General features: G+C 37.9%; 2 protein-coding genes across 6 annotated transcripts in view; both read left to right on the plus strand.

The window, feature by feature from the left end:
* CNOT2 (CCR4-NOT transcription complex subunit 2) overlaps nt 1–36,128 on the plus strand; it is a 130,453-nt gene extending 94,325 nt beyond the window's left edge. For 2 of the 5 annotated variants that reach the window (XM_060656985.3, XM_060656984.3), the window contains exons 4-16: nt 1,774–1,840; nt 12,192–12,339; nt 13,073–13,255; nt 15,542–15,621; nt 18,486–18,611; nt 20,408–20,532; nt 21,490–21,610; nt 21,702–21,858; nt 24,400–24,461; nt 24,551–24,600; nt 26,507–26,607; nt 28,452–28,596; nt 34,981–36,128. In XM_060656985.3, the coding sequence (XP_060512968.1) occupies nt 1,774–1,840; nt 12,192–12,339; nt 13,073–13,255; nt 15,542–15,621; nt 18,486–18,611; nt 20,408–20,532; nt 21,490–21,610; nt 21,702–21,858; nt 24,400–24,461; nt 24,551–24,600; nt 26,507–26,607; nt 28,452–28,596; nt 34,981–35,067 (1,452 nt within the window). In that variant the 3' untranslated portion in view covers nt 35,068–36,128. Of the gene's footprint in view, nt 1–1,773; nt 1,841–5,639; nt 6,211–12,191; nt 12,340–13,072; nt 13,256–15,541; nt 15,622–18,485; nt 18,612–20,407; nt 20,533–21,489; nt 21,611–21,701; nt 21,859–24,399; nt 24,462–24,550; nt 24,601–26,506; nt 26,608–28,451; nt 28,597–34,980 lie in introns of those variants that run through there. The other 3 variants (XM_060656986.3, XM_078449675.2, XM_060656987.3) reach the window with 3 other exon arrangements.
* A 13,270-nt stretch (nt 36,129–49,398) lies between these two features.
* KCNMB4 (potassium calcium-activated channel subfamily M regulatory beta subunit 4) lies at nt 49,399–111,215 on the plus strand. Its single transcript, XM_060656988.3, has 3 exons — nt 49,399–49,734; nt 76,747–76,874; nt 110,688–111,215. The coding sequence occupies exons 1-3, from the start codon at nt 49,399–49,401 to the stop codon at nt 110,854–110,856; spliced, it is 633 nt and encodes a 210-aa protein (XP_060512971.1). The 3' UTR covers nt 110,857–111,215.
* The last annotated feature ends 10,681 nt before the right edge of the window (nt 111,216–121,896 follow it).

Raw genomic sequence — 121,896 nt, forward strand, 5'->3', positions numbered from 1 at the left:
TATGAAAGTTTTTGTGAATTTTTGAATAATTTGAACACCTCAGAATTTTGACATGAAAATAGCATGAAATGTGCATTGTAAATTCTCTATGTAAGTATTTCTACTTCTGATTCCCCTAATGTAGTCGATACCAGCACAGTTCTTCACTGGATACCAGAGTGGCCTGATAGTTCCCTGTCTGGTGACTCTTTACCCTCTTCCTTTTCTCTAAACCTCAACCATTTCAGCAGTTGCTTCTGCCCCAGAGTGCCTCTCTTTTATAGTCCCACTTCTGCTCTTCTGGCTTAGTAACTTAGGTCTCCATACATTTTTGCTGTTGGAATTATCATCCTAGGGCACAGTTTGATCAAGTCACTTCCTTGTTTAATATTATTTTTTCTCTTTGTTGTCATAGGTGGTAGTCATCTGGCCCCAGCATATTCTTTTATTTTCCATTCTTCTGTGTATGCCCAAATGCGCATAGACGTATAAGCCCTACCTCCCTTCACTAATTACATGTTATGAAATCACTGGTGTTTTTTATTTTGTTTGTATTCTAATCCTGTCACTAACTTTCATCATACTTTTACTCACTGCGTATTCTCAGCCTGGAAGATCCTTCATCTGTACCCACATCAGATGTTACTGCTCTATAAAATATTCCTGTTACCTCACCCTCATTTAGAGTTATCTTCCTCTGGTGATACTTCAGAGCATTTACTGCATTGTACCTTAGAGTATAATTAGGTGTATAATTCATTTTCTTCTACTAGAGTGTAACTCTTAAGATGATATGGCCCAAGGTTTATATAGTTAAATTATTTTGGTGGTTGCTTAATATAAGAGAATACACAAACATACACTTAAGTGTACACATTTTTATTTACTCATTTTATCTACTTTGTGTATAGCACTGCCACATGCAGTGCCCAGTCTCTGTGAGGAAATAAAAAATGAATATATATAACATGTTCCATGAATATAACATGCCTTCAAAGAATTTATATTCTACTAGGAAAAAATGACACTGATGCAATAAATCGAAAGACGTTGATAAGTGCCAAAGTCACATCACTCACTCACTGTATACATTATATACTATGTCTATATATAGTATATGTAGTATACGTATATGTATATGTAAGTATTTTGTATATGTAACTTATAAGTTAGATATACTTACAAGTCTATGTAAGTAATTTTGACTTGTCCTTTGGTATTAGGCCCTCTGCCCACTTACTATATGATTCTATGCGTGTTTGTTACATTTTTCTACCCATTTGATACACATCAACTATTTGCAAATATAAATGTTAGGAAATATTCTTACAAAATATAAAACTTTCCTACTTAGGTAATTTTACTTTCAACTTTTAATAAACTGAATTTAGAATTTAGCTTAGTATATTATCTAAGAATCAAGTAATTTCACTGACAAATGTATAGAGGCTGACTTTTTGAGATGTTGCCTTCATGGTTTTGTTAGCCTAGTTTTTTGTTTTTGTGTTTGTTTTAAGTGAAATAATGATGCTGCTGTAGTTTTATTTGGAGTAACTTGAAACAAAACTTGTAGTAATCAGAAATTGGTTTTATAGGTACATTTTGATTTCATCCAGTTGTGATATTTTCTCTAGAAACATGGAATTCATTATGTAATATTTGTTTTGTGATGTTTTGAAGAATGAGAAATGTGTTTTGACTCTCCCATTATGATATATTGTATAGATTTGTAAAGTGTAAATGCATTGCTCTGTGTACTTTCTTTACGCTCTAATATAATTAATTTGTTTCTAGATGCTGGCATCACCATCTACGTCAGGTCAGCTGTCTCAGTTTGGGGCAAGTTTATACGGGCAACAAAGTAAGAATTTTGTATTTATTCTGGGATACTTGATTTAAGACAAAAATAACTACCAAGTAAAGAACAACCAGTGCTGCCCTTGTGGGTCAGTTCTAGGATTTAAAAGAAAAGATTTTTAATTTTCAGTTTTCCTTATTTCACTCACATAGCAAAACTTATTATTTCAGACCTAATTCAAAATTTGTTGTTATCTGGATATAGGATAGATTGAAATTTATTTTTACATCTTTTGTATCTGTACATTCCTTTGTTAGTACAGTGTTTTTTGAAGAAAATTTTGCTAAGCAAATAAATGATAGACATTCTCTGGGTTTTCAGTTAGAGGAAGTTAGAACATTTTTTGTTTGGTCAGTTGAGTGGATTGTTTTGTTTGTGTTTTTTGGCTTTTTTATTAATGAAAGACCATAACAATTTGTGAAATGTTCTCTTTGTTTAGCACGTATTTCTTCTTTCACTTTAGCTCAGTCTGGATATAGAACATATGTTTTTGACTCACAGTTCAATGCTTTTTCCAAATATAAGATTGAATTTCTTTTTAAGTACGGTAATGCTTTTATAGCGCTTAGCACAGTGCCTGGCGCATAGTAAGCGCTCAATAAATGTTAGCTATGATTATCACATAAAATTTTTATAAAACTAAGTAATAAAATCTTCCAATTTTTTTCAAATTAATTGTCCACACTGTTAAATATTAATAAGATTTTATTATCTCTCATTTTCTAAGATTTTATTATCTGATTAATGTCAGAGACTGATGTCTCATCTCTCTTAATAGAAGGGGAGTGTTAAAAGGGATATAAATTCCCACCAAAGATTACAGAAATAAAGTAACTGGAGGAGACAGTATGCTCACTGAGGATCTTAAGCAGCTTCAAATAAAAATCAGTTATTTGATTTGGGACCCTTTCCCAGTATAATAAAAAGCAAAATTTTGATAGGTATCAGAATAGTTCATCAGACCACTTTATTGTTCAAATTTATTTTGAAGGTTAGCAGAGGGAGGAACTTATTTTGTTAGACAAATATAGTTTCCATCTACTTTATTCTTCCTTCCTCTTTTGCTGTGGGGTGCCACTTTGTTAATACAGAATTAGTAAATAAAATTATTAATTGCATATAGATATTAGCACTTTTCCTGTAGTCATGTAGAAAATATTTTTTAAAAAGCTTTACATTGCATAAAAGAGGTGTTGCTTATTTATCCACACATGTTCATTCTAATTGTTGAGGGGATGTTATTAGCTAGTAATTTGTTTCATTTAGCCTGTGTTTTAGTATGAAACCTACTTTCACTGTTCTGGCAGTCTTTACCATGAAAATGTCTAGTTATTTTAAAGCTACCCTTATCTCTATAGAGTAACTGCAAAGAACTTGCTTTGTTTTCTTTTTAAAGCCCACAATTTATCACAGCAGAAAGTAGATATGGAATGGAGAAAAATGATACTTGAGAAGCTAAGGTTATTTATGAAGGAGAATGGCAATTATTTTACAGTATAATCAGCTATATGGACTTCTAAAATCTGCTGTAATTTTTTACCCTGCAAATGTGAAATTGTAATTGGGTTAAGATATGGAATGGGTTAATGTTTGAAATATAGTTTTTTATTGGTATCAGATACTTAATTAACGTCTTTATGTGTGTAAAATGGTTGTGTTAATTATTAAGAGTATACAAAGATTAATGAATGAACAAAGTTGTTTTCATTAGATAAAGTATTTTGTACTTGGTCATTTAAAAAGAAATCACATATGACAGGTATTTCCTGTTGGAATTAAGTATAGTATATGGCTGTATTCCTCCTGTAGCATTGGCAAACCAGCATTTTCAATGCATGGCTCAGTCTTTTAACTAAGACATTGTAGGTATTAGTCTACAGAAAAATCGACCCTTAGGTCAACTGGAACTGAACTGTCTCAAGTCAGGGTACAGTTATTCCTTTCCAGGGTACAGATCTAGAAGGTACAACTAGTGAAAAAAAGACAGGGGCTGGATTCCCAGTCTCTGTGCATTAGGATAGACCCGAAAGGGCCAAATATGTCATTTAGCTGCTAAGTAGTCTGAACACACACCTTGTCAGAGAGAACACCAGCTACCCTGTGGGACTTGAGGCTCTGGGTTTCAGTAGTATAAATTAGTCAGAATGTTAATACTTGAGAAGCTAACCTCAATAAAGGATAGTGAGATAGAAGGAATAGTAGGTGGGATAGATTAGTGACATTCTTCTTATGGTAACTAATTCTAATTGTGCATTAGGCTTGATATAACTTGCCTCCAAAGTGTATTAAATACTACCATTCACTCTGTATTCAGATTGGCAAAGTTCAGCAGGAATTTGTACCATTAAAATGGAGGTCTACCATCTGTTTTGTGTTCTTTTTTTAATTTTTATTTCTTTAACATTTATTCATTTCTGACAGAGACAGGGCGTGAGTAGGGGAAGAGCAGAGAGAGAGGGAGATGCAGAATCGGAAGCAGGCTCCAGACTCTGGGCTGTCAGCAGAAAGCCCAATGTGGGGCTTGAACTCATGAGCCATGAGATCATGACCTGAGCTGAAGTCGGACATTTAACTGACTGAGCTACCCAGGCACCCCGTGTTTCGTGTTCTTGATGATTACAGAGGTTAGAGGTGGAGAAGGAAGAGTAGCCTCCAAAACTGACACTCACAGAGATTAAACAAGGGAGGACGTTCCTCTTGGAATGGATACAGGCCTGGTGAAGCCTACATTTTGCCTGATTTGTGTGGAAGTAATTGTGTAGTACATAAGGGTACCTAGAAGATGTTGGACTAGGGGCTTGTATGGTCACAGGTTCCAGTATAGTCTGACTGTATCCAAGTAGGTAACTTACTTTTCATCTACGAGTTCATGTGAATACTGTGCATTAAATGATAGCTATAGAAGCTATTGAATGGAATCTTGTGTTCAAGTTGCATAATGTTCTCTACTTGTCATCTTTGCATGTGTAAGATTTTGGGTATGCCTTATAGGTTTAAAGACCCCCTTGGGCTTCCCAAAGCTACCAACTAGTTTGGAATTAACAAGGAACCAGGAATTAATCTCTCCGCAATATTCAGTGCATTGAAATTAAATTGTAGTAAAGTTGGAGTGACTTCTTCTTTCTTACCAAAAAGATTTAGAGCTTTGGAGAATTGGACAGAAGGGAAACTACTATTTACTGAGTGCTTCCTATATGCCTATTATCTTATAGGCACATAGGTTAACTAGCTCTCAGGATGAATCCATGATAAATATTTGTATCTGAATTCTCTGAGGACCTGGGTCATTTGCTGGGGAAAGAAAGAAATTTGTCTTTCTGGGATCTGGACTCCTGACTTGAGAGCAGTTGGCACATTCTCATGCTTTGAACAATATCCTCCTGTTTTAAGAACACCTAGATGAAGGCTGTTTTGTTTTGTGGAGAACCAGAGCACAGGTGGGTGATTGAGAAGTGGTGCTGTTGACAGTGTATTTAGGCAGATGACACATTTCAGAAAATTATAGGACCATTTAACAGACACTTGAATTAATACTGAATGCTCTGGGAGTTCTTGTTCTCAAGCACATGTTATAGTTGGGGCGGTCAAGACATTTATATGTAAAATGTTACATAACAGCCTACAATGCTAATACATAGGTTAAAAAGTATTGTGTTGAATGGTATGGACAGATTTAGGGTTTAGAGAGAAAAAAGCACAGTAAGCTTCAAAAAGAAGATAGGAATTGAGTTTAATTGGAACTTACTGAGTGCCTACCATAAAATGAATGGCATAATGTTGCCTAGTGCAGATGTGTGGTAGAAGAGGTCATTCTGCTGTATATACACTGTATGTACAGTGTACCTACTGCTGTGATGTTACTGCCTTTATTTATTACATGTCTTTACTGCCTTTGTATCCTCTGTATTCTGTACATCTCAGGCACTCAGTAAATGTTTATGGAATGCATGTTGAGCAAGCTATAGTTAATCTGGTAGATAAGTACACAAGGTATTTTATTACAAAGCAGAGGAGGAAGGACCGAGTTTTCTAGCTATTTCAGAGGTGGGAGTAATCACGTATCTTGGAGAATGATCAGGAAAGCATTTACAAATGAAGTCATGTTTAACATTGGCCTTAAACAGACTGTGGGGTAAGGTTGTTCTAGTGGTGGGAGCAACACCTACAGCATGGGGTAATTTGGGGGCAGTCTAGTTTATCAAGGCAAGGGAAACCTCTTAGGCTATTACGTTGGTTTCATTCAAGAAGTATGATCTTTATAGTTCTGTGGGATATATCTCAAGATCTTTACCATTTTTCAAGGTCAAGAACACAAGCATACAGTTTTCCTGCAGAAAACAACGATTTTGTGAAAACCATTACTTCATTAGACTGTAAGTTTATTTTCACCTTTAGGACCACCTGTTGACTTTTTTTTTTTTTTTTTTTTTTGCATAGGTGTGTTTCACATCCCACCTCACCCACCCCCAGAAAGTTAATACTTACTGCATATTTACTATGTGTATGGTGCTATTTTAAGTACTTTATAGGAATTAACTCATTTCATCTTCACAACTATCCCAAGAGAGGTTAAGGGATTTGCCCAAGGTTTTACAGGCAGTAAGTACTAGAGCCAGGATTCTATTACTTAGTAAGTGTAACTGTGTGAACATCAGTTGAGAACAGAAGTTTCTTTGAATCCTGGATGTTACATATTACTTACTGAATGTCATGACCCTAGATAGTGGGCTATTAGCACATAATAGAAACAACAAATGTTAAATCCACAGATTTAAAGAGTTTTCTGACCAGGGCATGGTGGTAGTATTTAGTTGGCTACTTCTACCATGGGTGAAATATTATTCCAGGATGTAAGAGTATGGCAAATAACAAAGATCTTGTTTTCATGGAGCTTATATTTTAATGGGGAAAAAATAATTGTGCAGACAACTAGGAAATAACATGATTCTGGTAGTAAGCACTATAATAATTAAGTGAGGTTAAGGGATGAGTGGATGGAATTAGTATTTCACGTGGAGCAAAGAAGTTATCTCTAAGGAGGTGATATTTGAATGGAAACTTGAATGTTGAAAAAGGGACATCTTTGGAAAGATCTGGGGGATCTTTGGAAAGATCAGGTACAGACGATAGCAAATGGATCCTCATCAGAATGTAAGAATGAACTTAATGAGTTAAAGGAAGAGTGAGAGGGCCAGTGTAATGAACAAAGAAAGTAGAAGATTAATGGGGTAGCAGGTGTCAGATCATGGAGTCTTGTAGAGATTTTATAAAGACTTTGGATTTATTCTAAGTTTAATGGAAGGATTTTAAGATACAGTTTCATTTTTAAAAGATCACTTTGCTCTGTAGCAAAGGGACTGAGTGGTGAGGGCCAAATGATAAGAAGAGAAAGACAGTGCTACTGCTGCAGCATTCCAGGCAGGAAAATAGGCTTGGGCCGGGGATGGAGGTGTTAGGAAGCGGTCAGATTTGGGATATTTTGGAGATAGAGCTAATATGATTTGGTGATGTAGGATGTGAAAGAGACAGATCAAAGATTTCTAAAGTTTGAAACCCGCATTACTTTGTGAATGGGTGTCATGAATCTAGAGTGGGAACTTAGGTTGAGGAGGAGTAAGCCAAATGTTGTCAGGTACTCTCAGCTGGTTCCAGTATAGCAGCAGCTTTTCATAGTTGAGAATGTCGAAGCCAGTTAACTCCATCCATGTTTCTTTCTTGTTCCATACATCCTTAGTACCCAGAAGCAAGCCCATTCCTCCTCCACGCTATATATTACTTGTCTTCATTTTCATACATCTTATTGTTTTCTCATACTGAATTGTTACAATGTTTTTACCCACCTGACTCATCATCACCACCATCAAATACCTGACTAGATCTCTTTCACTATTTTAATTCATGTTCTATCTCCTCCAGAAAATATTTTCTGATTCCAAATCCATTTAACTTTCATATCTGAGTTAGTGGTCCCTCCCATATACATCAGGGCACACTGTGTATAGTGTAAACACCTGTTTTGTGGCATTTAAAAAAAATCTATACTTCAGCAGAATAAGAGAAGGGAAAGTATTCTAGGTTGGGAGATGGATATGAATAAAAGTTCAGGGACAGATTTGGAGAGAGGACCAGGGAAAAAAGGAAGATTGTTCAATGAAGCTGTGGGGGGAAGCAAAGATTAGAAGAATCTTTTGGGTCATGACAGAGAATTTTAAAAGACTAAACTGTGATTGGATTTAATACAATAGGACAGTGATTCTCAACTCTGGCTCTACCCCTAAAAACACCTCAAGAATTTTTAAAATCCCACTGGCCATGAATTGCCTGGATTCATACTAAGTGACAATTTCTGGGTAGGGGACCCAGATTTTAAAGTTCCCCAGGTGATGTAAGCGTTAGCAACTACTATGAGAAGTGGAAAATAATTGGTTGAAAGTAAGAGTCAAGAAATTGAATCATTATATTCTTCATTATTTGTGATCTTGGGTAGGTAACTTAATTCCTAATGTTCTTTATCTGTAACTTTGTTGGATGATCTCTGTGGAGACTTTCCTATTTCTAAAATCCTTTGATTGTAATGAAGGAAAATGTATAACAAAATTATGTTGCAGGGAAGATTAATCAGCTAAGTGCAGGGCAGACTGGAGGTAAGAAGATATGAGGACAAATTGGAGGTTAGAAGGTGGTTATTCATTGTTAGTGTGGGCAGGACAGTGAGTTCCTAGGAGAAGCTAGTTGCTTTGTAAATGGAAAAGGGGGCACATTAAGCCCTCTTGCACCAATTAATAGATTTTCTACCCTTTCCTTAATAAAGATTTCAGGAGACTTCATTTAAGTGTGAGTGTTCAAGGGTTTGGTTGCTATGACTAGTTTTTTTTCTTGTAACTTGTATTATTAATATTTGTTTTTAGCAAAATATTGAATAAAGGATGGCATATTTTGCCATAAAGTACTTAACAGATGTGCTGTTAACCAGTTTGTGCAGTGGAAATAATTCATAGAAACATTTCTTAGATCATATTCTCTTGGATTTCTGAAAAATGATCAATAAAAAATTGAATTCATTCTCTGTTTAGCACCCTGCCAAATTAGAGGTAGGAATCTACTTGGAGTATGTTCATATATTTCTCCTAATACTGTATTATTCTTTATTAGCAATTTGTCAAATTGAAAGAAAAATTTGATTCAGAACTATAAAGTTTTTAACTACTTTTTAACTTTTTGTTCATTCTTTTATACCTCATAATATTTTTTACCTGTTGTAGTTATTTTATGCCAAATTTTTTATGAGATCTTTTTTCCCCCACTTTTTCTTTTAGATTACACATCTTCTTCTTGGTATAGCATTTTGGAGAAGTTTTTTTTTTTGTGATTGTTTCTAATTATATCATTAAAAGAGTAGTTTTCCCTCTTTGACCTTACCCAGTTGTAATTGACTCACGTTACTCAAATTTAATGATTTAGTATATTTTGTTTCCTAAAAATAAGTCTTTGTATGTTCTTATTCAGTGATACTCTTTCTGTTTTAAAAGAATTCAGTTTTTAATTGAATTTGAAATAGCTTGATTAGTAAGTTATTCAAAGCTTGATGATCCAGTTTGAAAATGATGCACTCCTCTTATTTCTCATAACTACCTCGTTCAAAAAAATGCAACTCAGACTGATTGAACTTACCTGTTTTATGAAATTCAAGAGTGTTAAAGGAAAAATAAAAGTAAACACTGATCTTTGAGTTTATGTCATACTGTCTTCCTCCATTCTCAGCACTATAAATTAACTCGTGTGCCAGTAGCCAGTCGACTAAATAAATAACCATAGCCATTCTTGTTTCTGTCTCCAAAAGTTTTTTGGTAATGTTCAGATAATCTGTAGTCTCTAAGATATTTCTGAAGTTCTAAATTTTCATAATACAGCGTAGAATATGTATATGAAGGATTGAAGTAAACAAATCTTAATGAGTCTTTAGTAAGGTATACTGATTATTAGAAAAGAGCCAAAGGATACTTGATTTTTTTAGAAAGTGTATGTTTATTTATAGTGCTGAAAGTATAAGAGTGAAAAAGAAAGGGAAAGTAAAATTAGAACTAAAACTTGACAGGTATAAAGACAGGAAGAAAGAAGATGGAGGGAAAAGACGAAGGGATGGGGGTTTAGAAAAATTTTGAAGAGAGGTAAATATTTTGGGGGGGGGGGTAAAGCAAAAGAAAACAAAGTAGAGGTGTCTCAAATTGGTAGACACTCACAAAGAGTGTTCACTTAGTGTTATACTGGGCTCGCATAGGGTTTCCATGAAGAACGCTAGGAGTTAAGAGATCTAAATTCTAGTCTTGGTTCTTTGTGTCACCTTGGAAAAGTCAGTTAACTCATCTGAGCTCAGATTCCTCATCTGTAAAATGCGAACATTGGACTAAGTGATCTTTAAGGTCCCTTCTGGCTCTAAAATTGTGTAATATTTCTTGGTGGTCAGTAATTGTGTGAAACACATTCCTGTTGTTAATTCACAGCTATTGCTGATTTTAGGACAGCATATTTGGGGAGAAGGATGTAAACTCCCTAAGGGTAGGAGCCTTTTCTGTCTTGTTCACTGCTGTATCCCCAGCAGCTAGCACAGTAGTTGGCACATAGGAGGCACTCAATAAATGTTTGCTGAATGAGTGATATGAAAAGTATCACTTTGGTGGTTCCTTATGGGAGCATCTAGAGGGCCTAGAGGGAAACTAGAGTGGATGAAGAGAAGGAAAAGACTGATTTCTTCTGAAGAAATCTTATATGGCTGATTTTTAATCTCTTGTTTTTCCTTATTTTATCCTGATTCAGAGAAAGTGTCTGCAGCTAGCGGTATATTAATGGTCACAAAACTTTTAGTGACCAGACATACATATGGTGAACTACACCAACATATAATCTAAGCCAGTTAGTTCCCTTCATGTCACCTAAAGAAAAACAGAACCAGCCTCTGTTCCTCATGGAACCTGTCTGAAAAGAGTACACATAGAATATATTGAGTTGGATTTATTGGCTTCATTCACTTGGGAAGCCAAGTTAGGCTATAAGCCAAGTACTGAGGCCCCCAGATTCCAGTGAAATCTTTGTGATCCACTGGTATCCTTGGGATAGAAGATAGTACATTGTTATGCCAAAGATAAGTTTTGCAAAAGTTCTTGAAGTAAAACATTCAGAAAATATATTTACTCTAATTTTTTGGAGGTTATAGTTTCAAAATATTCAGGTCCTTGAAATTCTGGCTCCTGAAGTTAGACCAAAAAGGGAAGAAAAGAGTCACTTTAAATCCCTAGCACTAAAGCAATCTGTGTATTCATTAGCTCTCTCCATCTTATCACTTTTATTTAACTTCCAGTTCAGAGTAAGTTTAGTTGACTGACAGGCAATTTCACAGCTGACTAGAAATAGAAAGCACCAAAAAGTGTGGGTCAGGAAGATGGAAGCATTCATAGGCAGATGTGATAACTGGTGACAGCAGGACATCCTTAATCTGAATGGGGAAAGGGCAGAGAATCTAAACACCTAGAATATCAGATATCCCTGATAACTTCTGAATCATTAAGAAATTAATAATTTATATTTCACATTAGCAGAAGTTAGGAAATCTGTCAGACGTTTCTGAAATAAGTTTATCCCAGTTAATTTTTTCTGTTTTGTAGCTAAATGCTAAAACTTCAGTAGTCTGTAAAATGTACCTGTTGGAATACATGCATCCTTGCATCTGGCCCCAGAAGTACGAGATAATTATATACAGGGTCATTGTACTTTGGAAACTTTTAAATGTTTTAAATTCTTGTCTCTTATATCAGCTTGAGTTTTTTTTTTTTTTTAACAGTTGCTGACATTTTATGTTAGATTTGTAAAAATTGTAATGTTGAGAAGTATGTATGTATAAATAGTAGAGATTTCTTAAACGCGTTTTAAAAGGATCATATAAAAATTAAAGCTACATCAGCAAGGTGGGGTTAAATGTCTGTGTTCCTCAGTTTTGATTTAAAACATAAAAACATAAAACTGCAAATTTCTTAAAGCCATATTTGTACAAAATGTTTTTATTGAGACATAAGTCATCTAATTTGTTAAAACCTTTGGCAGACGTAGTCTGTTGTAAAATAGAAATATGAAAGATACAAATATGAAGGCGATATCCATTCATAATATTAAATTTCAGACTAGAACCTTTTTGTTAAAATCAGATTCCATTTGGAGTGAATTGAATATATCCATTTAAAACTTGCATATTATATTACATGTTAGGTCATTTAAAAATGTTTTAAATTGCCAACTCCAGAAGATGGATAACAATTTCATTCCTGATGGCAATGAATTTCCTTCTTCTGAATTTTTTTAATAGGTGCACTAGGCCTTCCAATGAGGGGGATGAGCAACAATACCCCTCAGTTAAATCGCAGCTTATCACAAGGCACTCAGTTACCGAGCCACGTCACGCCAACAACAGGGGTACCAACAATGTCACTTCACACGCCTCCATCTCCAAGCAGGTATTTATTGATGGACCAGAATATTTCTCAAAATGTATCTTTGTAGAGTAAGCAACTTTCTAGTTTTTAATAAGATAACTAATTATTTGATTTTTCTGGTTCAGTGCCTTTCACTGAGGAAAAGAAAGTTAATACCCTATGCTCCTTTTATTTCATTGCAAATTGATAAGTATAGTGTAAGATGTTCTTATCCTGCATCTAGCATACTGGTTGTCAGCTGGGTGGGTATCAAGGGTTAATCACCACCTGGGGAGCTTTATCAGAAGCCAGCTCTCTTCCTCAAAAGACGATGTGTAATTTAAAATCATTCCTCAGATAATTCTGATTATTGCTCCCCCAACACACATTCATTGTTCTAGTGAGTAAAACAAAACAAGATTACATAGATGATGCATATTAGCACGAAGAGGATAGAATGGCATACACTTCGAATGAACTTATTTTAAATGTATGTGTGAAATACATTTGTATTATTCTATATCATAGTCACAGCAATAATTTTCTCCTCTTAAATATCACCTTATGTTAGTTCTGCCGTAATTTACCCAATTTCTTGTTGGTTTTACTTTTCTTTTCAAAGAGCTAGAATGACCAGACAAAATAAGTAATGAAAATTAGCAGTGTAATTTGAAAGTGTATTTGAGGTTCTGGGGTCAGGCTGATTGATTATTTACAGAGAATTTTAATGAGTGATTGTAGAGAGCTTATTTAGTATAATGGACTTCTTTTTCAGGGGTATTTTGCCTATGAATCCTAGGAATATGATGAACCACTCCCAGGTTGGTCAGGGCATTGGAATTCCTAGCAGGACAAATAGCATGAGCAGTTCAGGGTTAGGTAGCCCCAACAGAAGCTCGCCAAGCATAATATGTATGCCAAAGCAGCAGCCTTCTCGACAGCCTTTTACTGTGAACAGGTAAGATGTTTATTGATAATGTGTATAATTGTCTTTCTGGGTGTTTTCAGATTTGCCTTTTCGTATTCAACATTCTGTTTCTTGAGTCTTGGCTTCTGTCTCATAAGTATGTTTCATCGTATTTTTATGACCAAAGATTCTCTTTCTGTTACACATTACAACTTTAACCTCCCCAAACTAAAGGCATGTTCTTTTGAAAATCAGTTTGATTGTAGAAAGCACATTAAAGCTTTTTGATGCTGTTAGAAAAGAATTGTTCTTAAGTTGCCACCAGGCAAATTTTTATTGATAGGTCCTTCCTCTGTTAAATGAGGCTGGCCACTTAATGTGGTAAGAGTTCCAGACTTACGAATAGTACCAGGGATGTGTTTGACTATTACTGTCTTGCTTCACTTATGCTTTGGTTCAGTACCTTTTCAACTAAAACTCAGTTTGGTGGTTTGGAGACTTAGTAACCAGAGACTTTTTAAGACTACATCTACAATATTTGAAAATAGTGTCATGTCCTGGGGTTTAAAACAAGATGAGCTGTGTACTTTACACACCTTTTTGTACTGTCCATTTGCATGTTTACTATGCAGATAATAATGACATTATGAGGACCAGTTGTCCATCTTGTTAAGATTTTTAAGCTGTTCAGATAATTTATATGAGAGTGATGACTACAGTATAAGGCTTTGTATCTTGCAAAAATAGCATTTAAGTCTGCCATTTTTTTTAAAAAATGGGGAACTGTGGGAGGAAAAAGGATCTTGACCTATTTGCTATCATCTTACCCATTTAATTCACTTTATCTGTTACTTGTAAAATCTGGATTCAAATAGGTTATTAGCACATTTCCTGTTTGATCTTCATCCCATAAACTCCAGTTCTTTTATTTAGATTTATGAGTATTTCTCTTAATAATTTTACTGCTTTTACTTTTTTAAAAAAATTATTATCGTAAAGGGTTATCAAAATTCTTATCTCCTTGATAGCTTCCTAATCATACACTTCTTGGGCTTTATCACATCTTTTCTTACAGTATTGTTCATTGAATGTATGTTTATATTTTTGCCTTTCCATATTTTTTCACATTTTAATTGGTTTTTAAAAATACATTGCTTATAAATTGTCAATGAAACATGGGTTTCTAAAACCCTGCTTACTAGTTTTGGTAAATTGTATTTGTTACAGAATGTTTTCATCCCTTAGTACTTATTCAATGTGTGAAGGTACCTAGGTCACCAACATTGCTCACTTGCTATGAAACAAGTATTTTTAACAGCTCCAGATTTTGTGAAAATACTGTTTGGCCATAGTTACTTTTATAGATTTAGGTGAAAAAACAAAAACAAAAAACCCTGTCATCTTCAAACACTTTAACCCTACTCATAACACTGATACACTCTTTTATCAGATTATTTGATGGTAAAGATGCCTACTGTCATTGTAGAATTTGCATTAACAGCTCTTTTTGACATTCTTAATTACTTCTGGCCTTGCCTTAAGTTCAGACTTGTTTTTGTTTTCTCATGTTTAGTAAGGCTTGTGCAAAAAAGGGAGGCGTTTGTAACTATTTACCATGTACCAATTGTGCACTGCTTTAGAATGGAGGGCACTATGGAGAGATATGGTTTTTCTTTTAAGTAGCTGAAAGATAAACTATATTTAGATAAGAATGATGTATTTTAGAGCACTAAATTCAGTTAAAGAAAAACATCGCTTAATTCAGGTAAACTAAACCTTTATTGAGTGCCTGTTGTGTATCCTCCTGAAGACTAAAGGCAGAGGATGCCAAGATGACTGTGACACAGACCCTGTCTATGAGGAGTTTATATTCTAGTTGGGAAAGACTGTGTTGTATGAAAGAAGATCTTTTATGGAAAGCAATAATGGCACACTTTACCAGTAGTGGAAGGAGAACAAGTATTCAGGAACAATAGTTTTACACTAAACTACATGTTTTTGAGATCAGTTACTTCTACCAGTGTATCCAGTAAGTTGGTTCTCCAAGCACATCAAATAGTGCCCTTAATCTCTGTTTTCCTCCAGACTTATGTGTACATTCTTTGCTTTTTGTTTTTTAATTCATCTGTTTAAGACATTATGGTTCTCAGTTATTCATGGAGGGACTTCAGGAACATTTTCAAATAAAGGTTAAACTCAGAAAAATGAAAGTAGTGTTTGTTTTTAAACATATTGTTGTTTTATATGAGGAGGTCAAAAGTATACACTTCTGTTTTTCTTCATCTGGAAGTTAGTGTTCTCTTACTGTATATCTAAAATTATTTTCTATGTACCCAGTATGTCTGGATTTGGAATGAACAGGAATCAGGCATTTGGAATGAATAACTCCTTATCAAGTAACATTTTTAATGGAACAGGTAAGCTTATTCTGGAGGTAGTACCCTATAAAAAATATGGTAGATCTTTGAAATATGAAGCAATTCAACATACTGGTCTTAAAATATTAATAGATTTTTGTGTTAAACTGGTAGAATTTAATTTAGTGAGAATTTGACAGGAATAGGGTTTAATTCAAGTGAATAGTTGAGAGATATTTAAATATATTTTTTCACTTGATGTGGTAATAGCATAGTGTTATAACTTCAGAATTATTTCCTTAATACCTAGAGAAAGCCCCTGAACATTACCCTAGTCTGTAGTTATGCTTCAGAATTTTTTTTGCTTCAAGAGCATTTCCTATCCTCAGTCCTGTCACTACAGTCTAATTTAGGTTGAGTGTTACAGCATTCTGGTTATAGGGACCCAGATTGAAGAAACCTTTAAAATTTTATTGGAGCACTTAACAACTTTTTCTTAATAATTTTAATAATACTAATTTTGGCATTTAACCCTTGGATTTTTTATCCAGTTTTATATGTAAAGTTCAGAATTTAATTACAGAGAAATCTGATTTTGAATTTCTGCAGTCCATTGGTTTCTTTCTTTTATCAACTGCTTCAGAGAGAAAAGAACAGGAGGCTTAATTGCTATTCTGCTTCAAATTTTACCCTCTTCCATCCTTGCCTCCAGACCCTTTCCAGAGAAAAGAAATAAAGGACGTTGTTACGGTCATAGGAGCAAAAATGAATTGATCATTCAGAGAGAAATATATGTGAAGGAAGTGGAAGGGAAAGAATGATCAGTGAAATGAAGCATATGTGGAAGCATCAGACAAGATTTAGTAATGAAATGTCATTTGGGACTATGAGCTTTTAATTTTATGTGGTATTATATGTGTAGCAGCATAGATTGATCAAATTAGACTTTAAAATTCCAAAATGTAGCATTTAAAACTTACAGTTTTATGTTCAAGGTGTTAAAAATGATATGAAGTACCATATTCCCACTGTTTCTGAAATGTTCCAATTTTTTCATATTTTATTATCTCTGAAATCAGACTATGTATCATAGTTTAATTGGCAAGTTATTTTTTTTTTCCTAAATGGACCATAAAGTAACAGTGTGTCTGACAATGCCATCTTATATTCTGAATTACGCTTTTCCACACTTCCATAAATTTTAAAATTATTTTTAAAATTCAGTTTTAACTAAACTTTAACTATTTTTAGGAAAATTGTCTCCAAGTCTTTACCTAAAAATTCAAATTTGGGGGTTTATTAAGTATTTTTTAGGTTAAAATTCTCAGATAGCATGGCAATTTTAAATTCCATCTTAGAGGACCTGAAGATGTGTATTGAAAGTTAATACATATTCAAAGTTTTTGGTTAATTTGTAACTATATAACTAACTATAATAGAATAATTCAAGAAAGATAACTTTTGTAGATTGAAACACTATAAATTTGTCCTGTTGGTCTTTTTATGTAGTAGTACCTTTTTTAAATTAAAAATTAATAAATTGCTGTTTGTTTAGAAACAATGGATATGATTTTATCATTTACTCTTCATAATTTTAAATTATAACCTGAGTTGGATTGTTATGAGAGTGTGTTGTTTTTCTGTCAACAAAGTAATCTTGAGGTAATTAGTTTCTGAGATTTTTCTAATTATGAAACTTGGAGAAAAATTCAAAATTAACTGAAAGGCCACATAAATTAAAAATGCTATAAAACATGAAAACATCAGATGAAACAAAGTTTTTAAAAAAACCCTATAGTTCAGGCTAAAACTAAGGTAGAAAATTAAATTCTTCAAAAATTAAGCATATAAGATTGTAAGAATAATAGAATAATAAAAGTTGAGAAGAATAAGGGGATGATTAAAATTGGCAACATAGAGGGGCCCCTACCTGGCTCAGTTAGTAGAGCATGCAAGTCTTGATCTTGGGGTTATGAGTTTGAGCCCCATGTTGGGTGTAGAGATTACTTAAAAATAAAATCTTTAAAAAATAGGCAAAGTAGAAATATTAGGTTAAATTTCAGGCTGATCTTTTTCATTTAAAATGAACAAAAATTAATTTTATTCATTTAATATATTTATTGAGCGCCTACTGTGCAATAGGTAATATAATCTTCTGGGCTTTGCATCATATTCCCATGCTTCCCAAACTCTTGCCAGACATGGGAACCCTATTTATATTGTGTCTACCCCACCTGGCTATACTCCCCAACTGCAGAAACAGACACACAGACGCTTGCACACACATACGTGTGTATGGGACAAGTAGATCACAGGACAGAAGTCCTTAGAGTTTCTGCTCCCACTGCCTGTGTTTCAGATATGATTCTGGTCATTTGCAAGAGGCACTGTCATTATCACACCTGTGTGTAACTAAAGCTCCAAGCATCCAGATACTACCTCTGCTTTTGGATATAATGAAAAGAACAGTTACATCACGATAGTCTCTTGTTAGCTAACAAGAGAGCTATAACTTTAGAGTACCCTCCTTCACAGGGGAAATAATGTACCACGTTAACTCCTTATTGTCTATCTTAAGTCTCTAGGATTTGGGGTTTTTATTATGCTAGCTACATATTGTTTGCTGAATTATTCATGAAATTCTTTTGCATGAAATAAGTCCACAAGTGTTTAATGTACACTTATACATACTTAGTACAGTGCTGTGTCTTTAGGAAGAACGTACTGTCATTTCAAATTATACGATGGTTGATGTTTAATAATCCCTTTAAAATGTTTGTACAGAGTGCCTGGCTGGCTCAGTCAGTAGAGTATGTGGCTCTTGATCTCTGGGTTGTGAGTGCAAGCCCCATGTTGGGCCGAGAGCTTATTTAAAATAAAATAAAATGTTTGTAGAACCAATAATGTTCTTTCTCATTATTTAGATGGAAGCGAAAATGTGACAGGATTGGACCTTTCAGATTTTCCAGCGTTAGCAGACCGAAACAGAAGAGAAGGAAGTGGTAACCCAACTCCATTAATAAACCCCTTGGCTGGAAGAGCTCCTTATGGTAATTAAGCTTTCTAATAATGGCTAATGGAAACTTTTCCAATTGTGCACACACACACAGACATACACATTTGTGTACATATGCATGTTCATGTCTGTACATACACACACACACACACACACAATATGTTTTCTAATCAGAGTAGCATAATTTCGTCAAAGCTGATATATGCAAAGTGCATTTTCCTTCCAGAATACCATGATAACAAAGTTAGATGGGAAACAGTTTGTACAGAAACCCAAAAGGAAATGTTCATTGGTATTCAGAGGTTTTCTTCTGGCATTTCTGCCTTAAGTGTACCATAATGATTAAGGTGCCTTTTCTTAATTCATCACACATTTTTGAAGAATACATTCCTACATTCCTGGTGATTAGTAATGACTGACCTTACATTGAATATTTTTCCTAAGCCAGTTTCTCAACCTCCACACTACTGACATTTGGGTCAGATAATTCTTTGTAAATGGGGGGGGGGGGGGGCTGTTCTGTGCATTAGAGAATGTTATAGCAACATCCCTGGCCTCTGCCAACTTGATGCCAATAGTACCTCTCCCCACCATCGTTTTGACAACCATAGGTGTCTCTAGAAATTGACGCATGTCCCATGGGAGAAAAAATTGCCTTCTGTTGAAAACTGCTCATAGGGTCATGGATAGTTCATGTAGACTCTTGGTCACAATTAAAGCCATTTCTCACTATCTCTAATAATTAAGAGATTTGGCTAAATGAAAAGGAAGGGCGTGAAATGTGTGCAATAACAATTTAGACGTGAAAATTATGTAACAACAATGTAGCCATATTCTCTTTACCCATTGCACATAGTTGTTTCCTTTTGGGAGAATCTGATAGAGATCAGTAGCAGAAACAATGAACTTAGAAGCATCAGTTCATAACTTTTTTAAGATAACGGTTTCTCCCATTTTCATCCAAGAAGGATTTCTGTGCCTTTCAGAATATGAATATAAATAACAGTGTGTGGAGAAGGGAGAGTATATATTGTTAGTATTCTAAAGTTTCCAAATTAGTCTTCCAAAAATAACAAAAAAAATGATCTGCCCTGGAAGTTGAGTACCTAGCTACTTGATTCTCAGTTCAGACTCTAATGTTTTTAACCTTTCCTCATAGGTCCATTTTTTCATCCCTTTAATCATTCCCGTTGCTCTCCTTGGACCAACTCTAGTTTCTCCATATCGTTCTTGAATTGTGGAGCCCCAAACTGGATATTGTTCTCCAATAAGGGCCTGACTAATGCCAAGTATAGTGGGAGGATTACTTCCCAGTTCTTGCATGTTTTACATCTATTACATGGAGTCCAAGAAAATCTGAAATAATATGGAGTTGTTTTATAATTGATTGCAATTTGCTCACTCTGTAAGTCACTTTCAAGTAGAATACTGACATGTTCTTTTAAAATTTATTTTGTTCATTTGTATTTGACAATTAACTGGTGTTTATAATAGCTAGCCAAATATTTAAGTCAAGCTTTAAACCAAAAATTTTAATAACTATTACCAATATCAAATTGTTTTTAAGCATCTATATATGACATTAGATTTAGAATTATAGGATTACCACTTACTTCCCTTGTATTATTTTGTATATTGAGTTATTAATCAGTATATAAAAATATAGTTCTTCATTATTATCCTGAATACTAATTTTTTGAAGTGTGCTTTCATAGTGTAATAAAAAATCCTTTTGGTATGTTAGTATGAGGAAACTTTAGTTTTTTTATAATTTGTAGTAAAATAGCATAAATATGAATTAGAATTTTCTGGATTATTTTCATTACATAGTGGGAATGGTAACAAAACCAGCAAATGAGCAATCCCAGGACTTCTCAATACACAATGAAGATTTTCCAGCATTACCTGGTTCCAGCTATAAAGATCCAACGTCAAGTAATGATGACAGTAAATCTGTAAGTAACTGAGAATTATGTGTGTGAGTAATGTAGTTTTTTCCCTTCAGACTTCTCTTGTATTAACAGTTTTATAGACTATATTAAGGACTTACTAAGTACTGTTACAAAATTGTTTATCTTGAATATCTGTAATAATCTAACTTCTGAAGAATGTGGAAAACCTTTATAACTTAGAAGATAGCCTATTTTTTTCCTATTTCGTATAGGTTTGCAAATTTCTGTTGAACTTCTCAGAGTTAATTTAGACTTTTATTGTAGTCCCTGTCAGCTGGATCCCATGAAGTTTGATATTATAGCCTTCTAAGGAGCTGTGTTTTTCTTGAGTAAGTTTTCTCCTTGAAGAATCTTTATACACATTTTTATTCCTGTGTTGATTCAGCCAACTCAGCTTCCTCTTTCTGACTTAACGAATGTGTTTTATTTCTTCCACATTTCACTGAAAATAGCTTTTAATTTTTTTTTTTTTTGTGATGGGAGTTTGTATGTATTATTAAAATAGTTGATAAAGAAGATTACTGGGTAAGAATTAAATATGAATTTTAAAAGTTTATATATTCTAACTTATCCTGGAGGTTTTTATGGTGATATCATAGGCAATGTACTGTAATATTTCTCTTCTAAATTAAAGTGTTGAAGAGTGAAACTTGAAGTATATCCCAAAGCATATAGTTCTGAGATAAAGATTATTTTTCTGTGACTGAAGATCTGAGATATATAAGAATATCTTTCATATATTTTTGTCCTTTAAATACACAAATGTGTAAAATACAGGATTTATTTGTAAACCGTGGGACAGTTGTGGAAACAAAAAGTTTCATGTAGAACTTGAAAAACAGGTAATAATATACTACCAATTTAAATATAATAAAGAATGAATAGAAAGGTAACTAATACGTGTACTCAATTTTTGCACTTAACAAATTTTAATGTCACATTTAATTTTTTCCATGTTAGAATTTGAATACATCTGGCAAGACAACTTCAAGTACAGATGGACCCAAATTCCCTGGAGATAAAAGTTCAACAACGCAAAATAATAACCAGCAGAAAAAAGGGATCCAGGTGTTACCTGATGGTGGGACTCTATAAAATATGTCAAAGATATTATAGAATTCGTTTCTTTACTTTTTCCTTAAAGATAAAATTACTATGTTCTTCTTATCCAGGTCGGGTTACTAACATTCCTCAAGGGATGGTGACGGACCAATTTGGAATGATTGGCCTGTTAACATTTATCAGGGCAGCAGAGACAGACCCAGGAATGGTACATCTTGCATTAGGAAGTGACTTAACAACATTAGGCCTCAATCTGAACTCTCCTGAGTAAGTTTTTTTCTTTTCTTCCACATTTGTGTATAATACTTCTTTGTGGATTTCCAGTTTTTAATTTCATGTGATCACAGTGTATTACCTGCAGCCACTCGTTGCTGTCCTCTCTTGACTCTTTGGATCATTCCCTCTCATGTTAGCTCCTGGATCACTGTCATTTGACAGTATCATTCCCTTATAATTTGGCAGTTTCAAAATACACATATTTGATCTTCCAAAATCCTGAGATCTTGGCTCCTTGAGTTTCTCACCTCCAAAAGTCTTAACCCTCCACCATATCTCAGCTACTTACAAAGTTATCCCTTTGACCTTGGCATTATCAGTAACTTCAGTTTCCCTGTAATTTTAAGTCTCTGCTCCCATGCCACTTCCCATTTTCCGTCTTTCTCCCTCTAGTACTGACTCCAATAATCATTTGACTCCTTGGGATCTTCAGTCTATTGATTCTTCCACCTTTTACTGTTCTTCAACATCCTTCTCTTTGCCTGAGAAGATTTCACTTTCTTCTTACCCAGTTAAATTCTTTAGTCTTTCGTAATGGCTTTTTACATACACGCTTGACTGCTTTGCCCCTCTCTTACTTTGTCATGATTTCATGGCAAAAACTACAACCCTGGTTATACTTCAGTCATTCCATTCTTGATCTGTGCTATTGAACTGGTTAAAGAAAAGCACACAACTTCACTGCCTAGTCCTCACTTCTAGGAACCTCAAAAGCGGGCTCATAATTCTGCCACCCATAATTGTAAGTGGCGTGCTTGGTCCCTTCATTCTTTTGCTCTCCTATGCAACTATTCTACACTCGTTTCTCCTAACATCTGATTACCTTTTTCCCAGTCCTTACTCTCAGATGGAGACCTTGCTTTTTTTTTCTTTCCTGAGTTTTTATTTAAATTCCAGTTAGTTAACTTACAGTGTAATACTAATTTCAGGTGTAGTAGTAAGACCTTGCTTTTTTAATTTCTACTTTCCTAAGAAAGCTGGAAGTAATCAGAAGAGAATGTCAGCATAGTCCTACCACCAGATCTAACTATCTGCTACCATCTGCACCCACCTTATTCTTGTCTTTCACCCTGTTGATCCATGCTTTCTACTTAAAGTCTCTCTTGAAAACTCAAGGACATAGCTCTAACAATTTTTGCACATTGTTGGATCATTTCCGTCAGCGTACAAGTAATGCTATTACTTCCTCTATGTTAATAAAGTACATTCTTTTTGTCTCATCTCTTCCATGAATTACTGCCTTTATTTCTTTATTCTTACTTTTTGAAGAGCAAAACTCTTTTAAAAAGCCATTTTTTATCTTCCATTTGTCTTCTCCCATTCTCTGTTAAACCCATTTCAGTTAGGATTTTGCTCCCTCACCCCTTCACTAAACCTGCTCTCATTGAGGTCATGAAATTCAGTGGTCTCTTGTAGAAACTTGACCTGACCTGTGAGCAACGTTTGACATAGTGGATTCATTGCTTCATGCTTCTCATTGCTTTTAACTGCCAGCACCCTGGTTTGAATCACCATCCTTTCTTTCCTAGATTATACCATCAGGCAGTCCCCAGGTGTCCCTGATGCTCTGTGTGCCCCTCACAATCTCTTTATGTAGCAGCCAGGACAATCCTTTCTGAATAAGTTAATCCTTTGCTCAGTGCCCGATAAAGGTCTGTGGTTTCCTTATGATTAAAAACCTAAAATCTTTACAGGCCTACTCATCTCCATAGGCATGGTCTGTCTCTCTCCTGCCGCCACCTCAACAGCTTCTCCCTTTGTTCACTCTGTTCCAGTTTCACTGACCTTCACTGGCTTGGCTGTACCTCAGACATGTCAGTCACATGCCCACCTTAGTTTTGCTAAGTTGCTTAATTTGCTCTAGCAGTTCCCTCAGACTAGAATAGTCTTCTGCCAGGTCATGAATATGGCTGACCCCCCTCACATCTTTCGAATTTTTGTTCAAATCCTATCCTATCTTCTAAATGGAACCTAAGCTGGCTACCTAATTTAATGCAACTGATATCCCCTCCTTACCCCTCCACCAACACAGAATATTATTTATTATGCACCTCCTCCTAATCCACCATCCTAACCAGAAAGTAAATTTCATGTTGTCAGTTATCTTTGTTTTGTTCGCTGATGTATCTCAAGCACCTGCAACAGTGTCAGGCATGTAATAGGCACTTAGTAAATATTTGGTGAATTTGAACTTTTGTTTTTAATACTTACTGATTTTTTCTGGCCATGTAAATGGGAAAGTAATTTTACTGGGGGTATGGTATTAATGAATTTAAAGCATTCTGAGTTGAAGTTACATATATATGTGAATATATAACTCGTAACTTAATGTAGACACTGAGTATATATACAGCTATTTAACCGTGTTTCATTTTTCTGCTGTGTAAGTTGTAGTAAACACATGAAAAGAAATTAGAAGTAAAGATACTCATTTTACTTTTGAAGTCATTTTTCTTGATTTCCTGAATAAAATTAGAAATCTTTGATTCTACTTTGGACTTCAGAGTGGTTTTTTTTTTCCCTCTTATTCAGAAATCTTTACCCCAAATTTGCATCACCCTGGGCATCTTCACCTTGTCGACCTCAAGACATAGGTAGGAGAATCTATTTGTGTTCAGACCTTTTAAAAATATTTTTTAAACTGAGAATCAGTTAATAAGGCTTTTTTCATTTTATTATCCAGACTTCCATGTTCCATCTGAGTACTTAACGAACATTCACATTAGGGATAAGGTGAGTGTAGTTTATTATTCTCCTCAGTCAGCATGAATGTATCTATTTTCCAGGCACTGTTTTTCAGTTTAGACAGCATAAAGTCTTTTGAAATAATTAGCAGTGATCTCAGGGGTATGCTTTCATGTTGCCAATTCAATTATAACAGTTTTATTTCTATTTTAATGTTTTGATGAGAATCCTGGGTTATATTTAAAGAATATGTTTTAAAAACAAAATAGTGCAGTGGTAGGTCTGGTCAAATATTTCTCAGAGTTCTTAATAACAGGTTATAACCATGGTTGATGAGAATCAACTATTTTGGAAAATTTGATGAATTTCTTTTTGATATTCTCATTTTATGCCCTTGTATCAATAAGAAATATATTTTTACAAATATTACAGTGTTTTCAGTGGAAGAGTGTGTACATTTAAAAGCTATGACATTGGCTTTAAAATTTTTTTTAATTACCTAAAATTCTAGCTATAAAATAACTATTAACAGATTGAAGTTTTAACTTTTTTTTTTAATCAAAAAAAGAAAATGGTAGATACTCTTGTTGAGGGGAAAGAACTAAAATGTTCATTTCTGTTAGAAATTGTATCCCTAGATTTTGGCGTTGAGGAAAGATACGATTTATTAAAACTTACGTGTTACACATATGTATATAAATATGTATTGCATTATATATTTATACATAAATATAAAATATTATATATATGTGTGTACACACACACACACACACACACACACACACACACACACAGGTGTTCTGTGTCTGTACCATGCAATTGCATGGTCAAATGAATGTTGATTTTGTGGACAGGCAAGTAAAGAGATATTTCTCAATATGTCTCAATACTTGAATAGATGGAAGACAAGAAGTATGGGATAGAGCTTATTTTTTCTGTTTGTGGATCATGTGATTTTTCTGCTACTTCTATCATAGGGCTTTTTTGCTCCAATTACCTAAGGGCTCCAAAGCCTTTTCTTACGGCAATTTAAGAAATACTGATTTGAGAGAATTTGTCACATTAAAAACTGCTGCTTGAATGGGGATAATATGGAGAGGAAAATTATATTCTAAGAATGTGTAACAGTTAAATAAACATTTAGATGCAGGATTAGGTGAAGAGAGAAAAGTTTTTTCATTTTGGTGAGAATAAAGGCTTTTCCTAACACAAGAGTTGGAGTCTATTAAACTCAGTGTTTTAGAGTTTGGTTGGTGGTTAATGTTTCTGCTTTATGGAGGCACATGTGAAGCAATCATCTTTTAGTTATCCATTTAAACAAAATAAAGAGCTATCACTTTATGATTTTTGTATTTACCATATGTGATTTGGTAAAAATACATAACCAGTTTGTGAATCACTGTCAGATACAGACTGAGCTAACATTTCTTACAGGTTTCCTATGTATCAGGTCCTCTTTAAGGTGCATTCGTATACAGGCACTTTATCAATTTTACTTACATTCTTAGTAACCTTGTAGGTCTCATTTCTCCATTTTATGTGGAAGTTCAGAGACCTTAAATAACTTGGACATGGTTCATATTAGTAAATAGTGGAATCAGGACTTGAATATAACTCCTGCATCTCTGAGCATCGTGTTCCACTATTGTTACTGTGTTGGGTATTAATAAACCCTCGTGTAAAACAGCATTTGGTCTTGCTGAGAAGTTTTTATATAGCTTTTTATTTTATTATTATATAAACAGATGTACCAGAAATAGTTGTTAAATGACTCTAGTTATTTAAATGATAAAACTCCCCCTTAGGATTATAACTACCTATGAAATCATGTAATAACAGTTATCTACTACAGAGAAGAGGGTTTGTTTATCTTGTTATTTTTACTATCGTGATAGCAATGTTAGGGTTTTCAAACTTATTTTACACTTCAGAATAATTGATTTCTCTTTTCCAGCTGGCTGCAATAAAACTTGGCCGATACGGAGAAGACCTTCTCTTCTATCTCTATTACATGAATGGAGGAGACGTATTACAACTTTTAGCTGCAGTAGAGCTGTATGTTCAAAGTATTTTCAAACACTTTTGTATTATAGTGGATCTTGTTTATTCTGAAAACTTTTTTTTTTTAATGATGGCTATAGTCTGTCTTTTGTTTTTAAAGCAGAAATATTTCCATCAAGAAATAATTTGTTTTTACATTTAGTAAAATAAAGTTAATTTAGATTGAAAGTTTATATTGCTATGGTTTCATAGTCATTGTATACATAAAAGGAATTATTTCAGATTTAAATAATCCTAAATTTGTAAGAAGACAGGATTGACTTCATGAATTTGGTGAATCTGATTTTTATAAATATGTGAAGTATAAGATCTGGTCACTTCCTAACTGTGGCTCATCTTCTTATGGAACCACATAAGACAATGAATTGAATGACAATTGAATTTCATTTGACAATGAATTTCATCATTTATCTGTTGAGTATTATATGGGCAAGGCACTGTGCATATTTCTTGTGTGTTCTGAAGTATTGATAAAGTCCACATTCATTATCAGAAGCTTGTTGGCCAACTTAAATAAATTAATGTTAAGTAGTTGGCCCATTGGATACATCTTTTTCCTGAGCATTTCTGTTTTTGCCCGATGCTCTAAGAATAAAAATTTTGTGTCATTTCTCATATGCCCAATTGGTAACATTTTGTTACCAATGGACTGTTATTATAATCATGTTTACTTGAGTGAATTGTTAGTTAAAATTCATGATGTTATGGGGCACCTGGCTGGCTCAGTCGATGGAGCAAGTGACTCTTGATCTCAGGGTCCTGAGTTCAAGCCCCATGTTGGGGATAGAGATTATAAAAAGAAAATCAGGATGTTGTGATTGAGAGACCTAATTTTTTACAGATTTAAATATTTTATAATATTCCTAATAACATTTCTATAAATGACCTTGGATCAGATACTTAAAATGTGAAATTCACTGTGTTGATAATAAATTGTTTTTTTATTTTTCTATTGAGAATTTGTTTTCTCCCATGTTTTCCCCTCATTTTTTGTAACGTAGAAATTGTTACCTGTTACCCTTTAATTTATTCATAAGTAAATAAATTCATTTAGTCATTCATATATCCATTACTGGCAGTTCTGTCTCATATCTCTTTTATGTTGAAAAATTACCTCACTGTATTAGTAGGAAGGTATTTGTTTATATGGAGGTTTGTTCTACCAGAGATGTTTTTTGTGGCTCATTTACCTCCTTTGGATGTTACTTCCCCAGTTTACAAGTGATATAAATCCTCATTGATTCTTGCATGAATTCTAGTGGATATAGTTTTGGCTTTTGAGAATTTAGGATCAATGAAATTTAAATAAAAAATAAAAGTAATACATTCATGAAGAGTTTTTTGAATGGATATTGTTTCCAACATAGTTACAAAATTATGTGAATTTGGATAGTTTAATAGACTGTATTTAGTTCCTTACAAAATAATACAGTAGTTGGGATTTTTGTTTGTTTTAATGGATGTCTCAAGTTCTGTTGAATGTTAAGAAGAACAAGAAAGGAGTGAAGTTTCTGGAACACAATGTATCTTTATTTGGTCTAAGTTTTTATCACATTGCTCATAGAGCTTTTAAGATCTCATTTTGTTAGCATGAAAAAATTTCTTTAGTTAAATAAAGATGTGTATGTTAATTAAAGAGTGTGTTTTCTGGACAAATTAAAATTATTTTCCTATATTTCACTAGGGTTGTATTTAATAACAAAGTCAGGATAAAGAAGCATCTATATTTATGTATTTTAGGTGAAACTATTTTCTGAATAAAATTTTACAAAATGTAGAAAATGTTTGATGTGAGCCACAGGAAAGAATTAATTGTCTTTTTCTCTTAAAAATTGAAGTTTTAACCGTGATTGGAGATACCACAAAGAAGAACGAGTATGGATTACCAGGGCACCAGGCATGGAGCCAACAATGAAAACCAATACATATGAGAGGGGAACATATTACTTCTTTGACTGTCTTAACTGGAGGAAAGTAGCTAAGGTATATTTTTTTCCATGTGTAAATGTATAAATCTAGATTTTAAAAAGAAGTATCCTCTTTTATCTGTTTATATGTACCAAGACATCCATTCCAATAATGTGCCACATGCTTGCTAAATAAGTCTTTGTCATCTTCACCTTCTTGGCTTGATTTAAACTAGGCAAGTGTCTGGAAACAACTCCTTTCACCCATAGTTAGGAAAAGGATTGCTTTACAATTTTGTAATTTTTCACAAGCCATGATAACATTTGAGATATTTTTGTGTCTACTCAGTTGTAAAATAAAGATAACCCTCTTGCAGTCCCAGTCATGTATTCTTATATTATTATTACTTTGAGCAGGTAGGAGATTTTCCTAAAACTGGTATATAAACAGATAATAGGCTTTTTAAAACACTTACACTCATTGCAGGAAAGATGCTTGAGTTTTTATTTACAAATGATATAAAGAAAGAAAATTGTAAGCATTAACCATGATTGTTCCTATGACTAGTGTGCTGAGTGTTGGAGGGAAAAGGGCTGTGGAAAAAGTTGGTTCTTTTGGTTTGCAACTTTTCCTCACAAAAACACCTTTCTGACTGTTCCATGTGCAAAATTTTCATCAGTGTCATAGCATATTTCACTTGTATGGAGTGTCTCATGTATGTACTTAGTCTACCTAGTAGAGAATATAACTGACATTATCTGATTTCATAACTCCAGGATTTCTTGAATGCCTTTTCCACTGATGATTCATAGGATTAAAAACTAACTCTTTAGTTTTGTTTTTTCTCAATAAATTTAAACAGAAGAAAAGTATTTCTTGACAGTTCATTGGAGGATTCTTTAGTTGTTGGTTTGGGCTTTTTTTTCTTTTGAGTCGACCTCACTAAATTAATAAGGTAAGACATTTTAAGAAGACAGTGTAAAATGCTTACCAGATATTTATCACAAGAGTTTTACTTCGCAAGATTTCATACAAATCTTGACAAAAGAAACAAGATGAGCCCAACTTAAGACACCAAACAAGACACACATATGAGAGGTTAAATCTTTTTTTATTATTATTATTAATTTGGGGTGTTTGTCAGTGATGAGTGTTAGTACTTCTCAGACCAAGTCCATATATCACCATACACTGTATTCAAGTTATTTTAACAGTTCTAATTGATATGCATATCTTGATTCAAAAGGAAGATCCGTGACCTAACCTTTTAAGTAGCAATAATTACCTTCATTACAAAATACAAGTGACATTGTATATGTTACTTGTTAAGAAGTACAGTATAGTAGAAAGCTAGATCCTTTGTATCATAGATTTGAATTTGACTCCTATTTCTGCTAGTTATGCTTTGACCATATACAAGTTTCTTTTCCATGCCTGATTCCTTATCTTTTAAATTGAAATCATATTTGCTTCTAGAGTGTCATGAAGATTAAATGAGATTACGCGCACACGCACACACATGCGCGCACACACACACACACACTAAGGACAATGCTTGGCATATATTGGGCATGAGATATGTGGGACTACCTGTGGTAGTTTGTTACAGTTTTTATCATCATTGTTCTTACAGCTTATTACTATTCTTCCAAAGATGGAAAAATAGTAACTGTTGTTAGGTCAGGTAAGTGATTCTCAAACTTTAGCTTGCATCACAATTACTTGGCAGCCTTATTAACAAGTTGCTGAGCCAATAACCTCCATTGTTTCTGATTTAATAAGTCTGTAGATGGGACCTGAGGATTTGCATTTCTAACGAGTTCCCAGGTGATGCCCATGATTTTGCTGGTCTTTGAAGCCGTACTTTGAGAACTTCTCTGTCAGTTGATTCTATAGGAGAGAGAAATGTATCTTTAGAGGGGGGAAAGATTCCATTAGTAAATACCTGAAGTTTTCTCTGTTCCATTTGAAGTTTTTTGTTCAGTACCATTGTAAGTTATTCCAGACAAATATACAAAAAGGAATGGATGTTTGCAGTAGATGGATATGTCATTTTACCTAAATTTTATTAGTTCAGTATATATGACAGATCAACTTATGTGTAAAAGTTTAGCTTCCAGAACTAAGCACTTTCCACAAAATTAGTCAGAAGCAACTTAAACATTAACAGGCCCCTTTTATTTTCCCATAAAACAATTAATTCCCCAGTCAGGTAAATGCCATTTTTAAAGAAAGTGTGTGTGTGTGTGTGTGTGTGTGTGTGTGTGTGTGTGTGTGAGAGAGAGAGAGAGAGAGAGAGAGAGAGAGAGAGAGAGAGAGAGACGTGTGTAGTGTGCCTATATAAAATAACAATTTTACCCAGCTTTATCTGACTTCTACAGTTGAGCTTTAGTCTTAACCTTTACCTTTAAAAATTTTAGCTCTGAAGTTGGAAAATAAAATTTGAGAAGTATCATTAAACTGTTCCTTTAAAAAATCTCTCTTGAGGTGATTGCTGGCCACTGGCATGGACACTTTTCAACAAAACTATTTCCATAGTGATGAAAGCAAGCAGAAATACTGGTTTCTACTAAGTATTAATACACAGCTCACTTCTGTCATATTAAAATACAGAATCATGAACTTAAAACAGTTTTAAGTTGTATTCACAGAATAAACTTTTCACAGTGGCTTTTGGTTTTTTGTTTTAAAGAAGTTTTCAATGTTTTCTCAGAAAATGTTGAGGAATTAAGACATTTAGTTCCATTTATGAGAGTTTATCAACCACAGAAAATCTCTTAAAATGCCATGTCCCAAGTTAACCTCAAAGTCCCCACCTATAAACGTGGGTATGGTTTACTACTCACAGGTAAAGAACATGCATTATTAAACAACTTCAACTCATTGTTAAGAAACCTGCAGTATGAATTAGTATTATAAGTGATAGCTTGATGTTACCATATTTTGAAAAGTATTGATAGGTCTTGTATGCAGTTCTTTCTCTTTTTGCAAATCATATTTCCAGGGAATTGAAGAATTGTAAGAATTGAAAGAATTGATGATTTAAATCAGTAGTATTTCTTACCCCTAAAAATTCTGTGACTCTGAGTTCTAGGATCCAGCCCATTATTTATTTAAAGTATTTGTTGTATGTCAGTAATGTTACATACAAATTTTTGATACTGTGTATATTCTCCCCTTTTAAGTAATCTTGACAGCAGGCTATATGGTCTGTCCTATGTAATTTAACTAGAATTATTTAGTATCTCACTAATTTAAAAATAGTGGTCATTCAGATAGTATATATAATCTTAATGAGTAGAATTTTTTAAATAATTTCATCCACTGAATCTTTAGGTGATAGAGGCTGCTCCATTATTAATACCTTTCTCAAACTAAAGATTTAAAAATTGAAGGGGTGCCTCAATGGCTCAGTCGGTTGGGCATCCAACTTTGGCTCAGGTCATGATCTCTTGTTTCGTGAGTTCGAGCCCCACATTGGGCTCTGTGCTGACAGCTCAGAGCCTGGAGCCTGCCTCAGATTCTGTGTCTCCCTCTCTCTGCCCCTCACCCACTTGTGCTCTGTCTCTCTCAAAAATGAATAAACATTAAAAAAAATTTTTTTTAACTGAAGGATTCTTTCAGCCTGACTTCACCTTGTGGGTCCAACGCTGAATAGGATTCTAATGCTTAGAATTTATCATACCATAGCCTGATATAACATGTGGTTTTTTTTTTTTTTTTTTTTTCATTAACTTCACTGGTACACATTAGTATTAGTATATCATCTTTATATTTTAATCGGAAATACATACTTTCCTTCAAAGTAGTAAAGATTATTTCTAATAAGTGTATTTAAGATAGTTGGCAACTTCCTAAATTTAAGTAGAGGATTTATCTTAGTTAAGACAAGCTGACATTTTTGAGAATTTGAGAAAACATTCCTGCAGTGTATGTTTCTCTATGTAATTCGATCAGTGATGACATTAATGTGTTTGTAATAATTTCATTTGATGGTCTGAATCCAGTGCATATATTTCCATTCTACTTTACAATAACCTTTTGAGAATATGTAGCCTGATTTTATTAATAGAAAAACTCAGATTTAACTAAGTTGTTTTAAAGTATCTAGATAAGTCTGTCTAGCTTTTTAAATCATTAAACTAATTTAAACATCTTCTTTTCGTTTAAGGCAAATACATAGTTCTAATAATACATAATCTTTGAATATGTCAAAAATTAAGTGTTTTATTCCTAAAACAAATGAAAAAAAACTTGTGTTTTCATATCAGCCATTCATTACACACCTGCCAGGGGCATTCTGGCCAGTGGGTGGTGGTGTGCACAACAGCCCTGTCCCTGCTGGTTAGACACAGACGTGGGTATGTGTTGTGTGTGTACATGGAGCAAAAGTATGAAAGAGGTGTTACCAACAATTAAAGTTGGGGAACAAAGACACCAGTATATATTGTAAGACTTCTGTATTTTTGGAAGAATAAAAATACATAGAAGACCAAAACAAAGATTAAAAAAAAAAAAAAAAAGCAAAATTTGAGCTGTTTAATTTCTGAATCTCTGCTATATGAGTTTTTAAATTCCATTAAAGTGTTTATGCTCCCTGAGTTTAAACTGACCTTTTAATACATAGGGTGGAAAATAGGTGCATTGGTGGAAGTTATAGTTTAAATTCTAATAATACTTTGTAGTTCACCAGTGTACAATGACAAGGACAGGACGACTGAACGAGGTTTAACTTCTGTAACTTTATGATTTGTTACAGTTACAAATAGACTTTTTACCCCCGCAACTACGTGTATTTTGGAACTAAATTGCCGATTTTAATTTCTAAAGAATGATACAAGAAGAAGACATTTTCTTCTTAAGCCAGGCAGTAACTGGCTTTAAGTTTTTAAAACATGGGGAGAGGGAGAGAGAGAGGGAGGGAGGGAGAGGTGCTTACACATTAGGGGGCTGTGGTGATGGCGATGGTGGCTCTGAAATTTGCTAGTTTTAATGATAAGCAGGCAGCCTGTGTGTCTTAGTTACTCTGTCAGTCCCTATTTATAGGTTTACCAGGTGAACCATTTTAAAGTCATTGCAGAGTCCCTTCTTTATAAACCTCTGTCAGTAGGCTGAATGTTTTCAACATTTCTGCACGGGGGGTGTAATGAAGTAAATCTATTTGGATCTTGGGCTAAAACTATTAAAAATAATGTGTTAACACCAGAGAGTCATGGTCTGGATTCTAATCCTAGATCTGCCACTTCCTATGTGATTTGGTCAGGTTGCTTGTGAGCCTCATTTCTTCAGGGTACAAAGTGAAAATAATGATATTTATAGAGTTATCAGAAAGATTACAGTAAACTTAGCTGTGCCTCTGGTTTGGGCACATACTAAGCTTTCAATTGTTAATGTAATATTCTTAAATTGTAAATACATGGTTTGGTATCTCAGAGTTTAATCATTATGGTCTAGGTTTTCATTTTAGTTTAATAATGGAAACATCCATTTTAGGATCCATTTGAAACAAGATAGGTATGGTAAAATATGTTAACCCATAGTGCTAACTTTACTTGCTGGCTTTCTTTAATACATAATATATATTAAGGTTCATAATTTTTAAAATGGGATTGATTTAGTTTGTACTATAATTGAACCCAAATTATAGAATTAGTAATTTTAGAACCTCTTGCTTTTTGGATTTGCAAAGGTACGTTTTGTTTTTTTTTTTAATATACACAATTATTTTCTGCATCTCTCTTAATCTTAGGAAGTGTCATGGAATTACTTCATCATTCTTAAATTTTAAAATTCATGAAGTTAATGTATTTTGAAAGTTTAATTAAAATGAGCTATATAGTTTGTCTTGAGATGTGCCTACATCAAAATCGTGGTATAGTTTTCAATGGCGTCTACATCTTATCAGTGCTTTGGGTTTGAAATGGGAAGTCTGGAGATGTGCAAGTTACAAGTTCATTGTTTTCCCCAGATTTTAATGAGGTTAGAATAACTTTATGTTTGTTTTTTTTTTTTTTTTCCTAAAGTATAATAATTACAAATTGGAAAATCATTTCTTTTCTCAAGGAAAAACAAATTTTTCAGTTTTATACTTCATTGAAGGTTGGCTTTATTTTAAATATCCAGTAATTTTCAGTGCTTTTTATTGGCCACACAGTAATTGCTGCTCAAGCTTTTATTTTTCAACAAAAAAATGCTTGGAGTTTCAGTGGTTATAGAATAGATGTTCATGAGTAGTCTTTCACACAGAAAGGCTGTATTGTTGTACTTATCAGATAGAAACTACAGCACATTACTTTTTCTTCAAGCTCTATTTTACTCAGTAGGAAAAAGGAGTTGGCACATCTGTGTCTGTGTTCATTCTCATACATGTAGGTATTTTATCTAGTAAAATATATTTTGACAAAAATCTGAGATCAGAGGGAGAGGAAATCATCTAAATTCTTGAATTTGGTTTTATAGGAGTTTCATCTGGAATACGACAAATTAGAAGAGCGGCCTCACCTGCCATCCACCTTCAACTACAACCCTGCTCAGCAAGCCTTCTAAACAAAGACTTCCCTTTTCTTGGGGTATGGCTGTCTCAGCACAATACTCGACATAACTGCAGAACTGATGTGGCTCAGGCACCCTGGTTTTAATTCCTTGAGGATCTGGCAATTGGCTTATGCAAAGGGTCACCATTTGAGGTCCTGCCTTACTAATTATGTGCTGCCCAACAACTAAATTTATACTTTGTTTTTCTCTAGTTCGAGCAGGGTCTGAATTTTTTTCATTTATTTTCTTTTTTGCCAGCAGACAGACTTGGGTCTGTAAAGACAAGCAAGTACACTGACAGAAGTTTACCATTTAGTTTCTAAAATGTAAAAAAAAAAAAAACCCACAAAAGACTCCACAAAATTAGACCACAAAATTTGCATTGTTCATTGTAGCACTATTGGTAATAAAATAACAAATGTTTGTGCATTTTTATGTGAAGATCCTTCTCGTATTTCATTTGGAAAGATGAGCAAGGTCTGCTTCCTTCATTTTACTTCCCCTTCTGTTTTTGAAAGGCAGTTTCGCCAAGCTTAACGCAAGAATATCTGACTGTTTAGAAGAAAGATATTGCCACAATCTCTGGATGGTTTCCAGGGTTGTGTTATTACTGAGCTTCATCTTTCCAGAATGAGCAAAACACTGTCCAGTCTTTGTTACGATTTTGTAATAAATGTGTACATTTTTTTTAAATTTTTGGACATCACATGAATAAAGGTATGTATGTACGAATGTGTATATATTATATATATGACATCTATTTTGGAAAATGTTTGCCCTGCTGTACCTCATTTTTAGGAGGTGTGCATGGATGCAATATATGAAAATGGGACATTCTGGAACTGCTGGTCAGGGGACTTTGTCGCCCTGTGCACTAAAGGGCCAGATTTTCAGCAGCCAAGGACATCCATACCCAAGTGAATGTGATGGGACTTAACGAAGTGAACTGAGACAATTCACTCTGGCTGTTTGAACAGCAGCGTTTCATAGGAAGAGAAAAAAAGATCAATCTTGTATTTTCTGACCACATAAAGGCTTCTTCTCTTTGTAATAAAGTAGAAAAGCTCTCCTCACTGCAGTGTTGACTTTGATTTGAAATTGTGAAATTATTTCTTCAACATGAAAAATAGACCCCCCCGCCCCCAAAACCCTCAAGTTTTACAAATATCTAACTGAATGGCGTGACTAAACAATTTAAAATGTAGTCTTTTTTTTTCAGCTTTTGACAAGTAATTTGATGGCACCATATACCATTTTACTTGTAGCTTAAAAATGCAGTTGTATTTGTAGTTATTAACCAAGTTCAAAACAGAAACTATTTTTTAAAAGAGTTAACGGCTGCATTAGAGATAAAGTTTGCTGAACACTTGTGGGACCAGGCAAAATACTTTTGGGAGAAATTTAGGAGAAATGTCTTGATAGACCTTTGAGATTTACCTTTAAGAAGTAATATGCAAATTAAGGTAAGCCAAAAGCGGGAGTGAGGTAGACTTTACCTTCAGTTTGGATATTTCACATTTACAAATTGATGGATTCTTTTCCATCTAAAGACAAATACTGTTTTTAAAAATGTCTGAAGACTGCAGCTACAGACACTAGAGATAGTAAGAAAGGCAGTGAATTTTGATTCTCTAAATTTTCATTTTTAACCTATTTTTCTATGAAGAGTGAAAGTTTATTGTCATTTACCAAATCATGTTTGAAAATGAAACATTTATGACATTGCTGTGTTTGTGTATCAGGAATATAAAATGACTTAAGATTTACCTTTTTCTATGTATTTTGAGATATGGAGAAACTGACATAAAAATACCAGGATTTTTTAATCTTTCAGATTTAAACCAAAGCATCTCCTCTGTAGGAAAGACGGCACTTACATCACTGTAGTTTTAACTGTTGTGCACAAAACCTTCTCAGATCATATTTGACATAAACCGGAGTCAAATCCTAGAAATTGATTTCTTATTTCAAAAAGGCATTACATTTTTTCATAATAATTGACTTTGTAAAATGTAACTTTTCCTACATAACCATGAGAAACAGGTTAAAAACAAAGGGTGGGGGGGAGTGGAGGGTAGGGGGTCTTTATTTCTGTGAGTATAAACATAACAGTGTAGCGTGTCCCTGTGATCATGATTGGGACTTTTGTGAATGCCTCAGAAAAGCAAGACAGCTCCTATCAAGTGGTTTGTTGTCTTGGCCGTATAGAAAGTTTTACGTGCGCACTTTGCCAGTTTTCTAAGCTCTTTTTACCCTAAATCATCAAAATAAGAAAACTCTTGCATGTAAACCAACTTTTTATAACTTGTTAATATCTGAAATTACCGTGCTCTTGACTTCAAATCCAAGTTTTAAAAATCTATTTGAAATCTTTAAAGTACTATATTAAACTCTTTAACATAACACACTGTTACATTCTTTGGTTTTATAACTTGTGGTTATACATGTACAGAAGTTGGCCTGAACTAATATTTCACATTTTCTTTCATAGGTTTAATTCTGTTAAATTTTCCCTATATAACTAGTGACATAGATGTGTACGTTGTTAAATAATTTTTGTAATTATACTATAATTGGCTCTGGGAGAAAAAAGCTATTTAGTTGCAAAAGAAAATTATTTCACCTATTTAGTTTCAAATATCTATTCTATGCTTCTTGTGGTCATACTATAATTTATATGATAAAACTCCATTTTCAGGGATTTTTTTCACTGCAGAAAGTTTTCCTTAGATATAAAAAATTTTAAGAACTGAAAGTATATTTGAATTCTTACAGTATAAGATTAAACCAACCACTTACTTGTCTTTTCCGTTTTGCCACTGAACTTGGGACACCACAGGTGCTTGATAAATACATGTTGGTTGAATGGTATAAATTGATATTTCAGTTTGAAAATAAAATGTACAAATTAAAGCATTGGGCTTTGAAATAATTTACTATCTTTTTGCTATAATTTCATTTTCAAAAGAATTCTTTTTAAAGCATTTTCAATTAACTTCCAAAACTTTCAAATTTTTCCCTCTCCACTCTTTCTAATTGACCCTTCCTCTCAATCCTTCATTCAGAAACAGATCTTGCATCCTGTTACACCTCGTGCTTGTAAAATATGTGGCATCTGAGCATGCCTGCAAAGAAGGGCACATTTATTTAACTTAGATTGGCTTACTAGCATCAATTTTGCGGAAAGTTGCTAAAGACCTAAGTGTGCACATACATACATAAAAAGTATGTTCATATTTAATGTTCTCTTAACTAAGTTTGTGTAGTTAAAAAAGAAGACCTAGAAATACTGCCTAATTGGTTCCATTAAGACAGTCTGTGGATAAAAAGCCAGACTTCTCTCAATGCCTTTTTCAAAGCTAGGTCCTAATAGCATGTGAAAAGGCTGTTTTCCTTGCCACTAGCATTGCCAGTGAATTGGATCACATTATGAATACATGACAGATCTAGGAGATGAAGCAAATAAACACAATGCAAGTCAAAATTGGGATCTAATTCTAACCCAGTAATTTTGTGTGTTAAATTGCATAAAATAGGATACATTGAGTCAAGATAATTGCTTTTGCACTTTGGTTGCTAAAAAAGTAAAGGATGGTGGAATGTAACATCTTAAAAGTGGTTCATATGTATGTAGATCAATGTAAATTGTAACTGGTTCCAAAAATACTGATGTAATTTTCAGCTACTTTAAGAATAGTGCTCATAGGGCGCCTGGGTGGCTCCATCCCTTAAGCATCCAGCTTCAACTCAGGTCATGATCTCAGAGTTCGAGTTTGAGCCCCGTGTCGGGCTCTGGGCTGATAGCTCAGAGCGTGGAGCCTGCTTTGGATTCTGTGTCACCCTCTCTGTCTGCTTCTCTCTCCCTCCCTCCCTTCCTCTCTCTCTCAAAAATAAAACATTAAAATTTTTTTTTAAAGTGTAGTGCTCAGAACAAGGTAGGAAGTCTGCTGTATTTTAAGAGCTGCTATCAGTGAGGAAGGCAGGAGAATAGAATGTGGCATGCCGTCTAGCTGCCAAGCAATATACTACATGTTTGACATGCATTATTGTATCTGGTCTTTAGCATAGCGTCATGAAGTACTTCATTTTACATTAAATTTAAAATGTACCAAAAAAAAAAAAAAAAAAAAACCCAAAAACCAAAACCATGAAGTAAGAATGTTTACATTAGAGAATAAACTCTAGATAAACATGGTATCTGTCTTCAGGTTTCAAATTCAAGAGTTGTAAGTAAAGATCCTGTGTGACTGAAGAACAGAACTCAGACTGATGAGAGAAAAAGATTCTGGTATAGTATTAGAAGTGAGGTAATTAAGATTTGGGAATGAGGTGCTTTGTAAGGCTCAGAACATAACCAAGAAGAGACTCTGGACAGTGTTCTGTGCATAAGGTAAGGATTGGACCGGATAACCATGAATGTTCTGTTTACTGAAAAAGTGTTGAAGTGGGATAATTACTGTATTTTAGCAAAACTAATTGCCAACCATTGTAAAGTACACCATTCTGCGTACTACTAAGGAAGAAAGAAGGAGCTCAATTAAACTATGATAAACCATGCATTACATAAATGGCATACCAATTTCAAGGATGTCATACATGGGAAGAATGTGCATCTTAGAATTGATGAGATGTGGACCTCGAAGAAGAGATAATTACTGGACAACTTAAGGGGAGACATGACAGCTGCTTCAAATGTAGGAGGGACCTAAGAGGGCAAGTCTCAACCCAGCAGGTGGAAGTTGGATGAGTCAATTTGGGTTCTGTATAACAAGGTGCTGGCCCACAATACCTTTACATGAAGGACTCCCATCAACAAAAATGTCCAAACAAACTGGATGACTGTCAATTGCTATTGAGAGGACTGCCTTTTTGAGTAAAAATTTGGATTTGACAATTTCTAGGCCTCTTTCAGCTCTTCAGAAGATGCTGATGCCGTGTTTTGACCTGAATTTGAGGAATATGATGTATTCAAGGGCTGGAAAGTTAAATACTTAGTATTTAAATGCTAAATACTTAAAGCATTGACCTAGTCCAAATGTGCTCTTTTGTGAGTCCTAGAGAAGGTTTACTTACATTACTGCTATATCTTTGGAAAGATTTAAATAATAATAATAAAAAAAAAAGAATTACAGAGTGCAACTTTATTCAACTTTTTTTGTTTTTACTTTAGGAATAAGACTATGAAACAGTCGTAAAAGCACACAAATAGTAAATCATATGCATGTGTATGTTCACCAGATTTACTTATATATTCTAGTGCTACATTAAAGGAGGGAAGAGACCATTTTTTTGATAAGTTTTGAGGTAAATATTTAGTCTGAAATTGTACATTGCATTAGTGTTCAATCTCATATTTTCTGCTACAGTAGTGATCACAAAACTTAAGTAGTAATCCTGTTTCTTATGTAAAGAGAAAACCGATCATTAAATTTGATGTGTAAAAAAAAATCTCAGTTTGGATGGAGTTAGCTCCAGGAGCTCAGCAGAGGCAAAGTTATCCTCTAGGTAATTTTCAAACTTTATGTGCACCTGAGGAGCATGTTCAAAATATTAGTTATAGGCCTCCTACTTCATTCATTCATTCATTCAGAGCAGGGGAGGGGCAGAGGGAGAGGATATCAAGTAGGCTCCACACTCATGGAGGCTACACATGACCTGAGCTGGAATCAAGAGTTGGACATTTAACTGACTGAGGAAACCACCCAGGTACTCCTAGGTCTCCTATTTAGATACTCTTGACTCAGATATCTAGGGAGAGGCCAGAAATACATACTGTAGTAAATACAAGTCATTTCCGAAGCTAATGAACTAGAATTTACACTTCAGCTATACTTTGCCTTTGTTGTGCAGGTACTAACTAGAATAAAATCTAAAATCTTAAAGTTTAGGTGAAATCCAACTAAGTTAATAACTGGGATAATGTATTCCTCTGTTGTGGGGCCATTCATTTTTTCCTGTATCATTCAAGTTCTAGTGCAGAAACCACATTATTACAAGTTCTAGTGCAGAAACCAATTCTAAGTAATAGAGCAGAGTACAAGGAAAACTAAGTCTGTTCCTGAGTATAAAACAGCAAGGATTGTTTTTTTTGTTTGTTTGTTTTTTGTTTTTTTTTTTTTTCTTTTAAAAACCGTTACTATTTCCTGGGGACATTTTTGCTAGATGTTGGGTTTCAGCTTCAGTTTGTATGCATAAAAACTGCTAAGGGCAACTATGCATTATCAGTTCTGTGTCCATCAACTGAACGTTTTTTCTTTAGTCCAGTCATCCTGTTGTATATATACTATGACCTAACAAGAATTTAATGATGTATTTCTTTATCGTAAGAATTCAGTGTAAAAAGCTAATCATTTCCAGATGTTTGCCATACAGCTTTCCTCCAGTCACTTAAATGACTTCATGAAACTCATAAAATTCACAATGGTAAGTCTTCTTCATTGTAATAAATTTCCTGTCTCTGTTGAAAACTCACACTGCATAGTCTCATAGTTTATGCTCACCATTTGACACATGCCAAAATAGTTTAGCTACTATTTACCTTTTTAAAAAGCATTTTATTTTTGGTAATCTTTCACCCAATGTGGGGTTTAAACTCATGACCCCAAGGGGCGCCTGGGTGGCGCAGTCGGTTAAGCCTCCGACTTCAGCCAGGTCACGATCTCGCGGTCCGTGAGTTCGAGCCCCGCGTCGGGCTCTGGGCTGATGGCTCAGAGCCTGGAGCCTGTGTCCGATTCTGTGTCTCCCTCTCTCTCTGCCCCTCCCCCTTTCATGCTCTGTCTCTCTCTGTCCCAAAAATAAATAAAAAACATTGAAAAAAAAATTAAAAAAATAAAAATAAAAAAAAAAAATAAACTCATGACCCCAAGATCAAGAGTCACATGCTGTACCAACTGAGCCAGCCAAGCACCTCTAAGACTACTTCTATATAGCAAAACTCATTTTTCATTCATGATGTGATTTATCTTAGTTTTTATTTCCAAGGCCTGATAGGCCTCTACCACACTTACAAATGTGTTTTGACATTTTGTTAAGAGAAGGTGAAATAAAACTGGCCCTACTTACGCCAAAAAGTGGTAGGTAGTTCCTTCACACAATAGAGAAAAGTAGGTAAGAAAAACAATTTTTCACTGAATCAGCTAGTCTCTAATTTTCATAAGCATATCCTGAAAAGTGATAGTCTAGTAATTTGTATTTGCCTAAGTAACATTTTAACCACATAATTTATAAAACTTTGAACAGGTGATTTTTTTTTTTTTTTCCACCAAGCCAATCAATTCTCTAGTATATACCAAAGGTAATTGTTGTTGTAACACATGAGGTTCCTCTAAACATTTTGGAAGAAAGCTACCAAGTTTCAAGGGTGGTATGATGTCAACAAATGGCTGATTTTGCTTGATTCTTAGGATCATCTCTATGGATACTCATTTATAATGAAAATACATTTTAAAGAGTAAACATTGATTATTCTTCAAAAATATACAGCTCAATGAGAAATTACATGTGGGAATGCCATGAATAGTTTCATCTTTTGTATAAAAATAAAGATTTGGGGCAGCCAGAATGTTTGGAAGCTACCTTTAAATCTGTTACATACTGAACATCTATTTTAAGATGTAGTTTTAATTATCATATGTAGCAGTTGCATGAAAACTGGGCTGTCTTTTTTTTTTTTTTTAAGATTCTATTTTTAAGTAATCTCTACACCGAGTGTGGGGCTCGAACTCACAACCCCAAGGTCAAGAGTCACATGCTATACAGACTGAGCCAGCCAGGTACCCCAAAACTGGGCTATTTTAGAAGAAAATGTGAGCTATTAAATATTTCCCTCTTAAGAGAGTCAGACATGTTTTGATGTTTTATTTTAAATATTTTAAGTAACTTATTGTCTTCAAATGGTTAATATTCTTTAAATATAAAACCAGTCGAATGAGAATATGCCTGTTTTTATTTACTAATTTATTTATTTTGAGAAAGCAGGGGAGGGGCAGAGAGGGAGAGAGAGAGAATCCCAAGCAGAGCGGGAGCTGTCCGTGCAGAGCCCGATGATGGGGCTGGATCCCATGAACCATGAGATCATGATCTGAGCCAAAATTGAGTCCATTGTTTAACCAACTGAGCCACCCAGGTGCCCCAAAATATACCTGTTTTTAAAATGCAGATCACATGTCACTCCTCTGCTCAAAAAAAGTGTTATTTCCTGGGGTGCCTGGGTGGCTTAGTCCGTTGAGCATCCCACTCTTGATTTCAGGTCAGGTCATGATCTCTAGGTGGTGAGATCAAGCACCTCCACTGGGCTCTGTGTTTAGTGTGGAGACTGCTTAGCATTCCCTCTCTCCCTTTGCCCCTCCCCAGCTTTCATGCACTCTCTCTCTTAAAAAGGTTATTTCCAGATTTCCTTTTTAAATGGAAAAAGGAATGGAAAAATTATATAAAATTTATATAATTGTATATAATTTTATATATATTTTGTATAATTTATATATATTTTTTTCATTTTACTCTAAATGATTTAATATTTGAATATTAGTTGACTTGCACATCACTATTGGGAATCCAGATTCTGTCTAATTAAGATGAACCAAAATCATTTTCCCAGCTTCTCTCTGCATTTGCAATGATGTTGTTAACGAACAACAAAATCTATCATCCTAGAAGTGTTTGTAGGTTGGATAGCATGGAAAAGAAAGATGTAGACTTTTGTTTTAGAGAATGTTAAAACTAGGTATCCTTTCCAACTTTGAACTTTTTTTTCCTTTCTTTAGCATTTGAGGGTAAGGACACAGTCCTAGTCTTCTAAACCATTAACCAAAGGAAATACCGAAGAAACTGAAGATTAGCAAAGAAGAAAAGGCCTAGAAGGGAAGAGGATAGTTGTCTTCCCACATCTGAAGTGAGATCATTTGGGTTTTTTTGTTTTGGTTTTAAAGTAAACTCTATGCCCAGTATCAGAAGTAGCATGCTCTACCAACTGAGCCAGTCAGGTGCCTCTGAATGAAATTTTTCATAAAGCAGATTATCTTTATCTTACTTACATAACACCCGAAGGCAAATAAAAAACCTTTACATGGATATTATGGCAAGGCAGATTTCAATTTGCAAGAAAGTGCTACTTCATATATATTTTTAAAGGTCCAAAGATCAAATGGGCAGCATTAGGAGTTCATGAATGTTTCATCACTGGAAATGTCCAAGCAAAGGCAAGAAAGCTATTGGAAATATTAGATGATTTCCTGCAGTAAGAGGAGGGTAGGCTCTTCTTCCCTAGAACTAGTGTTTTATTAACATCCAGTTCCTTGTGTTTGACTTCTGCTTTGAATCTAGCTTCAATTACTAACAAGCTTATCTGAAACCTAAATATTACACTTAATCTTCCTCTTCCACATAAAGCCGTACTACTTATATTTGCTATGCATCTAAAAAAGAGCTATTTTCAACACAAGTGATTCAGAGCGAGATTAAATTGGAGGAGCTGGTTAAATCACTAGATCTTCCATCCGCTACCCACGTCTCCCTTCATAGGTTTCACAGGAGGGATTTGATCAAGCCTAACTCTACTCAAATGTAAGTATGCACATTTTAAATCCATTGGTATTACCTACGTTTTTTACTAAATACAGAAATTTCTTAGATGTTTCAGAGTATAGCAGAAAATGGGCCTTGTAATCTGGCACTGTCAGTATATGTGTAGCTTTACTGGATCCCTCGTTCCTCTTCATCTCATGGGAAGATTAAATTAGGGCATTTGTTTATATTAGGTACTCAGTAGATGTAGGCGCATTTTCCCAAAGACAAATGCTGTCTCTGTTAGCCACTGTGCTAGGAGATGCTGTCCATGTTTTGGAATTATTAGAAGACCTTTTGACTTGACTATGTACTGTTAGATAGCAATAGCCAAGTTTCTGAAGAACAAGGCAAGAACAAAGTCAATTTGGAATCAAAATCAAAATCAAGAATCTTCTAGTCCAACCCTTTCACAAGAGGAGGAGGAAACAATCTAAGGACATGAATTACTTATGTCAAATTATTTACTATTAAATGTTGGGACCAAAACCGCTTCGCTTCTTGCTTTCTAGTTCCAAAGCTTCTTTCCTTTTTACTACATATGTGTATATATTATCTCCCATAGAAGTTCACTCCCATTAACATGAAAGATAACAGATGATACGAATTTAGGAAATCTAGCTACACTTCTGTGTTACGAATGTACTAATATGACGTGATTGTGCTTTTTGCTTCTCTTTCTCAATGGCAAACATAAAGGTTATATGCAAACAAATCTGAACTTAAAAAATACTTTAATAATCATTCTCTGCTACTTCAAACAAAATACAGTCTTTGGGAGCATCCTTTCCTGCTTAATGGTGAATTAGGTGATACTTAAGATTCCTTCCTGTTTTAATATGATTATAAATATAGAAAATAGTAAGTAGTGTTCTCAAAAATTATATGTTCAATATAATAGGTAAAATTTATGGGCAGGAAAAAACAAAAATTAGAAAAATAGTGGCTTCCCAGGAAATTTTGAATTCAAAATTCTGAGACTAATATTTAACATTCACCATGAAGCATGGCAAGAAAGTTAATTTCTTGATATCGGCAAGCTGGAAATGACTTACTTAGTTCAACTGTAAGTCATTTAAGTCAAGACTAAATAAAGCAGAAACAGTTTTCTACAACAAAATTGTCAATTGCATAAACTGAATGAAAAGATAAAATTTTCTATATAGTGTTCTTTGTTGGATCATTCATGCTTTCATTTGTTTATTACGTACCTAATTATTCTAGTTGCAAACATCTAAAACCCATCCAAAAGGTGAATTTTAATGAAAAAAGGTGATGATACAATATTAATTTTCTGTTCTATGTACTTTAGTTATTTAAGAAATGTATAGTAGCAGTTTGTTGTTCAAAAACTTCACAATGTGCCAATTTTTAAAACAGTGTGTAAACATTTTCCCAACATGCTCTAAATTCCTCTCTACTCTAGGATACCGAAGCTCTCCTTATGATAATTCTTTTTGAAATCTTTTAATAAAGGTATGTATACATGTGGAATTGTATATTGCAGCTTTAACATTAGTCACAGGACTTCTGTGAATACTGAAGAGAACAAATTATGAATAACAATGGTTTTAATGTTCTTGCTTAGGTAGGTTTTATTTTTCTTTTGAAAAGAACATCAAGGCTTGACCATGATTCTCCTGAAAACATTGCTGCAGACAATGATGTACAGCAAATAAGTTGGTCTGGTTCTGTGTGTCACATTTGTAGTCTTTTAATTGGTGGCGAACCAGGCAAAGAACTAGCTTTTATTAAAATCTGTGCTGCCTCTGCCCTCCACAGAAACAAGATGCCAAGTCACTTCAGAGCTTAGCATCTTTTTCCCAAGGGTTGTTACCACTACTCTAACTTAGAGAGTCGATGGTGACTCATTTTCTGAAACTGAGGGCCTGCCTTACTGAATGTTAGAAATGAGATGCGGCAGCTCCAAGTCAACTGAATGAAACTAATAACAAACACAGTGTTCCATTAAGGATAAAACAGAAATTTATTTAATGTGGGGAGTCTTTTGATATGTTTGACTTTCAGTAAGAAAGACATGAAGATAACGAAAGGGTTCAGAAGAACAGCAAAGCTGACTTAAAAATAGGAAATAAGGGAGAAAAGTAAATGTTTAAAGAACAGAAGGCTAGATGGCAACAGTTTCTGCAAACATTTTAATTATAAGGAAGGAGAGTGACTTAATGCAGAACTTGGGAGGAAAATGGGTTTAAAAGCCCTTAAGAATTTAGGTTAAATTAAGGCAGAATTTTCTGATACATGAAAACCATCTTACTTCAGTTTTGGGGCAGAAGGTTCACTTACAGAACTCTTTGAGCTCTGGAATCATTGAAAAATTAATCATACTTACTAAATTATCTTTGGGCATCCCCATCCCTGTGTTTTAAGGCCACTAATAAGACCACTGATAAGAGTTAATTCTGCTTCAAGGTTAAGTTGCTCAGCATACCAAGGTAGGATAATTGGCTGTTGTTATCTCCTCACCGGTGCCTCAGATCTTAGATTGGCTTGAGCGTTCTTGAAAAGGAAGATGTTTATAACCTGCAGTAGGAAAAAGATTGAGGCCAAAGATCTGTGATCTCAGGTTAAGTTGCTTCAATGATTAAACTCATTTTCCCTTTCGGATAATGTAATCACCAACAATTGTCTTCATGCCAACAGAAAGGGCAGAAAATCACATACTTCTTAGGTAAGAAAGAAGGAAATCTATTCTCTCAAAACTTGAAAGGTATTAAGTACAAGGTGTCTTCCTGATTTGGAAATCTTCCAAACCCTGTATCATCTTGATTTTTTCAGAAAAACACTTAGGGTCTTCCTGTAATTTAAACTTGTTTTTCTCCTTGCTTGGAAATACTGTTACCTACCACATAAAGGAATGAGTACTTCAAAGTAACATATCAGAACTGCAGTTGAAAGATACTTAATACCAGTTAAGTAGCTAACATTTGAAATCCAAGAAAGAGAAGTCAAGAATTCCATGATTTGGTGTTTCCACATTCATCAGAAACATAACTGAATTTAATTAAGAGTATACCCATTTGGGACTTGCAAATCAAGAGAAAGATATGTTTACATGCTTTGCAAAGTGAACATTTCGATTCTTCAAAATGTAGGTCGAGATAGTTCTCAAGTTTGATATGATAGAAGCGTGGCTTGGAAAAAGATAATCTTTAAAAAAAAAAAAAAAAAAAAAGGTCATGAAAGAATAGAAGCCGAAAGTATGCACAGAAGAGGAGGGGGTAGAAGGAGCAACTGCAAGAATGAAGACAGCAGAATGCAGCTCTAGAAACGGTACCTGTCCCAAAGCGGGTCTGCGCGCCGCTGTCGCCTCATACACCGCTCCTGGGTAGTTCATCTACAAATTCCGGGGTGGGCCAAGGGTGGCAAGGTTCCTAAGGAAGGAAACAACAGAAAGGATTCTGTTCTCGGGAGTCCGGGAGCGAGGGGACCGTCCTGATGGGGAAAGTGGTGTCTCCATCCAGGGCTGCAAGGCTGTTTCCTTCGGTCCCTACTCAGCCCCAGCCTCGGGGCAAATCGAGTTGGGGTTCACCTGGCTGCCGGAGACCTGAGTTTCCGCTAGATCCAGCCAGGACCCCGGCAGCGAGTTTCCTTGGTCTCGCCAGTCGCAGGCTGCTGTCCCACGCGCGATGCCTCCACAGCAAACCCCTGAATCAGCCCGTTCCACTCCTATCCTGGCGCCCTCGGGGGCGTGCTGGGGGCCGGGGCCGGGGGTGCGCGGGCCCGCGCCGAGGCGGTTGGGAGAGCTAGGACTCTTCGGCCGGACAGTTTCAGCGCTCGCTGGGCGTGGAAGGGGAGGGCGGCGGGTCACGCCCCCCGCCCCGCCGACTGCGGGTCCGCGCGCCCGCCCCGGCCCGGGAACGTGTGGCCCGGTCTCCCCGGGGCGCACCCAGCGCACGCCCCTCGCCCGGGGACCTCCTCCCCACCAGCCTGGCAGGGCTGCGCGTTTTCCCGGAGCGCCGGCCGCCTGGCCGCTGGCTCGCTCTCCCTGCTGGCTGACCAATCCCCGTTCGGAGTTCAAGATTCCCGCCGCTCCACTCGCACTACGCCCTCGCTCCCTGTTTTCCGTTTCTGTTTTTAACTTTCACTCGGGTGAAGCTCGATCGATCCTCAGCTTTCATCTCAGACGTCCCTCCAAGGGGGATTTAAAGAGGATCTCAAGCGCCCGCCGCCGCCCCCCACCGCGGTGCTCGCCCGCCCCTCGCCCACGGGAGACGCCCCCGCGGCGGGCGGGGCGGGAAGGCCCCGGTCGGCGGCGGGTGGGGCCGGGCGGAGCCGCCTCCCGCTCCGGGGAGCCCCGGGGCTCGGCCCAGCCCAGCCGCGCCTGCCCTCGGGGCAGCTGCCCGGAGAGCCGGCGGGGCGGCGGCCAGCAGGCGATGGAGACGGGGAGACACCGGGCGAGAGGAGGCGGGGTGGGGGAGGCGGGGAGAGCGCGGGGGCGGAGGCTGGCAGGGGGCGCTGGAGGCAGGAGCCGCCCGTGCGCTCCTCGCGCCCGAGGGTGCAGGAGGCTCTGAAGCAGCGGTCGCACCGCGAGCCTCCGGGGCCCGGCTGGCGGCGGGGCTGGGGGGGGTGGGGCGGGGGGCGCTGCCGCCGCCGGGGGCGTCGCCGGCCTCGGCCCTTTGTTCTTGCGCGCTCCCCCTCGCCGCCCACTCCCCTGCTGTCGCGCGGCGGCGGCGGCGGCTCCTCCCGCCCGAGGCAGTCGGGCTGGGCGCCGGGGGCGGGAGGGGGCGGGGGGAGCGCGCCAGCCGCCGGGAGTGGGGGGCGATGGCGAAGCTCCGGGTGGCTTACGAGTACACGGAAGCCGAGGACAAGAGCATCCGGCTCGGCTTGTTTCTCATCATCTCTGGCGTCGTGTCGCTCTTTATCTTCGGCTTCTGCTGGCTCAGTCCCGCGCTGCAGGATCTGCAAGCCACGGCGGCCAACTGCACGGTGCTGTCGGTGCAGCAGATCGGCGAGGTCTTTGAGTGCACCTTCACCTGTGGCGCCGACTGCAGGGGCACCTCGCAGTACCCCTGCGTCCAGGTCTACGTGAACAACTCCGAGTCCAACTCCAGGGCGCTGCTGCACAGCGACGAGCACCAGCTCCTGACCAACCCCAAGGTAAGGACGCCCCGCGAGCGATGCCTGGCTCCTGCGGAGGTCTTGAAGCTTGGGGGAGCCTCGGTGTCAGACGCCGCGCGGGGCGGGCTCGGAGTGTCTTTTTGCTCGCGTCCCTAGGAGGCGACGGGGCGTTGGACCCGCAGTGAGCACAGCCGGGAGTCCCGGGGCCCGGGGTTCGTGTGCGGCGACCGGTAATGCCCTGAGGCTTTCTTTACACATCTCTCTTGTCTCGTCTCAGATTTTGAGACCTTGGCCCAGCTCAGTCCGGCGCCTACAGGTCGGACTTTGGAGACGTGCAAGGAGCGGAAAGTTACTTTTCCTCCTGTTAAAGCCAGTGGGTAGCAGGGATCCACCTACTCCGGCGCTCGGTCAAGGTCTGAGCTCCCACGGGCCGCGTCAAGCACTGGCTTTGGGAGCTCGAGATCTTTGGGCCCCTTGGAAGATGTTAGAGGGTTCCTTGCCCTTTAACTCTAAACAGACGTTTTTAACTTGGGCGGCAAAGATGAGGGTCAACAGACGACGTGGAAATCACATGCGAAATTCCGAACAAGTCTGTTTCCGGGGTTTACAGAGAGCTCCTGGTTTTCACGAAACAGATTCTCAAAAGGGTCGGGAGGAAGCCTAGTGACTCTGTGTGTCTAGGGACGATCGGGAGCCATCTGGAGAACGGTAAAACTTACTGAAAATAGAAAACCCTTCGTGATATGTACCGAATATTCCTTCCCTGGCAACTTTCTCTCAAGCAATAAAGAAAAAACCTGGTTAGGACTCGAGGGATGGATAGCCGAGAGAGGGAGACTCAGAAAACTGTTCCCAGTGGAGAGAAAAAACTTATAAAAAGCAGTGTCCTCAGTCTGTGAACTAATTGAGCTTTGTAGTGCGCCTGGTTCTGCAAGAAGGATTTTCTTTCTTATCTTCTCTTGGTCCGTTTTTACCTTGCTTGTCGCTTAACTATCGAGTGAAAGTGTCTTTCTTCTTTAACGTTACTGTCATTTTCCCTCTTGGTGAGGGCTCTGCTAGAAATTCCAGCAGAAAAACAAAAGGGAATGAGTCTTGTGTACACAGGAAAACTTTCTGTTAAATGTGACAAGATATATTAATCCAAAAGGGAAAAATATATATATATATTAGCATTTGAAGAGTACTTAAAACAAACGTTACCATTTCTCTGCAGTAAAACTCAGGGTCTTGTTTCCTTAAACAAACAGTAAATTCTTGAATTGGGGAAATTAAAAAAAAAGGAATTCCTTTACAAAATGACTTCTCTTTTAAAAAGATGCTCCTGCTGACAAACATGTATTCATTTACCTTAAAAATGAAGATAACATATAAGAAGTGAATATAAATAAATATAAAAGTACAGATTTAGATAAGGTATAATCAGTGTCCTGAAGAAGCACACTCTGGAAAACAAATATAAGTTAATCTGCTTAAAGCTCAGTAACTTCAAAAGAAACCCTTAGGGTTTTAGAAACATCACTTTTTTTTTTTTTCTTCAGGATTAAACCATTAATATAAAAGAAGGTGCCAAGCAGTAATAGTGATTTAGAAATTATATGGTAGTTCACCATTTAGGAGGCATTGCTATAATTGGTGAAACACTGCTAATTAGTTTAAGATAGTGGTTCAGGCACTAATAATAAAGTATATACACATATACCAATAAATGGCTAATATCTGATCAAGACATTGAGAAGTTAGAATTTACTGCAAAAAGCCTGCTTGTAATTTCCAGGCAATTTTGAAGGATCTGGCAGAAAAAGTAAATTGGGATCATTAGGACATAGATTTTTAAATCACTTGGAAGCAGTCATAATGCTTTATGTAATACTACAATTTTATCTCCCTCTCTCTCTCTCTCTCTCTCTCTCTCTCTCTCTGTTGCAAATAATCTATTTTCTTCCAGTGCCAGTTCAGATTCCAGCAACAATTGTTTTGAAGAAGTGTCTGAACAAAATGACATTTTATAAAGTATTCAAGAAATGACAGAACTGGAGAAAGATATTTATGTCACACACACACACACACACACACACACACACACACACACACACACACACACAAATGATGAGCAACAGCCCAGTGAATTTAGTCAAGGTTTCCTTAGCCAGACCAGTACACATCTTTATCCAAATTATGATTACATTATGGCATTTATAGAACATAAGTTTGTTCTTTTGCAGTCACCTTTCTACTTTTGGACAATTAAAGTACAATTCTTGTAAGCGATTAGTGATGGAAAAATTCAACATAACTGATATTGTGCCAGAACCCGGTACCTAAGCAGAATGTGTCCACAGTGCCCTTAGAAGTAGGCAGGCCCCTTTGCCCATTCCTGATGCCTCTTGGGTGCCTAGGTCTTTTCTTTGCCTTGCATCACCTAATTATCGAAGGCCTGGGTTCCCCACCCATTCCCTCTGTAGAATGTCTGGATTCCCTTCAGTGCCAAGGATCCTAATCACCTTCAACCTTCTCTTCTTCAGGACCCACTCCCCACAAGAAACCATTTTTAGGAAATCACTTCTTAGAAAGAAAAAGAACAAGGACTTTCCCCCACCCCTCCCTTGAGTTTGCTGCGTTAATTATAGTAAAAGGCAGGGAAAGGGAAAGAATATTGCACATGTATAACTTCTTTAGACAAAGACTACCAAAGAAGATAGTATGAACACATGTGACCTTTGACTAGTCCTGTCTAAGATATCTTTAAGTGTTCTTCAGCTTATTTATGGTTTGAATCATATCCATATTGTCAAGGGTAATCACTCTATCCGGTCATATAATATAGTATTCAAGTCTACTAGTTACACATAGGGCAATGACCTGCTCTGTGATTTAACCATAGTGAAATCTAAATGTGGGATACGCTCCCTCTGGGTGCTATTCCCATCACTGCATTGTTTCTGAGGGACTAGCAGTTGTGTGTGCTAAGAGCTTTGGTTCTTAACCTTGGCTGCACATTAGAATCACTGGGGGAGGGGCTCCAGGGTAGCTCAGTCCCTTAAGCATTGGACTCTTGATTTAAGCTCAGGTCATGATCTGACAGTCTCGAGATCAAGCCCCGCATTGGGTTCTGCGCTGGGCATGTAACCTGCTTAAGATTCTCTCTCTGTCCCTCTGCCCCAGCCCTGCTCATGGGCGCTCTCTCTCTCTCTCTCTCTCTCTCTCTTTCTAAAAAAAAAAAAAAAAAAATCACTAGGGAAACTTTACAAAGAAATTCTTATGCTTGGGTCCCACCCTTAGAGATTTGGACTTGGTCTTGGAAGAGTCCTGAGAGTTGGTATTTTTTAAAAAGTTCTGGAAGTGACTCTAATGTGTAGACAGAGTCAAAAATTACTGGATTAGAAAACATACTCATCTGTTGTGCAAGAAAAGTAAAATAAGAACCGAAAGGATCCATTGTGATTAATACTTGTCTTTTTAGGTTAAAAGATGTTACTGATCCTACTGAATATAGGGAACTGGCATAAAAGGACAGACTCAAGGAAATTCTGAAGGAAAAGAAGAGGATCATTTAACATTAGTGTCGAAATGGTCATTTAAAATTGGTTTAGCTTAAATGAACTTAATGCAGTTCCAGACATTTGCTCTCACATCAATATATACATCGGGTGCCAGAGAAAAGATGAATTTTTAAAACTATCTCTTGTTTGTGCAATAAGAGAGTGAGTGATTAGAAGCTATGTGTTTTATTTTTGTTTTGAGGTTTGTTGTTGTTGTTGTTGTTGTTGTTGTTGTTGTTCTCTGGTCTGAAAAACCTAGACACAAAGGGAAAAAGTCTATTCCTAAGAATAGTACTGTGAAAGTGAGAGAAATTCACTGAAGAGAAGAAAAACTTTAGACTTTTGAGTGTATCCTCTGAAACTGAATGTCCCTAACTGTGTTCCTCGCAGCTTACAGTTCCCTTGGTATCCTTCACAACCACACTGGTATGTCCCAAAGCCCCGTCCCCGGGCCCCCCAGTCACACATCCTGTGTAGACAGTGTGGTCTCCTGGGGTTGATTTCTGAACTGCATCCTAGAAATAAATGTTCAGTATGATACACTTTGTGCTCTAGGGAGGTCCATCACATCAAAACTAAGTAATCAAAGGCTAAACTGGATTGTGACAATTTCTCTATAATCTTTATTTCTCTATGATAAGGATGGCTTGCTGTGGTTTTTTCCTCTGGTGATTATATTAAATAACTTGGCAAGTACGTAAAATCCAATTCCTCCAATACTTGCTTAGCCTCCGTGATCAAAGGATGGAGCAAGAAACAGGAGTACGTCTTAGCATCTTATGATCAAAGGACTGGGCAGGAAATAAGGACATACAGGGGCGCCTGAGTGGCTCAGTTGGTTAAGCGTCCAACTCTTGGTTTTACCTCACGTTGTAATCTTATGATTCGAGAGTTTGAGCCCCATATCAGGCTCTGTGCTTGGGATTCTCTTTGTCCTCTCTTACTGCCCTACTCCAATGCTTGCACACACACACTCACCTCTCTCTCTCAAAAATAAATAAACTAAAAAAAAAAAAAGAAGAAACAAGGACATACAAAGATAAGTTTATTCATTTAACAAATGTTTGTTAAATGCCTCCTCTGTGCAATGCATGCTTCCAGGTTCTGAGACTAGAATAGAGATCAAAATAAAGTCTGAAGTTTATGTTTTGGTAGATGCTGACAGACAAGAAATACACTTATAATGTAATGTCATGTAATGGTAAAGGTGTAAAGAAAATTCAGGCAGCAAAAGGGTACAGACTGGTGGAAGAAATGAAGGGCTGCCCTTTTGCACACAGTGGTTAAGTGACATTTGTACAGAGACCAAAGAACATGAGGGGGTGAATAGAGGCATAGAGGACAGAAAAGAGTCAATCATATAGCTGTCTTGAGAAAGAGTGTTTCACAGGCTGAGGGCACAGTAAGTGCAGAGGCCCTGGGGCAAGTGGCTGCCAGGCTAATGTGAGGAACAGTAAGGATGACAATAAGGCCGGACTACAGTGAGCAAGACGTGAAACAGTGGGAGGTGAGGTTAGACCTTACAGAACACTGTAAGACCTTTGGATTCTGTTCTGTGTATGATGGTAAGCTGTCTGACATTAAGCAGGACTGAGATATAATCAGACTTAAACTTCTAAAAAATGTAGATGATCCTTCTGGATGCTGGATGGAGAATAGAATTTTTGTGTATTTGTGTGTGTACATGCATATACACATGCTCACTTGTGCAAGGTAAGAGATGCAGGGGCAGGATTGAAAACAAGGAGTCTAGTAGGGCAGGCAAATGGTGATGGTGACTTAGATCAGGGGTGAGCATTGGTGAAGTTCACTGATGGACTGGTCAAAGATGACTCAGCAGTTTGTGGTAAGCCCAACTGGGTGAAGGGAGGTGATTTTACTAGATGGGAAAACTAGAGAAGAGTAGTTTGGGAGGAGTGTGAATGGAAAACAAGGGTTTAGTCTTAGATATGTCTAACAGACATACAAGTGAGGATGAATCCATACGTTTCTGCCCTCAATGAGTTCATTCTCCGGCAGAGGAAATAACACAAATAACTATCAAAGGAAGTGTAATGTAAGTTCTACAGGAAAGTACAAACACTAGAGAGGAAAGATTAGGAGAAAAGCTTCATGGGAAATGAAACATTTGCTATGAAAATTTGAGAATGAATAGGATTTTCATCTTGGGAGAAAAAGTAGGGAGGAATGAAGAGAACATCAAGGAAGAGAAAATGCCAGAAGCAAAGCTGGGTGAGTGCAGGCTATGTTGGGGAATCATCAGATAGACCATGTGGTTGGAACACAGTTACAAAGAACAGAGTCTTAGGGCTAAGGTGGGAGAGTAAACTGGGATCAATAATGTGGAATTGGGTTTGGTGATATTGGGAAACCATGATAGGAAGAAGAATGCCCCCCCCCCCCACCAAGATGTCCACATCTTTTTTTTTTTTAAATATTTTTTTTAATGTTTATTTATATTTGAGGGAGATAGAGGGTGAGTGAGGAAGGAGCAGAGAGAGAGGCAGACACAGATATGAAGCAGGTTCCAGGCTCTGAGCTGTCAGCACAGAGCCCAACCTGGGACTCAAACTCATGAACCCATGAGATCATGACCTGAGCTGAAGTCAAATGCTAAACCAACTGAGCCACCCAGGTGCCCCCAAGATGTCCACATCTTAATCCCCAGAATCTGTGAGTATCTTATGTTACCTGGTAAGGGGGAATTAAAGCTCCAGATGGAATTATGGTAGTTTATCAGTTGACATTAAAATACGGAGATTATTCTGGTGGGCCTAGGGTAATCACAAGCCTCCTTTAATGTGAAAGAGGCGGTCAGAGTGATGTAATATGAGAAAGACTCAACCAGGCATTGCTAACTTTGAGTACAGAAGTGGAGCCAAGGAATGTAGGCAACCTTCTTTTCCAAGGAAGCGGGGAAAGGCAAGAAAATAGATTATCCCTTAGAGAATCTAGAAGAGAATACAGCCCCAGTTTGGTGAGACCCATTTGAGAATTCTGACCACTAGAATTTTAAGATAATAAATTTGTGTTGTTTAAGCCATTAAGTTTGTGTTACAACAACAGAAATCTAACACAGAAGCCAAGGAAAGTTTTTGAGTAGGTGAGTAATCACGATTCAGTATTTTGGGGTGCTTGGGTGGCTCAGTTGGTTGAACATCTGACTCTTGATTTTGGCTCAGGTCATGATCTCAAGCCTTGCATCGGGCTCCATGCTGAGCACTGTGAATTTGCTAGAAATTCACATTCTCAAGTCTCATCTTAGGCCCACTGAATCATAAACTCCACCCCAGTTTCTGACTTAGTAGTTCTATGTTGAAGTTCAAGAATTTGTAAAGTAAAAGAATGTATAAATAGGTGGGGAAGATGAAATAATATAAAGCAAACAGTCCAAAAGAAGGCAAGGAGAAGGAGAAAAAGAAATGTAGACAAGTAGAACACCAACAAAAAAAATAATAAGATAGATTTAAATGCCAATTTATAAGTAATTATATTAAATGTAAGTGGATTAACTTCCATTTAAAAGACAGAGATTGTAGACTGGAAAAAAACAAACAAACCCAAATATATGCTGTTTTCAAGAGTCACACATAGAATATAAGGACACAGAAAGGTTGAAAGTTAAAAGATGGGAAAATATACATACAAACATCAACCAAAACAGGAAAAGAAAAACTGGAGTATCTATATTATATGAAATATAGTAGACTTTGAGGCAAAAATTTGTTACTAGATAAAAAGGAGGGACACTTTGTAATTATAAAAAAATCCAGTGTAATATAGCAATTCTATATTGGGATATACCTAAAAATACAGCCTCAAAATACATTAAAAAAATAAAACACCTCAATGGAGAAATACACAAGTCTATCATGAGAGTGAGAGATTTTAACACACCTCTGTGACTAATAAACAATCAGACAAAAGTAATATTGACACCTATATGATAGATTTAAATAACATGTTTAATGACTGACAACTGACGTATAGAATAGTATATTAAGTTGTAGCAAGGTGTACACTATTTTAAGTGCTTGTGTAATATTTACAAAAACATATTCAGGGTCATAAAATAAACCTTGACAAATTTTAAAAGTGAAATGGTAAAGAGTGTATCCTTAGAGAAATTAAATTAGCAATTATTAAATTTTACTGAAAAACATAGAAGATGTGGAAAACTCTTCAGGGAAAGAATGAGTCAATTAGCTGTACATGAAAAAGACAATCTGACACATACTTCACACTCATAAAATCCAGTTCCAAATGGAAGAAAAACTAAATATGAAAAGAAAACTATAAAACTTTCAGGAGGAAGCTTGGGAAAATATCTTTATGACAGAGGCTTAAATATTTTCTTAAATGAGACTAAACAAATAAGAGGAAAGAGTGACACATTTGAGCACATTAAAATAACAATATCTATGTGACTAAAATTATTGTAAACTAAGCGGAAGTAAAGCTAAATATTAGTGCAAGATAATGGCAAAACAGTAATAAACAAAAATGAAAATGTCTACAAATCATTAAGACAATGGTGTATGATATAATGGGAAAATGAGCAAAAGATATGTACAAGCAATTCATAAAAGAAACTCAAAGATCAATAAATGTGAAAAGATGCTCAATTCCACTAATCTCAGGGAAATTCAGAAGGCAACAATAACAGGACACCATTTCACACCCATCATTTTGGAAAAACTTAATATGCTTCATATGACCAAATGTTGGTGAGGATTGAAGAAAATGGTAAGTTTTACCCATTGCTAGGAAATTGGTTCAACCATTTAGGGAAATAATCAAACATATTAAGTGTAACTGAAGCTGTGCATATCTGAAAACCTGACAATTTCACTTCAGGGTATCTACTCTAAAGAACTCTAACACATATCCAAGGAAATGTATATATGGGGTATTTCATTGCAGAATTGTGTGTAGTAGTGAAATGTAGAAACAACCTAATAGAATTAGGATATTGGATGGGATGCTTTAACAGGAACCTAATCACAGTGACCTAAACAGAGTAAGTACTAGTTTCTTTTCTTTTCTTTTCTTTTTTTCTGTTGTAAATGTCTGAGCCTGTACATAATCCATGGGGCTGTGCCAGACTTTGGATGTGGAAGGTCATCCAAAGACCCAGGTTCCTACTGTCTTGTTGCTGTACAATCTCTTAGGATGCTTTTACTAACTTGATCATGTCTGTCTTTTAGGCAGTAGGAAAGGGGAAAAAGAGAAAATAGATGGAAAGCAGCTTTCTTTTTTTTTAATGGCATGTAATTCACATAAAATGATATTTGCCCTTTCAACAGGTACAGTTTTTAGTATATTCACAAAACTGTGCAATCATTATCATTATCTTATTTTAGAATATTTTCATCACTCCCAAAAGGAATCCCGTACACATTAGTACTCATTCCCCTTTCTCCTAACTTGGTCATGGTATTTAATCCTTTTTTTATATGTTCCTAGATTTATTTGGTTTACTAGCATTTAGTTGAGGATTTTTGCATCTGTATTTATCAGGTGTATTGGTCTGTAGTTTTCTTGTGATGTCTTTGTCTGACTTTGGTATCATGGTAATAGAATTAGTTGGGAAGTGTTCCCTCTTCTATTGTTTGAAAGAGTTTGTGATTATATACCATGATCAAGTGGGATTTATTCCAGGAATGCAGGTTGGTCCAACATGCTAAAATCAACCAATGTAATTAATACATCATATTAATAGACTAAAGGATGGAAATCACATGATTATTACAGTATACGCAGAAAAAACATTTAACAAAATCCTCTCATGATTAAAAAAAAAAATCAAACTAGGAATAGCCGAGAACTTCCTCAACTTGATAAAGGGCTACTACGAATAGCTAATAAATGGTGAAAGACTGAAAGCTTTTCCCCTAAGATCAGAAATAAGACAAGGATGTCTGCTCTTGCCACCCCTGTTTGATGTTGGAAGTTCTATCTAGGATGGTTAGGTACGGAAAAAATGTAAAAAGACAGCCAGATTGGAAAGGAAGACATAAAACTATTTACAAATCATGTGATCTTGTATAAAGAAACTCCTAAAGAATCCACCAAAAACAAAACAAACAAAAAACCCATCTGTCAGACATAATAAATTCAGCAAGGTTACAGAATACAAGATCAATATACAAAAATCAATTGTATTTTTATACACTAACAATGAACAATCTAAAAATGAAATTAAGAACACAATTCTATTTACAATATTATTAAAATGATAAATTACTTAGGAATGTATTTCACAAAAGAGTATTTCTAACAAAAGAGCAAAAGACTTGTACCTTGAAAGCTATAAAACACTATCAAGAGAAATTAAAGAAGACCTAAATAAATGGAAAGATATCTTTTGTTTGTGGATTGGAAGACTTAATATTGTAAAGATGGCAACACTTCCCAAATTCATCTACAGATTGATTATAATCCCTATCAAAAATTCAACTGGATTTTTGTTTGCAGAAATTGACCAACTGATCCTAAAGTTCATATGGAAATTTAAGGGATTCAGGGTAGCCAAAATGATCTTTAAAAAAAAAAGAGAGAGACTAATGGTGGAAGACTCATACTTTCCAATTTTAAAACTTACTAGAAATCTACAATAATCAAGACATATGGTATTGGCATAAGGATAGACATACCAATCTATGGAGTAGAATTGAAAATCCAGAAGTAAATGAGTACATTTAAGAGTAATTGATTTTTGGAAATTGTGTCAAGAGCATTCAACAAGGAAAGAATGGCCTTTTCAACCAATGGCACTGGAACAACTGTATGCATGCAAAAGAATGAAGTTGGACTCCTACCTCACACCATTTATAAAAACTAACTTAAAATGGATCAGAAACCTAAATGTAAGAGCTAAAACTGTAAAGCTCTTAGAGGAAAATGTAAATCTTTATGACTTTGAATTAGGCAATTTTTTAAATAGGACATGAATAACACAAGCAACCAAAGGAAAAATTGATAATTGGACTCAAACACAATTAAACACTTGAGTTTCAGAGGACAACATCAAAAAGGTAAAAAGACAAGCACAGATTGAGAGAAAATATTTGCCCATCACATATCTGATAAAGATTGAATATCCAGAATGTATAAAGAACTTTTATAACTCAACAATAACAATTAAAAAGGCAGATAACTAGGGGTGCCTGGATGGTTCAGTTGGTTAAGCATCCAACTTCAGCTCAGGTCATGATCTCGCAGTTCGTGGGTTCGAGCCCCATGTCAGGCTCTGTACTGACAGCTCAGAGCCTGGAGCCTGCTTTGGATTCTGTGTCTCCCTCTCTCTCCTCCTCCCCCACTCTTGCTCTATCTCTCTCTGTCTCTCAAACATAAATAAACGTTTAAAAAATTTTTTTAAAAAGGGGGGGCAGATAACCCAATTGAAAGATAGGCAAGAGGTGTGAGTAGATATTTTTCTAAAGAAGTATACAGATGGCCAATAAACACATAAAAATATATTCAGATGTGTACAGGGTGTCTTCTTGGGGTGATGAAAGCATTCTAAAACTTTTGTGGCAGTGATTGCACACTTCTGTGACTCTACTAAAAACCACTGAATTATACATTTTATTCTTTTAAGTTTTTTTGAGTTATACATTTTAGATGGGTGAATTGACTGGTATGTGAATTATATTTCAATAAAGCTGTTACCAGAAAAGAATGTTAAAAGGAGATTTGCTTTGCAAATTTTGGCATTTCAAGTAACTCATAAAGGGGCGTCTTCAATAAATGATGTTAAAGCTTCCCTATTATTTAGAAAAATATATATTTAAAAATACTAATTTTCCAAATAAATTTTCTAGAGAACCCTGGCTAACACACAAGGCAAGCATGAGCAGGCAGTTCAGTGAAGAATTACAATTTAGTTGTAATTAGTGTAATCTCACTAACCTTACAAAGAAACTCCCAACTCAAAAATTATTTGGAAAAATGTTTAATAAAAATAAAATATAAATTTAAATAACATTATAATTTTGATGGAACAACATTTTGGTCTTTGAAAATAATATATAATAAATACATATTATTGTTATAATAAATATAGGTAATAGGTAATTATAATAAATATAGGTAAATATTTACATAATTTGGGGGGGCAGTACAAGCCTTTCTAAACATGACACTAAGGGCAGAAATCATAAATTTCTGCAGGAATGCACTGATTTGTTTAATGACATAATAAAGAAAAGCTTTAAATAAACCAACATTACAATTTATTTTTTTAAATACATGTTTATTTATTTTGAGAGAGAGAGAGAGTACTGGCAAGGAGAGGGGCAGAGAAAGAGGGAGAGAGAATCCTAAGCAGGTTCCGTGCTCAGCGTGAAACCCAAAAAATCAACATAACAATCTAAAGAAAAATGACAAATTTGAGAGAATATTCACACTGGTTGAGAAATGATTCAAAACAACAAGTGAAGAGCTCTTAGCAATAAATGACCATCTCTTCAGTGGAACACAAGGTTTGATGGTTGATTTTATGTGCCAACTTCACTGGGCTAATAGAATGCCCAGAGAGCTGGTAAAATATTATTTGTAGGTGCATCTGTGAGCGTGTTTCTGGAAGAGAATAGCATTTGAATCAGTAGTCTCCGTAAGGAAGATTCATCCTCACCAATGCAGGTGGACATCATCTGATCTGTTGAGGGCTTAAATAGAACAAAAAAGCAGAGCAAGGGCAAATTTGCTCTCTGCTGGAGCTGGAACATGACATTGGTATTGCTGTGACCTGGGGCCTTTGGACTTCCACTGAATTACAACACCCACTTTCCTGGGTCTCCATCTTGTGGGCAGTAGATTGTGGCACTTCTCAGCTTCCCTTATCACATGAGCCAATGCCTCATAGTAAATCTCTTATTATATGTCAGCATATATTCTATTGGTCCTGTTTTTCTAGAGAGCCCTGACTAACACACAAGGCAAGCATGAGCAGGCAGTTCAGTGAAGAATTACAATTTAGTTGTAATTAGTGTAATCTCACTAATCTTACAAAGAAACTCCCAATTGCAAATGCTTCCAGTTCAATTGTATGAAAACAGATAACGTTAATCCTATTTTAAACTCTGCCAAAGCACACAGAAACAAGGAAAACTTCTGAAATTTTTAAAATAATTTTAGGATTACATTGAAACAAACACCTACGGGAGTGCCTGGGTGACTCGGTTGAGCGACTGACTGCAGCTCAGGTCATGATCTCATGCTTCATGAGTTCGAGCCTCTTGCATCAGGCTCTTCGCTGACAGCTGACAGTGTGGAGCCTGCTTGGGATTCTCTCTCTCCGTCTCTCTCTCTCTCTCTCTCTGCCCCTCCCTGCTTGCGCTTTCTCTCTTTCTCAGAATAGATGAATAAACTTAAAAAAAAAAAAACTTCTATGATAACATACATGTACAGATGGAAATTATGGGACAGCTTTGCTTAAGAATATTTATGTAAAAAAAAAAAAAGAATATTTATGTAAAATCCTAAGTGAGATAACAGTGGTAATGAGTTTGTCATTGATGTGGGTCTAATTGCATAAATTTTCACAGATTGCGCTCTTAAAAGTTACATATGGCTATATAGCAAACATACCACAAATTAGGTCAAAAGAGACAAAACGAGGAAGGAAATTGGCAATGTGTGATGAAGATTGATTTTCTTCCATGTAAAGACTCTTAGAAAATAACCAAAATGGGCAGAGATCATGGATAGTCAGTTTGCAGAAAATAAATACAAATAGTTTTAAAAATATGGAAAAATCATTACCTCTATTTAAAAATGCAAATTCACACAAGAAGTCCCATATTTCACCTATCAGAATGTTTAATTGTACCAGATTATTTTTTATTTTTTAAAGGACATGGGAATAGGTACTCTCATAAACTGCTAGCAGAAATGCAGATGGCACAATCTCTTTGCAACACTATAGCCGTAAGTGTTCTTTGTTTTTGTTTTTTTAATTAAAAAAAAATTTTTTTTTACATTTATTTATTTTTGAGAGACAGAGTGAGTCAAAGTGAGAGTGGGGGAGAGGCAGAGAGAGAGGGAAACACAGGGTTGGAAGCAGGCTCCAGGCTCTGAGCTGTCAGCACAGAGCCCGACGTGGGGCTCGAACCCACAGACTGTGAAATCATGACCTGAGCCGAAGTCGAGCGCTCAACGGACTGAGCCACCCAGAAGCCCCTGTTTTTGTTTTTGTTTTTTTAATTTTTAAATGTTTATTCCTGAGAGAGAGAGCGAGGGAGGGGCAGGGTGGAAGGAGACACCGAATCCAAGGCTGGCTCCAGGCTCTGAGCTGTCAGTACAGAGCCCAAAGTGGGGCTCTAACTCATGAACTGTGAGATCATGACTTGAAGTCAGACACTTAACTGACTGAGCCACCCAGGCGCCCCTGTAGTCATAAGTTTTGAATGTAGACACACTTTGATTTTTCCTGTTCTCATGTATGTGTAGATGCCTGTAAAAGGAAGTTTGTTGCTTTTTTGGAATTGCAAAAGACTGGAAACACCTTTAATTAATAATTCTTGCATATCCATGTAGTAAAATTCAAAAAAGAATGAGATAGATCTCTATATGCAGATATGGCAGCACCAAGATATATTGTTAAATGAAAGACAAAGGGCAAAACAGAGAAGAGTGTGCTCACATTTATGTTAAAATAAAATGTAGGAAATATCGGAAGAATGTACAACTGTTAAGCATGTTTGTCTGGGGGTCAGGATCAAAGTCAGAGAAAGACATTTCAGCTTGTACCCTTTCCCAGTATTTGCATTTTTACCTTGTGTATCTATTATGCTTTTTTAAAATTAAATCTTAATCAAAATAGCAGTATGACCTTGGAAATTACTTAACATGTCTGCCTCAGTTTTTTCATCTTTAAAATGAAGACTATAATAGTACCTATCTCATCAAGTTATCAGGATTAAGTAAGTTAATATGTGTGAAACATCTAGAATAGTGCTTCACACATGGTAAGCCTTTGATGAATATTTGCTATTATTATTATGAGCATAGGCTTAAAAATCAAATTGTGCTATAACTTTATTAGTAGGGGGTATTTCTTTATTGAGATTCCTTTGTCTCGATCCCTTTTGCAATGCAGACACAACTAAATATTTTTAGTTTATTTTTTCTCTAATATTTATCTCCATGTTTCCCAATAGTAGGCTCTGATGTGTATATTTTAGATGCTATTGACCCTATGATGGAATGTGAGGATTTAGCTTTCTTACACCATCCCATCCCACCCTAGTCTTCTGCCCTTCATTCTTTAAATACGGTTCTATCCTAACTTTTGGCTACATTAATATTGGGCATTAACATATTTTAACTATGTAAATTATTGCTCATTTCTATAACTGTTTATTTTCCTTGAGCTGATAGTCCTCGTCTCCTAATTTCTTACTTTCCTATGACCCTTTCTCTTAATTTTCCCAAAGAATTGTAAAGCCACTTTTGTACACCGTTTTTCATATGGTTATTCAGAATAGGTGACCATTTAGTTACACGTTTTTCTTTTTAAAGAAATTTCCTGGGATACCATTCTGGATTCCTTCAGCCTGCTACTGCCCCAAATTGAACTGGTTACGCCTTAGGCCTGCTGTGTTTCTCCCATGTTGAGTACTCTGTTTCCTTGACCCAGTGTGGTCCTCTTTTCTTGGTTTATACTGTTGTTTTGGTGGATACGTCCTCAAGCAGCTTCCTGAGAAGGGATGCATGGGAAATACAACTTCTAGATTTCACGTTTTGATCAGAGTTCTGTTTCTGATGATTTAAACACAGTCTCATTCCTTTAATCAAAACGCAGTTTGTGATTTATTTGGCAGTGTGCATAAATCAGTGTAGGTCTGTACCTTCAACTTCATTTCTTATGAGAGAAACAATCGGAAGTTCTCCTCAGAGTTATGCTCCCTGAGGCCAGATTTCTTCATCTACCCAAACTGGTCAAAGGCTTTAAATACCCACCAGCACACTGCAGAGTACTCCTGGGGGTACGTACATTCCAGTAGTAGAAAAACAGGCCTCGTAAGCAGCTGTTTATTAGGACAGGTTGGGAAAGGTGATAGTATAAAAAAGAGAAGGTGCATCGGGAGTGTGAGCCATTTGCTTATGAAACTGGTTTCCCAGCACTACCTGCTTCAGCCCTGTAAACTCCACCGTTATGTTTCAGTGGGTCAAAAAGCCCAGTGTCCAGTGGATAGCATGGTAATGATGTTCCGTGTTCAGGCATCCAGATCCTACTGGCACTCAGCAGTAAGTCAGTGGTCTCTCAGAAGGAAATATTCTCCAAAGAAAGCATAGGTTTGCTTTATGTTATCAGGGCTCTTGGTGGGCTCCATGTACCCCCCAATCTGGCAGAGACCTCATAGACTGTTGGAGGCCCTGGGCCAAAGAGGTGAATTGACAGGGCTTTCTGTAGCCTGGAGCAGCTGGAGTGGGTTCTCCTGCCCTGGCTGCCACGGAAAGCTGGTGGTATTGGGGGTTACTCAGTAAAGGGGTCAGAGTAGCGATCTCAAAAGTGGATATATATGTGTCCACCAAAATATAAGGAAGTCCACCAAACATTGTGACTCTTATTTTTAAGGGGTGAAAGATGCAGCAGTTTGTCGTTTACCTTGGAAGGGGTATCCAGAAATTCCCTAGACCACTAGTCTCCCGGAAGCATAGCTGAGGTGGCAGGTCCCGAACTTCCCAATCACTGGCACATCTGTTCTCTACCAAGGAATCTAGGGCACCATGTTCTCCCTGCTTCCAGGTCCAGTCATCAGCCTGATATCATCAATGTATACTGTTCTGTTATGTTCTACTGCAGAGCAGAGCATAAGAACCAAAGAAAGTTGAGGTAGTGCTGAGTAGGACAATCCTGAATAAGTCTGGAAAGTCTACACCATCTCGACCAGGTAAAAGTGTAGCTGTCTCTGGTGCTCTTTGTCCACAAGAATGGAGAAAATAGCATTTGCCAGATCAGTCGCCAGAGGATAGGTTCCAGTGGTAAGTTTATTTGCTGTAGTTCAATCACTATATTGTACACCTGTATGTTAACTACACTGGAATTAAAATCTTGAAAAATAAAATAAGTGTCTACCCTTTCCGCACTGCACGGCTACTCTGGTAAATGTCTGCATGTTCTCTGGGGAAAGATTAGATTTTTGGTAGGTGCTACTTCAGAGGGCCTTCCCAGCCTTCCCTTCATTCAAGGAGCTTTTGGCCTGAGGATTGGATGAGGAGCCCTGTCTTGTGTCACAGTGACCCATTAGACTACATTTCACCAAACCTCAGGTGTTTTCAGGTATGTAGATCAAGGAGAACCTTAAAGGGTGTTCACCTTTTTAGTCCTAGGGGTCCTATGATCTGTTAGCCACTGTCAAAGATTCCTGTGGATTAAATCATTTCTATTATGCTCACAAATTCTGTGGGTCAGAGATTTAGGACACAAAGGGGACAGCTTATCTATGCTTCATGACGTCTGAGGTCCCAGTGGAATACCCAAAGGCTGGACACTGGAATCATCTGAAGGTTCATTTACTCATATATCAGGTAGTTGATGCTGGCTATTGGGTGGGGGGTCTCGGTTCCTCTCCACACCAGCCTTATAGTGTGATCTCTCTGCACAGGGCAGTTTTGGCTTCCTCACAGAATAGTGTCTGGATTCCAAGGGCAGACGTTCCCAAGAGAGAGAGTTACGGGCAGAAGCTATGTCACCTTTTCTGAGTTAGCCTTGGAAGTCACACAGGATCATAGACTCATCCATGTTCTAAAGAAGGAAAGATAAAGCTGTACACTGAGAAGAGTGTCAATGTCACATTGACTTATGAAATGGCTTAGGAAATGGGATACATATTGGTGCAGCCATCTTTGGAAAACTCATTCTGCCACAAGTAGGAAACATCAAGTTTTTGGTTTTTTTTTAATTGACTTTATTTATTTATTTTAAGAGAGAGAGAGAGAACACGCACACAAGTGGGGAAGGGGCATAGAAAAGGAGAGACAGAATCCCAAGCAGGCTCCACACTATCAGTGCAGAGCTGTATGTGGGACTCAAACTCAGAAACTGTGAGATCATGACCTGAGCCAAGATCAAGAGTCAGATGCTTAACCGACTGTGCCACCCAGGCGCCCCGGAAACATCAAGTTCTTATCAACATAATCAATCCTGGTTAAAGTGGACTTAGCATGGATAGGGTTTGCTGGTCTTTTTCAAACAAATGGTGGTTGTCATATTTCATTAAATATGTATACACATATTAAAATGTGTGCACTTTACAGTATACAATACAATACATAAATAATGCCATCAATGAGCATATCTGAATGCATGCATGAAATTTAAGAAAGTTTTATTTCATTTCATTGTTCTGTATGGTCATGAGGATTGGTCATCTCAAAGATTTTAAGTTACAGTCATATGCCATTGAACACATTTTTACATGTACTGTCATGCTTGTTATAAATAATAACTATTGAGCTTTTTCCGGGTTAAAACTTCTTGTTTTGGTTTGACTTTTTCTATTTAGACTTAAATAGTAGACACGGTATTTTTATTTTCTAACTCTAAAGCTGAATGAACTGTTTTCTCTTGAAAGTGGAATGTTATTTGAAACTTTTCTCAGTTTTAATAGTACCACCAACCTTAACAGTCTGCTTGAATCTGAAAGTTAAATGAATATTACTGAATTACAGAATGCAGATAGTATCAACACATGACAATAAATTTGTGGGTGGGTGGGAATACTCTGCAGGAGGTAACAAGCAGTTTCTCATTGAAGCATTTAAGGAGAGAGAAGCAATTTTTAGTGAGTAGTAGTTCAGATAATTGGGCATTTCTCAACTCCATCCCCCATGCCCTCTATCCTCCAAGCACATTAGATGACTCAGTCTTTCTGGAACATTTATACACAAAGTCATTGCACATTCCATTTTTTCTTCTCAGAATATCACCTTCCCCACCCATTCTCTGAGAAGCAAACTCCTGTTCAACCTAAAAAACACAAATCAAAATCATCTCTTTTGCGAAGCCTCTATCATACCCCCAAAGCCAAGATCTCCACTTCTTCTTTTGTAATCACAAAGCACTTTGTGAATAAGCTACTACTCATGCTACTACTACAAGGCACGCTCCTGGGAAGGAAGGGAAGAGACAAATAAAGGGTGAGTAATATCTCCTCTTTGCACACTGTCCTGTACTCAGCAGTCAAGAATGGCTTGTTGCTTAAATTATCAATCCTAAAAATGTGTCATTCCAAGGGTGAAGGAGAGCTGTTAATAATACAGATTCCTGGTCTGACTGAATCAGACTCTCGGGAGGGTGGCCCTTTTTGATGAACAATCCAGGTGGTCTTTGGGACAGACTTTGACAAACACACTGTAGGCTGGGCACCATGTTCTCCCTGAAGAACTTACTGTAGCTTCTCCTATTCTTAGTCAGCCTTACTTTTTGTTTTCTAAGCCATTTGTTTGATCTTCAAGTTCTTCCACAAGATTATTTTCATTTAGCTTTCAGGTATGGATACAGATTCTGGAGCCACCTGCCCTAGAATTTAATTTTTTTTTTTTTTTTAGCTGACATGTAATTTTGTATGTGTTTGTTAAGTTAACGTGCATTCATAAGGTGTGTGCGTATACACAGTTAATGAAGTCGAGGCATATGGAACATTATGGAGTTTATAAATGGCTCAGTTACACTTTTTATTCCACAGTGTTTTCCTGATTATACATTTATATTGTCCAAAACTGTCATTCAAGTTACACATCATAGCTGACACATATATCTTACAGGATTTCAGAAAATGGGGAATTATAGGATAAAATATAATTAGACCCATGTTCCAGTAGATAATGTTTCAAGAATTCATTTTCTTTTTTTTTTTTAATCAAAAAAAATTTTTTTAAAGGAATCTCTCCAACGTGGGGCTCAAACTCACAACCCCAAGATCAGAAAAGTTGCATACTCTAGGGGCACCTGAGTGGCTTAGTCGGTTAAGCATCTGACTTTTGCTTAGGTCATGATCTTGTGGTTTGTGAACTCAAGCCCTGCATCCTATGTGCTTGAGCCCTGCTTCGGATGAGCCCCACTTCTCTCTCTCTCTCTCTCTCTCTCTCTCTCTCTCTCTCTCTGTCTCTGCCCCTTGCTCACTTTTGCCCTCTCTCTCAAAAAAAAAAAAAAAAAAAGGGGGTGCGCCTGGGTGGCTCAGTCGGTTAAGCAGCCGACTTCAGCTCAGGTCATGATCTCGCAGTCCGTGAGTTTGAGCCCCGCGTCGGGCTCTGTGCTGACAGCTCAGAGCCTGGCGCCTGTTTTGGATTCTGTGTCTCCCTCTCTCTGACCCTCCCCTGTTCATGCTCTGTCTCTCCCTGTGTCAAAAATAAATAAAAAACGTTAAAAAAAATGTAAAAAAAAAAAAAAAAGGAAAATGTTGCAGGCTCTACTGACTGAGCCAGCCAGGAGCCCCATTCATTTTCTAATCAAGTTTACTTCAGAAATTATTTAATCAGCTAAATCCATTCTAGTATTATGTCTTTCAATACTACCCTCCCTAACCAACTGAAGTCAGTAAAGAAACTGGAAGAAAAAAACAGTTTCTCCATTTCTGTTTCTTAGATAATGTCTAACATAGACTCGCTCCCCGATGTTTAAATGGATCACATGTATTGTGCAATGGTTTTTTAAATGATTCAGTAAAGGAAGAAAGTGAATTCTGCCTACTCTGCCCACATGATTGAAATGCAATCCTGAAGACACAAAAGAACACACTCAAGAGGGTACTATTAAAATATAAATCCATTGTGATAGGCTGCAAAGAATGCTATTATAAATCTTGATAAACCCTAAAATAAGATAATGGAAAAATAAGTCATAATAAGTACATAATCAAATATTCCACATCAAATGATGATTGTATCTTCCCTTAATAAACTCACTGAAGTCTTAGCCCACTCGATTCTGTCAACTTGGTGCGTAAATGCAAAAGTCAAAAAATTTTTTTCTACCAGGTAGGCATCAAACAAATATATTTTATCACATTCTTCTTTTTGTCTTCACTTTTTAAAGAAAATGATTTCATGCAAGTTTAGGCAGCAAATGACACAGACAATAGTGAAGGTTATTTGGGTGATAATATTAGAAATTGGGAAATGCTGCCTTTGCAAATGAGAAACAAAAAAGGTCAGAATTGAATGAAGAAGTTTCTCCCAGGGAATGCTCATTGTCCTCTATGACCAAAGACATCGTGTCTGTAAATTCACCTAAGTGAAATTACATCCATGGCACCAAAAACCACCCCTGGAGCCAAATGGAGAGAGGAGGGAACAAGCAAAGACTTACAATGCACTTCTCTGAGAAGGTACCGGGAAAACAAAGCTTTGCCCCAGCCTGCCTTGACCCATCAGTCTTCGGGAAGGCTACACCAATTCCATTCCCAGAGAATCATTACACTGGTTCTCTGAGAGAGGGAGGCAAAAGTCAAGGCATCTTCCTTCCCCCCAAAGCAGGGAGCTCCAAAGAGAGAAAAGTGGGAAGCCCTAGAGATAGAGACACGGCACAGCGTGGGGCAGTGGTTAAGGACACTCTGCAATCTGAATCCCAACTTTCCCATTTGCCATTGTGACTGAGGGAAAGTTTTCTTAAACCTCTGCCCTCATTTTCTTCTGTAAAACATAGGTGATTATAATATTTGCTCACTTGGATTAAAGTAGATTTGCCGTGATGAGATGCTTCACATATAATCAATAAATGTTAGTCATGATGATGAAAGTGATGTTGCTGATGATATGGCGGTCTACATTATCATTTGTGCCCCTCCCCCAATGGTGAGCTATTCATGGTGGAGCTGTTATAGTGCCTGGAAACCCATCAGGTCTGAACAGTCCAGAGAGGAAAGGAGTCTCTGACTGAATTTCCAATTTCCACCCCCCCCCCCCCCGGAACACTGCTTTGGATTGGTATTTATTACTTATTTTAAAATTCTTAATCTACACTGATCCACCTGAATTGAGAAGGTATCTAGGGAGAATCTGAGTTAGGCTTCACAGAAATTTTAAAAGACGAATTAATGGGAGAATCAAAGTACAAGAAAATGAACAATAATGAGTTTTAAGAACTTAAGGTTTGAACTTAACTTTTTTGTTATTGTTGTTTTTGAATGATTGTTTGTTTTGACAGAGAGAGAGAGAGAGGCAGCATGAGTGGGGGAGGGGCAGAGAGAGAGAGGAGAGAGAGAATCCCAAACAGGCTCCTTGCTAATAGCTGATGCAGGGCTCGATCCTGCATGAGATCCAACCATGAGATCATGACCTGAGCTGAAATCAAGAGTCCTGAGTCAGGCTCGCTGTTGAGCATGGAGCCTGCTTAAGATTCTCACTCTCTCCCTCTGCTCTCCTACCCCTCTCACAGTCTCTCTCTCTATATAAAAAAAGTAAAAATTTTCCTTTTAAGGCAATGTGAGCTTTAGAAGTTACTAGAGTATTATAACTCATATTTTAATAGTTTTGGGTTTTTTTAATGTTTGTTTACTTTGAGAGAGAGAGAGAGAGAGAGAGAGAGAAATACATGCAGGGGAAGGGCAGAGAAAGAAGGAGAGAATCCTAAGCAGTCTCCATGCTGTCAGCGCAGAGACCAACATGGGGCTCAAACTCATGAACCATGAGATCATGACCTAAGCTGAAACCAAGAATCAATTGCTTAACCAACTGAGTCAGTTAGGCACCCCTAAGCTCGTTATTTCATCTATGATACTCTTGGAAAGAATGTGATGCATGAAAAAAAATACTTGAATTTTGATTACAGACATTTTTCCCAATGTAAAAAAAAAAAAAACTTTGCTTCTAAAAATCCACCAACACTATCTCAAAGTATCCTAAAGGCAGGATGCCTGGGTGGCCCAGTAGGTTAAGCATCTGACTCTTGATTTCAGCTCAGGTCATGATCTCACAGTTTGTGGGATTGAGCCCCAAGATGGGTTCCTCACTGATAGCCTGGAGCCTGCCTGGAACTCTCTGCCCCTTCCCCACACATGCGTGCTCTCTCTCTCTCAAAAATAAATAAACTTATAAAAGTATCCTAAAGGCAAGGAATATTTCTTTTTTCCCATATGAAACCACAACATACCTACTACACACTCTACTCAGTCACTGAAAGTTTTTATCTGACCTTTCCAGAAACATGTGGATGTGACTTCTGGTCAAATCATAGAATTGTCATTTGGTGGGGGCATTTCTTTTAAACCCATCCCGCCCCCACCCCCCCACCCACCCCCGAAAAAAAAAACAAAAAACAAAAAAACAAATAGCAAGGCTTCAAACTGAGTTAATTTGCAAAATTTAAAAATCTGCCTTAATTACATTTGGTGCTTGTTATTCCCTAAAATGTTTAGTGAACCCCTTGTGCTGAGCGTAGCCGTTGCAAAAAACACTCCAGTGGATTTTTGTTTCACACTTCTTCCCTTCAAAGAGCACAATCAGGTGCCACCTACTCTCACTTGATACACTCACTGACCATGGTATAGAAAAAAAAAAATGTTTTAATAGAAGTGAAATGTCCAGCACATTGTAGGAAGTAATAAAAACATGGCAGAGGCTGCTTATGAACACTAAGCTAAGTACAGGTCTCCAAGAAAGGACCTACCACAACTGTCCGTTTTGCTGGCTGGAATGGTTGGCTCAGTCAGGCTTCCCAGCCACTTCCCCAGTGCTCAGGATCTCTTCTGGGAAAAATACTGCAACAGTGTAGTCCTGTCTTCTGCTGGGTCCTATCTTGATGTACTTCCAAGAAGAGAATCATAGAAATATAGAGCTAGAAATTATTTTGGAGATTTTACAGATGAGAAAAAATGAAGTCCAGAAAACAGAAGTAATTTATTCCAGTCCAAACACCCAAGAGATAGTAGGACTGGAGCCCTATCTACTGGCCTCCATGGCTTCTAAGCCTAACAGCTGCTTTGGCAGAATTCAAAATTCAGGATTTCACAGAAAGCTTTAGCTTTATATGTCACACTGTTATTTACTTATTTATTTTTAAATTTACATCCGAGTTGTTAGCACATAGTGCAACAATGATTTCAGGAGTAGATTCCTTGATTCCCCTTACCCATTTAGCCCATCCCCCCTCCCACAAGCCCTCCAGTAACCCTCAGTTTGTTCTCCATATTTATGAGTCTCTTCTGTTTTGTCCCCCTCCCTGTTTTTATATTATTTTTGCTTCTCTTCCCTTGGGTTCATCTGTGTTTTAAAGTCCTCATATGAGTGAAGTCATATGATATTTGTTTTTCTCTGATTGACTAATTTCGCTTAGCATAATACCCTCTAGTTCCATCCACATAGTTGCAAATGGCCAGATTTCATTGTTTTTGATTGCCGAGTAACACTCCATTGTATGTATATACCACATCTTTATGCATTCATCCGTCGGTGGACATTTGGGCTCTTTCCATACTTTGGCTATAGTTGATAGTACTGCTATAAACATTGGGGTACGTGTGCCCCTTCAAATCAGCATACCTGTATCCCTTGGATAAATACCTAGTAGTGCAATTGCTGGGTTGTAGGGTAGTTCTATTTTTAATTTTTTTTTTTAATGTTTATTCATTTGTGAGAGACAGAGAGAGATAGAGTGAGTGGGCAGGGGCAGAGAAAGAGGGAGACACAGAATCTGAAGCAGGCTCCAGGCTCTGAGCTGTCAGCACAGAGCCCGACACGGGGCTCGAACCCATGAATCATGAGATCATGACCTGAGCTGAAGTTGGACACTAACTGACTGAGCCACCCAGGCGCCCCTCTATTTTTAATTTTTTGAGGAACCTCCATACTGTTTTCCAGAGTGGCTGCACCAGCTTGCATTCCTACCAACAATGCAAAAGAGATCCTCTTTCTCCACATCCTCACCAACATCTGTTGTTGCCTGAGTTAATGTTAGCCATTCTCACAGGTGCAAGGTAGTGTCTCATTGTGGTTTTGATTTGTATTTCCCTGATGACGGGTGATGTTGAGCATTTTTTCATGTGTCGGTTGGCCATCTGGATGTCTTCTTTGGAGGAGTGTCTATTCATGTCTTCTGCCCATTTCTTCACTGGATTATTTGTTTTTTGGGTGTTGAGTTTGATAAGTTCTCTGTAGATTTTGGATACTAACCCTTTATCTGATACGTCGTTTGCAAATATCTTCTCTGATTCTGTTGGTTGCCTTTTAGTTTTGCTGATTGTTTCCTCTGCTGTGCAGAAGCTTTTTACTTTCATGAGGTCCCAGTAGTTCATTTTTGCTTTTGTTTCCCTTGCCTCCAGAGACGTGTTGAGTAAGAAGTTGCTATGGCCAAGTTCAAAGAGGTTTTTGCCTGCTTTCTCCTCAAGGATTTTGATCGCTTCCTGTCTTACATTTAAGTCTTTCATCCATTTTGAGTTTATTTTTGTGTATGGTATAAAAAAGTTGTCCAGGTTCATTCTTCTGCATGTTGTTGTCCAGTTTTCCCAGCACCATGTGCTGAAGAGACTGTCTTTATTCCACTGGATATTCTTTCCTGCTTTGTCAAAGATTAGTTGGCCATATGTTTGTGGGTCCATTTCTGGGTTCTCTATTCTGTTCCATTGATCAAGTGTCTGTTCTTGTGCCAATACCCCACTGTCTTGATGATTACAGCTTTGTAATACCGCTTGAAGTCCGTACACTGTTATTAAGAGAACACTAACTGTATGTACAGAAGGTAAAGATCCAGTTATCCAATCATTAAAATAAGATTTGCATAACATGTTGTGGATTTGTTACATATAACAGAAAGTAACCAAATTTACTAAAATTTGAAAATATTTCTGTATTAATTTAAAGAAATTTAACTATTATGAAAATGGCTTCATCATCTTGAATAAAAAAAAAACTTATATAAGTGTGTTATTATTAATTCTACCAGCATTTTTGAGATTTCACTATTACCACGCATGGCCCTAAGTGTGAAGATGCAGGGGGAAAAAAAAAGAGCCCTCTTCCAACTTGCCAGCAAATTGAGGAAGCTGATAGAAAACAAACCAGTGGGATCCGGTGATTACAGCTGTGGCTGCATGGGGTATGATGCCTGTGGCAGGAAAAATAAGGGGGACTTAACTGTCACGTAAGGAAGAGAAGGTTCCTCCAGACAGATGCCCCAGAGCTGCATCTTGAAAGAAGGGGACTAAAAGGAAAAGGACATTAAAAGAAAAGAGAAGAGCATGTAGCAGCCAGTAGGTGTGATAGCACGTGGAAGATCTGGGGACTGTGTGCTTCTAAATGGCTGCATCCCACAGGAGGGGGAGGGCAGATCCTGAAGAGGGTTGTACATCATACTGAAAAGTTTTTATTTTAACCAGAAAATAGTGGGAAGGTGTTGACAAGTTATATGCTGTAAAATAATGCGAATCAAATTCTACTATAAAGTCACTGGTTTGGTTTTGTTTTGTTTTTCTTCTTCTCAACATCTGAAACTTTGATAGAACATCTGGGAGTTGAATGTGATAAAATCACCAGCATCCAGCTGTAGAGTGGACAGAAATCTCAGTTTCCTCATCTGTAAAATAAGAGATCATTTTAGGGTTGTTGTAAGAAGCACATGGTTAAAGCCCGCTAAGTATTTATTACAGTGGCTGGCATATTGTAAACACTCGATAAGGGTAAATTTGCACTGTGATCATCATTATTATAAAACTCTGAATTGGAGGGGCATCTAGCTTGCTCAGTCAGTGGAGAGTTCAATTCTTGATTTCAGGGTCGTGAGTTTTTGTCCCATGCTGGGTGTGGAGATTACTTAAAAAAAAAAAAACCAAAAAAAAAAAAAAAAACCAAAAAAAAAACCTTAAAAAAAAACCTGAATCAGAAAATGGATTAGAATGCTAATGGTTAATTTTAACATCTAGAGTTAAGAATAATTTTCCAAATCTGCTGATTCTGAATTGCTTAGAGTAATTGGGTCCCTTCAGAGAGAACTACTTTGTTAGAGGCAGCGCTAGGAAAAGGCATTGGTTAGCAAAATGCATTGATTATGTACTTGGGGGAGGAACTTTTCTGCTGATTTTATTGTCCAAGAGAATGTAAGAAAAGAAAGCTTGAGTTTCAGCAGTTGAGAGCAGCATCTGAGGAGAGCCAAGTGCTTGATTTGGGAGTTTAAAGTGGAAGAGGAAAATATCAAGGTCCATAGATAGCAACTTGGGATAAAAATTAACTTTTTTTTTTTTTTTTGCTTGGCAGGCCCACAGAAAAAAGAGAGTATATTATGCTTTTAATTTGCTATTACATTGTATCTAATTGTTTATAATCTATTCTCATACTGTAATTACTGAAGATTATTTTTTGCTACATTTTTGTTATTGGAATATTTTCTGTAATTGTTCCAAATTGAAAATTTGATATATGGTTTAACAATTTCACTTTGGTTGTATTAAAAATTAGGTAGATCAGAATTAGATTTACCATGTGCATAATACCATCTCTCTATTAAAAAAAAGGACTACCTCTCAACGTTTTGTAGACTAATAGTTTTATTTTCTGTGTTCTGTTTTGTTAGTGCTCCTATATTCCTCCCTGTAAGAGAGAAAATCAGAAGAACTTGGAAAGTGTCATGAATTGGCAACAGTACTGGAAAGATGAGATTGGTTCCCAGCCATTTACTTGCTATTTTAATCAATTTCAAAGGTAAGCCGGTATTTACATGTGCATATTAAAATGGTTTGTAGCCTTTGTAGTTTATTACAAAATAAATCGTGGATTGTGCCCACCTGACAAAATATCTGGCCTGGAGATAGTCTCAACTCTTTCTAGCATGGAGTTAGGGAAGCCCCTTACTCTACAGGTGGGGAGGTAAGTGAAGAATCTGCAGGACAAAGAGAGAGAACTTGTGTCATGGCACTACCCTCTGGATACCCTCAGAATGCGCTTTCAGATTGGAACACTAGATACTAGTGGTATTTCCTGAGAATTACAGATTAATGCACATCAACTGAACCACATGTGGATTTGCGAGCATTTGGGGGCGCAGCAAATCTTTCCTTTTCCTTTCTATTCCAATGAAGTATCACGAAAATGAGTTCACACCATGAAAACTTACTTGACTTAGAGACAACTCACATTATGCCATATGACCACAGATCGCTGGACTAGAACACTATGGTACCCACCCCGATTAATCATACTAATTTATTCATTAAACATTGAATGTTCACAACTCCTTGCAGTACTCTCCTCTTAGATGTTCCGCAGTTACATTAAGCTCTCTTTTCCTCCCAGAGTCCCTCTTAGTGAAGGGCACTCCCATCCACTTGTTTACTTAGTCCTGAGAATGGTGAGTAATTCCTAATTTGCATTTCTCTTTTACACACTATAACTTATATTTGCCGTCATGCACAGTGACTCTTGTCTGCCTTCCCTCTGCCACTGTGTTACTTCAGATCCACATGATTTCTCAGCTCCAACAACACAAAAGTCTTTTAACCAGTCCTTCCACCTCCCACCTGCCCCCACTCCAAGCCCATTCCTCATGCTGCTGCCAAGGCAATTTTTCTAAAACATGAATTTAATCCGGTTACTCCTCATGGTTTTCAAAGTAAAGTCCGAACATCTTGGCATGGCACATGCATCAGGTACCTATGGTTGCATAACAAACCACCCAAAATCTAGTGGCTCCCTACCACAATGACTTATTATTTCTTACAATTCTGTGGGTTGGCTGGGAGGTTCACGTGCAGTCAGATGATGGCTGGAATAGCTGCGTGGGCCAAGATGGCCTCTCAGGCCCAGCACTTGGTACCGGTGTGGCTGAAGTGCCTCACTTCTCTTCCACTGGCTTTTCATCCTTCAGTAGGTTATGTCGCCTTCCTTACAGTATGGTAGCTTCAGGGCAGCATTTCAAGAGAGCCAGGCCCTGGCTCTGGAACTTACATAACATCACTTCTGACACATTCTATTGGTCAAAGCAAGTATGAGGCCAGCCAGATTCATGAGGTGTGAAAATCAACTCTGCTTCTTGAAAGGAGCTGCAAAGATCTTGTGGCCATATTTAATCCACCACAGCATAGGCTCCTCAGGTTCTTGCCCCAGAGTACCATCTTCCCAGCGTCATCTTTATGCCACTCTGAACTATGTGCAGTTCCCAGAATATCTTATATGTTTATATCCATGTCTCTTTATTTGTTTCTCCTGCTTCCCGACTGCCTTGATGAAGACCCCTTTTCTGAGCTGTTTTCCGTGATGTCCAAGTTTGGGTTAGTTGTATATACTTGGGATGCCATCTACTGCATGCAGACAGAAAACGGACTCAAAGTATCATAAACAATTGGGAAATTTATTTTTGCATACATTAAGAAATGCACAGGTAGATCAACATTAGGGTTGTTTGATGCAGTAACCTAACAGTGGCCTCAAGAACCCAGGTCCTTTCTGGATCTCAGATCCACTCATGTTTACGATATGCAGGCATAGCAGTGTCCAAAGGCCAAAAGAAGACTATCTCTTTTGGTATGTTTTTCTTGGAATTAGGAAAGCTTTTCTCAATTTCCCATAGCCGACCTCCCCTTAGGTATCCTTGTTTAGAATGAGTTCTCTTGCCTACTCATAAACCAGTCACAAGAAAGAACAATCAGAATGTACCACTGAGTTGGGGACTGGGCAATATCTCCCAAGCTGGATGGAGAAAGGGTGCATGCCTGAGCAGACAGGAATGAAGAAGAAGGGATGATATGTTGTGGAGCAGCCAAAAGTACCAGTTACAAGGTATGTTCTCCATGTTCTGTTTACACAGCTCTATCCTGGGGTTTGCAACCCTCATTTCACACGACTATGTCAGAGGAGCTTAGAAAAAAAAAAAAAAAAAAAAGCACCACAAACCCAATGAAATTAGAATATCTGGTGGTTGAACCTAGGCATTAGCATTTTAAAAAAATTGACTTTAGGGATTCTAATATACCACTAGATTGAGAGCTACTGCATTATCCTTTCACTTATCACTCTCTACTGGAATCGTCTATATACCCATCTCCCCCACGAGACTGTATACTGGTTAATGGTGTAGCACATCCTCTTTGGCTTTATATCCGCAGGACTTAGCGCAATGCCTGGCTCTCAGTTAATAAAAGTTTGGTGAATTAATGAATGAATGAATGCAATGTGCCAGATTAATAAGGAGGAATTTTGGGGGGAGAAACTGGTTCTTATGCAAATAGAAATTTGATTTCATCAGCTAGAAATGAAAGCGGGGAAGACCTTGAAGATGGGATGGCTACTCTAAAGAAATCAAGGCTTGACAATATAGATACATAAGGCGTGTAGGTTATATAATAAGGAGTGGTGAGCAGTTCTAACAAACGGGGTTTAAGTCCCGTGTCAGGCTCTGCACTGAGAGTGCTTGGGATCCTCTCTCTTCCTCTCTCTCTCTCTGCTCCTCCCCTGCTCACCCTCCCTCAAAAGAAATAAAAACTTAAAAAAATAAGGAGTGGTGAATTTGTAAGGTGGAAAGGTAGCTTGAAGTTAGATTTCTAAAGGGTCATAAATGCCATACTAAGGAGGTCGTCTGTTATATGGGCAATGACAATTTGTGACAAGTTTTTTTTTTCTTTTTTTAATCAGAGATTGACCTGAGTGGATATCTGATTTAGAAAGTAACCTGATTTAGAAAGTAATCTGATTTAGAAAGTTGAAAGGAAGGAAGGAAAGGAAGGAAGGAAGGAAGGAAGGAAGGAAGGAAGGAAGGAAAGAAGGAAGGAAGGAAGGAAGAAAAAGAAAGAAACCAGTTTGATTGTTGAATGTGTATCGGAGGAGAATGATGGAGAGTTAAAGGCAGAGTGCTCTAGCTCAGAGACAGGCAGGGGGTTGGGGAAGTAAAGAGAATAGTGAATGAAAAAAAATAACCTTTATGAGTGGCTACTGCGTGCCAGCCATTGTGAATAGCATTGCGTTTAGCTCACCAAATTTCTTATAATAGTTCTAAGTACTAGCTCCATTTAACATATGAGGGAACTAAGACTTAAAGAAGTTAAATAACTTGTCCGATGTACACAGCTATTAAGTGAAAAAAAAAAACCCAAAAAACTGGAATCCAGTTCGTCTGATTTCCAAAGCTCCTCCTATTATCTTTCTGCTGGTCCTCATGAAGATTCTGGAGGGCCCAGATAAGGGCAGTGGACGTGGAAACAGCTCACAGAAGGGTACATCAGGAAGATGTGTGATAGTTACAAGCAATAGAACTTAATGTAAGTGCTGAGGAACAGGAAGGTGTCACATTTGCCTGGGTGTGAGAAAGGACAGTCCAGCTTTGTGCCGAATTTGAGGGACTCGTATATCCAGAAGGTTCTTGAAAGAGTTAGAAATGCAGACTTTTAGTTCAGGAGTAGGAGGTCAGAGCCAGTGTTAGGTCTGGGAGTCACTGGCACAAAAGCTATTAGTGGAAGCCAAGAGAGAGAATGCACATAATAGGGGCACATAGAGTAGAGGAAGGTTGACGGTCTTGAGATCATCTACACTGGAGCTGTAGGGAGAAGGAAGGTGGAGGCAATGGCCAGATGGTGAGAGGAGAGTCAAAAGAGCGCAGTGTCTTGGAAGAGGTAATCAAAAAGGACTACTGAGTGGGGCGCCTGGGTGGCTCGGTCGGTTAGGCAGTTGACTTTGGCCCAGGTCATGATCTCACAGTTTGTGAGTTTGAGCCTCATGTCGGGCTCTGTGCTGACAGCTTGGAGCCTGCTTCAGATTCTTGTCTCCCTTTCTCTCTCTGCCCCTCCCCCACTTTGACGTGCATGCGCTCGCTCTCTCTCTCTCTCTCTCTCTCTCTCTCCCCCCTCTCCCTCTCTCAAAAATAAACATTTCCAAAAAAAAAAGGACTACTGAGAACTCACTGTTTTTGGCAATCACAAGTCTGTTGGGGGGGCACCTGGCTGGCTCAGTTAGTTAAGCGTCGAGTTTGGCTCAGGTCATGATTTCGCGGTTCGTGGGTTCGAGCCCCGCATCGGGCTCTGTGCTGACAGCTCAGAGCCTGGAGCCTGTTTCAGATTCTGTGTCTCCCTCTCTCTCTCTGCCCCTCCCCTGCTCACACTCTGTCTCAAAAATAAATAAACATTAAAAAAAAAATTTTTTTTTAAAGTCTGTTGGCGATCTTTGTGAAAATAGTTTAGGTGCCGTTTCAGAGCACCAGGTTAGACATCGTTTTATATTGGCCTGAGGGAAGAATGTGAAGGCATTAATAAGTGCACAGTCCTCTTTCCAGAAGTTTGCCATGTCTGGACAAAGAGTTTGGGGAGGAAGTGATTCAAGGGAAGCAGGAATGGATTCAGAGAAATGAGACTGCTATAGACTAAAACTGAGAAAGAGACGCTGTCCTGTTGAACATAGTAATGAGGCGAAAGTGGAACACACCCTGAAGAAAATGAGACAGGATGAAATAGAAAAGATTAAGGGAGTAGTGGTATTTTTTTCTGTGAGGTTGAGGCCCTGTAACAGAGAATAGGCACCAGCAGTCAAGATGGTTTGATTCTGAACCCACTACTGAATGAATCAAGTGATCCTTTAAGCTTCCTGCCCTGGGTGAGGAAGTAGTCTCAGAGGTCAGGAGCTTGTGCCTGAAGTTGGAGGTGGGCAGGGGTGGCCCCTCCCATGGCTGTCTTGAGCAGCTGGTGGTTGTCTTAACAAACTTCCCTTCTCAGGCATTTCTAAATTTTTTTTTAAAGTTTATTTTGAAAGAGAGAGAGAGAGAGCAGGGGAGGGGTAGAGAGAGAGGGAGAGAGAGAGAATCCCAAGCAGGCTCTGCACTATCAGCATGGAGCCCGATGTGGCTTGAACCCATGAAGCAGGGAGATCATGACCCGAGCCGAAACCAAGAGTTGGGTTCTTAACCGACTGAGCCACCCAGGTGCCCCTCCTCTCAGGCATCTCTAAAGGCTGCCTCCCCCAAACACAGTTGCCTCCTGTGGGCATGAATTCTGAATATCTTCAAGTCCCCACCAGGAAGGACTATCTTCTGGAATGTTGAGAACTACCCGAGGGACCCAGCCTTACATCCTATGCTAACTGTTAACTTGAGCAACAGGAAATGTTAGCCCTTCATACCTCCTCTGGAACGGTACCCATTCCCTATCCTCACCTCCCTGTCCCATTCCCAAGCTGTCAGGGTGTAGATAGAAGTGGGGGCAGTCTATCACAACCCAGAAGCACTTGAGACATGATTTTAAACGACTCTGGGAAATCAGAAGTTGGGAGTTTGGCTCTTGCACCACGACATATGCAAGAGGAAACGAGCGATGGTTGGAGGTGTGAAAATGGCAGCTCCCCGGTGCCGTCTACTCTCAGTACACTTTTTACTACTGCTCAACATGAAATAAAAATAGATTTACTGTAGAGACTCCCAGATGCTGTCGATAAGATGAACTTTATATTTAAAGTAACCTTTAGATTTCGCTCAAATGCAGGAAATTAGGGAGAATAGTTCCCAAGAAGTTTCCATTTTCGAGAAAAGGATGGTACAGTATTTTAAAAATCGAAGACAAAGATGATTGGAGTCTCAGCTTTCACTGCTTGTCTTAATTAGGAGAGTTCCACTCAGGAGTAGAATCTGCAGTGGCCAGAGCAGCCACCAGGAACCCTGCCTGTAATGGGAGGCCAGGCCCAGGCTCACCTCTCTTCTTCCCCCCAGGAAGGAGGCCATAGAGGTGCTTGGGGGATGGCACTGGCTGCTTCCATTCATGGTCTTCCCATATAATCTTTCGGCTCATTGCTTCCCTCCGTCTTGGGGCTCATGATCTCATTCCAATGTGTGGATTTTCTTTTTACACCATTTTTACATAGATAAGGTCACATTTACCCTGCTTATACCTTTTTTTTGGACTCTCAGTCTTTCCCTGGCTTATCCTTTCTCAGGGGAACCCAACTCACACCCTCTTACCGAGTATGCTTTGAAATCCTCATTCCATTGACTGGAAACTTCTCTGCAGTCCCAGGCTTGCCATAGAATTCTCTTACTTCATCTTTGCTTGACTGGCTTCATGTTGAAGAGAGCCTATCCTTGGAAAACCATTACTCTTTCCTCAATTTCCTCTGGGTCAAAGGGCCAGGAGGAGTGATCGGTCTTTATTTTTTGAACTTTTCCTTTTAGGGGGAGCAGAATGATTTCTTTTTCTTGCCAGTTTACTTTTTGATATTTTATTTTACCCTCCTAAGCGGATAGTATTCACAGAGTGCACAGAGGAGGCACACACACACACACACACACACACGCACACACATCAAACCAGTCCAGCCACACCACCTCAAAGTCTTGAATTCATTCTCTTGGTTCAGGCCCTCACTCTTTCTCATCCGGATTGCTGAAGTGATCCTCAACTATCCTTTCAGCTCTTGGCCTTTCTCACGTCCTCACCCACACTTCACAAAGCTTTGTTTTGCTTTATTTAAACCTCTGTTTGCTCTTGTCATAATTCTCGATTATATTTTTCTGCCTTCTTATTGTCATAGGATAAAGATTGTGCCCTCCCCATTACAGCTTCAACTCCTGCTATTTAATTATGTGCCAGTTGTGGGGAAACAAAAACAGAACAGCAAGGGGAAGAAAAGCCAGCCACGAGCCATACCTTCATGGAGCTTAGAGTCTGTGGCCACAGCATCAGACAGATAATGACAAAGTAGGGTAGATGCTCCAAAGGAAAAGTGAAGGTGCTACTGTGAGATATTGTCACAAGGTGGGGAGTTTCCGAGGCCTGTACGAGTAAACCATAGCTAGGTGGAGACCAGCGGATGTTCAAGAGTTAGCTAGGTAAAAGTGGGGGGAACACTATTTCAGAATGAGACACCACCATTTGTAAAGGTTCTGAGGCAAGAAAGAGGTTGGTGAGTTTTAGGAACTGAAAGCCATCATGGCAGGGAGGCTGTGAGTGAGAGGGAGCATGGTGAGTGTTGACACTGGAGAGAGAGTAGACAGAGTTTAGGTTTCTCTTAAATGCAGTGAGTAGCCAGTGATGGGTTTGGAGGGAAGTGGTGATGTGATCTGATTTAAATGTTTCCACTTCTATTCAGCTGCTCCATTTACCTCAGAGAACTTTTTGTTTCCCATGCACGCTAATGCCTCTGCCCCAGTCCCTTCCCTCTTCCCTCACCTGGGGACACCTTCATCATTTTTTCCACTTCTAGGATTCAGCAGAGCACAGCTATGTGGAAGGAACCCTGGACTTAGCCACTTCCTAGTGTGTGTGGTCTTGACTATGTTACTTTAACCTATCTGTGCCTCACTTCCCTTTGTAGAAGGAGGAAATAATAAAGTTACTGTGAGGTTATTAATGAAAGGCCATGGGCCTTTCCTGTAAGAGCATTTGCTATTATTATTTTTACTGCTATAAATAAGATTTTCCTCAAATGTCACTGTGTAACCTTCTCTTACCTTTTCGAGTCTAATTAATTCCTTCCTCTTCTGTGCTTCCACACCACTATGGTGGCTTTTATCGCACTGTTATGGACTTAGTTGAATATGTGCCTTTCTCCCTCTATAGATTACTAATCCCTTAAGGACAGCCATGATGTGGGATCAGGCATCTGGGTTTACATTTCTCCTCTACCAGTTATTAACTGTGTGACCTTGGGTAAATTGTACAACTTTTTGATCTTGGTTTCCTTATCTATAAAGTGAGGACAACATTATCCATCTGAAGGATTTTGGGGGGTCAAGGTCATGTCTGCACATCAGTGAGTACTTAGTAAATGTATGTGTTTCTTTTTCCTTGCCCGGCAAATTTCTAACTACCAGGGTAGAAGCAACTATTCAGTGAGTTGTCTGGTTATTCACTGCATTCAGCTGTGAGGCATGGAATGAATAAACAATAAGGATTTTATTAATGAGTAAAGCAATATAGAACACACACACAAAACAACTCACAAGAAGAGATTTTATTGTTAAATAAAATAAATATCTCGTACTTCTGATACTGGACAGATAGATCCTAATTTTTAAGAGATCATTGAAAGTATGTTTGTCCTATAGTATATATGTTTAAATTAAGTTTACCCTTAGCATTTTAGAGGAAGATGGACATTATGGCCTGACCTGAAATTGAGGAGAGTGCTCTTTAGAACACAGTTTGAAAGCCATTAATATAGAAGATTAAAAGCAACCAATTAGACTAGGACTGCTCACTTACTTAGGGCTTAGTGTTCTTATCTATAAAATTTGATAGACTGATAGATTAAATGATCTCTAAGATTCCCTTAAGCTCTTGAATTTTATGGTTTTGTGATTCTCTGATTTTGAGGGCTTGTACAATTACAACAGTTTAAGATGCTAGATAAAATCCAAATGGTGAAAGAGAAAGAAAATTAGCAAAGGACTAAGTGGTTAACTGTCTGGAGCCATTTAATGGGGGAGGAGACTGTCTTCCTACCTCCACAATAATTGAGTTTCATAATTATGACACTGAGTCATTGAAAAAGGTTAAATTTGGTTCAGTGTACTCTCCTTAAAAGGTAAGGAAATGTGTAATGCATTTTTGGAAATATTTTTACCAATAATATTTTAGCACTGTTGTTAGTTTTTATTCAACTTAAAAGGTTAAACTTCAGTTATTTGGAAAACTCACTTATGTGAGTATTTACTTTCTCTCCCCTAGAAATAAACAATATCATTTTAGGGGCAACAAAGATCTTCTTGCTACAAAATAGCTCATCATTATTATATCATGATTTTACCCTTTTCAGTGTCCTAGATTTCATCCATCAAATTACCACCACTTCAGTCATTTACTCTTTCATTTATTCAACAGGCATTTATTAATCACCTGCTATGTACCAGGCAGAGGTGGTCAAAGATAAGATAATAATACTTTATAGGAACTCACTGACTAGTAGGAAAGACATTTATGTAAATAAGTCATTGGAATACAGTGTAGTAAGTTCTATAATAATGGGGAGATATCCATCTCTATCTCTATCTCTATCTCTATCTCTATCTCTATCTCTGTCCATATCATCTATCTTATGAAAAGTTTGGGTTGAATTTTAAAGAATGAGTAAAACTTTTCCAGATGAATGAAGGCCAGGGAAAGCAATTTCAGGGAAAATGATAGCATGTTCAAAAGCATTAAGATTTACAGTATCACGGGCAACTGGAAGAATATGTAAGAAGCTTCATATGCTTGGAAAGTACACTTAGGGGGAAAGTATAGATGAACCTGAAGAGGTTGAATCATATATGCTAAGGGTTTGAGACTTGATGTGTGGTGGAAGAATGACAATCACATTTGTGTTTTAGAAAGACCCATTTGGTGGCTGTGTGGAAGATGGTTTTGTACCAGCCTGGACAAGGGGTGAAAAGAGCTTGGGCAAAGGTGAAATTAATGGAGGAAAGAAGGGAGGGAATGGACACGAGACTTTAAGGAAGTGGAATCCACCAACTTACAGATGCGCATGATGCATGGTAGGGCTGCAGGTTAAGAAGAGGAGGGAATTGGGTGACTCTGGCTTTCTGTCCTGGGTGACTGTTGGAGGCAACATCAACTGGGGGTTTCTGGGAAAGCTTCTTCTTTCCTGATATAAGTACTACTGCCTCCTTTTTCCACTCCCTTTGTTCTGGCAGAAAAGTGGAGAGACGTGGCTTGATGCCAGGAGTGCAGAAACCATTGGGCAGCTTTGAGGTGATAAGCATGAGGAAGGACGTCCATGTGTTGAGGAGAGTAGAGCAAAAAGATAGAAAGAGTCAGCCTTCTGGCACCATCATTGAGCAGCTGCCCCTTCCCTGGCCTGCTGACCTCTGGATTTCTTGTTACGTGAGACAGACACCACTTACATGCATGTATACATGCCTCTACGTATAACCAATATGGTAAAAAACAATTGGTCAATTGTAAGTGAGTCTTGCAATGTCTTTGCATTTGTTTTTGACTTCTGAGGCCCTAAAACCAGATTTCTTTTAATATATTTATATGATGAATTTGTTTCACTGGCTTCTAAGTTTTCCTTTGGTTTTTTGTAGGACAAATTACTAAAAGAAAAAGCCTCGTCTTTACTGGCAGATCTCTTGGGATACAGATGGGGGGAAAATGTGTATATAAAGATAGGAACTGATAATTTGAACAAATGCCATAGGGAAATTTTATTGAGTTGTGGATGAATTACTAAATACTAGACTTGATATTTGTTAAAAATGCAATTTTTAATAGAGCTTTTTACTTTGGGTTACTATTTACTCTGAAAAGTATTTCTTATAATGTACCATTAAAGAAGAGACTGGTTCTGTAGTAAAATTTTTAAAGAACATATTGGCTTTCTCTTTAGACATTGAATCCAGTGATATAGCTTGAGTCTTAAAGAACAAAACAGTGAATCTGGAATCTTACCCAAATTGAATCTTTTCCATATACATTTGTGTCTAGTTACATATTAAGGGAGATTACATCAGAATTGAAAACTCTCTCTAGTCTCAAAATTTGTACTTTTTAAAAAAAAAAAAAAGCAGTGATTGCTGTGGCTTCTCCAAGTATGCCACGGGATACGCGTAGAATTCATCGCAGAATTTTTTCAAAGTCTGACATCCCAAAGGCTGTCCATGACTTATAAACCTGAGGGTCTGTTTTCTGATGGTCATTCAAAGTGTTTTTATACTTGCAGATTAATCTTCTAACAGCTTTTATCATGTGGCAATAAAGTGAAGAATTTGATGTTATTAAATCACTCTTCATTTAAGACTGTGGATGCAGCCATCAAACAAAGCTCCGGGGGAATCTAGGAGGAAAACTACAAGAACCATAGGACAAGTAGGTCACAGAGCGCAGTGCCGTCAGAGGGTGGAATGCAGGGCAGGGCTGTGCGTCAGGAGACTTCAGTTCTAACCATAGCTCTCTTCGTGACCGTGTGTGTGACCTTGGGCTACTTACTGACAAAGCTTGTGCCTCAGTTTCGTCTAAGATAAGATGGGGCCAGAACTAGCTTCTAGCACAGGTAGAGGGTATCCAAACCTGGGTGACAATCTAGTCATTCACTCCAACTCAAAGTGAATGCCTGCCACAACATTTTTTTGAAAGGATTTTCCATTTTCTACTTGAACATGGTGACCATGGACATCACCTCTCCCTAAAGAAGCCCATTCTGATTCCAAACATTTTTATTTTTTTTAAGTTTATATATTTATTTTTCATGGGGGGGGGGGGGGTGGAGAGGGCGAGAGAATCCCAAGCAGGGTCCACTGTCAGCATTCGATGTGGGGCTTGAACTCACAAACTGTGAGATCATGACCTGAGCCAAAATCAAGAGTCAGATGCTTTACCAACTGAGCCACCCAGGAACCCCTGCAAACAATTTTAATTGTCAACAACTCATTTGGGAAATATCTAGCATAGGCACCTTCATAGCGACAGAAAACAGATTAGAGGTTGTCAGGGACTGGGGGAAGGAGGAAATGGGAGTTACTGACTAATGGCTATAGAATTTCCTTTTGGAGGGATGAAAAAGTTTTGGAAATCGTTAATGGTGACACTTGCACAACATCATGAATGTAATTAATGCTACTAAACTATATATTTAAAATGGCAAATTTTATATCATATATATTTTACCACATTACCAAGATGAAAAAAATTTCATCTTGGGTAGTGCTACGGTCTCAGTTGGAACATAGAGCATATTATCCGGGTTTTACAGCAGAAGAAACAGTCTTTAAAGTCACATGGCCAGCGAGGAGCAGGCTAAGATCTGAACCTAGACCCTGACCCTCAGACAGTAGATGTTCTCCGGTCTACGCTGCCATCACTGTTGTCATTGTTTACGATGCTCTTCTTACTGTGTTTGAAGCTGGCCTATACAGGGGAGGCTAGAACATTTTTGCTACGATTGTTAAATCTAGAGACTAAAGTCAGTTAATGGGGCCTGACATAGCATTGTTTTGGCAGCCACAGCACATTGTTGGTTCATGCAGAGCTTATAATTAATCAAACTTACTCCTCCCACATCTGTTTTATATATGCTATTCTTTTTTTTTTTTTTTTTGTTTAATGTTTATTTATTTTTGAGAGATAGAGCATGAGCGGAGGAGGGCAGAAAGAGAGGGAGAGACAGAATCCGAAGCAGGCTCCAGGCTCTGAGCTGTCAGCACAGAGCCCATCACGGGGCTTGAACTCACGAACGATGAGATCATGACCTGAGTTGAAGTCGGACGCTCAACTGACTGAGCCACCTAGGCACCCCTATACATGCTGTTCTTAAAACAGGTTCCCCCTGCCCCCGCCATTTCTAAACTTGTAAGAATGGTGTTGTGGATTGAAATGCAAGAATTTAAAATCTATCCTTGTTTAAATATATATTATTGCTTTTTCTGATTGTTCCACTCTCTTGTGGTTATTTTGAATCTTGATTCTGGCACATACCATATTTATTATTTCTTTCATCATAAAATGTTATCGTAATTGTAAATCAAAATGACTTCGAGTCCCTTATCCAAGTTATTGGTAAAAATACCGGAAAGGACTGGGTCACAGACAGACACCTGACTGTTTAGCTGCTAGTCTTCCCCTGGCCTTACTCAGTAGTGACCAACACCTTCCTAGAGTGTTTACTCTGTTCCAGAAACTGTTTAAATGCTTTATACACTGAATCTCGTTGAGTCCATACAACACCCCTAAAAGGCATTACTGCCATAATCCTCACTTTAAACATGAGGGAATGAAGCACAGAGTTGTTAATCAACTTGCCCAAGTCACATGGCTGGCAAGAGGCAGAAGCAAGATTCAGACCTATGCACTGTACTTCCAGAGTCCGTATTCTTAAACACTCTGCTGTACTGCTGCCGATATCAGCCCAGGATTCCAGTCCATATGAGATAGGAAAATATAAGGGACTCGATCAATTCTGATCAATGAAACTACTATAAGATTCTTTGAATGTACCGTTGGTGGCAAAATAATACGCAATGCCAAAGGATTTGGGCCTTTGTATACACCGTGTCTTCTCCCAAGAAACTTAGATTCTAAACTCCTGTTCTTTCATGTCTTCTCAAAAGATACGTCTTTTTATTTCCCAGGCACGCTTAAGTACTCCCCTTTTATTACCTGTGCCCTATGTACAAATGTTCATTACATTTTGAAGTGCGTTTCAACGATAAGCAAACGACAAACGTTTACAGAGCACCTAGCATGCGTGCCTGGCATTGTGCTGGGTAATGGGACTACAGACATTAGCAGACAGTGTTCCTGCCGTCCAGCCTATAGCCAGCCAGCGAGAGCCACCGCATAAGCATAGCCCTGGTGCCTGCCACATTGTAGGTGTTCTGCAAGTGTTGTGGAATGGCTAGCTGGAAGAGAATGAGAACCAGGAAGATCTTGTAAGATGCTCAAATGTGCATCTTTAAACTGCTCTTGTGCTTTAGATTAAGAGAGGACTTTTTTTTTAATGTTTATTTTATTTTATTTTATTTTATTTTATTTTGAGAGGGATAGAGTACATCAGGGGAGGAGCAGAGAGAGAGGAAGAGAGAGAATCCCAAGCAGGCTCTGTGCTATCAGCGCAGAAGCTGACCCAGGGCTTGAACTCAAGAACCGTAAGATCATGACCTGAGCCAAAATCAAGAGTCAAACGCTCAACCGACTGAGCCACCCAGGCACACCAAGAGAGGACTCATTTCGACCATCATGGCTGTTTACTTAATGAAATTGTAGGGTCTCTGGCCTTCATCTTGCTGTTTTGGTCAGCTTAGGCTAAATTATGCTGTGGTAACAACATGAAAATGTGTGTAGCTCATAACAATGAGCTACCTGTCTGTCTTGGGTTATTAGCAGCTTTGCTCCATGCTTCAGGACCTTGAAGGCCTAAAGGATTGGCCGCTATCTGGGACATTAATATTAGTCTCATGGGAGAGGAAAAGAAAACAAATTTCCATAGGAATACCCATGCCTATAATTTTTAGTGATTTTCAAACTCTTTATCATGTTTAGTCCAACAATCTGATGGCTATTTACATGTATTTTCTTGAGTTTTGAATATTGCATGTTACCACAGTAAAGACAAGTTACTGGCACATCCAAGAGAAACTTTGACATTGACTGACAGGGTCTTTTTAATTACTCAAATTTAAAAAATTCTGTTGTACTGTAAGTCATCATTGTCTTACACATATTTCTCCATACAACTTCTGTTTTCTAAATAGTGATTTATCAATTAGGAAAAGAACTTCGCAATTAATTTGACTACTTTTACTGTGTAGAAGTATTTCAGTATATGTTCAATGTACTTTTACCAAGAGAAATAACCGCTTAACAGATATAACAAAAAAGAAGATAGAGCTATTTTTCACGTACTCTTTACTATACATTTTAGGAGTTAGGATGAATGATTCATTGCTAACATATTTCTATCTTCCTACATGCAGCAACAAAGCATATATATGCTAATTTTCTAATTAAAAACCAATAATTTGGTGCATAATACATTTTAATAAAGTGGGTTCTTCACAATTGGGAAACTTATAGAATGATGATATTGTAATAGGAGGTAGCCCTGTTTCCTTTGAGCTTTTCCCTTGAGCTTTCCTTTGAGCTTTATATAAATAAAGAAGAAACGCAATTCACTTTTCCGCCACCCAGGATACATTTTTCAGATCTTCTCTTCGGAGCTGCCAAAATAATGGAGCCATGCTGCTAGGAGAGGTGTATGAAAGAAAATAGACTGTGGTAACTGGCTAATTTTCTTCATTGAAGATCTAATTATAAGGAATTGGTCTTCATCAAATCAGACATTAATGATGATATCCTAGGAGTATGTTGTGGGATGGGACACAAGATCTTTTTCAGAGGTTTGGGGAAATACAGAAGGTCTCTTCACCTGCCTGGGCTGTTTGGTATTGACTTCACTAGGCGCTGGCTGCCTTTGCTAGTGTGCTCAATGTGGGACAGCGCTATGTGTGGGAGCAGCAGGGAAAAGCATCTAAGTGGGGGTGGGGCAGGTGAATTGAAGGAGGAACCACCAGTGACAGTAGTTAGGTGCACAGGAGCTGATTGGACAGGCTAGCGATAGATACTTAAATAACTAAGCAGGAAGAAAAGAAAGTTTAAAATGACAAAGAATAGTGAACATGGTCACTTTCTCTTAGAAATGTTCTGAAAATAGTTGTCACGATCTGTAAGAATACAAGCAGATACATATGACTGTTGATGCAAATAACTCTATGGTGTTTACAATTTCAAACAAGTATATGTAGACTTTGAAAGAATTCCTATGAAGTCTAAGATCTTCCTTCCCCCCCCCTCCCCCTCCCCCAGATTTGCTTACCTAAAACTCTATGGCTTTGGATTTTCATTCCCTTCTTATTTTCTTTTAAAGTTTCTTTATTTATTTTGAAAGAGAGAGGGGGAGGAGCAGAGAGAGAGGGAGAGAGAGAATCCCAAGCAGGCTCTGCACTGTGAGTGCAGAGCCTGATGCGGGGCTCAAACCCAAAAACGGTAAGATCATGACCTGAGCCAAAGTCGGACTCTCAACCAACCAAGCCACCCAGGCGCCCCATTCCCTTCTTGTTACACTAACATTTATGGAGTTTTCACTTTGAGCTTAGCACGGTGTGCTGCTCTTCTAGGTGTGGGGAACCACTGGGTAAAAAATCCATGCTTTGTGGAGTTGGGCAGACCCACTGAGACCACGATTCTTTGTGGGGGTATTTGCATTTGAGTCATGAGTAGGTGAGGGGGCCCTTATTGTTCCGACCCTACTGATATTTTACTAGTTAAGGAGGGCCTGCCATCTTGATTTTACGTCAAAATCACGGGGAACATGTTTCTCAACCTCCTTTTTTAAATGCCACATTTCAACTGCACACAATGTGCCCAGTATTGTTCAGATGGTAAGAAGACACGTTGACATTTGGGGGGATTCCTTACCCGCCTTATTTCCTTGAGAACCAAATTCTGAAGCTCTTGCCAACTTTACAAACACCCAATGGAATCCCTGCTCATATGCATATTTTGGGTGCATCAGTATGTTTGTCATTTCTCCCTGGAAACGGTTTCTCACGCCCACGTTGCAAGTGTGTGATCTGTGATTATATCCTCTGCTAGTTTGCAGTGTCCTCTTTGCCTGGAGCAAGGGCTGAGAACATGATTTAGCTTAGAGAGATGATAGAAAATGTGGTTGTTAAAGTGATCTTTCAGACAAGTCTTTTTATATGTGTGCAGTTACTATGCTGGGTGCAACCCATGACTTCCTTCTCCTGAAACAGTGAAGTAGGTTTGAACATCAGGATCTTAGGATCATGGTTATTGAATGGATATAGAAGACACTGGCTCAACTTTTTGAGCCCTTGGGTATCATCTTATGTAATTTCAAAGGGGAGCCACTACCCTGTTTGAAGATTTTGAGAAAAAAACACATAATTACTTTGCTCGGTAACTAGCCTTTCATTGTGTGCAGGCTTTTCTATAATTAGAGCTTCTCTCTTCTACTTTGGTTTTGGCTTCACAAAGTGAATAAGAGGCCCTGTTGTTTTGTCTTGAACAGTGAGGAGAATGTTGGGATGTCATGATTTAATTAGTGCTGTTGTTTCCAGTCTCTTTCAGCCCTAGCTTGTTGAGGAAGTCCTGTCTGTATCACCATATTCTCAGATATGCTAGATTACAGTGTGTTTCCTTGATGTTTAAGAATTAGTTCCGCTACATAAGGAATTGAAAAACAGAAGGGCATTTTGAGCATTAACGTCATAAATCAAACATTTTCCATTTTCTGGGGATGTTTCTCCAGGAATAGGTATTGCTGAGATGGAAAATGGGCTCTGAAAGACTTCCTTTGGGAACATAATGGCCCACCCTTAAGCTTCCCCACTTCTTGCTAAAATCTGATTTAATAATACATTTTCAATCTTCAAATATGAGAAAAAATAATTGTATGGGATAATGTGAGTTTTTAAATAGTAAAATGGATTAAAGAAATTATAAAACTGTTTTTATAAAATAGAAATAAAAAGATCAGAAATCAACAGTATTAAAATGACATGAAGATCTGGCTAAACTATATACTTATTACTTCTCTTTCCACATGTGGAAATTCTACCTCACTTTTTAAATTCAGAATTTAAAAAAAGATCTGAAGGATAGCTAATGGAGAGAAAGTTTGGGAAGGTCAAACTTACGATGTAGCATATGATTGTGGTTAAAATTAATACGGAGAACCATTAGTGACATATTGTTTCGTGAAAGATCTGAGTAAAAAAGAATCAAGAATCTTTGAACACTTGGTAAGGAATAAAATTTAAAAGGGAATTGCAAAGATGTACTACTAAGACAAAAAGTAAATCCTGTAGTAAACAAGGTGTCCATTTTTTAGGGAGGATTCCAGTGATGTATTGTATTAAAATTTTCAAAGTTCCATGACTGATTCGATTAGGGGCAGCAGGTGGTAAAGGAAGTAGTGGAGCTCTAAGCAGGCAAAGGCACAACGGAAGGAAAATGTTGCGGATGAAAAAAAGAAAAGTGTTAATATCTCTGGGCAGGTGTGTTTTATAGTGAATGCCTTTATCATAATAAAAGGACAGATGTTGGGAAAAGATCAAAAAGGTTAACACTCTTTAGCCTTGATTTGTATCTTTAATTGAAGTAGAGTTGACACACAATATTGTATTAGTTTCAGGGCACAACATAGTGTTCCCACAATTCTATACATTATGAAATGCTCAGCACAGTAAGTGTTCTTACCATTCGTTGCCATACAAAGTTATTACGACATTATTGACTGTATTTCTTGTGCTGTGCTTTTTCATCCTTGTGACTTATTTATTGCATAACTGGGAGTTTGGACCTCTTGGTATTTTTTTTTTATAACTCAGGTGGGGATAATAGAAAGGAGTTTATCATCTAGTGCTTTTTTGGGGGGATGCTTCTGTTGATGATTTAATTGTGAATGACTAATTAGGGCCAGGGGTAGAAGACTTGTGTTAGTAAAGAACTATTTATAATATAAGATAGCAGGTTATGGTAGTGTGGTTGTCTAAATACTAGCTCCCGAAGGTGTCCACATCCTACTCCCCATGGATTTGTGTCAACATACCTTATTACCTTACATCACCATAGATGGTAAAAAAGACTGCAGATGTGATTAAGTAAAGAGTTTTGTGGGGCGCCTGGGTGGCGCAGTCGGTTAAGCGTCCGACTTCAGCCAGGTCACGATCTCGCGGTCCGTGAGTTCGAGCCCCGCGTCGGGCTCTGGGCTGATGGCTCAGAGCCTGGAGCCTGTTTCCGATTCTGTGTCTCCCTCTCTCTGCCCCTCCCCCGTTCATGCTCTGTCTGTCTCTCTCTGTCCCAAAAATAAATAAAAAACGTTGAAAAAAATTTAAAAAAAAAAAAAGAGTTTTGTTATGGAAAGTTACACCCTAAATGTAATCTCAAGGTCTTTATAAGAGGAAGAGAGGAGGGGTAGTGGATGTGATGATGGAAGCAAGAGTGATTCCAAGAAGGGGCCATGAACCAAGGAATACAGGAAACTTCTAGAAACTGGAAAAGGCAAGGAAATAGATTCTCTTCTAGAGCATCTAGAAAGAACAGTCCTGCCAATACCTTCAGATTTCAGACTTCTGACCTCCAGAAAAGTAAGAGAAGAAATTTGCATTGGTTTAAGCCACTAAATTTGTTACAGCAGGAGTGAAAATATACAGGCAGTAATTTATAGAGAGGTCTAACAGGTAGTAATTTATAGAGAGGTCTCAGCGTAGCTGACTTTTACAATGAATGTCTGTGAGCTTTCCTTCAACTCTTAAGCTTTGAAAATGCCACAAATTCAAAATCTCTGGTTCCGTATTGTTACATTCTGTGGGTAGACAAATTCATCTCTCCCAGGTTAGGAAACTTGGATATGGGCTTTATTTAAGGCTATAATGAAAAAACTCATTTCTCTCCCCACTGTGTGTCTTTACTCCTCATACAGAACACTTCACTTCTTTTTTTTTTTAACATGAAATTTATTGTCAAATTGGTTTCCATACAACACCCAGTGCTCATCCCAAAAGGTGCCCTCCTCAATACCCATCACCCACCCTCCTCTCCCTCCCACCCCCCATCAACCCTCAGTTTGTTCTCAGTTTTTAAGAGTCTCTTATGCTTTGGCTGTCTCCCTCTCTAACCTCTTTTTTTTTTCCTTTCCCTCCCCCATGGGTTTCTGTTAAGTTTCTCAGGATTCACATAAGAGTGAAACCATATGGTATCTGTCTTTCTCTGTATGACTTATTTCACTTAGCATAACACTCTCCAGTTCCATCCATGTTGCTACAAAGGGCCATATTTCATTCTTTCTCATTGCCACATAGTACTCCATTGTGTATATAAACCACAATTTCTTTATCCATTCATCAGTTGATGGACATTTAGGCTCTTTCCATAATTTGGCTATTGTTGAGAGTGCCGCTATAAACATTGGGGTACAAGTGCCCCTCTGCATCAGCACTCCTGTATCCCTTGGGTCAATTCCTAGCAGAGAACACTTTACTTCTAACACTTCTCATCACCAAATGTGTAGGATTTTTTTTTTCCCCATACCAAGTGATTCTCCATAATACCAGCCGGGTGTTCTACAATGTAAATCAGTTCTGACCCTATCTACGGGAAGATAGTAATCAGATCCCACAGGTAAAGGGTTCAGTCCCAGAAGACTGCCCCCCGACTTCAAACTCCAGTTGTAAGTATTGGGTCCCTAGGTTACCCACAACTTTTGTCCAACGTGGCTGCAGATTAGAGGATCCCATGGCTTCCCCCTCAGTTTGGATTAATTTTCTAGAATGGCTCACAGAATTCGGGAAACACGCACATTTACTAGTTTGTTGAAAGACATAACAAAGGATACCTATGAACAGCCAGATAAAGAAATAGAGTGAGGGCTGGGAGGGCTCCCAGTGTAGGAGCTTATGTCTTTGTGGAGATGGTGTGCGTCACCCTTCTGTTGTGCATGTGTTCACCAGACGAGCTCACTGAACCCTGTACTGTTGGGATACTTATGGAGGCTTTATCATGAAGCCATGATCAATTATGAACTCTGTTTCCAGCACCTCCTTAGAGAGATGGGAGATAGAGGGAGGGCAGTGGGGCTGAAAGTTACAAGCTTCTAACCATGGCTTGGTCTTTGTGGAGATCAGCCCAGCCGCCATCCAGCAGCCCTTCACGTGCCCTCCTAGAGTCTCCTCATTAGAACAAAAGATGTTCCTAATTCTCTTATCACTTAGGAATTTTGTAGGGTTTTAGGAGCTGAGTTCAGGAACCAGCGGCCAAGACCAATTCAGATGTGTCTTACTATCTCACAGAGACTGTCTATGTTGTACATGGTTTTATAGAAAAATGCTTTCCACAGAAATACCCTCATTTTCTCTCCTGAGAAGGGTTTTATTTCCCATTTTACAAATGAGGCAGCTGAGGTGTAGAGAGATGAGTGATGGGCCCTAAGTCAGTGGAGACTCAGAACTCCTACCCGCTGTGTTAGGAAAATCCAAATCTAGTGTTCTCTCTGGGGACCCACAGCTCCCCCATTAGACCTGTGCATCTCTGTCTGGAGATCTCATTATGTTGAGGAAGCAGTGATGATGTGATGAAAATTTCATAGAGCCCTAGTCTTTCCACTTTAATGAGAAAAGGAAAGGTGGGAAATCAGTCCTGTTTTGGAAGTAGAAATACTCTTGCCTGTGGTTCCCCTGTAGCCAGTAGAGGAAGTCCCTTAGACATGTCATCTCTTACCATCTCCCGGCTGTCCTGGGTTTCAGCTGTCCTGGTTTGGGTCATAATGCATTTTAATAATAACAAATTTGTTATTAAAATAAAATGTTTTATTTTGACTAATAATATTTTAAAGATGAAATAGAATAGAAAAGTATTTGTCGTCCATGGAGAAGAAAAATGAGAGCTGATCACTTGTGGGTTCTCTCTGTGAACACTGTGTCATTTGTCCTAAGAAGGGAGCCTGTCTGTTTTTGTTCTGATTCTTCCTTTAAACCCAGCTCTAATTACCTTTTTCATTGTCTGCAGCATTTCTCCCTGGCTTCCTCTTGTTCCGATTTTGTCTTCCTGACTGTGTGCCTGTAGCTTCGTGTCACTGCTGTTTATTCACCCTTGGTTCTGCGCCCTCCCTTCCATCTCTCTTTAATTTTTTTAATGTTTAGGGCCAGAGAGAGGGAGAGAGAGAATCCCAAGCAGGCTCCACGCTGTCAGCACAGAGCCTGACACGGGGCTCGAACCCATGAACTGTGAGATTGTGATCTGAGCTGAAATCAAGTGTCAGACACTCAACCGACTGAGCCACCCAGGCGCCCCTGGAGTGTTTTTGGCTTACAGAAATGTTTACGTTTCTCTTGTTGGATCATCTGTCTTTTCTTAATGGCTTTTGCATTTTATTTCTTACTTAGAAAGTAGGGTAATCAGAAATTTGCCAAATTTAGCAAATTAAAATATAAGACACCAGTTAAATTTTAATTTCTGATTAACAGTGAATAATGTCTTAGTATAAGTAAATATAAATAGAATACTTGGAACATACTAATATAAAAAAAAAATTGAAACCCATTTTTTTTTTCTCATTCCAAAGTTATTTTCTATAACTCAGGTGTTCTTCTAGAGCATTCATGGTTTGTTTTGTACAACTAAGTTTTTGATATGTCTGGATTTTCTTTTTTTGTTTTCTTTCTCTTGTTTTTTGGAAAGAAGAAGATGGGGAGCAAATGTTTTTTTTCTTCAAATGGCCAGTATTGTCCCAACACAATGTATTGAATAATCCATCTTTTTCACACTGATTTAAAATGGTATTGGATTTTCACTTTAAAATTGAAACCACAGGGACACCTGGGTGGTTCAGTCGGTGAAGCATCAGACTTTGGCTCAGGTCGTAATCTCGTGGTTTGTGAGTTGGAGCCCCGTGTCGTGCTCTGTGCTGACAGCTCGGAGCCTGGAGCCTGCTTTGGATTCTGTGTCTCCCTCTCTCTCTGCCCCTCCCTGCTCATGCTCTGTATCTCTCACCTTCAAAAATAAATTAAAACAAATTTTTTTTTAAATAAATAAAATTGAAACTACAAAGTACATACACAAGGTGAGAACTATTATAAGAATTATCTTTGTCTCAAATAGAAGAATGTAGGTTTCTTCTTTTCTCCAGTATATCTGCTTAAACTCTAAATTTAAGCAGTTTGGCCAAAGAATACCTGTGGCCCTATGTGAAATAAATAATTTACCTGGTAACTCAGAGACGCCACAGACCAAGCTGCCATGAAGAACAGTAATACATTTCTTAAGAAAAGCTCACAGGAATTGCTGGACCAAAACCGTCATCTGGTTTACAAAATCCTTCACTTCTCTGATGAAATAAGCCAACTGAAAGTCATGCTCTCCATCCAGCATTCCCGGTCACTGACACAGGTGACTCTTCCTAAGCAGCTTGCGGGGGCAGGTGGGATAGGAAGGGGATTTAATATAAATTTAATGCCATTTCTTGCCTCATCTCCGAGAATATCTAGATAATTTAAAAATTCTCTTTCCATTTTTTTTTTCCTGATAGAAGAACAACAAATGTTGTATAATTAAAACCTTCTTATACCAACCTGCTCTGCCTCAGAGTAAGATGGATTCATTGGTTTGCTTTTTTTTTTTTTTTTTTAAGACAACAAGTCATAAGCTTCTTCTTGGTTTGCAGGCCTTGCCAGTAACCCCTCTTTCTTTCTGAGTACTCAGGAGACATCTTCTCAGGCAGGCAATATCCCTAATAGGCTCCTTACCTCAGGGTTCTTCGAATTAGGTTGGGAAAACAGACAGATATAAAAAGTAATTACCACACAGTGTGAATAAAACTTTAAAAGAAGTGTGTTCCTCTGGGAGCTCAGGGCTGCAATGGTTTCACCGGGCCTCTGCTTTATAAGACCTAAGACCTTGTACTTGTAAGGACAGCCATCTTAACCATCGGAAAACAGTTGCTAAACCCAATCTCCAATTGGGCAATTTAATGATGTTAAATGATGGCTTGAGAGAAAAATTTAGGGGTAACTTCTATTTGTGTTTCTAATCAAGAGATTAGTGTTGTTGAATTTTTTTCCTGATGCACGTATTAGAATTGAAGGGAATCATTTGCTGGTTAGACCTATGCTGTTTCTTCCTTTAAGCCGCCTGTAATAGGACCAGAAAGCAGACTACAAAGGTATAAGCGGACCAGGGGGAATGAAGACATCTATACCAAAAGAAATTATAATTTGATTAAAGGAATTTCCTGTGACTTCAACCAGACAGTCGTAGACTGTAGAAGATATTTGCAAATGATACATTACTGCCAACATTTTAAAATCATCTTCTGAGTTGTGAACCCCAAATTTGTAATGATAATCATTATTATTACCACCCCTTACTGAATATTAAATACTCATTATTAGGCAGTCATCTGCTTAAACACTTGGCAGACATTGTCTCATTTACTCTTCAGGACTATCCTGGAAGGTAGATATTATTATTCCCACTTTATAGATGACAAAATTAAGACAGGGAGGGATTAAGTATTTCTTTCCTTTTTTCTTTCTTTCTTTTTCTTTCTTTCTTTCTTTCTTTCTTTCTTTCTTTCTTTCTTTCTTTCTTTTTCTTTCTTTCCTTCCTTCCTTCCTTCTTTCCTTCCTTAAGTATTTTTCCTAAAATCATGTTAGCAAGTTGTAAAGCCCATATTTAAACCCAGGTTTAACTAAAGTTCATGTTCTGAAATACTCCCCTACACTTCTAAGGCTACTTAGGACTTACCATCAGGGTGGACTTAAGGCACAATCTTTCCTATTTAAAATTAATTCAACGCTTCATTGCTCCAAAATAACACACCTGCCAGTTTGCTGTATATCTGGCCAAAGGCAAATGTAAATTTTTCTCTCTAGAAACTGCAGTTCTGGGGCTTGATTTAATTTCCTCCATGAAGAATAGTCAGGCTTGAGGAACAACTCTTATACAATTAAATATTACAGCTGTAACACCTAATTGGAGAAGATAGTTAAGAAAATGTAAGTATTTATAACATTTTTACATCTATAAACAGCCTTTCATCCATTGATAAGAACCGTCTGCAGACCAAAGCTGTGATGTTGATATAATACTTCTCAAACTTTTAAAAGCCCTTATCACAGTATCATTGCTGAAATCAAGTTGGCAAAAATGCACTCATGATAGAACAAATCATCGTAAAGAATACTGCAAAGGATCTCCGTGTTCCGGTCTCCGTATTCCCACTGTAATTTATACCATAACTTGATACAGCTTTCAGATTAGCTGTTCAAGTGCCTTCCTGTGGTCATTTAAGAAGACAAGCATACTTTTCTGTTGCCAAGGTTTTATAATTGCTTCAAACAGCAACTAAACATATTGGCTAATTACTCTCAATAAGGACAGCTTTATGCCAAAACCAAATTCAATGTTTTTATCATTTAATCTTCAATGTCTTTTGGTAGAAAAAAATCTTTTGAGGTCTTTTAAAAATCAACAATCAATAGGTCAAGTCAGTATTTTCGTGGGATACATTTTAATTCAGTCTCCTTCTAGAAAGCTCATAGCATAGAGTATTGCCAAAATTGAAAACATTTATTGATACCCACATCAAGGTTTTCCAGCTTAGAAATCAGTGGTCAGCAGTTCCTGCCTGAAAACCTTCTACGACGTAGTCTCCTCTTGTGGCATTTCAATTAAATATCTGTTGATACAGGCACATGAAAAGATGCTCAACATCACTCCTCATCAGGGAAATACAAATCAGAACCACACTCAGATATCACCTCACACCAGTCAGAGTGGCCAAAATGAACAAATCAGGAGACTATAGATGCTGGCGAGGATGTGGAGAAACGGGAACCCTCTTGCACTGTTGGTGGGAATGCAAATTGGTGCAGCCACTCTGGAAAACAGTGTGGAGGTTCCTCAAAAAATTAAAAATAGACCTACCCTATTGACCCAGTGCAATAGCACTGCTAGGAATTTACCCAAGGGATACAGGAGTACTGATGCATAGGGGCACTTGCACCCCAGTGTTTATAGCAGCACTCTCAACAATAGCCAAATTATGGAAAGAGCCTAAATGTCCATCAACTGATGAATGGATAAAGAAATGGTGGTTTATATACACAATGGAGTACTACGTGGCAATGAGAAAGAATGAAATATGGCCCTTTGTAGCAACGTGGATGGAACTGGAGAGTGTGATGCTAAGTGAAATAAGCCATACAGAGAAAGACAGATACCATATGGTTTCACTCTTATGTGGATCCTGAGAAACTTAACAGAAACCTATGGGGGAGGGGAAGGGAAAAAAAAAAAAAAAAAAAAGAGGTTAGAGTGGGAGAAAGCCAAAGCATAAGAGACTCTTAAAAACTGAGAACAAACTGAGGGTTGATGGGGGGTGGGAGGGAGGGGAGGGTGGGTGATGGGTATTGAGGAGGGCACCTTTTGGGATGAGCACTGGGTGTTGTATGGAAACCAATTTGACAATAAACTTCATAGATTGAAAAAAAAAATCTGTTGATACATTTGAGACTTTAGAGAAAACTTTCAAAGGCTGTCTGAAACCTAGCTCCGATAGACAAAATTACCTGGGAATGAATGCATGTCAGGTTTTCGGTTTTCGTTGTAAAGTATCATTTTGTCACTTCCGTGTCAGGACTCTAACCTGACAGAAGATGCTGCTCCCTTCAACCAGCCACATAGAATGCTTGTCAGTGATTCCAGTCTTGAACAATTTGCTCTTAAGTTATTGTCAAAAACCAAGCTGATACATTTGATATTTAAAAAGCATTAAGTCACTTATTCCCAGATGTGAGTAGTCATTGGCATCACCTGGAAAGCTGTTTAAAACCTCAGTCTGATTCAGTAGATCTGAGACCTTGGAATTAGTATTGTAAAAATTCCTCACATAATTTCATTAGCTAGCTTTGTAGAGCTGCTCTTAGCCTTTCAAATGTGTTACACAGATTACTTTATGTAAAAATACACACCATCTCATTTATTAAGTGTAGCCCTAGCAAAGAATTTGTTCTGATGAATTGGCATGCTTCCTTTTTTTTTTTTTTCCAATCTAATGGCAGCTGTGTAACTCATCTCTGTTCTTTTTCCCTTGGGTACTGGGATGCTCACAGGTTAAGTTCCACTTATGCTTAAAGCAGGAGCTTTTCTTAGCTCGGACTTCCTTTTTTTTTTTTTTTTTTTTTTTTTTCTTTCTCTCATCCTAATTACATTGTATTTGCTCTTTACTGTCAGTTTAAGGGTTTTATTGTACTTAGGTCTTGTTTTTATTGTTACCTCTTTAAGATTCTTTCAAAAAGTAGGTCATGTTATAAATAATAAGCAAGGCTTAGAGCAAGAATAGAGAGGACCTATTCAGAAGATTTGGAGGATGAAATCATTACATTTTTCATGTCATTTGGCTGTGCTTCTATGCCAGAGGCCTGGCATGTTGGACTGACATTATGCCTAAAGAATTATGTTATGGTTGTGATATAATGAAGCATTTATTGACTTTAAGATTGCAACAAAATACATACATAAGTGCAAGTTCCTGTAATGATGTAGTATATTATTTCTCATGGAAATATGGATAAAGCTGACAACTAAAAAAGTTTTTAAGGTTTATTGAGTACCTGATATGCAAATGTAGATCATTGATATATACCTAAAGGGTTTAATGAGTGCTCTAAAGATTGACAGAATTTAGCAAGATAAAATAAATTTAGCAACATGTGCAGAAAATAAGACAAAGCATGAGGGGTCTGACTGGCAAAAAAAAAGTTGTATGATCTTGCTAAGGCAGGCCAAAACTTGAACTTTCTAGCAGTCTACATGAACATGAAAAGGAAAGTTCTTAAGTAATAAATCTAAAAAGATTTCTACTTCCTGTACGATCTCATAGATCATCATCTTTTCTCTTCACTGGTACAGTTACCATCACGGGATACTAGTAACTTATTATGCAGTCCAGATTTTTACATGAACTGGTTGAGATAAGTTAAAGTTTAATTTTCCAGCCTAAAAAAAAAAAAAAAAAAAAAAAGAGGTCACATTTTTCTCTCACTGTCAGTGAACAGAACAGGTATTGAGAATTAGAAGAAATCTCATCTGGTGAGGCAAAGTCAAAGGGAATATATTTTTTATATTTAGGATGACGTATACCAAATTTTTGTCTTTTTTATCTGGTACAACTAGGTCTACTGCTAGCTGATAGGGTGCCTTTTTGCCAATTAGGACAAAAGCCCCCTCCGAGCAAATCTTGTATCAGGGCTGGGTTTCTACCTCCCATGTTACCTCCATTACCCCTCACCTCACCCCTTCTCTCCTCCAGTCTTATTCCAGGACATCTTCATGCACCATACACTCTGCACAAGAGCATGTGGAGGCCATGACAATAACCCGGACATAAGAATCAGTTAAGACAGTTTCAGAAATAGCCAGATAAGTAGCTCTATGTTTCACACCAATTTTTTTTTTCTTTTAAAATATTAGAGCTTTACACAGCGCTTCCTAAACTTGATTATGTATGAGAATCACCCAGGAGCTTCTCAAAAATGCAGGTATCTGGGTCCTACAACCCCTATTCTGATGTAGTCAGCCAGGAGTTGAGATTCAGGAAGTTGCATTTCAGCAAATAGCAGAGGTGGCTTGAATTTGAGAAAAGCCAGCTGAGGGGTAAATAAATAGTACAGGTTTGAAAGTCATACAGATAGGGTTTCCGAATCACTGTGTCATTATTTTAAGTTGTGTAATCTTGAGTAAACTAATCTTTCTTTGCCTTAGTTTCTCTTATTTTAAAATGACAATGAAAAATTTGGCCATCACAGGGTTATTTTAAGGATCAAGTGAGATTAAACACTCTATCCGAGCACCTGAAGGGTAGTAAACACTTAACAAATGCTAACTATTTAACAATGTACTCACAATATACTTTCAAGGCTCTATTCAGGGTAAGTCCAACCTTTAGGAAAGTATTTCTAAGGGTACTCGTAGCACTTCTCTTGTTTTATGACACTTGTACCCACCCCCTCTTAGGATTTAAAAGTGCTTGCTATTAGTATTTTTACACACCCGAAAGAAAATACCTTGTTTACTTTTTTGAAGTCCTCAAATTCAGAGTAATCATCCTTTTTTTTTTTTTTTTTTTTCCATATTGCCTTCATCCTCATCACTATCCTGATTATACTACATCGTATTCAGATCTCATCAGGCCATTTATCCAGTTTGCCAAATATTGAAAGTAGTAATTTTTTTTAAAAGAGTTCCCCTTCAGTCCTACCATTATAGATTTATGGAAAACTGAATTCTAAACCCAAAGCTGCCTCATAAAATTGGAGGGAACTGAGGTAGTGGAGTGCTTTAAATTAAGACACTAAAGTCCCAGTTAAATGAACCAGACTTCAATTACATCACAGGATCAATTTAAAGATAATCTCAGTAAATCCTATTAACTGAATGATAAACTTAAGCATTACTATGCTGAGAAATCATTTTTTCCTACAGGGGAGGAAAAACTTTTCCCTCTACCCTTCTTAGATTCATAGGCTAGGGCTCTGTAAATTACACCGACAAAAGACAGATTAAGAAGAGAAAAACAGAAGTTTATTAACATGTGCATCATGTGTACATGTGGAAGCACTCAGTGGTGCATAGCTCAAAGAGGTGGTTAGAACTTGGGCTTATATAGCATCTTTAAGTAAAAGGCAATACAGGGCACCTGGGTGGCTCAGTCAGCTAAGCGTCTGACTTCAGCTCAGGTCATGATCTCACAGTCTGTGGGTTCAGGCCCCACATTGGGCTCTATGCTGACAGCTTGGAGCCTGGAGCCTGCTTTGGATTCTGTGTCTCCCTCTCTCTCTGCCTCTCCCCTGCTTGTGCTCTGTCTCTCTCTCTCAAAAATAAATAAACATTTTAAAAAAAATTTTTTAAAGAAAAAGGCAATACATATTTAGAGAAGTGATATGACAGAGGAAAAGGACTTTGAGTTTCTAGGGCAGCAAAATGTAGAAAGGTAAATATATGGGGAAACTGATGGAAAGTAAGAGCTAGTTAGGAAAATTTGTTATATAATTTACTCTGGTGCCATTTGGGGGCTGATAAAGGTCTAGAATTGTCTCCAAGGATTAACTTTTGTCCTTCCTGGAAGAGAGAGGAAGAAAGGCACCTTTATAAATGTATGTCTTGCTTTTAGGCAAATAAGAGGAGGTCAGAGAGCTTTTCTTATCTCTGTCTCTTCAATTACCTTCAGCTCAAAATAACCTTATGCCAAAGTGGCACATTCTGCTACCCTTCCTTCCCATTGAAGGATACTATGGGGCATCTTAGAACTGTATGAAATGGAAACAGACATTAATTATTTTTAAAGAAATATGAACATTTTTATATAATATTTCTGCCTCAAAGACTGCTTTGAAGCTGCTACGGATTCAACATAGCTATCTCCAGTGAATGATGTTTTGTCACTTGAAATATTAAAATAAAATTTTGCCCCAAGGGCTCTTATAGCAGTTGGAATGCCAAGAAGTTTCTAAATAAAACAAATATCCGGGTCCAGCATTTTCAGTTCTTATTTTCACTCCTCCTTTCCTTTTTACTCACATTCTTTTTTTATTAAATGTTTCAGGAAATATGTATAGTGGTTCCAACTACCTTCATCTGTGGCTATTTTCCTGGTTCAATTGTACAGTATTGTGGTAAAGGATTTAGTATCATTAATAGTGATTCAAGAAGGAACACAAAAGACGATACTCAATGAAGCATTTTACTGGAAAATTAACCGCAAAACACTTATGGAAATTACATGCAAATTACTTAAAATAGTGTTGAAAATACAAGTCCTTAACCCCCCCCCCCCTTTTTTGCCATTTTCACCGTTTTTAAGCATACAGTTCTGTGTATTAAGTGCATTTACATTTTTATGCACTCTCACCCTTTTGGCGAAGAATGTAGTTCATCTTTGTACCAATAGATTCTGGAGGAGTAGAACTGTCCAAGAAAGAAGGGGAAGAGAGCGAAGGGGAAAAGAAGGTGGGAAGGAAGTGAGGGAGGAAGGCCATCCCAAGACAGATTAAAAAAAAAAAAAAATCAGTAATACTGCAGTTTATCTTATTTTATTTTTTATTTGAGTATAATTGACACACAATGTTACATTAACTTCAGCTGTACAACACAGTGATTCAAAAGTCTATATGTTATGCTATGCTCACCACACATATAGCTACCATTTGCCACCATACAACACTATTACAGTACCATTGACTATATTCCCTAGGCTCTGCCTTTCATTCCCATGACTTCTTCATTCCATAACTGCAAGCCTATACCTCCTACTTCCCTCTACCCATTCTGCCCATCCCCCCCGCCCCAAACACCTTCTCCCTGGCAACCATCAGTTTGCTTTCTATATTTATAAGTCTGACTCTACTTTATGGTTGTTTATGCTTTTGTTTTGTTTTTTAGATTCCACATATAAGTGAAATCATGTGGTATTTGTCTTTCTCTGTCCTACTTATTTCACTTAGCATAAAACCCTCTAGGTCCATCCATGTTGTTGCAAGTGGTAAGATCTCATTCTTTTTTTATGGCTGTATAATAATTTATATATTTCCACCACATCTTCCTTATCCATTTGTCTATCAGTGGACACTTAGGCTGCTTCCATATCGTGGCTATTGTAAATAATGTTGCAGTAAACATAAGAGGGCATATATCTTTTTCAATTAGTGTTTTTCCCCCCATTGGGTAAATACCCATATTGGATCATATAATATTTCTAAATTATTTGAGGAACCTCCATACTATTTTCCACAGTGGCTGCACCAATATACATTCCTACCGGCAGCTCACAAGGGTTCCTTTTTCTCCACATCCTTGCCAATCCTTGTTATTTCTTGTCTTTTTGATTTTAGCCATTTTTACAGGTGTAAAGTGATATTTCATTGAGGTTCTGGTTTGCATTTCCCTGATGAGGAGTGATGTTGAGCATCTTTTCAGGTGTCTGTTGGCCATGTTATTTCTTTTTTGGAAAAATATTTGGGTCTTCTGCCCATTTTTAGTCAGATTATGTAATTAATTAATTTAATTTTTTTGGTGTTGAGTTGTATAAGTTCTCTTTATATTTTGGATATTAATCCCTTATTGAATATGTCATTTGCAAATATCTTCTCCTATTTAGTAATTTGCCTTTTTGTTTTGTTGATGGCTTCCTTTGCTTTGCAAAAGCTTTTTATTGTGATATGGTCAAGGCAATCTTGAGAAAGAAGAATAAAGCTGGAGGTATCACAATTCCAGATTTCAAGATGCACTATACTACAAAGCTGTAGCAATCAAAACAGTATTGTACTGGCACAAAAATAGACACATAGATCAACGAAAGAGAATTGAGAACCTAGAAGTAAACCCATGCTTATATGGTCAATTAATCTATGACAAAGGAGGCAAGAATATACAATGAGAAAAAGACAGTATCTTCAAGTAATGGTTCTGGGAAACCTGGACAGCTACATGCAAAAGAATGAAACTGGACCACTTTCTCACACCATACACAAAAATAAACCCAAGATGGATTAAAGACCTCAATGTGAGATCTGAAACCGAGAGAGCTTTTACTTCCTTTGCACACTCTGGTGGGGGTAGCTGACAGCTGTGAGTTCTTGTGGCTGGGAAAATAATGGTGGCAGTGCTGGGGGTTGGGGTTTTAAAGACTGTAACATATGACTTAATTATATTGTGCCCTGACTGTATTTGGACCTAGGCCTCTACTGTCTACACTCAAGGCTTAAGGTTCTTGAAATTTTGCATGGATAACATGTTGAAACAGAGACAGTTTCCTGGTCATCAGTAGCAAGTGGTTATTTAGCAACATCTATGTGTAGAGTAACAGACAATGACAAAGTCAAGGGCCTTCCAGGAGAAAAGGATATGTACATTAACATGTATCATAAGTTAATGATAGCACAAGTCTTGAAGACAATGTGTTGCTACAGGAATTCAGAAAAAAGAGTAACTTCTGCAAGCTAGAATGCTTTTTGCTTAATTGTTACAATGACTCTGCATTTTTCTAGTACAAATTTTAACTGAAATAATATGAAATAAAATGTCAATAAAAATCTCACTTAATGGGCAAAATCTTAAATGATATTATGCACAAAAAAGGGGCAAGGATTATGTAATTTCAAAGCTAAGCTGCAAAACTGTTAATGCTGCATGATGGTTGCATTATAGGTAGAAGAGAAATACCCAACATCCTTTGTCAATCTTCTGGAAAAATTGATCTTGAATTATGAAAGCTGTGATCAGTGAGAGCTCCTCAAGAAGGCATTTCTTTGTTAAATGCACTGCCCTTGTACTCTAAAGATTCTGATGTTCTTGAGGGCAATTGAATTAATTGTTCTGCATCATTTTCTTCCTTGTCTGGAGGAAGGCACTGCTACTCTAGGATAATAGAACAAACCTGGGGCGCCCGGGTGGCTCTGTCTGTTGAGCATCTGACTTTAACTGAGGTCATGATCTTACAATTCGTGAGTTTGAGCCCTGCATCAGGCTCGCTGCTGTTGACATGGAGCCCGGTTCAGATCCTATGTCACCCCATCTCTCTCTGCCTCTCCCCCACCTGTGTGCGCTCTCTCTCTCTCTCTCTCTCTCTCTCTCTCTCTCTCAAAAATAAATAAACATTTAAAAAAAATTTTTTTTAAATAGAACAAACCTTCCTGGGGATGAAATGGAAATATCTCACAAAACGTAAACCTCTTGTATGAAAGCTAAAGTCCCACGCTCTCTCTCTAATGGCCAGAGATGAGAAATCATGGCTTGTGGAACACATCTCATTTTTACTTCTTGAGAATGAGACCAGTGCTGGAATTGAAAGTGGGGTTCTGTGTTGGTAAGATAGAAATATATTGCTAAGACTTTGCAAAATTTATCAAGAAAGTAGTCAGTAGTTTAAACTGATGACTGATCCCACCCAGAAGCATGGAAAAATGCACTAAATCTAACCATTTCACTCATCTGTTCATTAATAAAAAACCTTCACATAATGGAGCTGAGTTGACCTGAAGACTACACCACAGATCTTTCTGACTAAATTCAAACAGCGACTTTATTATTTTTATGAATTAAGATCATTTGGGTCCCACCTAAGTGCTGAGGTCTACTTTGGGTTTGAGAATGTCAACCCACAAGTAATTTTTTAGACTGATTCATGTCACTTTGACCAGCATTCATTAAAGGGTGAATGAGAAAATGGAATATGTTAGACAACTTAAAATGCAGGAAAATAGTAATGTAAAAGATTGCTACACTTTGACATTTTGCAACGTGTAAATTATATTATAGATAATATGCAAGTTTGTACCAATTACTTGATTCAAGACCTCAGAACTTTTGGTAATGGATTTGAACCTCAAAATACAGTATTTATAGCCAGAGCATGGTCTTCACTTTCAATGATTATTCCCTTTGGGTAGAAAGCAAGCTGAGCTCCAGGGTGTAGATTTATGCCATGCCAAGGCAGTTGACCACTCTTTCTTTCCCATTCTCCACTGTCTTGCAGACCAGATGATGTGCTCCTTCATCGCACGCATGATGAGATTGTCCTCCTGCATTGCTTTCTCTGGCCCCTGGTGACATTTGTGGTGGGCGTTCTCATTGTGGTCCTGACCATCTGTGCCAAGAGCCTGGCAGTCAAAGCAGAAGCCATGAAGAAGCGCAAGTTCTCTTAAAGGGGAGTAGGCTTGTGGCAAGCAAAGCACAGAAACTGCGCTCATCGGCACACATCTACCTGCGGAGGCTGTTTCCTGGTGCAGGAGATGGAAGGGGCTACGAGAGGTCTCTGAGAGGCTCCTCCCTCAATGGCAGCAGAGACCGGCACAACCGGAAGACTTGGAACCTCATAGATTGTATGCCATGTGTCGTAGCGATGGCTGAAGGGTCAAGCTCTTAACCGTATGGAGTAACCATTTCAGAAAATCCTATAAGAAGTTAATTTTCTTTGGAAAGTAACAGTATATAATTGTACAGTGTAGTATACAAACCATTATGATTTCTGCTACTTAAAAACATTAAAAGATAGTGGTCTGTGTTCTTTTCTATTTCTTTTTTTTTTTTTACGTTTAGAACACCACGGTTTTAAAAAAGGGTCTTGGTTTCATTTGATTCCACGAGATGAAACTTGCACTTAGAGATAAGGACCCCTGCACAAGTCTTGACCTCACAGTACGATCCCCAGTTTCCATTATTGAAGAATACCTTTTGACTCCTGCTCGAAAAAGGAAAACTACGCTGTTCCCTCAGTCTTCAGTCATTTCTGTGACTCTTCATCAAGGGACCCTCAAAGATTGGGAAAACATATCCTCCAACACTTCCCTTTGCCTCTCCACTATTTTTCACCAAATTATCTCTTAAGAGAGGGAGACGGTTCTGAACAAGGTGTGTCCTAGCTCTAAGAGCACTGAGCTCCTTCATTCACGCGTCCATGTTACATTCGACGGATTTCATCTCTGTGCAATAGAATGGACATGATGTGAAGGACACGTGTCAGCTTAGTTAACTGCTGTTTTCGTTCCTTTTCTCTTTTAGCTCAGAAAAAAAAATATTCAGAATCAGCTCAAGTATTTTGTTTTTATTTTCTTTGTCTTTGCCTTGATGTTTTCAGTACTACATGAATGCCGCTGCAGGTGTTTGCTTGGACAAACCTGGAGATGCAACCCAGGGTTCATCACTGCTGCTGCTGAGCTTCCTGGGCGTTTCTCACGAGGGCATTGAGGAGACTGTGCTTCTTTGCATCTGTTGACAAATGCAGATTCCAAATATCAGTCACAGGTATCGGTGAATATCCTACTTACCCAGGTAGTTACCAGACAGAATCAAACCTTTGCGTCGATGAGATGTACATTTTTAGTGAAGGAACAATCGGATGATATGGTTTCTTCTTGCTCTCTTCCATTATTCTTCAAACATGCTTCTATGAGAATAAAGGCAAACTGGAATTTAAGGACAGTACTCGCTTAGGGTTCTAGGAAAGATACATCTTAGTGGAAGGATAGGCCTCTGACTTTTAGTTCACAGACTGCTCTTTCCTTAATTTTAGAATACAAGTCATTGACAGAGCCATAGTCTTCTATGGAAGGGTGTTGGATGAGTGTGACCACCTTTTTCGAATCCAGTGTTACAAGTTTCGTTGTGAAAAAGGCCTTGAACACACCATCGATGATATCCTTTGAGGCAGCTCCATCCTTTGAGACTTCAGTGCCAGTTTTCTGTTACAGCATCCCTGTTGTCTTAGCAACACCATGAACTGATCTGAAACACAGTTACTCGAATGGAAAGCCGAGAAAATCATCATCTTTGTGTTACATAGTGGGAGAGGAAGTCTGCTTTATCCATTTTATCTGAATGCAATAATCTATGATTAATCAATTACAGAGAATAGATAAAAATAGTGCATGGACATGTGTGATGTGTAGGGAAAAAGGAAAATTGATATTTATTGATCTGAGTTTTCATTTATCAGTTTGATACTCATACATTTGTGTTAATCAATGCCTCCATTTAGACCCAAAGAGTATACATGACTGTATTCTATAGGTTGATTTTTAAAATATTTTTTTAATGTTTATTTATTTTTGAGAGAGAGCAAGTGAGCGAGGGGTAGAGGGAGAGGGAGACAGAGGAGCTGAAGCAGGCTCTGTACTGACAGCAGAGAGCCTGATGCGGGGCTTGAACTCACGAACTGTGAGATCATGACCTGAGTTGAAGTCAGATGCTCAACTGATTGAGCCACCCAGGCGCCCCTGTAGGTTGATTTTTTGAAAAGAGAATTCATGAAGTCACATGTAGTTTTAAGGTCTTACTTGCTTATAGCCAGTTAAATTTGAGGCTCCTTATACTTGTTGTTAAAGCTAAAATCCAGAGGAAGGGGGGTGCATTTTTAAGATTATCAAAAGGTAGAGAAGCTTAGCTTCTTAATAGAAGTGAGAAAATGGTCAAAGCTGCTGTAACAGAGAACCCAAAATACCATGGCCCACCTGAGAAGTTATTTCTTCCTCACACAGCAGTCCAGAGGCAGCAGAGAAGTCCAGGGCAGTTCTGATTCATATGGCAATGGAGGGACCCAGGATTCCTCTACCTTGTTGTTCTTTCATTACCAAGAACAGTATTCATTCCATGGTCAAAATTGACTCAAAGAATCACATCTGCTTTGCAACCTGGCAAAGCAAGGAAGTTAGGAGCTAGCTCTTTCTTTTTAAGGAAATTTTACCCATCACTTTTGCTCACAGTTATTTGTAAATACTTACTACCTAGCTATACCTAGCTTCAAGGAAGGCTGGGACATGTTTTCTTCAGCTAGATGGACCTATGTTCTACTAAAACTCCAGGGGAAGGGTTCTAGTTCTAAAAGGAAAGGGGAGAGAAAGACTACTAAAGGATGGGAATGATGGATAGCTGTCAATGCCCTATGCCATGATGAAATTCTGGACAATTACAAAGATCCTCTGCCCCCCCTGGAAATAAGGTTCTTGGTTAAACCTTCAATCTGCTGTCTTGGAGAAACTTGTCCATTGTTCTCTGTGACCCCTGGTTTGATCTCTAGGAAATTCTTGCTCATTAAACCCATAGCCACATCAGAAACTTTTGGGGTTTATCACAGCTTTTGCATGTTCCTAGTGCATATTTGTAGACCTAGACTTCTTTAGGGATTGAACAAACAGGCTTTTGTAGGCCAAGATTATAGTTTATTTGGCTGTGATAAAGAGGCTGTCTCCATTTTTTATGTTTGACTGCTGATAGCTTTCATGCCTCCTCCCTATTCCCCTTTCCCCCTATGCTTGACATCTGGGCAAACTGGTTAGAAAGGCTGGGTGCCTCCTTCCAAGTGGGAAATTCAAACCACACAAGGCTGGCCTGCAAGCAGGATTATACGATAAGAACAAAAAAAAGCCAAACCAGTCTACTCATTTTTGGACCTGTGTGGGAACTGTCCTGCTTTCCCCATAAAGTCTCATGATGTGAATAACAAAGTTTGTACCCTCTTGATGTGTGAGTGGTTAATAGTATTGACATCCAAACCAAATTTGGGGTTAGGGAGTGCATCTGAGGGGTGCCCACAACATAGGTGATAAAATTTCATCCAGAAAGTTTCTATTTGCTTCCAGTTAGTTCGTGTCAAAGTGACCACTGCCAAAAGTCTCCTCTTGTTATAGTTGTTAAACCAGCAGCATTTTACTCAGTCTCTGCTTGTACCTCCAATCCTCAACTTAATGGCAGGCACCTGGAAGCTTTCTGGAACAAGTTTAAGTGGGAATGCAACAACATTTATCTGATTTTTTCTGCTGAGCTACTCCCGTTGTCTGGCCAGCATTACTTAATGGAGACTCTGGAGAAAGATTCTGCATGATAATGTCCCGCTGTTTGGGGTAAAGAAGCAGTGGGCTGCAGGGCAAAGGCACAAGTCCTGTAACAAAGCTGTGTTACCCTATTTATAGACTAGTTCTTGTCTCACTCAACTATTTTCCATGGTACTTTACTAAAAAACAGCAAAGAGCAGCCAATCCGCATCATCACCGCTTTTTCCTAATCGCTCTCTCCTTTGCTACTGGCCTGCCTTCTGAGTTGGTGCTGGTGATGATTTTGTACCTAATGATTGGTCAGAGCATAACAAGAATCTCTAGTTTTCCACCCTGCAGTCTGTTTCCTCGCTGCCAGCTGCCTGGCAACAATGCCAAAGCCACGTATTTTCGAATTTTGTTATGATGGGAGATAATTTACCTTGCTTTTCTCTAAATGGTCTCATCTGGCAAGACGTCCTCATCTATTACCTCCTGCCCTCACCTGTCCCAGGCTCTGAATGGACATTGCAATAGCTCTGATGCATTCTTAGGTCTTTGTCACAAGCTCAATGATGGGCAGACAATACAATGACAGAATGAATAATGGGACAAAATATGATCAGACAACATGGGTGGAGAATCATTTACCTGGCTCAGATAATTTATCCTTTTGAAAAATGAACTGAAATATATCAAACCATATAAAACCCTTTTCCTAATAGCTCAGCATTGGCATCACATAGCCTACAGTCCAGATGCACTGTGGTCCTCTCAGGGTCTGTACATATGGGGTCCTGTGCTGTGGCCTGAACCCCTCTTCTCACCATATTTGCATATCTGTTTCTTCTCGTCCATTAGGTCTGAGCTTAAATATTGGCCCTTCCTAGATGCCCTCCCCAACCACCCTATGTAAGTAGGCTTCTCCGGTCATCCTCTTCCTCTTGCTTTCTTCCTTTGTAGTACCTATTGTTGTTTTTGTTTATATATTTATTTGTTTACTTGTCTGTTATCTCTCCCATTAGGTGATAAGCTCCACAAGAAGGTAGAATAATGATAGGATTTTTTTTTTTCATCATTGCACGGTGCCCAACACAATAAGGTGCTCAATAAATATTTATTAGATGGATGAATGAATGAATGAATGAATGACTGCTCCCAGGATCCATTATGTTCTTTGTACATATTGTTTCTTATATCCTTTCCTGTCTTGGGAAATATTACCTTACCTTCAAGGCCCAACCTCTTCCGTGCATCTTACCTACAAAATTAATCACTTCCCTCTCTGTGATCCCATAGCAGTTTGTACATACCTCTATTATTCTAAGACTTTAGCATGTATTGTAATATTTTATCATGTATTGTATGGCTATTAATCTCTGACTCTTCCTTACCTCCTCACCTTTTGAGATGAGAAACATATTGATTTATTTTGTCCATAATGATAATAATAGTGACCTCCAACTAACACTTATTAACTGCAAACGTTTATTCTTTCATACTGTTTCTGAACATCAGGTATCAGGAAGTGGCTTAGCTATAATTCTAAATTATTCTTGGTGAAATATTGCCAATTAGGAAGATAAGTGCATGAGTTAGAGGAGTTATATGGAATAAACATAAGAAGCAAGAGTCCAGTAGAATTACAGTAAGGAAAATTTTTTTTAAATGTTTATTTATTTTGAGAGAGAGAGAAGGAGAGTGTGGTGGCAGGGGGAGGGCAGAGAGAGAGAGAGAGGAAGAGAGAGAATCCCAAGAAGGCTCTGCACTGTCAGCACAGAGCTCGATCTTTCGAACCGTGAAACCGTGACCCAAGCCGAAATCAAGAGTTGGTGTCTTAGAGCCACCCAGATGCCCCTATAGTAGGGAAATTTTGATAAGAACACATTATTCATTTGATAGGCATTTTAAAATAGAAAGTGAGCAAAGTCCAATTGTCTGTCTTTTTCGACTGACATGAAGAGGCTTCCAAAAGAGTCTTTGAAGGCTTGAGGAATAGACTTCACAGTAACTTTAGATCACTTTCAAGAGTAGACAGTGAAGCGTATGTGACTCTTGCTCCTTCCTCACTTTTTGTGAATAACCTTAAGTCAGAAATGGGGGAGTTAACTTGCAAACAAAGACTGAAATTGGGAATAGTCCCATTGCCAGATCTTTAATACCTCAGGGAAATGTTTGAAAGAGCCCTAGAGACCTAGGAATTGGAATAAACTAATGTCTTTACAGATTAAACTCCTAGACACATCATGGGAGAGAAACTCTGGATTGAGATGCCTGTAGGTGTTGTTAGGAGAAAAAGTATTGGGAAACAATTGTGCCAGTGAACAAACTGAAGGAAAAAAGAATACAGTGAGTGAACAATAAAGGTGCTCTGAGGGAGAGCCAAGTAATCAGCAATTTACTCTTGAATTCTCCGTTGAAATTTCTTTAAATGTTAAATGACAGCTTTGCAAATGTTTTCTTTCTTTTTCTTTCTTTCTTTCTTTCTTTCTTTCTTTCTTTCTTTCTTTCTTTCTTTCCTCTTTTTCTTTCTTTCTTTCTTTCCCTCTTTCTTTTTCTTTCTTTCTTCTTTCTTTCTTTCCTCTTTCTTTCTTTCCCTCTTTCTTTTTTCTTTCTTTCTTCTTTCTTCTTTCTTTCTTTCCTTCTTTCTTTCCCTCTTTCTTTCTTTCTTTCTTTCTTTCTTTCTTTCTTTCCCTCTTTCTTTCTTTACCTCTTTCTTTCTTTCTTTCTTTCTCTTTCTTTCTTTCTTTCTTTCTTTCCCTCTTTCTTTCTTTCTTTCTTTCTTTCTTTCTTTCTTTCTTTCTTTCCCTTTCTTTCTTTCTTTCTTTCTTTCTTTCTTTCTTTCTTTTTCTTTCTTTCTTTCATAGTGGGTGCTACAATACCAACCTTAAACCCTGGCATTATTATATCACCACTCCCTCAGTGTCAACAAACTTCTGCAGTAGTGGGTAGCCCGAATGATCCTGGGCACTCTATGTCCCAGCCCATAACTTTTACCCTTGGACTTCAATCAAGGAACATTCCGTTATCCTTTGTGACACTAACCTGCTAATTAAATAAGACTCCATTATGCAAAAGGATCTGCAGAATTAAGTGTTCCTCTGAAGACCTCTTCCTTGAGATCCACAAGCCCTTCCCTATTCAGACTCAAGTCAAAGCTAATTTGGAAACAGACTTACTGGTATCCTTCTGTCTAAATCAAATCCAAATTGAAGGTCTTCGTGAAGTTCTGGACTCCTTATGGATTAAAAATTCTACCTAAACTGATAGAATTTTGAGGGCTGAATCCATCAAGATTCAATATTCAAATGTTATCCACACTTGCATAATAGCTTCTAAAAAAAACAATAAGCAAAGGACTGAAACCAAGAGTTGAAACCTTCCAAAAGACTCATCATAAATTGTATTGGTCCTCGTACAACTTGTCCTCCTTGTCAAGAAACTCAATGGGTAACGATTAGATTTGTTCGGGACTTCAGGGTCATAAATAAAATACCCATTCCTTACTTCCCTGTGGTAGTAAGCCCAAATACTATTTTATGGGGTTATATAGTCTAGACTCTTCCATCTGTGCTATCCTTTCTTTCATAGTTCCTTAAGTGAGATTGGGATAGGTAAACTTGCTCAAGCTTTCCTGCGAGTCAACAATATGCCATGTCAGTTACCCTTCAGTAATTTAACAAGGTTCCCTCCTACTTTTTTTTCTTTTCTTTTTTTTTTTAAAGATTTTATTTTTAAGTAATCGCTACACCCAATGCAAGACTTGAACTCACAACCCGGAGATCAAGAGTCACATGCTCCACCGACTGAGCCAGCCAGATACCCCCCTCCCACTTTTTTCTCACAAGGAATTATGGGCCTTAAGTTTCCCTGAAATTCTTGTTTTACCATCTTAACAGTTTTAACTCAGAAAAGATTTTATGTTAGAAAGAATGTTATAATTTTGTCAAAACAAATTATATCACCTAGACCAAGATTATTGGCAAGGAGGTAAATCTCACTTTATACAGACTCAAAGTCATTCAAAACTTTCCCAGGCCAGTCATTCATACTTAACTCAGTCTGTTGAGAGGGTGCCTGAGTCTTAGAGCTACTGCAGGCAATTAGTTTCGAGCTGTTTTAGAATTAGCACACCTCTGTGATTTAACCAAGTTATCAGTAGTCAAAACTCTTCCTTGGGAACCTACACTTGAGCTGACATTTTGTGATTTTTTTTTAAAGTTCATTTATTTATTTTTTTGAGAGGGAGCGAACGGGTGGGGGGCAGGCAGAGAGAAAATCCCAAGCGTGCTCAGCGCTGTTAACACTGGGCTCCACCTCAGATCTCACGAGATGTGAGATCATGACCTGAGCTGAACCCGAGTCAGACGCTTAACTGACTAAGCCACCCAGGCGCCCTGACATTTTGTGTTTTAAAACTAGCTTTTTAACATCTTCTTACTCTAGGTCAATTTAAGTGTCTTCAACCTTTCTACATATTAATGAATAAACAATCTGGACAAAGCTTTGTTTTTTTAACTCACTTGTATGGTATTGTAACTGGGTCCAAGGGTGTGAGAGCACCTGGCTCTGGGGTCCCAAACAGACCAGATTGGGCCACTCCTGCCACTGATAAAATCCAAAGGCAGAGGGAGGAGCAGTGGGGAAACCAGAAAGGGATTTATTTCCGTAAAGCCAACACCAGGAAGACAGAGGACTAGCATCTTCAGAGACTGTCTCCAAAGTGCTGACAATATTTGCAGGCTTCTATAAGGAAAATATGAGACAAATCTGTAGGTACATGCAGGGGGGCTGGAAAGGTCAAGTCAACCATTATCTTGGGTTCAATCACGCAGGGTCTTGCCGGTGTCAGGGCATCCCCTATTGCTTGAGGGATAGTTTCAGTTCCCCTCTTGAGATGTTTTGCCGCCTGGGCAGATCTTTTGCCTGAGTTAAGAGATAAGCTGGAAAGAACCTAATCAATTAGAAAGTACAGGCTGAGGTCAAAATGGAGGTAGTTGAAGTCCTCTTTCCGTATTTATCAGAGAAAAGCTTGCTACGGCTTTTCTCTTGACCCAGTGGCAAGAGCCCACCTTCCTAGTGTGGCAGGATTTTTTACCACATTTCCCGGGATTCGTTGTCTCACTGCTTTGAAGAATGAAGAAGTGGACACAAAATGAGCAGCAGGCAAAAGTTTATTAGAATATAAGATTATAAAGGAAGAGTAGGAGGAAAGATCTCTTTACAGAAAGAGGGCATGTGAAAGTGAATGCCCGAGGACTATAGGTAAGGGTCCTTGTTTTGTAAGGTTCTGGTTACCCCCGTCTTGCCTTCCCCCTTGTTCCTTCTCAGGTTCTACCCTTATTAGCTTGATAGCTCTAGGTGCTGGGTTGTCCATTCCTGATTGTCTAGTTCTTCTTGTATGAGGGGTGGTCTATGGCCATACTTAGGTCTTTTGTCAAATTCCTGAGGGGAGTAGGTGGGGTCTGTCACATTCTTAAGAGGAACCTTAGGTCTACTGTGGTCAGACACTCCCAGCATTGTTCCAAAATAGGTGTTTTTCCCCACCCTCAGACCTCAGGTCCTAATCTTTTCCTCTCTGCCTACTGAATCCTATCTTCTCCCATCACACTAGTCTCAGGGTAACAGTACCTGCAAATACATTAGTGAAGACTACTGCTAACTAGGGTCTCCCTCAGTCTTGTGGACCCTCATGGTGTACAATCTTTGTTGCTTACTAAAAAGACACTATATTTCTTAGCAGGTAGGCTTACCTGTCATGAAATTCTATTACTTTCTCCTTCACACATTTCCTTCCCTGGTAATAATACTGCTTTCCCTTTTTTTTTTTTTTTCCTTTCCTCTTTTACCAGACGGGTAACTCATGACTGCCTAACCTCTGTCTGAGAACAGTCCATACCCTGAACAAATATATTAGAAACTCCTCTAGAAAATCTAGAGTTAACCTTGTTTGTTACCAGGTCATACCATAAGACAAAAACAATAAATTATCAGGCTGGATATGTCAAAAAAGACCTCAGTTTGTCACCATCTAGACCCTAAGACCTGACCTCTACTGCCCACTTACTTGTACTCACTGAGTATATTTTTGCCTAAGCTCTTCTTTCCAGTTCATTTCTTAACTCCGGCCAAAGACCCAATGGGCATAATATTCTGTGATGGAAATGTAAACTACCCCTCAAGCAATAACTCCAGTGGCCCAGGCCACCCAGACCAGTTTGAACTCAACACCTGACTCCCACCTGCTCAGATGGACCATGGAGTGACTGATAGTTACTTTTACCTCATTAGAATACTAACATTTCTGCCAAGGAGGAGCACAAGCCTCATTTACATAACATACAAGTACAGGCACGTTTCCTTCAGGCGCATGCGCGACCTTGCAAAGGTGTACCCACCTCTACATACGATGACAAATCTACCCCCCCCCACACACACACACACCTTTTTTTTGCCTTCCCTATCTAAATATTCATCCTAACCCTAAATAAAAGGAATTCCATTCATCCTCACTTGGGGAGTCACAGCTTTGGGAATTATTCCTCATGATCTCCTTATTTGCTACAGATAAAGTTTACTTTGTGCGACAACTCTACCTGATGTAGTTTCTATCTGTGAGTTACCAAGGAGAGAACTCCTATTAGTTTGGTTACAAATTCACTCTTAGAACAATGACCCTTTACTGGAGGCAAAGTAACCTAAAGGCTGTATGCATTGTATTCACCAGGACCAGAACTTGTCAACTGACTAGATACAAGGGAGTTAATATCTATGGCAAGAAGTAGGGAATGTTTTGGAAGTAACTAAAGATGTAGATCTCTGCATGAAAGAAAAGTAAAGGAAAATGGTCTAATGATTAAGGAACTCTTTAAGTGTTCTGACAGTTCTTAAGGATGTGGATTCCATTAAAAAAAAGGGGAGGGGCGCCTGGGTGGCTCAGTCGGTTAAGCGGCCGACTTCGGCTCAGGTCATGATCTCGCGGTTCGTGAGTTCGAGCCCCGCGTCGGGCTCTGTGCTGACCGCTCAGAGCCTGTTTCCGATTCTGTGTCTCCCTCTCTCTGACCCTCCCCTGTTCATGCTCTGTCTCTCTCTGTCTCAAAAATAAATAAAACGTTAAAAAAAAAAATTAAAAAAAAAAAAAAAGGGGAAAGGGGGATTATGTGAAGGTTAAAGGAAATGCCCTACCTGGTCATTATGACAGAAAGGCAACTCCTTCCAAGAACCTGTTTCCATAATGTCCTAGAAGGCCAAACCTATTTAAAAATATGAGGGATTCCCTCCAAAATCAGAAAGAAAAAAAAAAAAAAAGTTCACCCGTTAAGGACAATAGTTACATCAAGACTTATCTCACGGCCCTCATCTCATTGCCTCATCAATCCTCAACTATTACCATACAAACTTGCCTCAGTCCCAATAAATCCTTAAAGAACCTTAAAA

This window comes from Panthera onca, chromosome B4, assembly GCF_046562875.1.
Source record: "Panthera onca isolate mPanOnc1 chromosome B4, mPanOnc1 haplotype 2, whole genome shotgun sequence".
In the NCBI taxonomy this organism is placed as follows: Eukaryota; Metazoa; Chordata; class Mammalia; order Carnivora; family Felidae; genus Panthera; species Panthera onca.

Coding starts and splice junctions, on each gene's coding strand:
- KCNMB4 (XM_060656988.3), top strand. CDS start 49,399: ATGGCGAAGCTCCGGGTGGCTTACGAGTACACGGAAGCCGAGGACAAG. Junction 49,735..76,746: donor AGCTCCTGACCAACCCCAAG/GTAAGGACGCCC, acceptor CTGTTTTGTTAG/TGCTCCTATATTCCTCCCTG. Junction 76,875..110,687: donor TATTTTAATCAATTTCAAAG/GTAAGCCGGTAT, acceptor ACTGTCTTGCAG/ACCAGATGATGTGCTCCTTC.